Source organism: Callithrix jacchus, chromosome 7 (assembly GCF_049354715.1).
Source record: "Callithrix jacchus isolate 240 chromosome 7, calJac240_pri, whole genome shotgun sequence".
NCBI lineage: Eukaryota > Metazoa > Chordata > Mammalia > Primates > Cebidae > Callithrix > Callithrix jacchus.
This window is the reverse complement of record NC_133508.1, coordinates 149,218,894-149,363,072: the sequence shown is the minus strand read 5'-3', so window position 1 is coordinate 149,363,072 and position 144,179 is coordinate 149,218,894. Positions and strand designations below refer to the sequence as shown.

The following is a 144,179-nucleotide window of genomic DNA, read 5'->3' as shown; positions in this document are numbered from 1 at the left end:
ATAGTTCTGTGAAGAATGTCACTGGTAGTTTGATAGGAATAGCATTGAATCTATAAATTGCCTTGGGCAATGTGGCCATTTTAATGATATTGATTATTCCTATCCATGAGGGTGAGATGTTATTCCATTTGTTTGTGTCTTCTCTTATTTCTTTGAGGAGTGTTTTGTAACGCTCATTATAGAGATCTTTCACCTCCCTCATTAGCTGTATCCCTAAGTATTCTATCCTTTTTGTGGCAAGTATAATTCCCAAATATTTTTAGAAATACATTTAGATTCTAAAGAGATTGCTTTTCTAATTTGGCTGTTGGCTTGGCTGTTGGTGTACAGGAATGCTAGTGATTTTTGTACATTGGTTTTGTATTCTGAAACTTTGCTGAAGTTGTTGATCAGCTGAAAGAACTTTTAGGCTGGGACTATGGGGTGTTTTAGATATAGTATCATGTGGTCTGCAAGCAGAGTTAGTTTGACTTTATCTCTTTCTAGTCACATACTGTTTTTTCTTTCTCTTGCCTGATTACTCTGGCTAGAAGCAATTCTTAAACTATGTCACATGTATTCCAAAAGTCAGCAAGTAAATAAATGTCCTGTAGACAATGAAAGCTGTGTTTCTCACTGTCAGAGAAATAAATTATAAATAGGGAAGGAGAAGAGGCTAGGATGAACCCTTTGGTATTGGAATTGGAGGTATTTCAGTATTCGATTATGGTTTTATTTAATATATATTTAATATATTTTATAATATATTTATAAATATATATTTTAAAAGATATTTAAAACCACGATTATATATCGGTACAGAAATTGATATGAAATATGTATATATGTAAATATATTTCCCAGCTTTAACTGCTGAGAGGCCCTTGAAGCAATTATATTCCAGTAGCAATACGTATATACAGTGCCCAGATACTGGTTTCTAAATTTCATTCTTCAATAAAAAGGAACCAGAAGTCCTTGAAGAAATGGCTGATTCTTGGGCTGAGGTGAGGGACGGAGAAGAAAAGACTGTTAACATCTTAGGGTTACAGAGAGTAGTAAAGAAGTTCTAAAAAAGATGATTGAGCCATGTCAAAAGGATGCAAGAGCCACCTTGAGGGAGTCCCAATGGCCAACCAATTCTGGGATAATTTGAGCAACAAAATAAGTGATAAACATAATGATGAAAAGGATTATGGTTTGCAGAATAAAGTAAATATCATGAGTCCATCCCAACAGCAGCTCTGAAAAGCCGTCTTTGCTCGCTGCAGCCGCCTCCGCTGCGAGCCCCCGTCTGCCGTCGCAGACTCCCGCAGCTTTATTGCCAGAGTCCCTGAACTCTTTCTTTCTTTCTTTTTTTTTTTCTCTGTACAATTATTATTTTTTATTGCATTTTAGGTTTTGGGGTACATGTGCAGAACATGCAAGATAGTTGCATAGGTACACACGTGGCAGTGTGATTTGCTGTCTTCCTCCCCTTCACCCACATCTGGCATTTCTCCCCATGCTATCCCTCCCCAACTCCCCCCCGACCACTGTCCCTCCCCTATTCCCCCCAATAGACCCTAGTGTGTAGTTCTCCCCTCCCTGTGTCCATGTGTTCTCATTGTTCATCACTTGCCTATGAGTGAGAACATGCGGTATTTCATTTTCTGTTCTTGTGTCAGTTTGCTGAGAATGAATGACGTTCTCCAGATTCATCCATGTCCCTACAAAGGATGCGAACTCATCATTTTTGATTGCTGCATAATATTCCATGCTGTATATGTGACACATTTTTCCAGTCCAGTCTATCATTGATGGGCATTTGGGTTGGTTCCAGGTCTTTGCTATTGTAAACCGTGCTGCAATGAACATTCGTGTGCATGTGTCCTTATAGTAGAACGATTTATAGTCCTTCGGATATATACCCAGTAATGGGATTGCTGGGTCAAATGGAATTTCTATTTCTAGGTCCTTGAGGAATCGCCACACTGTGTTCCACAATGGTTGAACTAATTTACACTCCCACCAAAAGTGTAAAAGTGTTCCTATTTCTCCAAATCCTCTCCAGCATCTGCTGTCTCCAGATATTTTAATGATTGCCATTCTAACTGGTGTGAGATGGTATCTCAATGTGGTTTTGATTTGCATTTCTCTAATGACCAGTGATGATAAGCATTTTTTCCATATGTTTGTTGGCCTCATGTATGTCTTCTTTTGTAAAGTGTCTGGTCATATCCTTTGCCCATTTTTGAATGGGCTTGTTTGTTTTTTTCTTGTAAATGTGTTTGAGTTCTTTGTAAATTCTGGATATCAGCCCTTTGTCAGATGGGTAAACTGCAAAATTTTTTTCCCATTCTGTTGGTTGCCGAATCACTCCAATGACTGTTTCTTTTGCCGTGCAGAAGCTGTGGAGTTTGATTAGGTCCCATTTGTCTACTTTGGCTTTTGTTGCCAATGCTTTTGGTGTTTTGGTCATGAAGTCCTTGCCTACTCCTATGTCCTGAATGGTGTTGCCTAGATTTTCTTCTAGGGTTTTTATGGTGCCAGGTCTTATGTTTAAGTCTTTAATCCATCTGGAGTTAATTTTAGTGTAAGGTGTTAGGAAGGGGTCCAGTTTCTGCTTTCTGCACATGGCTAGCCAGTTTTCTCAACAACACCATTTATTAAACAGGAAATCCTTTCCTCATTGCTTGTTTTTGTCAGGTTTATCCAAGATTGTATGGTTGTAGATATGTTGTGTTGCCGCCGATGCCTCTGTTCTGTTCCATTGGTCTACATCTCTGTTTTGGTACCAGTACCATGCTGTTTTGATTACTGTAGCCTTATAGTATAGTTTGAAGTCCGGTAGTGTGATGCCTCCTGCTGTGTTCTTTTTGCTTAGAATTGACTTGGCTATGCGGGCTCTCTTTTGGTTCCATATGAAGTTTGAGGTGGTTTTTTCCAGTTCTGTGAAGAAGGTCATTGGTAGCTTGATGGGGATAGCATTGAATCTGTATATTACTTTGGGCAGTATGGCCATTTTCATGATATTGATTCTTGCTAACCATGAACATGGAATGTTTCTCCATCTGTTTGTGTCCTCTCTTATTTCGTTGAGCAGTGGTTTGTAGTTCTCCTTGAAGAGGTCCTTTACGTTCCTTGTGAGTTGTATTCCTAGGTATTTTATTCTCTTTATAACAATTGTGAATTGCAGTTTATTCTTGATTTGGCTCTCTTTAAGTCTGTTATTGGTGTATAGGAATGCTTGTGATTTTTGCACATTGATTTTGTATCCTGAGAATTTGCTGAAGTTGCTTATCAGTTTCAGGATTTTTTGGGCTGAGACAATGGGGTCTTCTAGATATACTATCATGCCGTCTGCAAATAGAGACAATTTGGCTTCCTCCTTTCCTATTTGAATACCCTTTATTTCTTTTTCTTGCCTGATTGCTCTGGCTAGAACTTCCAGTACTATATTGAATAGGAGTGGTGAGAGAGGACATCATTGTCTAGTGACACATTTCAAAGGGAATGCTTCCAGTTTTTGCCCATTCAGTATGATATTGGCTGTTGGTTTGTCATAAGTAGCTTTTATTATTTTGAGATATGTTCCATCAATACCGAGTTTATTGAGGGTTTTTAGCATAAAGGGCTGTTGAATTTTGTCAAAGGCCTTCTCTGCATTACTTGAGATAATTATGTGGTTTTTGTTTTTGGTTCTGTTTATGTGGGGAATTACATTTATAGACTTGTGTATGTTGAACCAGCCTTGCATCCCTGGGATGAATCCTACTTGATCATGGTGGATAAGCTTTTTGATGTGCTGTTGTAATCGGCTTGCCAGAATTTTATTGAAGATTTTTGCGTCTATGTTCATCATGGATATTGGCCTGAATTTTTCTTTTCTTGTTGAGTCTCTGCTGGGTTTTGGTATCAGAATGATGTTGGTTTTATAAAATGATTTGGGAAGGATTCCCTATTTTTAGATTATTTGGAATAGTTTCAGAAGGAATGGTACCAGCTCCTCTTTGTGTGTCTGGTAGAATTCGGCTGTGAACCCATCTGGACCTGGGCTTTTTTTGTGAGGTAGGCTCTTAATTGCTGCCTCAACTTCAGACCTTGTTGGTCTATTCATAGTTTCGACTTCCTCCTGGTTTAGGCTTGGGAGGACACAAGTGTCTGGGAATTTATCAATTTCTTCCAGGTTTACTAGTTTATGTGCATAGAGTTGTTTGTAATATTCTCTGATGATGGTTTGAATTTCTGTGGAATCTGTGGTGATTTCCCCTTTATCGTTTTTTATTGCATCTATTTGGTTATTCTCTCTTTTCTTTTTTATTAAGCTGGCTAGTGGTCTATTTTGTTGATCTTTTCAAAAACAAGCTCTTGGATTTATTGATTTTTTTGAAGGGTTTTTTGTGTCTCTATCTCCTTCAGTTCTGCTCTGATCTTAGTTATTTCTTGTCTTCTGCCAGGTTTTGAGGTTTTTTGATCTTGCTCCTCTAGCTCTTTCAATTTTGACAATAGGGTGTCAATTTCGGATCTCTCCACTCTTCTCATGTGGGCACTTATTGCTATATATTTTCCTCTAGAGACTGCTTTAAATGTGTCCCAGAGATTCTGGTATGTTGTGTCTTCGTTCCTGTTGGTTTCGAAGAACTTCTTTATTTCTGCCTTCATTTCATTGTTAATCCAGTCAATATTGAAGAGCCAATTGTTCAGTTTCCATAAAGCTGTGTGGTTCTGAGTTAGTTTCTGAATTCTGAGTTCTAACTTGATTGTACTATGGTCTGAGAAACTGTTTGTTTTGATTTCAGTTATTTTGCATTTGCTGAGGAGTGACTTACTTCCAATTATGTGGTCAGTTTTAGAGTAGGTGTGATGTGGTCCTGAGAAGAATGTATATTCTGTGGATTTGGGGTGGAGAGTTCTGTAAATGTCTATCAGGTTTGCTTGTTCCAGGTCTGAGTTCAAGTCCTGGATATCCTTGTTAATTTTCTGTCTGGTTTATCTGTCTAATATTGACAGTGGAGTGTTAAAGTCTCCCACTATTATTGTGTGGGAGTCTAAGTCTCTTTGTAAGTCATTAAGAACCTGTCTTATATATCAGGATGCTCCTGTATTGGGTCCATATATATTTAGGATCGTTAGCTCTTCTTGTTGTATTGATCCTTTTACCATTATGTAATGTCCTTCTTTGTCTCTTTTGATCTTTGTTGTTTTAAAGTCTATTATATCAGAGATGAGAATTGCAACTCCTGCTTTTTTTTGCTCTCCATTTGCTTGGTAAATCTTCCTCCATCCCTTTATTTTGAGCCTTTGTGTGTCCTTGCTTGTGAGATGGGTTTCCTGGATACAGCACAAGGATGGGTTTTGGCTTTTTATCCAATTTTCCAGTCTGTGTCTTTTGATTGGTGCATTTAGCCAATTTACATTTAGGGTTAATATTGTTATGTGTGAATTTGATACTGCCGTTTTGATGCTAGCTGGCTGTTTTACCCATTAGTTGATGCAGAGTCTTCATTTTGTAGATGTACTTCAGCATTTGGTATGTTTTTGGAGTGGCTGGTACTGGTTGTTCCTTTCTATGGGTAGTGCCTCTTTCAGAAGCTCTTGTAAAGCAGGCCTGGTGGTGACAAAATCTCTGAGTACTTGCTTGTTTGCAAAGGATTTTATTTTTCCTTCATGTATGAAGCTTAGTTTGGCTGGATATGAAATTCTGTGTTGAAAGTTTGTTTCTTTAAGGATGTTGAATATTGGCCCCCACTCTCTTCTGGCTTGTAGGGTTTCTGCCGAGAGATCTGCTGTGAGTCTGATGGGCTTCCCTTTGTGGGTGACCCGACATTTCTCTCTGGCTGCACTTAGCATTTTCTCCTTCATTTCAACCCTGGTGAATCTGACGATTATGTGCCTTGGGGTTGCTCTTCTTGCGGAATATCTTTGTGGTGTTCTCTGTATTTCCTGGACTTGAATATTGGCCTGCCTTGCTAGGTTGGGGAAATTTTCCTGGGTAATACCCTGAAGAGTATTTTCCAGCTTGGTTTCATTCTCTTCGTCACATTCAGGTACACCTATCAAACGTATGTTAGGTCTCTTCACATAGTCCCACATTTCTTGGAGACTTTGTTCATTCCTTTTTGCGCTTTTTTCTCTAATCTTGGTTTCTCGTTTTGTTGAGACCTGTGCATGCTTCGCGAAGTTCTCGTGTTGTGTTTTTCAGCTCCTTTAATTCATTCATATTCCTCTCTAAATTGTCCATTCCTGTTATCATTTCCTCAAATCTTTTTTCAAGGTTCTTAGTTTCTTTGCATTGATTTAGAACATGTTCTTTTAGCTCACAGAAGTTTCTCATTACCCACCTTCTGAAGTCTGATTCTGTCATTTCATCACACTCATTCTCTGTCCAGCTTTGTTCTCTTTCTGGTGAGGAGTTGTGGTCCCTTGTAGGAGGTGAGGTGTTCTGGTTTTGGGTGTTTTCCTCCTTTTTGCACTGGTTTCTTCCCATCTTTGTGGATTTATCCACCTGTCGTCTGAGTAGTTGCTGATTTTCTGATTGCGTCTTTGAGTGGACGTCCAGATTGTTAATGATGAAGTATTTCTGTTTCTTAGTTTTCCTTCTAACAGTCTGGCCCCTCTGCTGTAGGACTGCTGAGGTCCATTCAGGCCCTGCTTGCCTGGGGAACACCTGTAGCAGCTGCGGAACAGTAAGGGTTGCTACCAGTTTCTTCTTCTGCTATCTTTGTCCCTGAATGATGCCCGCCAAATGTCAGTTTGATCAGTCCTTTGTGAGGTGACTCTTTGGATAGATGGGGGTCAGGAAGCTGCTTGAAGAGACAGTCCATACTTTATAGGAGCTCAAGTGCTGAGCTGTGAGCTCCGTTGTTCATTCAGAGCTGCTAGGCAGGTACATTTAAGTCTGCTGCAGCAGAACTCATAAACCCCTTTTTTTCCTCAGGTGCTCTATCCCAGGGAGTTAGGGCTTTCTTTATGAGTATCCGTTGCACTGTCCTGCCCAGCTAGGAGGCAGTCTAGTCACTGCCTGCCTGCAGAGGCTATACTGAGCTGCCCTGGGGTCTGCCCTGCTGCTGTGGGCTCCACCCTGCTGCTGTGTATAATTCCCTGCGGTCCTGTTTATATAGGTGTGGTTAGAACTGCTGTGGCGATGGTGGCCCGCCTCTGTAATGGTGGACTCTTTCTGTTATGGTGGGTTGTGTTGGCAATGGCAGGCTGCGTCAGCACTGACAGAGTACCTCTGTAGAGGTGGAGTGCCTCGGTAATGGCAGACGCCCCTCCCCCATTGAGCTGCACTGTCCTGGGTTCAGCTGTGCTTGCCATGAAACTCTCAACCCCGAGTGTTTCCAATTGCAATTTTTGTTTGTTTGTTTGTTTTTGTGGGGGTGGGACCCGCCGAGCCTGATCACCTGGCTCCCTGCCTCAGAGCCCCCCCACTTTTTTTTTTTTAAGTTGAATGGTTGACTCTCTCCCAGGTGTTCCAGTCTCCTGCTGAAAAGGCGCCGGGATCTGTGTGATGTACTGTGTGGCAACCCACTGTGCCAGCTGAAACGACGTCGCTGACTGGGAATCTCCTGGCCTGGCTTTATGTTTCAGTCCCATTTAATCAGATGAATGTGCTAATCTGCCTTCCCAGATCTTCAACTGCCGGTTTAACAGGGCAACCAGATGAGTGTATTTTGTACGGAGTGCCACTGTGCTGCGGCACCGACCGAAACAGCTGCGCCAGCCAAAACAGCCACGCTGGCAACCCTTGGGGCTCCTACACCTGGGAATCTCCTGGTCTGTGGGCAATAAAGATCCATCTGGAAATGCGGCATCCACTCACCCTCTGCACTTTCACTGGGAGCTGCAATCCTGAGCTGCTCCTATAGCACCATCTTCTCTTCTTCCTAGTATCATTTTTGAAATAATGGTTTAACTGGTAAATCTTCAGGAGAACTTTATTTCACTTTTTAAAAGGTAATTTCCTTTTAAAAGACTGAAAAGTAGTTTTCAAAGGTAATAATACCTCACGCAACTTGCAAGTCCAGAAATTATTGAACTTCTGACATGATTTTTGCTATAAAATTGTATTTGTTCATCTTCAGATATTCTCAGGTTTCCTGAGTTGGTTAGTAGGCCATTGTCTCTCAGTTCCAAAAACCACCTTTTAATGCTCTGCTTTCTGATGTTAGGACTGGGACTACATAAACCACATTTTAACTTTGCCAGGTCTGCCAACAGGGGTGTCGACCCTCTCACTTTCTTTTTATCCCCTGCATCAGATCACTGGTGTGCCCCACCCTGTCAGATGCAGAGGTAGACACCAGCTCCGAAATCACCACCAAGGACTTTTTGGCTCATGCCTATAATCCCAGGACTTTGGGAGGCCAAGGTGGGTGGATCACGAGGTTAAGAGATTGAGACCATCCTTGTCAACATGGTGAAACCACGTCTCTACTAAAAATACAAAAAATTAGCTGGGCATGGTGGTGCACGCCAGTAATCACAGCTACTCAGGAGGCTGAGGCAGGAGAATTGCCTGAACCCTGGAGGCGGTGGTTGCAGTGAGCCGAGATAGCGCCATTGCACTCCAGCCTGGGTAACAAGAATGAAACTCCGTCTCAAAAAAAAAAAAGAAGGAGAAGGAAGTTGTGGGAGAGGTGGAAAACTGAAGAGATGCCCCTGCTAACGGGAATGCAAATGAGGAAAATCAGGAGCAGGAGGCTGACAATGAGGTAGATGAACAAGAGGAAGAAGGTGGGTAGGAAGAGGAGGAGGAAGAAGAAGGTGATGGTGAGGAGGAGGATGGAGATGAAGATGAGGAAGCTGAGTCTGCTACAGGCAAGCAGGCAGCTGAAAATCATGAGGATGACGATGTCGATACCAAGAAGCAGAAGTCCAATGGGAAAATAGTAAGTTTATAATTATGAATGTAGCATGGCAGACACTATTTCAACCAAATGATCAACTGGCAGACACCATTTAAACCAAATGATCAAAGTTGGCATTACTTTCGCATCAAGCAATGAGACTTGTAAACGTTATGTTACATCTGCTGTACTGAGAAAGACACAGTATCAGTTCTGTGATATTCTTTTCAAAAATACATAACTTGGGCTGGGTGTGGTGGCTCAGGCCTGTAATCCCAGCACTTTGGGAGACTGAGGCAGGCAGATCATGAGGTCAGGAGTTCGATACCAGCCTGGCCAACATAGTGAAACCCTGTCGCTATTAAAAATACAGAAATTAGCTGGGTGAGGTGGCATGCATCTGTAGTCCCAGCTACTCAGTAGGCTGAAGCAAGAGAATCACTTGAACCCTGGAGGCAGAGGTTGCAGTAAGCCCAGATGGTGCCATTTGCACTGCAGCCTGGGTGACAAGTCTCAAAAACAAACAAACAAAAAATACATAACTTGAATTAAAACATAGAAAAACATCAGACATACTCAAATTGAGAAACATTCTAAAAAGATAACTGACTAGTCCTCTTCAAACGTCCAGGCCATTAAAGACAGGAATTGTTCCAAGCTGGAGGAGATAAGGAGATATGATCTCTAAATGCAATATAGGATCATGGATTGAATCTGGAACAAAGAAGATGCTTCCTTGAAGATAGGGTTCGTGTTGAACAAATCTTACCATGTCCATCGCTATATTGGTCTGAGGCACCTCTCACCTGGGTTACCAAGATAGCCTTTTTGGCTTCTCTGCTTTAAACCTAGTCTCCTGTGCTCTATTCCCAACCCAGCAGCCACACTTTAATCTTGTAATGCTCCTTTGCAATGGCTCCTGATTTCACTCAGGGTGAAAAACAAAGTTTTTACGATGGCCTAGGAGATGCTCTGCGATAAGGCCTCTCTCCTAACACCATGCTCCAGTTCTGCCCATCTCCTTGTTGTTTCTCAAGCACCCCAGACATGCTTCTGCCTCAGGACCTTTGCCTGAAGGTCCAGAACACTGGCCCAGAACACTCCTTTCCCAGATGTTCCATAGCTCATTACCTCCATTCTGTCTTATTTAACAATTCCTTTTTCAACAAGGCTTAAGTTAATCAGCCTATTGAATACTGCAAACTGCACACTCCCTGCCCAGTTAAATCTGATATCCAACTAGAATTGATTTTTTTTTGCATATGATTTGAAGTAGGGATCAAGATTAATCATTTTCCATGTGCAAACTGCACACTGCCTGCCCCCACACTCTTGATATTCCTTACCCTGACTTTTTCTTCATTCCATAGCAGCAAACCTTCGCTTTCTGAGGAACCACCACACTGTTTTCCACAGCAGATGTACCATTTTACATTCCCATGACAATGTATGAGGGTCCCGGTTTCTCTACATCCTTGCCAACACTCGTTTTGTATATTTTATGATAGTCAGCTTAGCAGGTGTGACATGGTCCCACTCTGTGGTTTTGATTTGCATTTCCCTGATCATTAATGATGTCAAGCATCTCTTCTTGCACCTACCAGGCATATTTAACCCTTTTTTGAGTTTTAATTTTTTGTTTCCTGTATTTGAATTTCCATGGTTTTATTTTGTAGACTGTTCTTGCTTCTTAACTGCCCTCACTAGATTCATAACCTCCTTTTTTTTTGTGGGTGCTATTTCTGTCTTATGTCTTGGAAGGTTAATATAGACTTACTTCAAAATCACTTTTTCAAATCATTGTCGTTTTATGTTTATTTCCATTCATGTGTTCCCATTTGTCGGATCTGCTGACTGAAAGACATTTTCTAATTCTCGTTCAGTGGATCATTGTCATCTAACCGTTTCCTCAGTGGCCCTACAGTGTACATCACCCCAGATCAGGTCTCTGTCTGCTGTTCAATTCAGTGTCCTCCCCTTCTGCAGGTGGATCAGCTTGGACCAGTGCTAGCTCCTGTGTGATGTGGATCTGGTCTAGTCTCAGACTGCTCACTGGTTTCTGTTTTTGGCCCCAGGCAAGGTTTCTGCAGCCTTAACCCATCACATTGGAAGTGATTGTTTTCTCCCATTTCACACTTCTTCCTGTTCAGGTGTAGAGCTGGGTGCTGCAGCTGCATGCTGCTGGAGTCTGCTGAGACAGCACCCCAGAACCAGGAAGGGAAAACCCCTTTCTCCCACAGTGTTTCTCCAGCATCCTGTACTAACAAAGCCTAAAATCATGCCAGCTGGCAAAGGAAAGCTAGTTAAAAGATTCAGTACCATATCTGCAGAGCAGACAATAGGGAATGAATGAATCTGGAACTGAGAGGTAATATACAAATAATGTTGGGTAGATTACAAATATCTTCTCCAACTCTGACACACCTTTAACCCTTTCAATAATGCCTTTAGATAAACAGAAATTCATAATTTTAATGTGTTCCAAGTTGTAAGCAATTTTGTTTATGGTTAATGAGTTATTTTTGTGTCATGTTTAAGAAATCTTTCTTGCTAAGGTTATGACAAATTTTAAATGTTATTTTCTAATAGCATTACTGTTTTATCTTTCACAATTAAATCTAATATCCAACGAGAATTGTTTTTTTTTTTTTGCACGTGACATGAAGTAGGGATCAAGATTAATCATTTTGTATGTGGTTATTTACTTACCCAGCACCATTCATTGAAAATACTATCCTTTTTTTCACTGCTTTTCAGTGCCACTTTGGTTATAGATCAAATATCCGTGTCAAGTTTGTTTCTGGACTCTCTGTTCTGTTCTGGTTGCCCTGTGTCTCAGCTGTCCCACCTGTAACTATAAATAACCTAATAGATCCTTCACCATTTAATTTCTGTCTACCTCATCTAAGTCAGCACATCTCACATCCTGAGTTTATCATAGCTTAATTTCATTTTTTATTTTCTTTTTTGAGATGGAGTTTTGCTCTTGTTGCCCAGGCTGGAATGCAGTGGCACAATCTCGGCTCACAGCAACCTCCACCTCCCGGGTTCAAGTGATTCTCCTGCCTCAGCTTCCCAAGCAGCTGGGATTACAGGCACGCACCACCACACCTGACTAATTTTGCATTTTTAGTAGAGACAGGGTTTCTCCATGTTGGCTAGGCTGGTCTCAAACTCCCGACCTCAGGTGATCCATTTGCCTCAGCCTCCCAATGTGTTGGTATTACAGGCATAAGCCACTGCTCCCGGCCTATCATACCTTAATTTCTTGGGATATAAGTTCGATTGTGGTATGTGAATTTCCAAAGAGTATATATCTTTATTTTAGTTGTTTTAACTTTACAAAAAGAGTCTCATATACTTTATGGGGGACTTAATAAAAGACCTAACATTATATTAACTGTTTATGGTTTCTGCAGAAAATGTTGAAGAGAATATGTCAGCTGAGTTGTGAATACCCTGGAGTTAATGTACTCTAATACTGAACACACAGCAAGGGCTTAATTAGGCTTCTTCTTATTTTGAGAAAGACAACATCTACATTCTGTGCCTGTTTTCCCTAGGACCCTATGGAAAGCTCCATGTTCATCTTCCCAGTATCATCATCTACCTTTTATTTTTTTTCTTTCATTGAAAAATGTCTTTCTTTTCTTTTGTTATGCAGACAAAGTGAAAGCCAGCGAATTCCAATCTATTTAGGGATTGAGCTGGGTCAGGGCTGAGTTGCAGCTTTTGAAATACTCACCTCCTTTCGATTTGTCCCCGTTGCTCTGGAGTGACTGCTCTGCAATTTGGTTCCACAGCTGGTGGATAGCTGTCTCTGAAGTTTTCAAAGAGTTAGGGGGGTTCATTTCTTGTCATCAGAAGTTCCCAGCTCAACTCTGTGGCCTCCTGTCCCAAGGAGCTTCAAATCTGACAAATGTCTCGAAGGGAAGACTCATGTTTGACGTGGACACTTTCCTATGTAAGTCGTTGTTTTCTAAGCATCAAGAAAACACTGTAAAATAATTCACTATAAGAGAATTCACTCTGTCTTTTAGAAACTTTTGGTAAGGTTACATCATCAGTAGTCTAATACTGAACACGTAGTAAGGGATTAATTAGACCTCTACTAATTTTGAGAAAGAAAACATCTGCATTCTGCGCCTGCTTTTCCTAGGACCCGTGTGAAGTTCCATGTTGATCTTCCCAGTATCATCAGTTGCCGAGGATGTTGTGCCTACCTCTTTCCATTCTCATTTAAAATGTGTCTGATCTCCTCCTTCCATTCCCAGCTAATAGGAAAAGCTAAACTACAGGCATGATAATAGTAAAAGTAATGGCAAAAACCACAATTACTTTGGCACCAACCTAATAGGAGCTCTGTAATAAACTCAAACTGTCAAAATATGTGTATTTTAACAGGAAGCTTTGAGATCCTACTGCTCTCCCTGTCTATATAGTTGGCTCATTCCACATTTGTTTTATTTTATTTCTTTTTCTTTGAGACAGAGTCTCGCTCTGTCATCCAGGCCAGAGTGCAGTGGTGTGACCTAGGCTCGCTGTAACCTCTGCCTCCCGGGTTCAAGCAGTTCTCCTGCCTCAGCCTCCTGAATGGTTGAAATTATAGGTGCATGCCATCATGCCTGGCTAGTTTTTTAGTAGAGACGGGTTTCACCATGTTGGTCAGGCTGGTCTCTAACTCTTGACTTCGTGATCCGCCTGCCTCAGCCTCCCAAAGTGCTGGGTTTACAGGCGTGAGCCACCATGCTCAGTCTCATTCCACACTTATTTCTCGGGCGCCTGCTACCTAGAAGCCACTATGCTGAGTACAGTGTGTGATATTTCAGGAACCAGGCTTCATGAGCCTTTAAAAATGAGTGAGAGGAATGACGTATCCCGGAGAACTCAGAGGCTGCTCTGCACTTTGCACACATTCTTTCATCTTAGGCTGAGGAAACACTCAGAGAGCTTATCTGCTAATATCATGCTGCAAAGAAGACTCTCCAAAGGTAGGAAGAGAGCCTTAGAAAGTTTTCTGGAGTGTATTTCCAGACACTGCAAAAAAAAAAAAAAAAAAAAAAAAAAAAAGATAAAAAAAGAAAGTTTTCTGGAGTGTTAAAGAAAAGAACACTAGCATGTTAGGATTGAACATGGTGAAACCCCGTCTCTACCAGAGGCACGGATGCGAGATGGGGGAAGTCTTAAGAACAGCTGGAAGGGTGATGTTTTGGCTGCTTTGACGTGGGTGGGGAAAAGGGCAGTCTCCAACAGACATGGCAAATGAAAAGGTGTGTGTTGTCTTCACTTAGGAAAGAGCTGTGGAGATGCTATGAGCTATTTTCACATCTGACTTGAATTGCGACACTTTTCAACCTTTCAAAACCCTGTTTTTGTAAGTTAGGAATATTGCCACGAGGTGGCAGCAGTTATCCGGGTTAAGTTTTATATGCAGGCAGAAAAAAACTAGGAGAGATAAAAGCAATTAAACATACTTTTCTATAGAAAATTAAATGAAATTTTATCATCATCATTAAAGTTGATGCTTTCATGTATATTGACTCAAAGAGAACTTAAGCACACCAGGTCTAGAGGAGGAGTCTATTTAGATAGGACTTCAGACAAACTGGACTTGAAACCACAGTTCTACCTTTTCTTAGCTGGGTGGTCTTGGGAAAGTTAAATGAGCTTCATAAGGATTTGCAACATTTCATGTTGCTACGATTACGTGAAATACTTGCCTGCTACAAAGTTGGTGTTCAACATGTGGGTGTTATGGTCATTACAAATGTATAGTGGCTTTGAAGTTTCCCTTTAAAAACTTATTTCTAGGCCCGGCGTGGTGGCTCACACCTGTAATCCTAGCACTTTGGGATGCGAGGTGGGTGGATCATCTGAGGTCAGGGGTTGGAGACCAGCCTGACCAACATGGAGAAACCTTGTCTCTACTAAAAATACAAAATTAGCTGGACATGGTGGCACATGCCTGTAATCCCAGCTACTCGGGAGGCTGAGGCAGGAGAATCGCTTGAACCCAGGAGGTGGAGGTTGCCGTGAGCCGAGATCACACCACTGCACTCCAGACTGGACAAGAGCGAAAATCCATCTCAAAACACAACAAAAAACAAACCAACGAAAACCTTATTTCTACATAGAAACATTAAGTCCTACATATAAAGTTGAGCCTCCTTTGGGTTCTGCATGACTTAGGGTAGATTCATGACAAAGTTCCATGCCAGCCACAAAATGATTGCTTAAGGAATCATTTTGGTAAGTGGCCTCTCTTACTCAATACTTCTGAAAGGCTACAAGATAAAAAACTATGTATAAATAGTTAGCAGAAGGGCATGCAGTGTGTTGCTTGCTAGATTTAAAAAAACTTTAATTGATTATTATTGCTTACAGAATTAAATCAGCATTGCTTGGTATGGCATAGAGGGTTGACCTTACAAGATTCTGATCACATAAGTCATGCCCACATAGATACCTTGTACTGTATATATAGTAACTAGCCATGTACTACTCTTACAGTAGTCCAGTACTGAAATCCCTCCAGTACTCTACTCAACAAGAGTATAATATGTATGTAACATATGTATTACAACATATAATACTTACATTTCTGAAGGCGTTAAATATGTGCTGCTGCTTCAATATAGTACCGTAGACTCAATAGTATTCCTATTACAGCATTACAGTTTTTTTCTATTTTAAATGGTTTCTTGGCTAGAAAATAATATTCAGAGTAACAATTAGTGTGATGGGAATTGGGCGCATGCAGGTCAGCCCTGAGGATGGTCTTGGGCTGGTGATGAACCAGGCTGAGAATTGCTCTTTTGGCTACATTGGCCACAATGTTCTCTGAATCATCACACAACTTCACCCTTTGTGCCACTGCTTAAGCTTTTCATCTGCTTGCAATGGTGTGTGTGTGTGTGTGTGTGTGTGTGTTTAAATTTCTTCACTTCCTCATTTAATATCCTGCAAGATCCTTACTTAAATGTTACCTCCTCTGTGAAGCCTTTTCCATCCCACAAGGAACTATCACTCCCTCTCTCTGGTTGCTTTAACAAGATTGTTAATCCTCTCACTCATTCAACAAACCTTTGAATGCTCAGAGTGATCACATTGTCTGACAGTTTGATTCTGTGTTCATTATTCCAGCAGGAATGCAGGCACTTGTATACAAAGACCACTTCCTGATTATCTTTGCACTTCCAGAGCTTGGTACAGAGGTGAACACAGAGTAAGCATTCAATAAAAATTGACTAATTTGTAAAGAATAAAGAAAGAAAAATGTCATGGGCTGTGAAAATCATGTATGGAAGGCTACCGATGAGACACAGAAGGGGAGGAAGAGGAGAGGAAGAAGTAGAGAGTAGACAGCAAAGCTCCGAAAAGCACATGCCCTCAGGAGCCAAAGAGCAAATTGTTCCATTGTTCTGGCTGAAGTTGCCAGCACCCATTGCTCAGTAAACACAGGCACCAAGGTCCTGTGACCTCAGTGCATTTTTTACATTTGCTATCAAATTCTGATCTTTAGATTCTACCAGTAAAGCCATTAATTGCTTTTTAAATTGACTACAGAGTGAATATGAAAGTTCTTGATGCTTGCCAGAGGGAAAAACAGAATCTATAGATTTGTAGGCAAACAAGCTGGTACAAAGGTAGGAAAGCCCATGTACCTAGAGACCAAAAGTGCAGGGGGATCAGGACATAAGAGAGAGATGGAGCCTCCTCTGTGTGCCCCAACCCCTGGCTCTGCCACTGTGTCCTGTGCGTTGGTGGGCAGTTGAAAATCAGCACCATGAGGATCCTGGTCTTGGTCTTCACTTGTCTACATCTCTCAGGAGGTGTGGAAAGGTATGTATTGGGATTTGGCTTAATTGTGGATCCCAACCTCCAGGGAACATGACAAGCTAGGAAACAGCAAAGGCCTTCCTTTGTAGACCTCCTGGAACACCAGTCAAGTTGACCCTTGCACTGTGAAATGAACACCCACTGGGGCTAAGACTTGAAATAGATGGATGGTGTGTGTGTGTGTGTGTGTGTGTGTGTGTGTGTGTGGCTGTGGGTGTTGGCTAAGAAGGAAGGATGCACACTTCCTACCCCAAACTTATAGAAGACAAGAAACAAGATATTTATTCTCTGTAAACAATATATAAACACAATATCCCCCAAAATATGATATGGTCTGGTCTATTCTACACTGGGAATGCTGGATGATGGCAGTGAGTAGAATGTGCTAAAATCTGAGAGCATTGCTTACAGAGGGCTCTTGTTGAGTAGAGTACTGGAGAGATTTGAACACTGCAGGTCAGGTCATTGAAGGGATTGCTTTCATGGGGCCAAGATCATTCCATGAGTCTCTGCAGGATCATTCTGAGGAAAGGCAAGTTTATCCGCCAGACAGTGGAGGAGCAGGGCGTACTGGAGACGTTTCTGAGGCACCACCCAAAGGCTGATCCAACCACCAAGTATCATTTCAATAATGACGCTGTTGCTTATGAGTCCACTACCAACTACATGGACGTGAGTGATGGGGCAGGAGTGTCCATAACACTTACATAACCACCATTCTTAGACACTCACTCATACTGCTCATTAGCTGTAATTTTTGACAAGTTACAAACCAATATCTTACTATGGTAAGTCCTTTCTATGGAAAGAATCAGAACAAGTTATGAGTTGGTGCCATCTAAGAGTATAGTAATTCCTTTTCCTTCTTTCTTTTCTCTCATTGCTGGCCCATTGTGCTAAAGCCCCATTTATATGGTTACGCGATCCATATAAATGGATCTGGAAGTGGAAATGTTCAAGTCAACTGAGAGATCTGAAGGAAGTCCTGGCAGTGAGTTGCAGTGGAAAGAAGAAAAAGGAAGTGGCGCTGTCAGGCAAAAGCTCCAGTGGCTCCAATACTGCATCGCTCCCTCTTTGGAAAGATGCAAAGTCCCCAGAGCAAATGTCTGAATGTTCTCAAGCCCACCATGTCTCATCAGGGCATCTGGACATTCTGGTGTCCTGTGGACTGTCCTTCGTGAGATGCTGCATGTCTGAGCCGGAAGCTGCATTAGGGATATTCTATTTCAACTCCCACATTTTATAGATGAAGGAACTAAAGGCAGATAAGGACATGACTGGCCCAAGTTAACTCAGAGCTTAAACTACCTTCCAATGAAAAGCTCTTCATTCTCTCCATGCGTTCTCTTCTGCAGCTCCCTAGCACCCTCTGCTAGTGTGTGACTGGGAGAGAGGAAAATGGTGGTAGGAGTATCTAACATTGAAAGGAAAGGGGAGAGGAGTGTGTGTGTGTGTGTGTGTGTGTGTGTGTGTCTGGACACAGGAAAAGAAGAAAAAGCAATTGTTTCCCCAATTTTGGGTACTCCAGTGTAGCATGGTAAATCCATGAAGATATCAGCTTATTGTAAAAGTAGAACACACATTTGGAAGAGGATATTGTCTTGCCAGACTAAGTCGGCTGGCCAAAGGCTTGCAATTAGGGACAAAAAGTAGAATCTTGACAGGAACTAACTCTGGATAAGAAGGAGAACTTGTGGGATGAGCCTCTCATTCCCCCCAAGAAATGAGTTCACTGTAGATGTGTGAATGTATTTCTGGGTACTCTATTCTGTTCTACTGTTCTGTGTGCCTGTTTTTATGCCAGTGCTACGCTGTTTTGGTTCCAATAACTCCACAGTATCATATGAAGTCAGGTAATGTGGTTTTTTCCATTTTTGTTCTTTTTGCTTAGGATAGCTTTGGCTATTCTGGATCTTTTGTAGTTCTATATACATTTTGGATATTTTAAAAAAATTCTGTTAAGAATGTCATTAGTAATTTGATAGGGATTGCATCGAACCTATAGATTGCTTTGAGTACTATGGACATTTTAACAATATTGATTCTTCCAATTCACGGACATATACTCTCTCTCTATTTTTTGGTGTCCTCTTTAGTTTCTTTCATCAGGGTTTTATAGTTTTCATTACGTTGATCTTTCACTTCTTGGTTAATTCGTAGGTATTTAATTTTATTTGTGGCTATTGTAAATGGAATTACTTCTTTGATTTCTTTTCCAGATTGTTCACTGTTGGCATATAGAAATGCTACTATTTTTTGTATTTTGATTTTTTATTCTGCAACTTACTGAATTCATTTATAGTTCTAATAGTTTTTGTGTGTGGAGTATTTAGGCTTTTAGAAATATAAGATTGCATCATCTGCAAACAAGGATGATTTGACATTTTGCTTTCCAATATGGATTTTTGTTCTTTTTCTTGTCTGTTGCTCTAGCTAGGACTTTCAGTCCTGTGTAGAATAACAGTGGTAAAAGTGGGTATCCCTGTCTTATTTCAGATCTTAGAGGAAAGCCTTTCAGTTTTTCCCCATTCTATATGATACTAGCTGTGTCCATCATGTATGGCTTTTATTATGTTGAAATGTGTTCTTTCTATCTCTAGTTTTTTGAGATTTTTTTTAAATAATGAAGGGATGTTGAATTTTATTAAATGCTTTTTCAACATTGCTTGAAATGATCATATGATTTTTGTCCTTCATTCTGTTGATATGCTGTATTACTCTGGCTGAGCCATCCTTGTATCCCTGGAATAAATCCCAGGTGCTCTCTATGAATGAACTGTCAATGTGTTGTTGAATTCAGTTTGCCAGTATTTTGTTAAGGACATTTGCATCAATATTCACTGGGGATATTGGTCTATAGTTTTCTTTTTTTGGTATGTATTTGTCTGGTTTTGGTCTCAGGGTAATACTGAAGTATTCTCTCCTATATTTTTCAGAATGGTTTGAGTATGATTAGTATTAGTTCTTCTTTCAATGCTTGGTAGAATTCAGCAGTGAAGCCATCGGGTCCTGGGCTTTTATTTCTAGGAGACTTTTTATTATAGCTTTGATACTGTTACTTGGTATTACTCTGTTTAGGTTTTGGATTCCTTCACAGTTCAGTCTTGGTAGGTTGTATGTGTCTAGGAATTTGTCTATTTCTTCTAGATTTTATACTTTATTGGCATATAGTTGCTTATAGTCGCCACTAATGATCTTTTGGAGTTTTGCAGTGTGGTTTGTAATGTCTCCTTTATCATCTCTGATTTTATTTATTTGGGTCCCCTCTCTCTCTCTCTCTCTCTCTCTCTCTCTCTCTCTCTCTCTCTCTCTCTCTCTTTTAGTATGGCTAAAGGTTTGTCAATTTTGTTTATATTTCCAGAAAACCAATATTTGTTTCATTGATCTTTTGTATTTTTTTCTTTCAATTTCATTGATTTCTTCTTTAATCTTTATTATTTCTTTCTTCTACAAATACTGGGTTTGGTTTGCTCTTGCTTTTCTAGTTCTTTAAGATACATCATTATGTTGTTTATGTATTTTTTTCTACCTCTTTTTTTTTTTTGAGATAGAGTCTTGCTCTATTGTCCAGGCTGGAGAGCAGTGGCATGATCTTGGCTTACTGCAAACTCTGCTTCCAGGGTTCAAGCAATTCTCCTGACTCAGCCTCCCAAGTAGCTGGGAGTACAGGTGCCTGCCACTACACCCAGCTAATTTTTTTGCATTTTTAGTAGAGACAGGGTTTCACCATGTTGGCCAGACTGGTCTCTATCTTTTTGATGTAGGTGCTTAATGCAAAAAACTTTCCTGTTAGTAGTGCTTTAACTATCCCACAGCTTGTGATATGTTGTGTTTACATTTTTGTTTGCTTCTTGAAACAAATAAAACATATTATATATTCTGGTTATTAATTCCTTGACAGCTGAATATAATATTCTAGGATAAAAGTTTTTTCCTTCATCAACTAATAAATGGTCTATCCTTGAGAATGATCCATGGGCTGAGGAGAATGTATATTCTGCAGCCGTTGGATAAAAGTTAGACTTCTATTTGGTCTATAGTGAAGATTAAGTCCAATGTTTGTTGGTTTTTGTCTGGATGATCTGTCCAGTGCTGGCCTGTAAGGTTTCCACTCAGAAGTCTGCTGCCAGACATACTGGAGCACTTTCAAATATTTGTTTCTTCTCTCTTGCTGCTTTTAGAACTTTTTCTTACCTTTGACCTCTGGGAGTCTGCTTATTTAAATGCCTTGAGGTCATCTTTGTTGAGTCAAATCTGCTTGTGTTCTATAATCTTGGATATTGAACTTTCTCTAGGTTCTAGACATTTTCTGTTATTATCTCTTTGAATGAACCTTCTACTTTTATCTCTCTCTGCCTCCTTTTTAAGGCCAATTTCATTCTTTTTTGTTCTTTTTTCTTTTGTCTCTTCTGACTGTGTATTTCAAATAGCCTGTCTTCAAGATCACCAATTCTTTCTTCATCTTGATAAATTCTTCTGTTGAGAGAATCCGATGCTTTCTCCAGTATGTCAACTGAATTTTTTATCTCCAGAATTTCTGCTTGGTTTTTTAAAAATTATTTCAATCTCTTTGTTAAGGTTATGTTTTAGGAATCTGAGTTCCTCCTCTGTGTTGTCTTGATTTTTTTCCCCCTCAAAGTAGCTATTTTAAATTCTGTTTGAAAGGTCACATATCTCTGTTACTCTAGGATTGGTGACTTATTTAGTTACCTTGGTGAGGTCATGTTTTCCTGGATGGCCTCATACGTGTGGATATTGGTAGATGTCTGGGTACTAAAGAATTAGGCATTTGCTATAGTCTTTGCAGTCTGGATTTGTTTGTACATCCTTCTTGAGAAGACTTTCCTGGTACTTGAAGGAACTTGGGCTGAGTGTGGTGGCTTACACCTATAATCCCAGCACATTGAGGGGCCCAGGCAGGAGGATCACCTGAGGTCAGGAGTTCAAAAACAGCCTGGCCAACATGGTGAAACCCCATCTAGACTAAAAAAAAAAAAATCATAAAACAAAAAACTAAAAAGTCAAAATTAGTTGGGTGTGGTGGCACGTGCCAGTAATCCCAGCTACTTGGGAGGCTGAGGCAGGAGAATCGCTTGAACCCAGTAGGCTAACGTTTCAGTGAGCCAAAATTGTGGCATTATGCTCCAGCCTGGGTGACGGAGCAAGACTCCATCTCAAAACACACACACACACACACACACACACACACACACACACACACAAACAAAAACATGAAAGAACTTGGGCGTTGTGATCTAAGTCTTGGGTCACTGCAACTATGTCTGCATTAGGGGCAACCCCAGCCCAGTCACAGTGTGACTCTTGCAGACTTGTAGAGGTACTGTTTTGGTGGTCTTGGGTATGATCCAAGAGAATTCCCTGAATTACCAGGTAGAGACTCCTACTCTCTTCTTTTCCCTGAACAAAGTCTCTCTCGCTTTGTTCTAAGTTGCCTGGAGCTGAGGGAAAGGTGACACAGGCACCTCTGTGGCCACCACCACTGGGACTATACTGGGTCAGACCTGAAGCCAGCACACTCCTGGGTCTTGCCCAAGGCCCGTGGTGACCACTGCCTGGCTACCGCTGATTTTCACTCAAGGCTTAAGGGCCCTTCAGTCAACAAGTGTGAATCCAGGCAGACTTGTGTCCTTCCCTTCAGGGTGCGGAGCCCTCTCACAGCCTAGGATGGGTCCAGAAATGCCATCTAGAAGCCAAGGTCTGAACTTGGCATCCCAGGAGCCCACCTGGTACTCTCTCCAACTGTGGCCAAGTTGGTAAACAAGCTGCAAGACAAAGTCCCTCTTAATCTTCCCTCTCTTCTCTTAAGCAGAAGGAGTCTCTCTTTGTGGACACCTAGCTGGGAATGTGCTGGGTTACACGTGAAGCCAGTGTGGTACTGGGTCTCAGTCTAGGCCTGTGGCGAGTACTGCCCGATCACTGCTGTTTATTCAAGTACCATGGGCCCTTGAATGAAGGTGATGAATCCCGCCATAGCTGGGTTCCTCCCTTCAAGTCAGTACATTCCCTTCTGGCCCAGGGTGTGTCTAAAAATGTCATCCAGGAGCTGGGCCTGGAATGGAGGCCTTGGGACTTTGCCTGATGCCTTATTCTATAGTGGCTGAGCAGGTATCCAAGTTGCAAGACAAAGTCCTCTTTACTCTTTTTTCTTCCCTCCTCAAGCAGAAGGAAGGCGTCTCTTTCAGAGCTGCAAGCTGTGCGGCCTCAGGTTAAGGGTGGGGTGGTGCAGGCACTTCCTTGGCTGTCCCAGCTGGTGTCTCATTGGGTTGCGTGCACCCCAAGTCTTCTGGCTCCAAGCCCAACACAGTGCTAGCACCTGCCCAGGAATTGTCCTTGTAGCCTAGAGTGCCTTTCAGGTTTATTTAGGACCTCAGAGCACTTTAGCCTGTGGTGCCAGGGCTAGCTGGAACTCAGTTTCTGACCCCTGGGATGGACAATTTCCCTCTGGCTAGGCCTGGTGCCCACTGAATTCTATCCTGTGTTGCTTTTTGCGGCACTGAGTTTCAATGCAAAGTCCCACAGTCACTGTAGGACGTCCTTCCCAAGCACGTAGGTTCCCCGTCTGCACCATGCAGTTGCTGCTGCTGCCAGGTGATCAGAGAAGGCTGTGTGGGCAATTCAAGACTGTCTTTCCTATCCTCTTCAGGCCCTTTCCTTGCTACGATGTTAAAAACAGGTACTGTAATTGCTCACCTGAGTTTTGGTTCTTATGAAGGTCCTTTCTTGTGTGAATAGTTGTTTAATTTGGTGTTCTTGTGGGGAAGATGATCATTGGAAGCCTCTGCTTGGCCATCTTGGTCTGCTTCCTCTCCCTCTGAACTGAAAATATTTGTTAAAAAAAATAAAAGTGATAAAGACTTATCTTATGAGATATCAAAAATATTCCATGAAATGTTTATTTATTAATGGAAAATAATGCAACGTTCACAATTACTTTTGTATGAATTGAAATGTATTTGGTTTTCCTTCATCAGGCTATTTGTTTCCCTTCAATGATGTGCAATTTCCCCTTTTCCATGTGCGTAGTTCAGTGCTTATGCAGGTCAGCCTGTTGGTGGGGTAGTCTCTCAGGCACTGAAAGAAGTAGTGAATGGTAATTTCAGTGTTTCTTTTCTACGGGATAGGAAAGATTTCTAAGCCAATTTTCAAGTTACTGTGAAATGGAAAAAAATGTTTTGGGTCAAGAGAATAGAAAAACTTATCTTAGGTGTTAGACAAATAGTAAGACGTGAGAATACTGGAAATCTTGAGGAATAATGTATGCCAGTGTATATTTTTACCATTCAAAGAAGAAAGAAAGAATAGAGTGGGCACCATTTAACCTAAAAGATGCAGACTTTTCTATTGCCTGGGGAGCAACTTGGTTGAGGGAAACCAAGATATAGGCTATAGTCTGGAAAGTGCCATTCTGAGACATGTGCACAGTGGACAGCAAAGCAGCTGGGCAGAGCCAGTCAGCAAACTGGGAGAGCAAGACCCATCAGGACCTTTACCAATTAGGTGGGCCTCCGACAGGAATCAGATCTGGAGAAGGAAGAAGAAAACTCAAGATTTGTTGAGCACTCTCCGTGTGTCAGGCACGTGTCCTTGGAAAACAGTGGATAAGAGTAAAAAATCTGAGAACCTTACTAAAAAACTCCAGTTGGATGAGTCAGAGACTTGGGAGGCTATGAGTAAGCACCCCAGCTGGGGCTAGGTACTCCTGCCCTGTGCTCCCATGGCACCCTGCAGTAGCCCTATCTCCCCAACTAGTCTCTGAGTTCCTGGAGGGCAGGGATGTGTCATCAATTTTTGGCTAATGTAACCAATGGGATATTGGGGATATGATGGAATGTGACTTCTACTATACTCTTTCTTTCTTATTTTTTTTTTTGAATTGGAGTTTTGCTCTTGTCACCCAGACTGGAGTAAAATGGTGCCATCTCAGCTCACTGCAACATCTCCCTACCAGGTTCAAGTGATTCTCCTGCTTCAGCCTCCTGAGTAGCTGGGATTACAGGCACCTACAAAAATCCCCGGCTAATTTTTTGTATTTTTAGTAGAGATGGGGTTTCATCATATTGGCCAGGCTGGTCTCAAACTCCTGACTTCAGGTGATCCACTACAGGGGTGAGCCACCGCACCTGGCCTACTATGCCATTCTTGAATTACTTACTCTGGGAGAAGCTGTCTGCCATTCTAGAAGCCCTGTGGAGAAGTACATAAAGGAAATTCTGAGACCTCCTGACAACAGCCAGCACCAGCTTGCCAGCCACATGAGTGACATATCTTATGAGTGGGTTCCCCAGCCCTTGTTAACCTTAAAAGGCTGCCATAACCAACATCTTGACTGTAACTTCATGAGAAAACCCAAGCCAGAACCACTCAGCTAAGCTACTCCTGAATTATAGAAACTGTATTAAATAGTAAATGTTGCCTCATTATTTTAAGTGACTAAGGTTTGCTTTGGAGTATCTTGTCATATAGCAACAGATAACGAACAGGATCACGAGTAGCTTGGTGGTTGAATACTGCCAACACCAGAACACTTGAAGAAGAGACATTTATATATTAAACCAATTTTTATCAAGCGCCCAGTCTGTGCCAGGTGCCACAGATCTAAAGATGAATGTATTAGTCCATTCTCACATTGCTATAAAGAACTACCTGAGACTGGGTAATTTATGAAGAAAGAGGTTTAATTGGCTTATAGTTCCACAGATTGGGAGGAACCATGAGTCAGTATGATAGAGGAGGCCTTGTGAAACTTACACTCATGGCAGAAAGGTAAAGGGGAAGCAAGCAGAGTGGGAGAGAGAGAAGGGGAAAGTGCTACACATTTTCAAACAACCGAATCTCATAGAACTTACTATCAGGTGAACAGCAAGGGGGAAACTGCCCTCATGATCCAATCACCTCCCACCAGGTCCCTCCCCAAACATTGAAGATTACAATTCAACATGAGATTTGGGTGGGGACACAGAGCCAAACCATACCTATGGACATAGCCATAAACCACCTCCTTCTTAAGTGAGCTAAAAGGAGGCTAGATGCATTGAGGACATTTTTGGCCCAGCCTGAATACCTGCTTTCAAGCCAAAGCTGGCAGCTGCCCTTGCACCTGCACCATCTCTTATCTGCCTACTTTAGCCCCAGCACTGAGAGGTACAGCCACTAGCAGTAGAAAATCTATGGCCTGGGGGTTATCAAGGTGAGATAAAACAGATACCTGCAATCCCAGCTTTCCAAGAGCCTCTAACCCCTCTTTCAGCAATACCTCTCTCGTCCCCACAACTCTAGTCTGTTTTGTTTTGTTTTCCTAGGGCGTCAGGCTCTAGCAAAGTAGATCACAATGTTATTTACACCACACTTCCACCACTCCTCCTAGGAGAGGAGAAGGGGGCAGGGGTACAAAGACAGTGTTTCTCTGGGAGCAGCTGCCCTCTCCCCATTCTTGCCCTTGGCTGCAATAAGGGAAGAAGAAGCTGATGAGCAGGCAGCTGCAGCATCTTATAGTTGTTCCATCCTTCCTCTATAGCTGTGCAGAAAAGCACAAGGAGCTGAGGAGGAGATAACACAAAGGGATAATCGTGCCCCTACCCTGAACTGGATTCCTTCCAAGACTTTGCCGTTGACTTTGGGCACTGGGCTTGGTCCAACAGGAGGAAAATTACATGCTTTAAATGAGCATTCCAATGTATTGGCTCTACTGCCCACGTGCTTTCCTAGCCCTGAGCCCTGGAACTGGGGACCCTAATTCCCAGTATAGCACCCTTAATTCTCTCCCTGGGCTTCTGCATCCTCTGGGGAAATAACTCAGCCTCAGTATCCAAATAAGGCCTCCAATGGCAAGCAGTTCTTTTGGAGTAGTCGGGCCTGGGCTGGTGAGGGAGTCTTTGCTGGCTTTTCTGGATTTCTCTCCCTCTGGAGAGAAATGAATGACATGAGATAAGAACATGATGGTCTCAGGACATGCGGTCATAAAGTGGCAGCTGTGCTGCTCCCACAATGATAAAAGGGACCTCTTCCTGAAATAAGTCTGAACCAAGAGGCTGAGCAAGGCAGCTGGTGTGGAGGCACGACGGAGAGGATGCTGCCCTGGGTCTGTGAGGCTCCCATCCTTTTTGCCCATTATCCTACAGGTCACGGGGGTGTCCCGGGAATGGAGTGTGAAGGCTGGCATCTGTTCCAGTGAGATTTCTATATGGAGTCCTGATATAAACCTGGAGTTTTCTAAATGAAGTCCCTCTGAGCAGGGGGACTCCAGCTCCAAGCCTGGAATAATAAAATGGGGCCCTGGGAATGGCCACTGATAAGTCCAAAGGCCCTTGGGTCCTTGAAACCCTGTGAGTCTCCTTGCTAGCACTAGATCCTAACCAGGAAGCCCATACGAGGATTTCTTGTTTTTGTATTTTTTTTTGTTTCAGACTTGGCTGCTCTACTGCAGATGCAACTGGATAAGGAATAGCACAGCTTCCTACCTACACTCCAATCTTCTGAATAGTTAACTCCCCTTTCTCTTTTTTCTTCCAGCTCTGCATTTCCTTCTCCTTTTGCATTTCCTTCTCCTTCCATGATGAAGTCAGGACTAGAGCCCATGCTGGATCCCAGTATGTTAGAGACAGGAGGGAACATATGGATCATTAATCTTAAACTCCTCATTTTATAGGTGAGAAAACTAAAGTGCAGAGAGGGGAAGTGACCTGTCCCACACCACTACCATCAGGATTTAAACTTTTGTCTTGATGCTAAGCCTGGTGCAGTCTCTATGAGCTATTATTCTTCACTCCTCTTTGTTTTGTCTTTCCCTCCCCTTAGATGTTCTTACATTTTTTCTAATTCCAAGGCTTTGGGCTGTAGATATGAGACATGGCTAAGATCCAGATGGGGGACTCAGGAGAGTAGAGTGGGAAGGGCATGGGCTTTGGAGTAAGACAGAGTGGAAATAGTAGATGCACAATAAACACCTGGAGAATAGACGGATAAATGAGTCGGAATTAATCTTAACCTTGCAGTCTTGAGCAAGTCAGTTTTTCTGAATCTCATCTGAAAAGAAGAGAATAATGTTTCCCTTGTAGGACTGTTATGGGTATTAAAAATATAAGCAAAATGATGCATGTAAAGCCTTTAAATAAAGCATCAGTCACCTCATATGCCATCTACAAAAGGTTACTATTTTATTGATGATAACCTTTGTTGAATACAGTGAGCTCCAAATTTCTCTTTGAAGAATCAGTATGCCATTATGTTCAGTTTCTGTGCTCTTTGTTCTCCATTTTAAAGTTCAACTTCCTCGTTCCCTTCATCTCCTTGCCCCTAGTTTCAGTAAGCAACCTTCCCACCAGCTCCAATCAGTAGTTCGCATCCATTTCCCTGGTTACCTGCAACTATTCCTCGACTGAAACTGCACGTCCCCCTCACGCATCCCCCTCCTAACCCACATATTTAGAGCCCTGACTCATCCTCATCAACTTCTCCGTCCTGAGTCACCACTGGTCACCTGCTCCATCCTGAGTTGCCCCTGGTCACCTGCTCTGACCTGAATCACCTTTAGTCACCTGTTCCATAACTGTCTTTCCTGCTGAAACTGCTCACCCTGGGAGGATCCAAGATGGCTGATGGCTAACAGCTCAGGATTGTAGTTCTCAGTGAAAGCACAGAGAACGAGAGGATGCCACGCTTTCAGATGAATTTTTGTCACTCAAGGACCAGAAGATTCCCAGTGGAGGAGCCCCACGGGTCGCCAGTGTGACTCTTGTGGCTGGCGCAGCGGTTTTGCCGATGCCTTGGTGCAGTAGCTCTTGGTACAGAGTAAACAGAACTGGTTCCCCTTCTGACCAATATTTGGAGCCCCAGGAAGGCAGAGCCACTTATTACGGACTCAAGAAGGAAGCCAGACTGGAGATTCCCGGGCAGAAGAGCACAATCAGTCTTAACGCCACTGTTTTGGCTGGCGCAGTGGGTTGCTCAGATTCCAGCTCTGGGAATCAATAAATTGGACATCCACTCAGAAACCTAATTAGAAAGGTGGTAATTGTAAAGATGACAGATGGATAAATTTATAACAAAGGGAAGAAACCAGCCTAAAAAGGCTGAGAATACCCAAAATCAGAACCCTTCTCCCTATACAGGGGATTACAGTTCCTCATCAGCAACGGAACAAGCCCTGATGGAAAAGGACTGTGTGTCATTAACAGAAGTAGGCTTCAGAAGGTGGATTATAAGAAACTTCTGGGAGTTAAAAGAACTTGTTCTAACCCAATGTAAAGAAACTAAGAACTTTGAAAAAAGGTTTGACGAAATGCTAACAAGAATAGACAATACAGAGAGGAATATAAATGAACTAACGGAGTTGAAAAACAGAACATGAGAATTCGCAAAGCGTGCACAAGTTTCAACAGCTGAATTGACCAAGCAGAAGAAAGGATATCAGAGGTTGAAGACCAACTTAATGAAACGAAACGAGAAGACAAGAAGAGAGAAAAAAGGATAAAAAGAAATGAGCAAAATCTCCAAGAAATATGGGACTATGTGAAAAGACCTAATTTACGTTTGATAGGTGTACCTGAATGTGACAGAGAGAATGAATCCAAGCTGGAAAATACTCTTCGGGATATTATTCAGGAAAACTTTCCCAACCTAGCAAAGCAGGACAATATTCAACCCCCGGTAATACAGAGAACACCACAAAGATATTCCTCAAGAAAAGCAACCCCAAGGCACATAATCGTTAGATTCACCAGGGTTGAAACAAAGGAGAAAATACTAAGGGCAGCCAGAGAGAAAGGTCAGGTTACCCACAAAGGGAAGCCTATTAGACATACAGCAGATCTCTCAGCAGAAACCCTACAAGCCAGAAGAGAGTGGGGGCTGATATTCAACATCCTTAAAGAACAGAACTTTCAGCCCAGAATTTCATATCCTGCCAAACTAAGCTTCACACTTGAAGTAAAAATAAAATCTTTTATGAATAAGCAAGTACTCAGAGATGTTATTACCACCAGGTCTGCTTTACCAGAGCTTCTGAAAGAAGCATTACACATAGAAAGGAACAACCAGTATTAGCTTTTCTAAAAATATACCAAAAAGTAAAGAGCATCAACATAAAGAAGAATTTACATCAACAAATGGATAAAATAGCCAGTTAACATCAAATGGCAGTAACCCTAAATTTAAGTCGACTAAATCCCCCAATCAAAAGATACAGCCAAAACCTAATGGTATGCTACCTCCAGACCCATTTCACATCCAAAGATACATAAAGACTCAAAACAAAGGAATGGAGAAAGGTTTACCAACCAAATGGAGAGCAAAAATAAATAAATAAATAAATAAAAAGCAGGAGTTGCAATTCTCGCATCTGATAAAATAGATTTCAAAGCCACAAAGATATAGTGGTAAAAGGATCAATGCAACAATAAAAGCTAATGATCCTAACACCCAGATACATAAGACCCATAAAGAGATTTAGACTCAACAAGACAGAAAATTAATAAGGATATCCAGGACTTGAACTCAGATCCAGAGCAAGTAAACTTAATAAATATTTATAGAGCTCTCCACTTTAAATATACAAAATATACATTCTCCACTTTAAATACACAAAATATTGATCAGCCATTATTAATACTCATTTTTAGAATAAAGCAATATTCCCATTCTCTCTCCCTCTTTTTCTTCCTCTTTCTTCCTCTCCTTCACTTCTTTTTTTCTTTCTTTCCTTAAAAAAAAAAAAAAAGAAACTGCTCACCCCACCACTCTGGCTTGTACCCCTGCTCTCTTTAAAATAGCCAATTGGAATTAGCTTAAACTGTGCTGTCCAAGCCTAGCCTACAGAAGAATGATACAGTAGTAGGAGCTACCTGTGTCGGGGATAAGAACCCCTTCCCCTCCCTTGTTCAGGTGTGTTCTCACCATTGCTCCATCCATGAGACTCACTCTTCTATAGAAGGAAATTGCCTTGCTGAGAAAACTTATATTCGAGTGCTATTTCTTTTGCAGCATTGAAAGTTTATTTCTAACACCTTGAACAGTCTATTCTTGTGATAAATTAACACATAATATCTGAGGAACATAATTGTCTTGACCACTTGCTTCTGTTATGAAAAATTTGTTTTACTTTATATCTTGACTCTAATTAATTTTTAAAACTTTCTGGCTCATGAAAGAGGCTTTGGTCTTGTTGAGATTCTATTGGGAAAAAATATGATGATTCAGCAAGGTCTTACAGGGACACAGGAAAGGTAAGTAGCAGTATCTACCAGGTACACACCATGCTAATTCTTAGGTTACTTACTCTTCCCTTGAAGACTTTATCAGCAAGTGAGACAGTATTGAGGCCTTGCATGACAATAACTGCTGCTTTCTCCTCTTAGGCTCAGCCTACAAGCGAGTGTATTACTTTACCAACTTGTTGCAGTATTGACCAGAACCAGCCAAGTTATTTCTTAAGAATGTGGGACCGGGCGTGGTGGCTCACACCTGCAATCCCAGCACTTTGGGAGGCCGAGGCAGGTGGATCACGAGGTCAAGAGATTGAGACCATCCTGGTCAACATGGTGAAACCCCGTCTCTACTAAAAATACAAAAAATTAGCTGGGCATGGTGGTGCGTCCCTGTAATCCCAGCTACTCAGGAGGCTGAGGCAGAAGAATTGCCTGAACCCAGGAGGCGGAGGTTGCAGTGAGCTGAGATTGTGCCATTGCCCTCCAGCCTGGGTAATGAGCAAAACTCTGTCTCAAAAAAAGAATGTGAACCCACATCTGCATACACAACTGATATGTGCCTTCACCACCGTGAATGACAAGATTGCTTTTTATGAATGGAATGATAGTGATGTCCTATATCCTCAGTTTCAAGTCCTGAAAGAAAGTCTATAGAAATTGGGTCCACAGTAAGTGGGAGACAGGGAGGGATAATGGAAAGTCCAAGCTCAGTCTCCAGTTCATTCTTACTAGCATAAGATTCTGAGAGGCAAAATCCTTTGCAGACAGTTTGTTCCTGAAAAGAATATGCACATTTCTGACAATTATGGTAAAATATAATATAAACACTAGCTGGGGCAGTTAGGGAGAAATGCTTGCCATGGGGACTTTGGAGGTTGTGTTGGCAGCTGACCGTTCCCCAGAGAGTCGAGAATGAGGGCAAGAAAAGTTGCTTTCTGTGATGTTTGCATCCTGCAGGCTCACAGAGGTCTCACAGAGATTTCACAGAGGCACATTTTGTTTCTTTCTGCAGCAATGGTAACCTGGCCAACGTGTTGACCCCTAGTATAGCTGTAACTTTGGCACCCAGAAGTAAGAGCCTTCTCATGGCCAGGGGATGAGGGTGGAGGCAAGAAAGTCCCCAAGGTTGACGTGGGAAACAGTAATATCAGAGAAGGAGGTGAAGACAGTTATTCCAGAGGAGAAAGAGGTTGGCATCTGCAAAGGTAATATCTGGGTGGGAAGGGCTGGTATAGCAGCTATGGAAAGATAGCAGTGGAGCGGTGAGAACAAGTACTTAAAAGAATATAGAGAATGAGGCGTGGTAGGGAGGAGGGTTGGTGGTAAAGAAGAGTTACTGTCTGCTGATGAGAATGGAAGAGCCCTGGGCTGAATCGCAGGCTTTGATGCTGGGAAGTAGTAAGAAAATATAATTAGCATCAAAGGCATGTGGACTCTGGGTTGGAAAAGGAGATGCTGAAATAGATTTGACTTGTGTTTAGAAAAGGCATTTAAGTTACTTTTTAGATTATAAAAGTAATGTATTGCCATAATTATTTAAAAAATAGATAGCACAAGATTGTTTGACATAAAAAGTAATTTGCTCCTCTTCCTTCTTCCCCTCCCTAATTCTCTAGAGGTAGCAACGTGATGGTTAGAGCAAGCTGCAGTTAAGTTTTAAAATTCTCACTGCAGTAGTCAGCAGACTTTCTGATAGTTACCTATAAGGTAACAAGCTAATTCTTACCTGTGATATGTGACCAATATTTCTTCTGCCCGAGATGTCCTTTCCACCAATACAGCTTTTTCCACCTCCACAGCTCACGTAAATAAGAGTCTTTACACCCCAAACTCCAAACCGCATTTTCTCTTTCCCATTTTAAGTTAGCCAGTTTGGTGCTAGTCAATTTACTTCCACCAAACAAACAAACAAACAAACAAACAAACAAACAAGCCTTTCTAGCTATTGAATACCTGAACTTAAAATAAAAAAACCCTGGTAAATTAGGGAAGTTGTGATACAGTTTACAAAACATTAATTACAGGCTTATCATAATCAGGAACAAACCTAGAGTATTTAAACAGCATTTATAGGCTATACGATTGTTGACTATGGCAGAGGATATGACAGAATTTTAATATCTATAAGTTCTAGATATTAAGGCACTTTGAAATGTTGGATTCAACATAAATTTAATAGCACATCTTTGGGAACAGAAGTGCTGTATTAAATATATGTACAGATTGTAAGTCACATGTTAATTTTGGGCCAGGTCACCGATAGGCCGGAAGTTTTGAAAATACTGTTTCTATTATGGTGATCTATGATTAGTGATCTTTAATGTTGTCATTCTAATTGTTTTGGGGCACCAGTAATAGGACTCATGTAAGACGATGAATTTAATCAATAAATGTATGTGTTCTGACTGCTTCACTGAATGGCCATTTCCCTATCTCTCTTCTTCTCCTGGAGCCTCCCTATTCCCTAAGACACAACTAAATTGAAATTAGGCCAATTAATAACCCTACAATGTCCTAAGTGTTCAAGTGAAAGGAAAAGTTCCATATCTCTCACTTTAAATCAAAAGCTAAGCTTAGTGAAGAAGGCATGAAGTAGATGAAATTTGCTCTGCAATGAGAGCAAATACCTGCTCAGAAGCAAGTTGAAGTCATACCTTGGTCCTCAGGTGCATCACAGGTTCAGTCCAGCACACTGTTCTGAACAAGATGCAGGTTAGGCTGCAAAGAACAGCAAAGGCAGAGAGGCCAGAGTGCATGGAGACAGCCATGGAACTTCTAGGCCCTCACATCTGAGAAAAGCCAAATAGGCCAAAACCTAGGCCTTTTGTGCCAAACAGAGGAATGCAGAGGAAAAAGTTATTGAAAGAAATTAAAAGTGCTACTCTAGTGAACACATGATCGATAAGAAAGTAAAACAGTCTTATTGCCATATAAAGAAAGTTTTAGTGATCTAGATAGAAGAAGATCAAACCAGCCATAACTTTCCCTTAAGCCAAAGCCTAATGCAGAGCCAGGCCCTAACTATCTTCAATTCTATGGAGACTGAGAAGAGTGATGAAGCTAAAGAAAAAAAAAAGTGAAGCCACCTCTATGACATGAAAGAGTAAAGTGTAGCAGCAGGTGCTGACATAGAAACTGCAACAAGTTATCCAGGTGATGCAGGTAAGATCATTAAGATCATTGGTAAAGGTGGCTACACTAAAAAACAGATTTAGTTATTTAGGTAGGTGAGGTAGACAAGATATCCTTCTACTGGAAGAAGATGCTCATCTAGGTATTTTATAACTAGAGAGGAGACATCAATGCCTGGCTTCAAAGCTTCAAAGGACAGGCTGACTCTTGTTAGGCACTAATGCAGCTGGTGACTCTAAGTTGAAGTCAATGTTCATTAACCATTCTGAAAACTCTAGGTCCCTTAATAGTTATGTTCAAACTACACTACCTGTGGCATATAAATGGAACAACAAGGCCTGGACGACAGTACATCTGTTTACAGTATGGCTTCCTGAATATTTTTAGACCACTGTTCAGACCTACTGCTCAGAAAAAGATTGTTTTAAAAATATCACTAGTTGTTGACAATGCACCTAGTTACCAAAGGGTCCAGATGGAGATGTACAAAGATATTAATGTTGTTTTCATACCTGCTAACACTAACACAACATCCATTCTGCTGCACATGAATCAAGAGTAATTTTGACTTTGAAGTCTTATCATTTAGGAAGTACATTTTATAAGGCTATAGCTGCTGTAGACAATGATTCCTCTGATGAATCTGAGAAAAGTAAATGGAAAACCTTCTGGAGGGGATTTCCAAGGATCAACCTGTGTAATTCAAGGGAAGGTGTCAAAATATCAACATTTACAGAAGTTTGGAAGAAGTTGATTCCAACTCTCATCAATGGGTGTTCCCTAAAAGTTTTGATGTGTTCAAGACTTTAGTAGGGGAAGTCACTGCAGATGTGATGGAAATAGCAAGAGAACTAGAATGAGAAGTGGAGCCTGAAGAGGGAACTGAATTGCTGCAATCTTCTGATAAAACACAAACAAATGAGGAGTTGCTTCTTATGGATGAACAAAGAAAATAGTTTCTTGAGATAAAATCTACTCTTGGTAAAGATGCTGTGAACATTGTTGAAATGACCACAAAGGTTTTAGAATATTACATAAACTTAGTTGATAAACTAGCAGCAGAGTTTAACAGAATTGACTCCAATTGTGAGAGTCATTCTACGTAGGTGAAATGTTTTCAAATAGCATTGCATACTATAGAGAAATCTTTCATGAAAGAAAGTCAATTTCAATTTGACATGGCAGAATTTATCGTTGTCTTAAGAAGTTGCTACAGCCACCATCAGTCAGCAACCGTCAACACTGAGGCAAGACACTCCACCAGCAAAAAGATTATGGCTCACTAAAGATGCAAATAGTTGTTAACATTTTTTAGCATTTAAAATTAAGATATGTGCTCTGTTTTTAGACATAATGCTATTGCGTACTTGATAGACTACAGTAGAGTGTAAACATAACCTTTAATATGCACTGGGAAACCAAAAACTTGTGTGACTCATTTTATTGCAACATTTACTTTATTGTGGTGGTCCAGAACCGAACCTGCAACATCTTTGAGGTATGCCTATATGAACTGGCATTTATCTCTGAGATAGATCAGTTCTCTCACTCATGGAAGTGCACCATTTCCTAATTTAGATGCATAAATTTTGCTGTCTGGGTCTTGGTGAGGACAGCTGGAAGGACATCATAAAAAGGATCAGGGACAAAGGCTCAGGTGGCTGATGGGTCTCAACAGTAGGAAGTGAGAAACACCTGCTCTTCATGGACTTTGTATGTTCCTTGGATTAAGCATCCCTTGGGGCAGGTCTAAAAGTGGAGGGAGAGCAGTGGAAGCTGCTATATAAAGTCTTTAAGGAAAGTCATATAATTATGGATTTTTTTAGAACTGTAAAAACCTATGAGAGAATATAAAATGATTTCTTCAGCTGGGCATGGTGGCTCATGCCTGTAATCCCAGCACTTTGGGAGGCTGATGTGGTGGATGATGAGGTCAGGAGATCAAGACCAGCCTTGAACTGGCCAATATGGTGAAACCCCATCTCTACTAAAAAATACAAAAAAATAACTGGGCATGGTGGTGCATGCCTATAGTCCTAGCTACTCTGGAGGCCAAGGCAGGAGAAACGCTTGAACCCGGGAGGTGGAGGCTGCAGTGAGCCAAGATCACACCACTGCACTCCAGCCTGGGCAACAGAGTGAGACTCCATCTCAAAAAAAAAAAATTATTGACTCAAATTGAACAGTGAGCCAGAAAACTTTAGTGGTTCAGAGCATTCTACTAGTAGAGGAAAATGAAATATAAAACTTCTGAAACACCATGGGAGAGGAGAGAAGGGAAAAATCAGTGCTGAAATGAAGCAAGCAAACATAGAGCATGAAAGACAAAACATAACAAGGTAAGAAAAATCCAAATATATTACATATGACAGAAATACTGATAGATAAGCCTCCCCTATCAAAACTCAAATATTAGAGTCTCAAAATAAAGTTATTCCTTATCACTGTAGGGTTGGGTTTATTTCCCCTCTAGGGGAACTAGCATGGAAGCCCAGGCTTGACATCCTGCTAGGACCCCAGGGCCTTTGTTTCCCTCCTCCTTGCTTTGGACATCTGACCCCATGCAGCAGTCTTCCCAGCTGCAGCTTTCCTCCAGTTCTCTGAGAACAGAACTGTTATAGGACAGAGTCCAGAGCTGCTTGCTTCTCTGCATAAAAAAAGGTTATGATGATGCTCTGAAATGTTGTTATTCTTTCAGAATGTATTCCACCAGCCGTCAACAGCTGGTATAACTGACCTGTGACACCAAGAAGTGAAGGCTTCTGTGCTAATATTGGTAGAGGCAGTGGCAGTGGTGGAGAAAATGGCAGTGACAAGGGAAGTGATGGAGAAGGCAGTGGTGATAGGGGCAGTTGAGGACATGGAGCTTGATGTAGTGGTAAAGCAGATGGCATTTATAGTAATCCTGAAGCCAAGTTCCACCAGTGTGTGGAAGGCAGCACCTTTCACCTCAAGTATGCCCAAGGTTGGAGCAGAACTGTAAGTGTTGCAACTGGCCTTAAATGAAATTGTAAAATCCTAGTGTCACAGATTCAGTTGTCTGCATGTCAAACCACATCCTCCAATATGTCATGTAGTCTCCATATTTCATAAATCTGTCACATTGGAAGCTTTACCCCAATAAAACAGCATTATAATAAAGTTTAACTCTGTTAAGACCTAAAAATACTATCAACTCATCGAACCAAGTCTAGCTGTAAAATAAATGTGGCACAGTATGCTTTGGTCTGTGTTCATTTGTACTTTCTTAATTACTTTTATATACAATTTAGCACTTTAAAGGACCTTGAAGGTTAACTGAAGCTATATTAAAATTTTATCTTTCATCAAATCAGATCACTATTTTAGAGAGTTCTCTTCCCTGGAAAAGTCTTTGAACGTATGTACTAAACAGCATGAAAGATGTTCTATTCCCACCCCCATCAATATCCTCCAAAGAAGGGACCCAAGACCCTGAATCAGAAAATAAACCACTGAATGTTAAATTGTCACCTCTGAAAAAATCTGCAGGTGTGGGTACAAAGGAGAGGAAGGAGGGAGATAGGCAGGAGAGGCGATAAGAGTTAGTCCTGACTTATCTCAAGTCATAAATATTTCTTGACAAGACAATAGAAATCATTAAATCATCAGATTAAAAGAAGTGTATATATTAGGTACGTTTTTGCTAAGTATCTTTATCATTATCTTAGTATGTCCTAAGTGATTTCCCATAAAGACTTTCCTGTCCTTCACCATTATTGTTTTAGAATACCTTGGCCTTTCAGGAATGAGGCCCCCCAGCATCATTTGCCCAGGAGGTTTTACCTCGAGCCCTTTCCCCAGCTAACACTGATCGGGGGTGGCCATGAGGGTTACAGCAGGCTCGCGCTCTCCTGCAGCCATTGGCAGCTTCTCAGTCTTTGGTATCCAGACACATGCAGGCTTACCACTTTCTGGTTATTACAAAGAAGCCTAAGCGGGTACTAAAGGGCCTTCCTATTAAAAGATGAGATCACATTTAGCACCAATCCTGAACAAACTATACTTGATTATTTCAGTTAGTGCTGGAAGGAAACGGGTCCACCTCTCAGGCCTGAGTGTCTGAGTAAGTACTTTAAATGTAGCTGTTTACAAGTCAGTCTGGGGCTATAGAGTGTTTTCTGACATTTATAACCCTGAACTGACTTGCAAAGGTCTAGGGGGTCATTCAGATTGGAGGGCAGACCCAATCCACTAGCTTCCCTGGGGAGTCCTCCTCTGACTTCAAGCCAGGCCCAGGGAGTTAGAAAATAAGTTTGATTCTTGCCATATCCCCAGGGCTTACTGTTCTGCCCGATATCTAGTAGGACCTGAATATATATGTTGACTGACAGACTATATAGATGATGTCACGGGAAATGGGCAAGTTTTGGTTTTTGAGTTTTATGTCAATCGGGAAAAGTCAACCAAATCAAGACCTTCACACTCCACGCTGAGGAATGCAACTGGCAGAGTGCCAATAAATGTTTTACTCTGTCTTCTGTGTCTAGCAAGCCCAAATCCCATCCAAATCCTTGATACATATAGGTTAACAGCCTCCTAAGACCAGGACTAGTGGTAGAATATATAAAATAGGCACCTGGGAATTAGAACTAGAGAGCAGGGGCCCACAAATATTTCATAAAATGAAATCATGCAACTCACCACCCAACACGAACCCACAGACTCAGACACGCACATATACACCACAAGCACCGTGCACTAGTTTTATGTTCTCATAATGCAGCTATAAGCCTCTGTCCCTCCCTGGGCCCCAGACTGCCAGACAAGAAGGTCACAGTAATGCAGAAGAAGAAGACAGCTCTGTCCTCAGTCCCGGAGACTCTGTGTTTAAGAGGAGCATGTGAAGGTAGTCGCCACTGCTCAATTATAAAACAGGCTTAGGTAGGCCACACGGTTCCGATGCTTTCTAAGCTCTTTGTCTGTGGACAGCTGCAACGAAAGAATGTTGTCTAGATCAAAATTCTAATGAGACTCCTCTGCCTCTGGTCTTCCCAGTTATGCAAAAAAGGAGTGTACATTATAGAAGTGAATCCCAACCCCAGCGTAACCTAGCCTTAGTGATTCTCCCAAGATTTATACATACATCTACCCTGTATCATCTTACTATAGTATATACTGTGCTAGGAATTATTGCTACTTAGCAAATCCCCAAGCAGTTGGTGGGCTTACTGAAGTCAAGGATTATATGTTTAATTCCTGAATGTTACCCATAGGCCCTAATGCAATAATGTTAATACATTAGGCATGTAATAAATAATTGTGGAATTAGTAAAAAGTTCCACTAGGAAAGGAAAAAAAGCACCTCTGGAATTATGATAGCTAACAGATTGAGCAATTACTATGTTATCAGGTTATCGTGCTAAATAATTTTCCACATTTTCTTTATAACCTTATTGGATTGATTCTATTGTAATACCCATTTTACAGATTAAAAAACTGAGGCTCAGAAAAGTTAAAGGATTTGCTTAAGATTGTACAACAAGTAAATCCTGAAGCTAGTGTATGAATCCAAGCAGATTTGTACTCAGAATCCGTGCTCTTAGCCGAGTGCTCTGCGGCTCCTCAGTGATCTAGTACTCAAGGGCTATGTTGGAAAGAGCAATGGATTAGGGGTCACGAGATCTGGTTTCCAGCTGTGCTACCCGCACAAATCACTTAATCCATCTGAGCCTCTATTGTGTAGGAATATTTCCTCTGTACCCATCACGAAAGATTATTTAAGGATCAAATAAGAAAATGTCACTTGTTTAGTCATATATACCTTTAAGAATCTAATGAAATAGTGTAATTCTCCAAAAAGATCTTCATGTTCATATACACACAAAGTTGTACATATAATTTTTGGGGACCAAGGGCTTCCTGAAGTTCACCCACAAACCCCTAGATAAGAGTCCCTTACACATATGAAAGTACTATATAGAATAAGAGTCCCTTACACATATGAAAGTACTATATAGAATAAGAGTCCCCTACAGAAGTCTAGTCTTATTACCTCAGCTTTTAAGGTTCTTTTCGGAAGACACGGGACCTGAGCCCAGTCTGGAGATCCAAATCTCATTGGCCATGAAATTTTTGGAGGTGGCTTCTTCTCTGGGTTGTATGTACCAGGGCTAAAAATAAAAATACAAGCGCCATGTCTACAGAGTTACTGACCATACACAAACTCTGTCAGTACCAGAGCTGACCCTGAACTAGGCCTAACCTCTTGGAAAAAGGCAACAGATTGATTAGCTTTTTAATTAAGCATGGGATTCTTTTACCTGTTAGTATATTTTGAGTTAGATGTTAGTGTTAAACAACTCGACAATCTTGACATCCCATCAGAGCACAGACCGACTCCAGTTTAGAAGATATTTCTGCACCTCAGTATCCATAGCTGAGGGACAAGAAGGTCCTAGAAACGGTGGGTGAGGAAAGAGCTCTAAAACAGTGATGGATTAGTAGCCCACAATTTAAAGGTGGTGATAAAAGTGCAGTGATAATCTATCTGCAATGTAGGCACAGCAAAGCAGAATCAGTTACATTTTCTTGACAACGGGCTCACTTAAATTTTTTTTTTTTTTTTTGAGATGGAGTTTCGCTCTTGTTACCCGGGCTGGAGTGCAATGGCGCGATCTCGGCTCACCGCAACCTCCTCCTCCTGGGTTCAGGCAATTCTCCTGCCTCAGCCTCCTGAGTAGCTGGGATTACAGGCATGTGCCACCGTGCCCAGCTAATTTTTGTATTTTTAGTAGAGATGGGGTTTCACTATGTTGACCAGGATGTTCTCGATCTCTTGACCTCGTGATCCACCCACTTCGGCCTGACCTCATCACACTTTCTCTTTTGTGTAGACTCATTGTGACAGGAAATTACGGAGTGGACACGGGGGTCAAGACTCAAAGTTTCTACTTCCTTAATGCAATCTTGATAAAGTTATATGATCCTTGGGTTTCTCATCAATAAAAGAAAGACCTTGATCTTTTGCCTTACAATTCTATACATTCTGAATAGCTTCCTGAAGCATTGAGAATAAGCCTGTTGGCCTGCAAGGCCTATGAGCTCCAGCATGCCCTCCATTTCTGTCTCATTTCTCCTTGCTCACTACACTCTGGCCATGCTAGCATTCCTTTTTGCTCAAGCCAGTATTCAAATTCCTTCCCAATTTATAGCCTTTGCATTTGCTGTTCCTTCTGCTGGGAGTGCTCTGTCCCTGGATCTTCATAGGGCTGGCTCAGTCTTGTCATTCAGATCTCAGGCTGAGTGTTATTTCTTCAACCCTTACTAAAGTAGACTCCAGCCCATCACTCACTATTATACTGTCGTCCTGTTTTACCTTCTTTGTAGCATATCACCTGGGCAAGCTTCTTCCTGGTTTGTCCATGATAGTACCTACCCTGTGGCTACCGTCTTGGTAGAATTATTAATAGGATCCCTTTTACTCTCAGAAGTGTCATGGTTTGACTAACAAATTATACGGTCACTCTCCTTATAACTATTGACACTTTCTTGTGTATTGCTTTGTGCTCTGTCTGGACTCTAGGATGTAAGCCCCAAGAAATCAGGATTCTTGTGTGATGGACTTACTGCAAAAATCTATTGAACCTACAAAACTGCCTGGTACATTAATAAAAATTCACTGAATGAGTAAGTATGATTCTACAAGTCTACAATGCCAGACATCTGAGACACCTGATTAAATCTGAGTGGTTCCTTATTTAACTGGGATGGTTTGGATGGCATCCCTTCTTTTCATGCTTCTTTTCTTATTACATACTTATTTTCCCCTATTGCTTTTTGTTGTAGTGCACCAGAAGAGAGGAGATATACCTGGGATAGTAAGTGTCCTTTGAGTAGTTCTTAAATCGAGGCACCAAGACATTAAATGGAGCAAAATTTTGTTTGTGTTTTTCCTGCTGACGACTTACTTGCTGGTACCTGCCTGCACAAGGTGTCATTTCCTGTTTCCAAGAAAAAGAGCATTATGTTAGAGAGTGATACACACACACACAGACACACACACACACACATACACTCTCTCTCACACACACATATAAAGCCTTCCAGGTAAAAAAAACAGAATCATCTTCTTTCTATTCATAAATCAGCTATGGTTTAGCCACCTCAGGCTACAGAAATAAGCCTTTGGTAGGTAGAAAACTGAGATGTGTGTGGTTCAGCTACGTAGGGATACATAACATATAGGTTGTAGAAAGAAATCTAGGATGGGTAGAGAGGCAAGGCAACTTATCCCAGCCACTACCCTTAACATCACATTCAGAGATTTTTGGAGCTAGTATCTCTGCTCCTTAAGCTCAAGTGTCAGGAAAATGTCCAATAAGAGATTAGGATCCTATACCGAACTTTAGACTTGAAACCCAATCACACAAAAGGGTGGAAAAATTGGAATGTTTTTAAAACTGACAAGATAATATAATGTATGTAAATGCAAGCTTCTAATATTTTAACCTCAGGCATCTCAGCACCAAAGCCCTGTGCTGGGACCATTTCTTTTGTAAATTGTTTTCCCCTCTTCCCAGTATACTCACACGCCTTTGCGATGTTAATGCCCAAGCTTTTCCGATAGGCTTCTTAATAGCTTTTGCCTAAATGCCTACTTTTCTTTAATTTCAGGGCATATGCTTTCAGATCAGCCCCCTTGCTCTCTGCCCTTTGCCCTGCTGTGCAAATGCATGCGGCAACGTGGACAACACTAGAATCCCAGCACATTACCTTCTGTATTGGCTTAAACCTCACAGCTGTTCGGGCTCCCAAAGTATATCCTTTTGTGCTGGTTGGGATCTTAGATAAGTTGTATGCCAAGCCATATGCCTTTCGGGGATATATTAAACAAAGAAAGAAAGAAAAGACAACACGTCAGAGAACATCAGGGCTATCAAAATTGGGTGAACTTAGCATGTACCCATCTGAATCTTCCATGCGAGGGATTACACTTTCTTATCTTGACTCAAGACCATAGAATTACACAAGTAATACAGGTAACTTTGTAGAGGGGTGTGGCTGGATAGGTAGAATAAAGGACACTGCCATATATTCAGATGAATCCAGTCTTCGAAGCCCCACAGAGCTGAACTTAAGCTAATGCAGCTTTCGGCCTGAGGTTTGGAGGAATGGGAGGGGAACTGGCATTGGCTCACAGGCCTTTGGAGGTGAGGATGGAGCAGGGATTATGTGAAGCTAGCGCTTGCTTTTAGCGGAGGTGCATGGCAGGGAGCAATGGTCCTTTAATCTGGCTTAAACAGCTGCTTGCAGAAGAACAGAGCGCTTTCTTACGTTGGGGCTCTGAAGATCTCAAGTCCCATAGAGTTTTTCCTTTTACGAACTTGGCTAGCCGTCAATAGCCGGGGAACTAAGACCCACCCAAGGAGAGGTGAATACTCACTTCTGGTAAGTAACACCCAGGCCCTCGGTGGGGTGATCCCCTAAGAGGAACAAACTTGTTCCCAATCAAATTTGGGGGATGGCAGTGAGGAAAAAGTTTCCTCTGTTGACATGTTCCAAAACAGTAGTTATCCGCAGTGTCTAAAATTAAAAAGAGGAGAGGCTCCACGTGAGGATCAGCACCTGGGTCTATGTGAGCGCGTCCGGGGAGACTGAACAGAGGACAGGGCCCAACCGTGCACTTACAAAACCACGCCAAACTCCACAGAGTGGGGCGAACTGCACTTCCTCCCCCTTCATCTTTCCCAGCGTCTCCACCCTTCCCCCTACCAACCCTCTACTCCAGGCTCCTCCGCAGCCCTCCTCACCCGCTTTGCTGAAGCACATCGCGAGCTTCTAGGGCTAGCACTTGTGTACTGCGTTGCCAAGGAAACGAAGACTAGTTCCGCGAGCCCCAGCTGCGGCGCTCCGGAATGGGGAGAGGAACCGAGCGCTCCTGCGCGGCAAGTGGGGACGTCCGCACAGCCACCACGGGGCGGAAACACGCACCCTGGAGCCAAGAGCCCAGGGGATTGTAAACTTAGTAGCTGGGCTGCGGGTAGAGGGTTTCCTGGATCCGCGGCTGTAGGGCCTGCAGGGATGACGGGGTGGCCAAGAGCTTTGGAAGCTGGGCCAAGAGGAATGCGCTGCTGTAGAGGGAGGGATAGTGGGGTTCAGAACGTCTCGAAGTCCGGGCCACCAGCAAGTAAAATGAAAGTAGAAAGACACAGCCGCTGCAGCGTTTGGAGGTGGACTCCCTCCCTGGGCAACGCCCCGAGCAGAGGAGTAGGGGGCGGAGTTGAGCTGACAGCTGGTTCCTTATTAGGCCTTTCTTAGACCACTTTCCCTTTCTTCAAGCACCTCCAATCAGGTTGCCCATTCTACCCTGGGAGTCGAGGGGAGGGGGCGCGAGGTCTTAAAAGGACTGGCGGTCTTCGGTGGACCGGGTGGATTGCCAAGGAATCAGAGAAGACTAATAGTTTTTGAAGTTGGGGCAGCCAAATGTCTAAGCCCCAGTTTTCTCATCTCTAAATTGGGAATAAAAATTCCTCTTTATAGGGTTGTCAAGAGGATTAAGATGACAATATTAAACCAGAGCGTGGTGCTTGGTGGGTGACATACAACAAGTTACTGTCACTGAAGATAATACTAACCAAGAAAAAAAGATCAGAGGGTGTTTTGTCTTTTTTGCCTTTGTCATGGATATTAACACTAGCTCGTTTTCACTAGATTTTTAGGATGGCATTAGGAGTTGTCCAGGTGTGAGAGGTAACAGGACACCCAGTATGACTGGTCCATACTTTGACTCTTTATGGGTGATGACCCTGGAATCCACACATACTCAATGTTAGCATGGCCTTCAGGGATGATTTTTATAGATCTAAGGTAGAGTTTCCAAAAAAAAAAGTGACACTGACTCCCAGAGAGTGTCTTGGAAATTTGTAAAAATAATTTTTTTGTGTGTGAAAAATTGTTGGGGTGTTGTTCCTGGTCAACAGTTTAGGGAGGCTAGACATCCTACAGTTCATTGCCGAGGCACACAGTGAATTGTCCCATGTCCCACATGACATTCAGATATGTCCTGTTGGACTCTAGAAAAATAATTAGTAATACACACACACACATTGAGAAGAAAATTATAGGAAGTAATGCAGAAAGCCCAGTAACAGACCCCAATTACAAGGAAATATATGGAATGGCCCCCCCTAAAAGAATTTAAAATAATATTAAGGAATCCTAGTGAGGTACAAAGAATGCAGATAGACAATTCAATTAAATAAGGAAAACAGTTCATGATTTAATTAAGAAATTTAAGAAAAAGATAGATATAAAAAAGAACCAAACAAATCCTCGAGCCAAATAATTCAATGAATGAAATAAACATACAATTGAAAGATTCAACAATAGACTAGACTAAGCAGAAGAAAAAATTTCTGAACTTAAGGACATGTCCTTTGAAATAACACAGGCAGATCAAAAAAGAAGAAAGAATTAGAAAGAATGAAGAAAGATTACAGGATTTATGGACGTCATTAAGTCCATACTATGAGCATTGCAGAAGAACTGAGAGAAAATGTGAGGGAAACCTATTTAAATCAAATAATATCAAATAACTGCCCAAATCTTGGGAGAGAGACAGACGTCCAGGTTCAGGAAGGTCAAAGAATGCTAAATAGATTCCACCCAAGCTGGTCCCAAGGCACATTATATTTAATTTGTCAAAAGCAAAAGACAAAGAATTTTGAAAGCAGCAAGAGAAAAGCATCAAGTTACATGTAAGGGAATGTCTGTTCAACTATTAGATTAGCAGCAGATTTCTCAGCAGAAACCTTATAGGCCAGGAGAGAATGGGTTGATATTTTCAAAGTGCTTTGATTTTTCCAAGTGAATAGAAAAAATTTCCAGTCAAGAATATTATTCCCAGTAAAAATATTTTTCAGAAATGAAGGAAAGGATTCCCAGTTCATCTCTCATGGATCCCACCCCTCCCCTCACTGTCCATCACCAGACAGGGCTTGGGCCCACAGCACAGACCCTCCATCCTGGGCTGATTGCACTGAGTGATTGCTCACCTGCATCTCTTTGGGGTGGATCCCCCAGGAGACAAGCAAGTGACCTTTGGCCACAGCCTTTACTAAGAGCTCTTCCTCTGCTGCCTCGTAGGTGGGGAAGAAACATAAGTACTGAGATCACCCCAGAGTGGCAGTGGGCAGCTCAGGAGTGCCAAATCACAATCTACAGCCAGCACTGAAGCAGGAGAGGAACTCAGAGTTTCAGATAATTGAGAAATAAAATGCTGCAACTGTGTGGAAACCGGGAGCCACTCAACTGAGCAAGAGTCTACCAACTGACCAAGAAGCCTAAGTGCCACCTGCTGGATCACACCCCAAACATCATTAAAAATACCTCACTAACAAACATCCCTTTAAAATCAGAGACAAGAAGTTAACTTCAAATAAAGGCCCTGCACAAAGCCTCAGTCTGGTGCAAACATCCAGAAGAGAAGTCTAGTGATTGTACTCAGTCTATACTGCAGTTAAAGGAAGACACACAGGCAAGGATGAGAAAGAACCAATGCAAGAACTGTAGTAACGCAAAAGGCCAGAGTGTGGTATGTCCTCCCAATGACCAAATCAGTTCTCCAACAGGAGTTTTTATTCAGGCTGAAATGGCTGGAATGATAGAAATATAATTTAGACTATGGATAGGAACAAAGATTATCAAGATTCAGGAGGATGGCAAAACCCAATCCAGGAAAAGTAAAAATCACAATAAAGCAATACAGGAGCTGAAGGACAAAATAGCTGGTATAAAAAAGAACTGAAAAGCACAATAGAAGAATTTTACAATGTAATCATAAGTATTGACACCAGAATAAACCAAGCTGAGGAAAGACTCTCAGAACTTAAACACTGGTTCTCTGAAATAAGACAGTCAGACAAAATTAAAGAAAAAATAAAAACGAATGAACAAGACTTCTGAGAAATATAGGATTATGACTGGGTGTGGTGGCTCATGCCTGTAACCTCAGCACTTTGGGAGGCTGAGGCGGGTGGATCACCTGAGATCAGGAGTTTGAGACAAGCCTGGCCTACATGGTGAAACCTGTCTCTACTAAAAATGCAAAATTAGCCTGGGATGGTGGCACATGCCTATAGTCTCAGCTACCCAGTAGGCTGAGGCAGGAGAATCACTTGAACCTGGGAAGTGGAAGTTGCAGTGAGCTGAGATCATGCCACTGCACTCCAGCCTGGGCAACAAGAGTGAAACTCCATCTCAAAAAAAAAGAAAGAAAGAAATATGAGATTATGTAAAGAGGCCAAATTTGTGAATCACTGGCATTCCTGAAAGGGAAGGGGAGAAAGCAAACAACTTGGAAAACATATTTTAGGATATTATCTATGAAAACTTCCCCAACCTTGCTAGCAAGGCCAACAGCCAAATTCAGGAAATACGGAGAATTCCTGCAAGATTCTACACAAGAAGGTCATCCCCAAGACACAATCACCAGATTTTCCAAGGTCCAAATGAAAGAAAGAATGTTAAAAGCAGATAGAGATAAAGGTCAGGTCACTTACAAAGGGAACCCCATGAGGCTAATAGAGGACCTCTCTGCTGAAACCCCGCAAGCCAGAAGAGACTGGGGGCCTATATTCAACATTCTTAAAGAAAAATAATCTTCAACCAAGAATTTCATATCCAGCCAAACTAAGCCTCCTAAGTGAAGGAGAAATAAGATCCTTTTCAGATAAGTAAATGCTGAGAGACTTCATTACCACCAGGGTTACCTTACAAGAGACCTTGAAAGGAACACTAAATATAGAAAGGAAACACCACTACTAGCTAATACAAAAACACATTTAAACATACAGACCAGTGTCATTGTAAATCAACTACACAAACGAGCCAACATGATAATCAGCTAACAGCACAATGATAGGATCAAATCCACACACATCTATACTAACCTTGAATGTAAATGGGCTGAATGCCCCACTTAAAAGGGACAGAGTGGCAAGCTGGATAAAAAAGTAAGATGCAATGGTGTGCTGTCTTCAAGAGACCTATCTTACAAGCAATGACACTCATAGGCTGAAAATAAAGATATGCAGGAAAATCCATCAAGTAAATGGAAAACAGAAAAAAGCAGGAGTTGTCTCCTAATTTACGACAAAACAGATTTCAAACTAACAAAGATCAAAAAGACAAAGAAGGACATTACATAATAGTAAAGGGTGGAATTCAAGAAGAAGGCCTAACTTTCCTAAATATATATGTGCCCAACACAAAAGCACACAGATTCATACAGCAAGTTCTCAGACACCTGCAAAAAGACATAATCTCCCACACAATAATATATATTTTTTTGAGATGGAGTCTTGCTCTGTTGCCCAGGCTGATGTGCAGTGGCACAATCTTGGCTCACTACAACCTCTGCCTCCCAGGTTCAAGTGATTCTTCTGCCTCAGCCTCCTGAGTAGCTGAGATTACAGGCATGCACCACCATGCCCAGCTAATTTTTGTGATTTTAGTAGAGACAGGGTTTCATCATCTTGGCCAGGCTAGGCTCAAACTCCTGACCTCGTGATCCACCCACCTTGGCCTCCCAAAGTGCTAGGATTACAGGTATGAGCCACCGTTCCTGGCCCAATAATATTAAGAGACTGCAACACTCCACTGACAGTATTAGAGAGATCATTGAGACAAAAAATTAACAATGATATTTAGGACCTAAACTCAACATTGGGCCAAATGGATCTGATAGACCTTTCAGAAATCTCCATCCAATACCAACAGAATATACATTCTTTTCATTGCCACAGGGCACATACTCTAAAATGGACCACATAATTGGACATAAAACAATCTTCAACAAATTTAAAAGAACCAAAATCATACCAAAGACACTCTTAAACAACAACACAATAAAAATAGAAGTCAAGACTATAAAAATTACTCAAAGCCATGAAATCACATGGAAATTAAATAATGTGGTTCTGAATTACTTTTAAGTAAATCATGAAATTAAGGCAGAAATCAAGAAGTTCTTTAAAAATAATGAGAACAAAGATACAATATACCAGAATCTCTGGGACACAGCTAAGTTAGTGTTAAGAGGAATTCATAGCATTAAATGCCCACATCAGAACATTGGAAAGATCTCAAATTAACCTAACTTCACAACTGAAATAATTAGAGAAGCAAGAACAAATCAACCCCAAAGCTCACCAAAGATGAGAAATACAAAAATCAGAGCTGAACTCAAGAAAATCAAGACACAAAAAAGCCATTCAAAAGATCAGCAAATCCAGGAGTTGGCTTTTGGAAAAATAATAAAATAAATAGGCCACTAGCTAGACTAATAAAGAAGAAAAGAGAGAAGATCCAAATAAACACAATTAGAAAACATAAAGGGAATGTTATAACTGACACCACAGAAATAAAAACAACCATCAGAAATTACTAAGAGCACCTGTGCACACAAATAACAGAAAACTTAGAAGAGATGGATAAATTCCTGGACAAATACACCCTTCCAAAACTGAGCCAGGAAGAAATTACTTTTCTGAACAGACCAATTACAAGCTCTGAAAACGAATCAGTAACACATAACCTACAAAGCAAAAAAAAAAAAAAAAACCTGGGACCTGATAGATTCACAGCAAAATTCTACCAGAAGTACAAAGAAGAGCTGGAACCATCCCTACAGAAAAATTTCCAAAAAAATGAGTAAGAGAAACTCCTTCAGAACTCATTCTAAGAAGCCAGCATCATTCTGATACCAAAACCTGGCAAAGACACAACAAAGAGAAAACTTCAGACCAACATGTTCAATAGACATCAATGCAAAAAATTCCCAACAAAATAATTGCAAACTAAATCCAGCAGCACATCAAAAAGCTAATCCGCTATGATGAAGTAGACTTCATTGCTGAGATGCAAGGTTGGTTCAACTATGCAAATTAATGAATGTGATTCATCAAATAAAAAAAACAAAGACAAAAAATTACATAATTATCTCAATAGATGCAGAAAAAGCTTTTGATAAAATTCAACACCCCTTCATCTTAAAAACTCTCTATAAACTAGCTATTGAAGGAACATAGCTCAAAATAATAAGAGCCATCTTTGACAAAGCCACAGGCAACATTATATTGAATGGGCAAAAACTGGAAGCATTCCCCTTGAAAAACAGCACCAGACAAGAATGCCTTCTCTTACCACTTTTATTCAACATAGTATTGGAAGTCTTAACCAAGAGAATTCCATTATCTTGAAATCAGGCAAGAAAAATCAATAAAGGGAATTCAAGTAAGGAGAAAGGAAGTCAAACTATCTGTTTGCAGATGACATAATTCTATATCTAAAAAATTCAATACCCTTGGTCCTAGTGCTCCTCCAGCTGATAAACAACTTCAGCAAAGTTGCAGGACACAAAATCAATGTACAAAAATCACTGGCATTCCTATACACTACCAACAACTAAACCAAGAGCCAAATCAGAAAGCCAATACCATTTACAATTGTCACAAAAAGAATAAAATACTGAGGAATACAGCTAACCCAGGAGGTGAAAGATCTCTACAATGAGAATTACAAAACACTGCTCAAAGAAATCAGAGAAGACACAAACAAATAAAATAACATCCCATGCTCATGGATAGGAATAATCAATATCATTAAGATGTCTACACTGGCAAAAGCAATTTACAGATTCAATGTTATTCCTATCAAACTACCATCATCGTTCTTCACAGAACTATTTTAAAAGTCATATAGAATCACAAAAAGAGCCCAAGTAGCCAAGGCAATTCTAAGCAAAAAGAACACAGCTGAAGGCATCATGTTACCACCTTTAAACTATACTACAAGTCTGCAGTATTAAAAAAAAAAAAGCATGATACTTGTACAAAGACAGGTGCACAGACCAATGGAATAGAATAGAATGCCCAGAAATAAGGATGCAAACCTATGACCATCTGATCTTTGACAAAGTTGACAAAAACAAGCAATGGGGAAAAGGATCTCTATTCAATAAATAGTACTTGGATAACTGACTAGTCATATGCAGAAGATTGAAACTGAACGTCTTCCTTACACCATACACAAAAATAAACTCAAGATAAATTAAAGGCTTAAATGTAAACCCCAAAACTATAACCTAGGGAATAGCATCCTGGTCATAGGAATAGGCAAAGATTTTGTGACAAAGACCCCAAAAGCAATTACAACAAAAGCAAAAATTGACAAGTGGAATCTAATTAAACTGAAGAGCTTCTGCACAGCAAAGGAAACTATCAACAAAGTAAACAGACAACTTACAAAATGAAAGAAAATATTCACAAGCTATGCATCTGACAAAGTCTAATATCCAGCATCTATAAGAAACTTAAAAAACTTATAAGAGAAAAAAAATCTAATTAAAAAGTGGGCAAAGGATATGAACAGAAAATTTTCAAAAGGACACATACATGTAGCTAACAAGCATATAAAAAAAAGCTCAGTATCACTGGTCATTGGAGAAATGCAAATCAAAACCAGAATGAGATATCATCTCATACCAGTCAGAATGGCTATTACTAAAATATATACAAAAAATAAAAGCTACCATCAGAAATTACTACAAACAACTCTATGCACATAAACCAGTAAACCTGGAAGAAATAGATAAATTCCTGGACACTTGCATCCTCCCAAGCCTAAACCAGGAAGAAGTTGAAACCCTGAACAGACCAATATCAAGGGCTGAAGTTGAGGTATCAAATAATAGTCTACCAACCAAAAAAGTCCAGGTCCAGATGGGTTCACAGCCAAATTCTACCAGACATACAAAGAAGAGCTGGTACCACTCCTGAAACTATTCCAATCAAAAACGAGGGAATCCTTTCCAAATCATTTATGAGACCAACGTTATCCTGATACCAAAAACTGTAAAGACTCAACAAAAAAGAAAATTTCAAGCCAATATCTATGATGAACATAGATGCAAAAATCTTCAATAAAATGCTGGCAAACTAATTGCAACATCACATCAAAAAGCTTATCCACCATGATCAAGTAGGATTCATCCCGGGGATGCAAGGCTGGTTCAACATATGCAAGTCAGTAAACATAATTCACCACATAAACAGAATCAAAGACAAAAACCACATGATTATCTCAATTGATGCAGAGAAGGCCTTGACAAAATTCAACAGGCTTTATGCTAAAAACTCTCAATAAACCAGGTATCAGTGGAAAGTATCTCAAAATAATAAAAGGTATTTAGGACAAACCAACAGCCAATATCATACTGAATGGGCAAAAACTGGAAGCATTCCCTTTGAAATCTGGCACTAGACAAGGATGCCCTCTCTCACCACTTCTATTCAATATAGTACTGGAAGTTCTAGCCAGAGCAATCAGGCAAGAAAAAGAAATAAAGGACATTCAATTAGGAAAGGAGGAAGTCAAATTGTCTCTATTTGCAGATGACATGATTGTATGTTTAGAAGACCCCATCGTCTCAGCCCCAAATCCCTTAAACTGATAAGCAACTTCAGCAAAGTCTCAGGATACAAAAATCAGTGTGCAGAAATCACAAGCATTCCTATACACCAATAACAGACTAAAAGAGAGCCAAATCAAGAGTGAACACCCATTCACAATTGCTACAAAGAGAATAAAATACCTAGGAATACAGCTAACAAAAAATGTAAAGGACATATTCAAGGAGAACCATGAACCACTGCTCAAGGAAATAAGAGAGAACACAAACAATTTGAAAAACATTCCATGCTCATGATTAGGAAGAATCAATATTGTGAAAATGGATATACTGCCTAAAGTAATTTATAGATTCAACGCTATCCCCATAAAGCTACTTATGACCCTCTTCACAGAACTGGAAAAAACAACCTTAAATTTTATATGGAAGCAAAAGAGAGCCTATCTAGCCAATACAATCCTAAGCAACAAGAACAAAGCTGGAGGCATCATGCTACCTGACTTCAAACTATACTACAAGGCTACAGTAATCAAAACAGCATAATACTGATACCAAAACAGAGATATAGACCAATGTAACAGAACAGAAGCCACGAAGGCAATGCCACACATCTGCAACCATCTGATCTTTGACAAACCTGACAGAAACAAGAAATGGGGAAAGGATTTCCTGTTTAATAAGTGGTGTTGGGATAACTGGCTAGCCATGTGCAGAAAACAGAAACTGGACCCCTTTCTGACACCTTATACTAAAATTAACTCCAGATGAATTAAAGACTTAAACATAAAACCTAACACTATAAAAACCCTAGAAGAAAATCTAGGCAAAACCATTCAGGACATAGGCATAGGCAAGAACTTTATGATTAAAACACCAAAAGCATTGGCGACAAAAGCCAAAATGACAAATGGGATCTAATTAAACTCCAGAGCTTCTGTACAGCAAAAGAAACAATCATTAAAGTAAACTGGCGACCAACAGAATGGGAAATTTTTTTACAATCTACCCATCTGACAAAGGACTAATATCCAGAATCTACAAAGAACTAAAACAGATTTACAAATACAAAGAAGGAAACAACAGACACGGGTGTCTACTTGAGGAAGGAGGGTGAGAGGAGGGAGAACAGCAGAAAAGATTACTTAAATACTGAGCTTAATAACTGGGTAATAAAATAATATGTACAACAAACTACCGTAACACATGTTTACCTATGTAAAAAACTTTCACATGTACCCTGAAACCTAAAATAAAAGTTAAAAGGAAAAGAAATAAAGAAAAAATAAAATTTTTTAGACAAGCAAAAACTAAGGGAGTTCATCACCACTAGACAGGCTTTACAAAAAATGCTCAAGGGAGTCTTACACCTGGAAGTGAAAAGACAAGAACCAAAAAAACAAAAAAACCTATTTAATCATGGGCGAAGGACATGAGCAGACACTCTTCAAAAGAAGACATACATGAGGCCAACAAACATATGAAAAAATGCTCATCATCACTGGTCATTAGAGAAATGCAAATCAAAGCCACATTGAGATACTATTTCATGTCAGTTAGAATGGCAATCATTAAAAAATCTGGAGACAACAGATGCTGGAGAGGATGTGGAGAAATAGGAACATTTTTACACTGTTGGTAGGAGTGTAAATTAGTTCAACCATTGTGGAAGACAGTGTGGCGATTTCTCAAGGATCTAAGAATAGAAATTCCATTTGACCCAGCAATCCAATTACTGCGTATATATCCAAAGGATTACAAATCATTCTATTAAAAAGACACATACACACATATGTTCATTGCTGCACTGTGTGCAATAACAAAGACCTGGAACCAACCCAAATGCCCATTGATGATAGACTGGACAAGGAAAATGTGGTACATCTACACCATGAAATACTATGCAGCCATAAAAAATGATGAGTTCGTGTCCTTTGTAGGGACATGGATGAATCTGGAAACCATCATTCTCAGCAAACTGACACAAGGACAGAAAATCAAACACCGCATGTTCTCACTCATCGGTGGATGTTGAACAATGAGAACACATGGACACAGGGAGTGGAGCATCACACACTGGGGTCTGTTGGGGGGACTATGGGAGAAACAGTGGGGGCAGGGAGGTTGGGGAGTGATAACATGGGGAGAAATGCCAAATATCGCTGACGGGGGGATGGAGGCAGCAAACCACATTGCCAGGTATGTACCTATGCAACACTCCTGTATGATCTGCACATATACCCCAGAACCTGAAGTATAATTACACACACATATATATATGTGTGTGTGTGTATATATATATATATATGTGTGTGTGTGTGTGTGTGTGTGTATATATATATATGGGGTGGTGCAGAGAGAGAGAGAAAGAGAGAGAGTGAGAGAGAGAGAGATACTGGCTAGGTTACAGAGAAAAGGAAACACTTGTATACATTGGTGGGAGTGTAAGTTATTTCAACCATTGTGGAAAGCAATAGGCTATTCCTCAAGGAGCTAAAAGCTGAACTACCATTCAACCCAGGAATCCCATTACTGTGTATATACCTGAGAAATATAAATCATTCTACCATAAAGACATGTGCACACAAATGTTCATTGCAGCACTAGTCAGCAAATGGCAAATACATGGTATTAACCTAAATGTCCATCAATAACTGATTGTATAAAGAAAGTGTGACAAATATACACCATGGAATACTATGCAGCCATAAAAAGAGTAAGATCATGCCTTTTGTAGGAACATGAATGAAATCTGGGGCTATTATCCTTAGCAAACTAACACAGGAATAGAAAACCAAATACTGCATGCTCTCACTTATAAGTTGGAGCTAAATAATAAGAGCTTACAAATACAAGGAAGGAAACAACAGACACGGGGTTCTACTTGAGGAAGGAGGGTGAGAGGAGGGAGAACAGCAGAAAAGATTACTTAAATACAGAGCTTAATAACTGGGTAATAAAATAATATGTACAACAAACTACCGTAACACATGTTTACCTATGTAACAAACTTTCACATGTACCCCCAAACCTAAAATAAAAGTTAAAAGGAAAAGAAATAAAGAAATAATAAAATTTTTTAGACAAGCAAAAACTAAGGGAGTTCATCACCACTAGACAGGCTTTACAAAAAATGCTCAAGGGAGTCTTACACCTGGAAGTGAAAAGACAAGAACCAACATCATGGAAACATAAGAGACTACAAAACCCACTGTTAGAAGTAATTCCCAAAAGAGAAATAAAAAGGCATTAAACTTTTCACTACAGAAAATCATCTAATCACAAAAAAAACAATATTAGAGGAAACAAAGAACAAATAATATATAAAATAACCAGAAAAAAATCAATAAAAGGACAGGAGTAAGTCTTCACCTACTAGTAACAATCTTAAATGTAAATGGATTAAATTGGACATTTAAAAGATATAGACTGGTCGAATGGACTTATAAAAAGACTCAAATGTAAGCTGTCTGCAAGAAACTCACCTCACATGTAAAGACAAACAGACTGAAAATAAAGGGGTGGAAAAAGTATTACATGCAAATGAAAATAAAAAATGAGTGGGAGTAGCTATCTTTATATTTCACAAAATAGACTTCGAGTTAAAAGCTGTGAAAAGAGACAAAGAAGGACATTATAGAATAATAAAGGAATCAATTCAGCAAGAGAATATAGTATTTGTAAATGTCTCTGCACCCAACATTGGATTGTCCAGTTACATATAGCAAATATTATTAGATCTAAAGAGAGAGATAAACCCCAATACAATAATATTTAAAGACTTTAACACCTTTTCTCAGCATTGGACAGATTATGTAGACAGATAATCAACAAAGAAACATGAATTTTAAATGGCACCTTAGACAAAATGGACCTAACAGAGTTACAGAACATTTCACTCAACAGCTACAGAATGCATATTCTTTTTATCAGCACATAAAACGGTCTCCAGGAATGACCAATAATAGACACAAAACAGGTTTCAACAACTTTATAAAAATAAAAATCATTGTAATTATTTTCTTAGATCACAATGGAACAAAAATATATCAACACAAAGAAGAACTTTGAAAACTATACAAATATATGTATAGTTAAAAATAAACAATATGCTTCTGAACAACCAATGGATGAAGGAAGAAATTAAGAATAAAATTTAAAAAATTTTAAAAATAAGTGAAAACAGGAACACAACATATTAAAACCTATGGGGCACAGCAAAAGCAATATTAGGAGACATATGCCATATAATGTATGGCAATAAATGCCTACATTAAAAAACTAGAAAGATTCAAATAGACTTAAAGTGGAGGTATAGAAAAATTATTCTATGTGAATAAATAACCCAATAGTGTATCTCAAGGAACTGGAAAAGCAAGAACAAACTAAACCCCAAATTAGTAAAGAAAAAGAAATAATAAAGATAAGATAAATAAGAAAATTAAAGCCAGAAAAATACAAAAGATCAACAAAATAAAAAATTGATTTTTTTAAAAGATAAACAAATCAACAAACATTTAGGAGACTAAGAAAAAAACAGAGAAGACCGAAATAAAGAAAATCAGAAATGAAAAGGGAGGTATCACAACAGATACCACAGAAATATGAAGGATCATTAGAGACTGCTATGAATGGCTATAAACCAATGAATTTAAAAATTTAGAGTAAATAGATAAATTCCTGGATACAAACAACGTACCAAGATTCAACCATAAAGAAATAGAAAGGCTGAACAGCCCAATAAAAAGTAATGAGATTCAATCAGTAATAAAAAGAATTCAAACAAAGAAGAATCCAGGATTGAATGGCTTCATCACTTAATTCTACCAAATCTCTAAAGACGAATTAGTACCAACTGGGAAAAAAAAAGGGAATTTATGAGTTCTGCTGCAGCAGACTTAAACGTACCTGCCTAGCAGCTCTGAATGAACAACAGAGCTCACAGCTCAGCAATTGAGCTCCTATAAAGGACATACTGTCTCCTCAAGCACCTCCCTGACCCCCATATATCCAAAGAGTCAGCTCATAAAGGAGAGATCAGACTGAAATTTGGCGGGTATCCTTCTTGGACAAAAATAGCAGCAGAAGAAACTGGTAGCAACCCTTACTGTTCTGCAGCTGCTGCAGGTGATCCCAAGGCAAGCAGGGCCCAGAGTGGACTTCAGCAGTCCTACAGCAGAGAGGCCAGACTGTTAGAAAGAAAACTAAGAAACAGAAATAACTTCATCATCAACAAACTAGACGTCCACTCAGAGACCCAATCTGAAAGTCAGCAACTACAAAGATGACAGGCGGATAAATCCACAAAGATGGGAAGAAAGCAGCACAAAGAGAATGAAAACACCCTAAACCAGAACACCTCTCCTCCTACAAGGGATCACAACTCCTCACCAGCAAGGGAACAAGGCTGGATGGAGAATGAGTGTGATGAAATGACAGAATCAGGCTTCAGAAGGTGGGTAATAAGAAACTTCTGTGAGCTAAAAGAACATGTTCTAACCCAATGCAAAACAAATTGAGAACCTTGAAAAAAGATTTGACAAAATGCTAACTAGAATGGACAACTTAGAGAGGAATATAAGTGAACTGATGGAGCTGAAAAACACAACATAAGAACTTCATGAAGCATGCACAAGTTTCAACAGCAGAACTGACCAAGCAGAAGAAAGGGTATCAGAGATCGAAGATCAACTCAATGAAATAAAACCAGAAGGCAAGATTAGAGAAAAAAAAAACGATGAAAAGAAATGAACAAAGTCTCCAAGAAATATGGGACTATGTGAAAAGACCTAACCTACGTTTGATAGGTGTACCTGAATTAGATGGAGAGAATGAATACAAGCTGGGAAATACTCTTCAGGATATTATCCAGGAAAGCTTCCCCAACCTAGCAAAGCAGGCCAATATTCAAGTCCAGGAAATACAGAGAACACCACAAAGATATTCCTGAAGAAGAGCAACTGCAAGGCACATAATTAGATTAACCAGGGTTGAAATGAAGGAGAAAATGCTAAGGACAGGCAGAGAGAAAGGTCAGGTTACCCACAAAGGGAAGCCCATCAGACTCACAGCAGATCTCTCAGCAGAAAACCTACAAGTCAGAAGAGAGTGAGAGCCAATATTGAACATCCTTAAAGAAAATAACTTTTTTTTTTTTTTGAGATAAAGTTTTGCTCTTGTTAACCAGGCTGGAGTGCAACAACGTGATCTCGGCTCACCAGAACCTCTGCCTCCTGGGTTCAGGCAATTCTCCTGCCTCAGCCTCCTGAGTAGCTGGGATTACAGGTACATACTACCATGACCAGCTAATTTATTGTATTTTTAGTGGAGATGGGGTTTCATCATGTTGACCAGGGTGGTCTCTATCTCTTGACCTCGTGATCCACCTGCCTTGGCCTCCCAAAGTGCTGGGATTAGAGGCATGACACACCGTGCCCAGCCTTAAGAAAAAAACTTTCAACCTAGAATTTCATATCAAGCCAAACTGAACTTTATAAGTGAAGGAAAAATATAATCCTTTGTGAACAAGCAAGTACTCAGAGATTTTGTCACCACCAGGCCTGCTTTACAAGAGCTCCTGAAAGAGGCACTACACATAGAAAGGAACAACCAGTATCAGCCACTCCAAAAACATACCACATGGTAAAGAGCATCAACACAATGAAGAATCTGCATCAACTAATGGGCAAAACAGCCAGCTACCATAAAAATTGCAGTATCAAATTCACACATACCAATAATAACTCTAAGTGCAAACGGACTAAATACCCCAATCAAAAGACACAGACTGGCAAATTAGATAAAAAGCCAAACCCATCAGTGTGCTGTAGCCAGGAATCCCATCTCACATGCAAGGATACACAAAGGCTCAAAATAAAGGAATGGAGTAAGATTTATGAAGCAAATGGAGAGCAAAAAAAGCAGGAGTTGCAATTCTCATCTCTGATAAAATAGACTTTAAAGCAACAAAGATCAAAAGAGACAAAGAAGGACATTATATAATGGTAGAAGGATCGATGCAACAAGAAGAGCTAACAATCCTAAATATATATGCACCCAACACAGGAGCACCCAGATACATAAGGCAAGTTCTAAATGACTTACAAAGAGACTTAGACTCCCACACAATAATAGTCAGAGACTTAAAAACCCTATTGTCAATATTAGGTGAACCAGACAGAAAATTACCAAGGATATCCAGGACTTGAACTGAGACCTGGAACAAGCAAACCTAATAGAAATTTACAGAACTCTCCATCCCAAATCCACAGAAGATAAATTCTTCTCAGTACCACATCACACCTACTCTAAAATTGAACACATAATTAGAAGTAAATCACTCCTCAGCAAATGCAAAAGAACAGAAATCATAACAAACAGTCACTCGGACTATGGTGCAATCAACTTAGAACTCAGAATTCAGAAACTAACTCAGAACCGTACAGCTTCATGGAAAATGAACAACTGGCTCTTGAATGTTGACTGGATAAACAATGAAATGAAGGCAGAAATAAAGATGATCTTTGAAACCAATGAGAACGAAGACACAACATACCAGAATCTCTTGGACACATTTAAAGCAGTCTCTAGGGAAAATATAGAGCAATAAGCGCCCAGATAAAAACCAAAGAAAGATCTAAAATTGACACCCAATCGTCAAAATTGAAAGAGCTAGAGGAGCAAGATAAATAAACTCAAAACCTAGCAGAAGACAAGAAATAACTAAGATCAGAGCAGAACTGAAGGAGATAGAGAAACAAAAAACCCTTCAAAACATCAATAAATCCAGGAGCTGGTTTTTTTTTAAAAGATCAACAAAATAGATGGACCACTAGCCAAATAAATATAAAAGAAAAGAGAGAATAACCAAATAGAGGCAATAAAAAATGATAAAGGGGATATCACCACAAATTCCACAGAAATTCAAACTTCATCAAAGATTATTACAAACAACTCTATGCACATAAACTAGTAAACCTTGAAGAAATGGATAAATTCTTGAACACTTGCATCCTCCCAAGCCTAAAACAGGAAGAAGTCGAAACCCTGAATAGACCAATAACAAAGTCTGAAGTTGAGGCAGCAATTAAGAGCCTACCACCCCAAAAAAGCTCAGGTCCAGATGCCTTCACAGCCAAATTCAACCAGACATACAAAGAGGAGCTGGTACCATTCTTTCTGAAACTATTCCAAATAATCCAAAAAGAGGGAATCCTTCCCAAATCATTTTATGAGACGAAAATCATCCTGATACCAAAACCCGGCAGAGACTCAACAAGAAAAGAAAACTTCAGGCCAATATTCATGATGAACATAGATGCAAAAATCTTCAATAAAATACTGGCAAGCCGATTGCAACATCACATCAAAAAGCTTATCCTCCATGATCAAGTAGAATTCATCACAGGGATGCAAGGCTGGTTCAACATACGCAAGTCTATAAACGTAATTCACCACATAAACAGAACCAAAAACAAAAACCACATGATGATCTCAATTGGCGCAGAGAAGGCCTTTGAAAAAATTCAACTGCCTTTTATGCTAAAAACCCTCAATAAACTCGGTATTGACAGAACGTATCTCAAAATAATAAAAGCTATTTATGAAAAACCAACAGCCAGTATCATACTGAATGGGCAAAAACTGGAAGCATTCCCTTTGTGGCACTAGACAGGGATGCCCTCTCTTACCACTCCTATTCAACATAGTACCGGAAGTTCTAGCCAGAGCAATCAGGCAAGAAAAAGAAAGAAAGGGTATTCAAATAGGAAAGGAGGAAGCCAAACTGTCTCTACTTGCAGAGGACATGATAGTATATCTAGAAGACTCCATCATCTCAGCCCAAAAACTCCTGAAACTGATAAGTAACTTCAGCAAATTCTCGGGATACAAAATCAATGTGCAGAAATCATAAGCATTTCTATACACTAATAGCAGACTTAAAGAGAGCCAAATCAAGAAAAAACTGCCATTCACAATTGCTACAAAAAGAGCAAAATACCTAGGAATACAACTAACAAGGAATGTAAAGGACCTCTTCAAAAAGAACTACAAACCACTGCTCAATGAAATAAAACAGGACACAAACAGATAGAGAAACATTCCATGTTCATGGTTAGGAAGAATTGATATCATGAAAATGGCCATACTGCCCAAAGTAATTTACAGATTCAATGCTATCCCCATCAAGCTACCAATGACCTTCTTCACAGAACTGGAAAAAACCACCTTAAACTTCATATGGAACCAAAAGACAGCCTGCATAGCCAAGTCAATTCTAAGCAAAAAGAACACAGCAGGAGGCATCACACTACCAGACTTCAAACTATACTACAAGGCTACAGTAATCAAAACAGCATGGTACTGGTACCAAAACAGAGATATAGACCAAGGGAACAGAACAGAGGCATCGGAGGCAGCACAATATATCTACAACCATCCTATCTTTGACAAACCTGACAGAAACAAGCAATGGGGAAAGGATTCCCTGCTTAATAAATGGTGTTGGGAAAACTGGCTAGCCATGTGCAGAAAGCAGAAACTGGACCCCTTCCTGACACCTTAAACTAAAATTAACTCCAGATGGATTAAAGACTTAAACATAAGACCTAACACCATAAAAACCCTAGAGGAAAATCTAGGCAAAACCACTCCGGATGCAGGCGTAGGCAAGGACTTCATGATGAAAACACCAAAAGTATTGGCAACAAAAGCCTAAATAGACAAATGGGACCTAATCAAACTCCACAGCTTCTGCATGGCAAAGGAAACAGTCATTAGAGTGAATCAGCAACCAACAGAATGGGAAAACATTTTTTGCAGTTTACTCATCTGACAAAGGGCTGATATCCAGAATTTATAAATAACTAAAACAGATTTACAAGAAAAAAATAAACGAGCCCATTCAAAATTGGGCAAAGGTTATGAAGAGACACCTTACAAAAGAAGACATGCATGAGGCCAAAAAATGTGAAAAAATGCTCATCATCACTGGTCATTAGAGAAATGCAAATCAAAACTACATTGAGATACCATCTCACACCAGTTAGAATGGCGATCATTAAGAAAGCTGGAGACAACAGATGCTGGGGAGGATGTGGAGAAATAGGAACACTTTTACACTGTTGTTGGGAGTGTAAATTAGTTCAACCATTGTGGAAGACAGTGTGGCTATTCCTCAAGGACCTAGAAATAGAATTTCCATTTGACCCAACAATCCCATTACTGGGTATATATCCAAAGGACTATAAATGGTTCTACTATAAGGACACATGCACACAAATGTTCATTGCAACACTGTTAACAATAGCAAAGACCTGGAACCAACCCACATGCCCATCGATGATAGATTGGACAGGGAAAATGTGGCACATATACACCATGGAATATTATGCAGCCATAAAAAACAATGAGTTCGTGTCCTTTGTATGGAATGGATGAACCTGGAAACCATCATTCTCAGCAAAGTGACACAAGAAAAAATAGTCAAACACCACATATTCTCACTCATAGGCGGGTGATGAACAATGAGAACACATAGACACAGGGAGGGGTGCACTACACACTGGGGTCTGTTGGTGGAAAATAGGGGAGGGACAGCCGGGGTTGGGGAGATAGCATGGTTAGAAATGCCAGATATAGGTGAAGGGGAGGAAGGCAGCAAATCACACTGCCACGTGTGTACCTGTGCAGCAATCTTGCATGTTCTTCACATGTACCCCAATACCAGAATGCAATTAAAAAAAGATGGATTAGTACCAATCCTTCTCAAAGTATTCTAAAAAATTAAAAGGAAGGGAATACTCCCTGAATCATTAGGCCAACGTAACCCTGATATCCAAACCACATAAGGACACAACAACAACAACATCAACAACAAAACTGTAGGCCAGTATCTCAGATGACCATAAACAGAAACATTTCCCAAAAGATGCCAGCAGCCAGAATCCAACAACATATCAAAATAATAATACACCATGATCCAGTGGGATTTGTCCCAGGAAGGCAAGGATGTCTTTACATACACAAATAAATGTCACACAACACATCAATGGAATAAACAAAAATCATACAATCATCTCAATAGAGGCAGAAAAAATATTAGATAAAATTCAACATTCCTTCCTGATTATAAAAACTGTTAATAAATTTGGTATATAAGAAATATATCTCAACATAATAAAGGTTGTTTATAACAGATCCACAACTAACATCTTACTGAACAGGGTAAAGGTGAAGGCTTTTCTTCTAAGAACTGGAACAAGACAAAGTTGCTCAGTTTCACCACTCTTATTTAACATAGTATTGAAAGTCCTAGCCTGAGAAATCAGGCAAGAGAAATAAATAAAGGGCATTCAAGTTGGAAAGGAGGAAGTTGAACTGTTTCTTTTTGTGGAAGACATAACCCTTTTATAGAAAAACATAAAGATCTTACCAAAACACTGTTAGGACTGATAAATAAATTTAGTAAAGTTTCAGGATACAAATTAATATCAAAAAGTAGTATTTACTGTTTTTGCATGTGGATAGCCAGTTCTCCCAGCACCATTTATTAAATATGGGATTCTTTCCCCATTGCTTGCTCTTATCAGATTTGTCAAAGATTGGATGGTTGTAGATGTGTTGTCTTATTTCGGAGTTACCTATTTTGTTCCATTGGTCTATGTGGTTGCTTTTGTACTAGTATCATGCTGTTTGGGTTACTGCAGCCTTGCAGTATAGTTTGAAGTCAGGTCGTATGATGCCTCCAGCTTTGTTCTTTTACTTAGGATTGTCTTGGCTATATAAGCTATTTTTGTTGTCGTTGTTGTTGTTTTTCCATATAAATTTCAAGATAGTTTTTTTCTAGTTCTGTGAAGAATGATGTTGGTAGTTTGAGAGGAATAGCATTGAATCTGTAAATTGCTTTGGCCAGTTTCTTCTGATTCTGTGTAAAATGTCAATGGTGGTTTAATGGAAATGGCATTGAATTGATACATTACTTTGGGCAATATGGCCATTTTCACAATATTAGTTCTTCCTATCCGTGAGCATGTAATGTTTTTCCATTTGTTTGTGTCCTCTCTGATTTCCTTGAGCAGTGGTTTGTAGTTCTCCTTGAAAAGGTCTTTCACTTCTCTTGTTAGCTGTATTTCTAGGTATTTTATTCTCTTTATAGCAATTGTTAATGGGAGTTCATTGAAAATTTGAATTGGTGCTTGTCTGTTTTTGGTGTATAGGAATGCTTGTGACTTTTGCATATAGATTTTTTAATCCTGAGACTTTGCTGGAGTTCCTTATCAAGTTAAGAATTTTTTGGGTTGAGACTGGGGTTTTCTAGATATAGGATTATGTAATTTGTGAACAAAGACAATTTGGCTTCTTCTCTTCCTATTTGAATACACTTATTTCTTTCTCTTGCCTGATTGTCCCAGCCAAAACTTCCAATACTATGTTGAATTGGAGTAGTGAGAGAGGGCATCCTTATATTGTGCCAGTTTTCAAGGGGAATGCTTCCAACTTTTGCCCATTTAGTATGCTATTGGCTGTAGGTTTGTCATAAATAGCTTTTATTATTTTGAGGTCTGTTTCTTCAATAACTAGTTTACTGAGAGTTTTTAACATGAGTTTTTGAATTTTATCAAAGGCCATTTTTGCATCTATTGAGATAATTATGTGATTTTGTTTTTAGTGTAATCGATAAATGAATTACGTTTATTGTTACCTGCACATTCTGCACATGTATCCCAGAACTTAAATAAATTACATTTATTGATTTGGGTATGCTGAGCCAGACTTGCATCCTGGGGATGAAGCCAACTTGACTGTGGTGGATAAGTTTTTTGATATGCTGCTGTATTCAGGCTTACCAGCATTTTATTGAGAATTTTTGCATTGATGTTCATCAGGATATTGGTCTGAAGTTTTCTTTTTCAGTCGTATCTCTTTCTGCCTTTGGTATCAGGTTAATATTGGACTCATAAAATGAGTTATGGAGGAGTCCCTCCCTTTCAATTGTTTGAAGTAGTTTAAAAAAAAAGAGTGTCAGCTCCTCTTCGTATCTCTGGTAGAATTCAGCTGTAAATTCTGGACCCCTTCTTTACACCTTATACAAACATTAACTCAAGATAGATCAAAGACTTAAATATAAAACCCAAAACTAGGGAGATCTGGCAAGGTGGCCAAATAACAACAGCTCCTGTCTACGGCTCCCAGCAAGACCAACACAAAAGGTGGGTGATTTCTGCGTTTTCCACTGAAGTACCCAGTTCATCCCACTGGGACTGGTGTCTTTTTCATGACTAAAACACCAAAAGCAATTTCAACAAAAGGGATATAATTAAACTAAAGAGCTTCTGCATGGCAAAAGAAACTATCATCAGAGTAAACAAGCAGCCTACAGAACAGGAGAAAATTTTTGCGATCTGTTTGACAAAGGTCTAATATCCAGAATCTACAAGGAACTTAAACAAATTTACAAGAAAAAAAACAGCCCCATCAAAAAGTGAGTGAAGAATATAAACAGACACTTCTTAAAAGAAGACGTTTATGTGGCCAACAAACATATGAAAAAAAGCTCATCATCACTGGTCATTAGAGAAATGCAAATCAAAACCACAATGAGATGCCATCTCATGCCCGTTAGAATGGCAATCATTAAAAAGTCAGGAGACAACAGATACTGGTGAGGCTGTGGAGAAATTGAAATGCTTTTGCACTGGTGGTGGGAGTGTAAATTAGTTAAATCATTGTGGAAGATGGTGTGGTGATTCCTCAAGGATCTAAACCAGAAATACCATTTTACCCAGCAATCCCATTACTGAGTATGTATCCAAAGGACTATATATCATTTTACTATAAAGACACATGCACATGTATGTTTATTGCAGCACTATTTAAAATAGCAAAGACTTGGAACCAACCCAAATGCCCATCAATGATAGACTCAATAAAGAAAATGTGGCATGAAGATGGGAGGGGAGGATTAAAGATGGCGTGGTAAGAACAACTCAGGATCGCAGCTCTCAGTGAATGGGCAGAGGGTGAGTCAAAGCTGCATTTCCAGACAGATCTTTGTTGTCCACAGAACGGGGAAATTCCAAGGTGTAGGAGAGACACGGGACACAAGTGCAGCCATTTTGGCTGCTGTGGCTGCTTCGGCCGGCGCTGCAGCGCAGCGGCACTCCGCAACACTCCACACAAAACAAACTGGTCCGGGTGCCCTGCGAAACTTGCAATCTGAGATTTGGGAGGGCAGATTAGCATATCCATCTGATTAAATGGGACTTGGACAGTGAGCCAGACCAGGAGATTCCTGGGAAGTAGCGTTTGAGCCAGCACAGTGGGTCACTGCGTGGGAAATCACACAGATCCTGGTGCCCCAACAGGGGTGACAGAAACACCTGGGAGAGAGCCATCCATTAAACTTAAAACAAAAAAAGGCACTCTGAGGCAGGGAGCCAGGTGAGCAGGCTTGGTGGGTTTCACCCCCACAGAAACAAACAAAACGGCAATTTGAAACGCTCTGGGTGGAGAGTTTCACTGCAGGCACAGCTGAACGCAGGACAGTGCAGCTCGGTGAGGGAGGGGCGTCTGCCATTACCGAGGCAATCCTCCCCTACTGAGGTACACTCCCATTGCTGACCCTGCTGTTGCTGAGGCAACCCACCATAACAGAGAGACTCTGCCACAGGGCAGAGCCTGTGGTGGAGCTCGCGGCTGCGGGGCAGAGCCCACAGCAACAGGGCAGACCCCACATCAGCAGGGCAGAGCCTCAGCAGGCAAATAGTGACTAGACTGCCTCCTAGCTGGGCAGGATAGTTCAAAGGACACTCATAAAGAAAGCCCCAACTCCCCAAGACAGAGCATCTGAGGAAAAAAAAGGGTTTTAAGAGTTCTGCTGCAGCAGACATAAACATAGCAGCCTAACAGCCCTGAATGAACAACAGAGCTCACAGCTCAGCAGTTGAGGTCCTATAAAGTACAGACCATCTACTCAAGCAGCTCTCTGACCCCTGTATATCCAGAGTCACCTCAAAAAGGATTGATCAGACTGACGTTAGGCAGGCATCATTCTGGGACAAAGATAGCAGCAGAAGAAACTGGTAGCATCCCTCACTGTTCTGCAGCTGCTACAGGTGTACCCCAGACAAGCAGGGCCTGGAGTGAACCTCAGCAGTTGTACAGCGGAGGGGCTAGACTGGTAGAAGGAAAACTAAGTAACAGAAATGCCTCATCATCAACAATCTGGGCATCCATTCAGAGACCCAATCAAAAAGTCAGCAACTAAGACGACAAGTGGATAAATCCACAAAGATGGGAAGAAACCAGCGCAATAAGGAGAAAAACACCCGAAACCAGAACACCTCGCCTTCTACAAAGGACCAAAACTCCTCACCACCTCACCAGCAAGAGAACAAAGCTGGATGGAGAATGACTGTGACGAAATGATGGAATCAGACTTCAGAAAATGGGTAATGAGAAACTTCTGTGAGCTAAAAGAACATGTTCTAAATCAATTCAAAGAAACTAAGAACCTTGAAAAAAGATTTGAGGAAATGATAACAAGAATGGATAACTTAGAGAGGAATATGAATGAATTGAAGGATCTGAAAAACACAACACGAGAACTTCATGAAGCATGCACAAGTTTCAACAACTGAATTGACCAAGCATAAGAAAGAATATCAGAAGTCGAAGATCAACTCAATGAAATAAAACGAGAAACCAAGAGTAGAGAAAAAAACACAAAAAGGAATGAACAAAGTCTCCAAGAAATGTGGGACTATATGAAGAGACCTAACCTACGTTTGATAGGTGTACCAGAAGGGGATGAAGAGAACCAATTCAATCTAAAAAATACTCTTCAGGATATTTTCCAGGAAAATTTCCCCAACCTAGCAAGGTACGCCAACACTCAAATCCAGGAAATACAGAGAACACCACAAAGATACTCCACAAGAAGAGCAACCCCAAGGCACATAATCGTCAGATTCACCAGGGTTGAAATGAAGGAGAAAATACTAACAGCAGCCAGAGAGAAAGGTCAGGTCACCCACAAAGGGAAGGCCATCAGACTCACAGCAGATCTCTTGGCAGAAACACTACAAGCCAGAAGAGAGTGGGGGCCAGTATTCAACATCCTTAAAGAAAAGAACTTTCAACCCAGAATTACATATCCAGCCAAACTGAGTTTCAGAAGTGAAGGAAAAATAAAATCCTTTGTGAACAAGCAAGTACTCAGAGATTTTGTCACCACCAGGCCTGCTTTACAAGAGCTCCTGAAAGAGACACTACACATAGAAAGGAACAACCAGTTCCAGCCATTCCAAAATCACACTAAATGCTAAAGAGCATCAACAAAATGAAGAATCTACATCAACTAATGGGCAAAACAGCCAGCTAGCATCAAAATGGCAGTATCAAATCCACACATAACAATATTAACCCTAAATGTAAATGGGCTAAATGCACCAATCAAAAGACACAGACTGGTAAATTGGATAAGAAACAAAAACCCATCAGTGTGCTGTATCCAGGAAACCCATCTCACATGCAAGGATACACCAAGGCTCAAAATAAAGGGATGGAGGAAGACTTACCAAGCAAATGGAGAGAAAAAAGCAGGAGTTGCAATTCTCATCTCTGATAAAATAGACTTTAAAGCAACAAATATCAAAAGAGACAAAGAAGGTCATTACATAATGGTAAAAGGATCAATACAACAAGAAGAGCTAACGATCTTAAATATATATGGACCCAATACAGGAGCACCCAGATATATAAGGCAAGTTCTTAATGACTTACAAAGAGACTTAGACTCCCACACAATAATAGTGGGAGACTTTAACACTCCACTGTCAATATTAGACAGATCAACCAGACTGAAAAATTAACAAGGATATCCAGGGCCTGAACTCAGACCTGGAGCAAGCAAACCTGATAGACATTTACAGAACTCTCCACCCCAAATCCACAGAATACACATTCTTCTCATCACCACATCACACCTACTCTAAAATTGACCACATAATTGGAAGTAAATCACTCCTCAGCAAATGCATAAGAACAGAAATCATAAACAGTCTCTCAGACCACAGTGCAATCAAGTTAGAACTCAGAATTCAGAAACTAACCCAGAACCACACAGCTTCATGGAAACTGAAGAACTGGCTCTTGAATGTTGACTGGATAAACAATGAAATGAAGGCAGAAATAAAGAAGTTCTTCGAAACCAACAAGAACAAAGACACAACATACCAGAATCTCTTGGACACATTTAAAGCTGTCTCTAGAGGAAAATATGTAGCAATAAGTGCCCATATGAGAAGAGTGGAAAGATCCAAAATTGACACCCTATCGTCAAAATTGAAAGAGCTAGAGGAGCAAGATCAAAATAACTCAAAACCTAGCAGAAGACAAGAAATAACTAAGATCAGAGCAGAACTGAAGGAGATAGAGACACAAAAAACCATTCAAAAAATCAATAAATCCAAGAGCTGGTTTTTTGAAAAGATCAACAAAATAGACAGACCACTAGCCAGACTGATAAAAAAGAAAAGAGAGAACAACCAAATAGATGCAATAAAAAACAATAAAGGGGAGATCACCACAGATTCCACAGAAATTCAAACCATCATCAGAGAATATTACAAACAACTCTATGCACATAAACTAGTAAACCTGGAAGAAATGGATAAATTCCTGGACACCTGTGTCCTCCCAAGCCTAAACCAGGAGGAAGCTGAAACTATGAATAGACCAATAACAAGGTCTGAAGTTGAGGCAGCAATTAAGAGCCACCACACAAAAAAAGTTCAGGTCCAGATGGTTTCACAGCCAAATTCTACCAGACCCACAAAGAGGAGCTGGTACCATTCCTTCTGAAACTATTCCAAATAATTCAAAAAGAGGGAATCCTTCCCAAATCATTTTATGAAACCAACATCATCCTGATACCAAAACCCGGCAGAGACCCAACAAGAAAAAAAAACTGCAGGTCAATATTCATCATGAACATAGATGCCAAAATCTTCAATAAAATACTGGCAAGCCGATTGCAACAGCAAATCAAAAAACGTATCCATCATGATCAAGTAGGATTCATCCTGGGGATGCAAGGCTGGTTCAACATACACAAGTCTATAAACGTAATTCACCACATAAACAGAACCAAAAACAAAAACCACATGATTATCTCAATTGACACAGAGAAGGCCTTTGACAAAATTCAATAGCCCTTTATGCTAAAAACCCTCAATAAACTTGGTATTGATGGAACGTATCTCAAAGTAATAAAAGCTATTAATGACAAACCAACAGCCAATATCATACTGAATGGGCAAAACCTGTAAGCATTCCCTTTGAAATCTGGCACTAGACAAGGATGCCCTTCTTCACCACTTTTATTCAAAATAGTACTGGAAGTTCTAGCCAGAGCAATCAGGCAAGAAAAAGCATAAAGGGTATTCAAATAGGAAAGGAGGAAGCCAAATTGTCTCTATTTGCAGAAAACATGATAGTATATCTAGAAGACCCCATCATCTCAGCCCAAAAACCACTGAAACTGATTAGCAACTTCAGCAAAGTCTCAGGATATAAAATCAATGCGCAAAAATCACAAGCATTCCTATACACCAATAACAGACTTAAAGAGAACAAAATCAAGAACGAACTGCCATTCACAATTGCTACAAAGAGAATAAAATACCTAGGAATACAACTCACAAGGAACATAAAGGACCTCTTCAAGGAAAACTACAAACCACTGCTCAACGACATAAGAGAGGACACAGATGGAGAAACATTCCATGTTCATGGTTAGGAAGAATCAATATCATGAAAATGGCTATACTGCCCAAAGTAATTTACAGAATCAATGCTATCCCTGTCAAGCTACCACTGACTTTCTTCACAGAACTGGAAAAAACCAACTTGAACTCCATGTGGAACCAAAAGAGAGCCCACATAGCCAAGTCAATTCTAAGCAAAAAGAACACAGCGGGAGGCATCACACTACCAGACTTCAAACTATACTACAAGGCTACAGTAATCAAAACAGCATGCTACTGGTACCAAAACAGAGATATAGACCAATGGAACAGAACAGAGGCATCGGAGGCAACACAACATATCTACAACCATACAATCTTGGATAAACCTGACAAAAACAAGCAATGGGGAAAGGATTCCCTGTTTAATAAATGGTGTTCGGAAAACTGGCTAGCCATGTGCAGAAAGCAGAAACTGGACCCCTTCCTGACACCTTACACTAAAATCAACTCCAGATGAATTAAAGACTTAAACATAAGACCTAACACCATAAAAACCCTAGAAGAAAATCTAGGCAAAACCATTCAGGTCATAGGAGTAGGCAAGGACTTCATGACCAAAACACCAAAAGCATTGGCAACAAAAGCCAAAATAGACAAATGGGACCTAATGAAACTCCACAGCTTCTGCACGGCAAAAGAAACAGTCACTAGAGTGAATCGGCAACCAACAGAATGGGAAAAAATTTTTGCAGTCTACCCATCTCACAAAGGGCTGATATCCAGAATTTACAAAGAACTCAAACAGATTTACAGGAAAAAACCAAACAAGCCCATTCAAAAATGGGCAAAGGATAGGAACAGACACTTTACAAAAGAAGACATACATGAGGCCAACAAACATATGAAAAAATGCTCATTATCATTGGCCATTAGAGAAATGCAAATCAAAACCATATTGAGATACCATCTCATGCCAGTTAGAATGGCGATCATTAAAAAATCTGGAGACAACAGATGCTGGAGAGGATGTGGAGAGTTAGAAACACTTTTACACTGTTGGTGGGAGTGTAAATTAGTTCAACCATTGTGGAAGACAGTGTGGCGATTCCTCAAGGCCTTAGAAATAAAAATTCCAATTGACCCAGCAATCCCATTACTGGGTATATATCCAAAGGACTATAAATCATTCTACTATAAAGACACATGCATCTGAATGTTCATTGCAGCACTGTTTACAATAGCAAAGACCTGGAACCAACCCAAGTGCCCATCAATGATAGACTGGATTGGGAAAATGTGGCACATATACACCATGGAATATTATGCAGCAATCAAAAATGATGAGCTAGTGTCTTTTGTAGGAACATGGATGAATCTGGAGAACCTCATTCTCAGCAAATTGACACAAGAACAGAAAATGAAATACTGCATATTCTCACTCATAGGTGGGTGATGAAAAATGAGAACACATAGACACAGGGAAGGGAGTACCAAACACTGGGGTCTATTGCGGGGAAGAGGGGAGGGACAGTTGTGGGGGAGCTGGGGAGGGATAGCCTGGGGAGAAATGCCAAATGTGGGTGAAGGGGAGGAAGGCAGCAAAACACACTGCCATGTGTGTACCTATGTAAATATCTTGCATGTTCTGCACATGTACCCCAAAACCTAAAATGCAATTAAAAAAAAAAAGAAAATATGGCACACAGATACCATAAAATACTATGCAGCCATAAAAAAGAATGAGTTCATGTCCTTTGTAGGGACATGGATGAAGCTAGAAACCATCATTCTTAGCAAACTAACACAGGAACAGAAAACACTGCATGTTCTCACCCATAGGTGGGAGTTGAATAATAAAAACACATGGACTAAGAGAAGGAACATCACATACCAGGCCCTGTCTGGGGGTAGGAGCAAGGGGAAAGAGAGCATTAGGACAAATACCTAATGCATGGAGGGCTTAAAACCTAGATAATGGATTGATAGGTGCAGCAAACATCATGGCACATGTATACGTATGTAAAACTTGCACATTCTGCACATGCAATCCAGAACTTAAAGTACAGTTTTAAAAAAAAAACCCAATACTATAAAAACCCTAGAAGAAAATCTCGACAATAACCTTCAGTATATAGGCATGGGCAAATATTTTATGATGAAATTGCTGAAAGCAATTGAAACAAAAGCAAAAATTGACAAATTTATCTAATTAAACAAAGGAGCTTCTGCACAGCAAAAGAAACTAACATCAGAGTGAACAGACAACCTACAGAGTGGGAGAAAAAGTTTGCAATCTATCCATCTGACAATATTAAACTAATAAGCTTCTGTGCAGCAAAGGAAGCAATCAACAGAGTGAAGATATAACCTGTTGAATGGGAGAAAATATTTGCAAAGTGTTCATCAGACAGGGACTAATATCCAGAATATACAAGGAAATAAAACAACTCAACAATAAACAACAAATAATCTCACTAAAAATTGGACAAAAGATATGAATAAGCAATTTTTAAAAGAAGACAAAGAAATGGCTAACATGTATATGAAAAAATACTCAACATTACGAATCATCAGAGAAATGCAAATTAACACTGCCATCTCACCCCAGTTAGAAATGGCTATTAATAAAAAGACTAAAAATAAAAGATACTGGTGAGAATGTGGAGAAAAGGGAACGCTTACATATTGTTCGCATGAATGTGATTTGGTATAACTACTATGGAAAACAGTATGGAAATTGCTCAAAAAACTAAAAATAAAACTACCATATGATCCAGCAGTATACCAAAGGGATACCTACACTTGCGTGTTCATTGCAGCACCGTCCACAATAGTAAAGGTATGAAATAAACAGATGAATGGACAGAGAAAATGTGGTGTATATACCCAGTGAAATACTATTTGGTCATAAAAAAAAGAATGAAATCATGTCACTTGTAGCAACATGGATGGAACCGTAGGTCATTATGTTAAGTGAAATAACCCAGATACAGAAAGACCATATCACATGCTCTACTTATATGTAGGAGCTTAAAAAGTTGATCTCATAAAGGTAAAGAATAGAGAATAGAATGATAGATACCAGAGGCTGGATAGGGTGAATGGGTGTGGGGGGTGAAGAGAAGTAGGTTAACAGAAACAAACATACGCTTAGATAAAAGGTGTAAGTTCTATCATTCGACAGCAGAGTAGAGTGACTATGGTTAATGATAGCAAATTGTATATTTCAAAGTAACTGGAAGAGAGGACTTGAATTGTTCCTAATATGTAGAAATGACAAATACTCAAAGTACTGGACACCTCAAATACCCTGACTTGGTCATTATACGTTTTATGCAAGTAACAATATCACATGTATTCAATAAACAGGTACAATATAATATATCAGTAAAATATAGCATATTCACACTCTCTTCCTTATTTCACTTCAACGGCTTGTAATTTGTCTGGGTATTATTCCTATTTCAACTAAAGCTATTTACCTTTTTCTGCTGTCAGAAATCAGTAAATTCAAATTGTTATTAATTCTCCCAAAGCTGGATTTTGTTCTAGTGTCTACTTATAACTCTATTGTTTTATTTTCCTAAACTGCTTATATGAAAGGACTTTTGATTTTCTCTTAATTTCAGATTAATTCATTACACAACTTATTGTGCAAGAACCTGATTACTTCACTGTTTCTAAAGTAGTTACATCTGAACATTTATATACTGAAATCCAAATTATTTTGTTAAAAATTATTTTTTCTTCTTTACTTTATAGTTAGGGCATTATAGTGAGTTGTTTGTGAAATTACATGTGGTAGATTATGTTATCTGTGAATTAATTCTAATTTTAGCATAATAAATAGGGTGTTATAAAATATTCTATTACTCAAAGCAGGCTCGAGAATCCCTGTTTAAGAGAATAGAGATCCCTATTCTGGAAAAGAGAGGAAGATGGGAAGAAAATATACTTTCTATATTCTTTTAAACTTTCTTAAAACCTATGTCTCCCATCTGATGGTAGAGGAATGAACAAAGGCTTTGAAATTTATCAGAACTGGCTTTCAATAAGTATTAGTCTGTCACTGACTAGCTATGCGATCTTGTGGAAGTTACTTAAAGTTCCTAAGCCTTGGTTTATCTATTAAATGGCATGACTCATTTATTTCCTCCTAAGGATGCCATAATAATTTAGGAGCTAACACAAGGACAAATCTCATACATTGAGGAACTAACCTATATTTGGGATTTAACAAGTATTAATACACCTCCACTTTACCACCTCCATGCCCAGGGCTGCAGCCAGCTCCAAGGGTATCTTTGTGAAAGTAAAGAAACAGTGCACGTTTATTAAGACGGGAGGTGGCCCTTGCTAAAGCACATGATTTGGAGAGTGGAACGCTCTTTCTGCCTCCATACAGAGTCAGAGACCTTGTGGAATCCTGTGTATATTCTACTTCTTTCCAGTTAGACTCCAACACTGAAAGGATGAGTTTCACACATCTACTAGAGTCAAAGGACATGATTACCATTATCAAAGTCCCAGATGTATGGGTGCCTGATCCCTGATACGGTTTTGTTGCCTCTCAAGTTCCCAGGTAGAGAAGATAGCGTGGACCTTCTGGATTTCCCAGTAGTTCTGGGAAAGAACAGTTCCTCAGGGGGCCTTTCAGTAAATGTGGATCTCTCATGCGTTATTTCCATGAGTTGGCACTCTCATATGTGGACTTAACCAAGAAAATGAAGGGCGTGACTAAGACTGGCTGCTAAGCAACAGCCCCACTCTGGAAGTCCCTCTTTAGGTCATTGTGACATTGATTTGTGCAAGGCAGCATTGTGGCTTAAAGGGAGACAGAAAGGCCTACCTTTGAGAATGAGGTCCACTAATTACCAGCTCTGTAATCCTGGGCGAGTAGTTTATCCTCACAAGATCTTGATTTCCTCGCCCTGAAACCTGGGGACAATATTCACTAAGTAGGAGATAACCTGTATAAAGTACATTGCCCAATGCTTGGAATATTCAGCTTGTTATTTCCTATCTCACTTCCTTAACCTCATTCATTCATTCATTCACCAAGTATTTATTAAACTCTTATAATATGCCGGGCATTGTTCTAGGCAGTGAGAATGTAGCAGTGAACAGAGAAATGCCTTTCCTCATGGACGTTAATTCTAGTGAGGGAGGGAGATGATAGAAAAGATAAATACATTGAATGAATGTAGGTCAAGTAGTGAGAAGTGTCAAGAGAGGGAAAAAGAAGTACAGCTGGGAGAGGCAGAGAAAGGGTGTTTTAAAATTAGGTTGAGTGGCCAGGAAAGACCTCACTGAGAAGGTGACTTCCAGGAAAAGCCTGAAGAAAGTGAGGGAAAGAGTCAAAAGGAAATCTATGGAAAGGGTGTTCTAGCTTGTGTGAAGACCCTGAGGTAATAACATGCCAGGAGTACTTGAGAAACAGCAGGAAGCTGACATAGTTGGGATGGAGTGAGAACTGCAGTAGAGGTCAGAGTGTTCAGGGGAGCTAGCTCAGGCTCACTCTCTTTTTGCACATAGTAGGTGCACAGTATACATGCACTTGAATGATTAATATGTAAAAAAAGGAAGAAAAATGGAGGGGACACTACTTTTTTGACTGCAGTAATTTCTGTTCTAGAAATGGTGGCAGACTTAATCTTTGTGGGAATATAGTGGCATTGAAAAAGGTGTTCGTTTCGAAAAACACTTTGATTTATTTACTGGACACTATGTTGTTCAAAGACATTCTTCTTCAAAGCTGTTCCTGTCATTGTTTCATTAACTCCAGAGCGCCACATCCCCATGTCCCCCTCAGTGCTATTTACCTTAGTAGTGACTTAACTAGGAAACTCCTTTCGAAAGTCCACCCCCAAAATGTCTATGCTCTATTTTACTCCAGATTTCAGCATTCTTTGACTGGAAATGTCATGACATTACTAGTAATACCCACTTTGCTGCCTCTTGCCGTCATCTGCTCATTGAAGACACAAGTCCCCCACTGCGATGCCTTCAATCTTCAAGGCATGTCACACAAGTGCTCAGTCAATCCATTGGCTGCAATCACCATGAGTGCCATTTTCCTATATTCTTTAATCCTATTCCAGCCTCATCTCATCAATGCTGAATTTAGATCCTGTCACCAACCCCCATCCCTGCTATCACTTTCCGATGACGTCACAGCCCGTTTACAACAAAACACAAACTTCTAACCATGTTTCAAGCCCTTGCATGATCTGACCCCTGCCTATTTCTTCCCTGTGCCCACCATCTCACAGCTATACTGGGCTTCTTGTATCTAACACTTCATGTTTGTTTCCACCTCAAGGACTTTGCACATTGTCCCTCTGCCCAAAACACGCTTTTCCCAGATCCCAAAACAGATTAACTCTTTTTGACTGTCAACGCCATCTAGTACAGGACCTCCTCAGAGAAGCCTTCTGGGATTGCTCGAACTAAAGTAGTCTTGTTTGGTCACTTTCTATTAGGATTTTACTGTTCTCATTTGTTGATTTGCTTACGTATCATCTAACACTTCCACCAGCAAAATATAATCCCCGTGAGAGTAGAGTGTGTCTTACTTACCACTATATCTTCAGTATCAGAAATATCACCTGACACATAGAATCAATAAATTCTGTGAGTTCATGAATAAATGATGCTGCCCAGAGAGTGGTGTGTGCCTCATCACGGCCACCAGTGGTCATCTCCCATGAGAACACTGTGGTGTATGTCAAGGGAGGCAAGCAAAACATAGCAGGTAAGACTGTGAGCTCTGTGAGCCCACTGGGCTATGTATCTGGCTCTGCAACTAACCAGCTGTGTGATTTGGGGCAGCTTAACTAATTTGTCTTTACTTCAGTTTCCTGGAGTTAATGTTACCCACCTCATGAAGTCGCTGGGAAAACTAAGAAAACACCTGTAAACCACTTAGAACAGTTTGACACATAGTAAGAATGCCAGAAAAAAAATATGAGCCCTTATATTCTCATTACATTGGTTAGGTTTCTTTCATTTGCAAGTAAAAGAAACAAACCTTGTAATCCCAGCACTTTGGGAAGCTGAGGCGGGTGGATCACGAGGTCAAGAGATCGAGACCATCCTGGTCAACATGGTGAAACCCCGTCTCTACTAGAAATATAAAAAATTAGCTGGGCATGGTGGCGTGTGCCTGTAATCTCAGCTACCCAGGAGGCTGAGGCAGGAGAATTGCCTGAACCCAGGAGGCGGAGGTTGCAGTGAGCCGAGATCACGCCATTGCACTCCAACCTGGGCAACAGGGTGAAACTCTGTCTCAAAAAAAAAAAAAAAAAAAGGAAACAAACTTGAGTCAGCTTAAGCAGCAAAGAAGAATTTATTACGTATTATAGAGATATTTTACAAAATCCAAAGACAGAAATGCATCTGGGCCTCAGGAAGAAACTATAATCAAAAGTTAGAAAGCCATCTATCTGGCTCGGCATGGTGGCTCGTGCCTGCAATCCCTGTACTTTGGGAGGCCGAGGTGGGCAGATCACTTGAGGTCAGGAGTTTGACACTAGCCTGACCAACATGGTGAAACCAAATGTCTGCTAAACACACAAAAATTAGCCAGGCATGGTGGCGTGTGCCTGTAATCCCAGATACTTGGGAGGCTGAGGAAGGAGAATCACTTGAATCTGGGAGGCGGAGGTTGCAGTTAGATGAGATCATGCCACTGCACTGAGCCTGGTGACAGAGCGAGACTTCATCTCAGGAAAAAAAGAAGGAGAAGAAGAAGGCCATCTGTCAGCAAATGTTCTCTCTCATCTCACATCCTGGCTTTTCTCTGTAGCTCAGGTCTGCATCAAGGACAACGTTTCCTTCCCCCTAGTCCCTCACTACAGCTCCTGAGCTTACATATGACAGACCCACCCACACTAGGCACTGACAGGTAATTACTTGTTCCCAGCTGCAAATTCTGGGGGGGTGATGATCTTATTGGTGTTCTTGAACCTGATGTCAATCAGCCAAGCCATGGGACGGGCCAGTCAATCAGCTCTAGGTCTTCAGTAGAAGTGGAGAGAATGTCTCAGCCTTCTACTCCTTGAGCAAGCCAGACAGCACTGCCTATATCCCCCAAACTCATGGAAGCACTTCAGCTCCTTCCTGAGGAAAGTCACCTGGTGACAGACTTATCCTCTTCATATCCTCATCCCACCCATGCACCAAACATGCAGACATTTCCTCCTTACTGGTGTCAAAGACAAGCCCGGCCTGGCAGTTCTGCTGGTATGTGACTCCATTCAGGCAGTTCCAGAAGGCATTTCTGTTATTTGCCATGGGGTAGAGGCCGTTGGCTTTGCCAGCACAGAATCCACTGCCTCCTGAGCTGCCTCCAGAGCTGCTGCTCCCGTTCCCGCTGCCACTCCCACTGTCGCTGGGAGCAGCCATTATTGGCTCAATGGGCTGAGCTGGAGCCGTGCAACCTGAAACATACAGCAATAAGAGCAGACTTGTGGGCCTGGGAGAGGCTCTAAGCTTCACCTAGAGGAGAAGAGAACTGTGGGAGTGAAAGCGTGGAGGTGGGGTGCCATTGGCTCTGGATCCCTGCAACTAAGAAGATGAGAAAGTAACTCCAGATTCAGGAGTTAACTGAAACTATTGTGTCAAGCCAGCCTGGCTTTTAATTGTAAAAAAGGTTGCTCTCTCCTTATAATATCCAGATCATTCAAAAAATATTTACTAACCACCCAGTGTATGTAAAACACTTTTCTAGAATCTGGGCATAAGTGGTGAACACATAAATTCCAGGAAAAATCTGGAAAAAAATTTAGAGAACTGTTACATCCCCTGAATCACAGATTAGACATATGAGAACATGGGTGAGGGCTTCTTAAATTTCCCCAGGTGGGCTAAGGCTTTGTATAAGGGATTCGTGAGAAGTAGATACTCGTGTTGAAGTTAGTATAATCTCTTAAGTGTCTTCCACATTCTTAAGACTTAGCAGACTTGGAAAACCTACCCAGTTAGGCCTGGCTTTCCTAAGAGCATGATGTTTCTGACAAGGCAGCTCAAGGGTATATCCTGTCTCTCACCTGGGCAAGAGCAGTGAGGTGAAGTGGAAAGAGGATCCCTGGGCAGGGGGTAGGGGGTGGGAAGACATCAGCGTTGCTTTTTGAGTTAAACAAGGGGCATTTATACAGCTGGGCATCACCCCACCTTCGGTCACTTACTTGCATTCTGCAGGCTGAGGGCCTTCTTCGGGGTGGAGATTAGGGGAAACTTGCCCTGGTCACAGAAATTGCCAGTGAAGTCATCCAGATCAATGGCCCAGACCATGGCACCTCCAAAGTTGTTCTGCTTAAGCCATTGAGCCTGTTTGAAGAAAGAGGAAAACAGTAATCACTTGATTTCCTGGGACTCAGGGCTGGGACCGCAGCATGTTTAAGGGGCTGATCTCACCTTGATCTCTAAGCTCTTGACATTGTCATAGCCAACCCACTCATTGCCCTGATAGGCATAAGGCACTTCCTGAGGGGCATCCCATTCCTGAGTGGCTCCATTTTTCAGGAAGGTACAGATCTTTCAAAAGTCAAGAGATTCGAATCTTTTAAATGTTACTCCCATTAAAGAAAAACATGTTTCTGATTTTTTTCTTTCATGTCTACAGTTGGGGTTTTGCTCAATTTCTAATTACAGGTTTTTATTTGTAGTAAAGAGGATTAAGATGCTTGTCAACTAATTTTGAGAACCCACAGTAATATGAGAGGTGTATTTATTTTATTACCTGTGTGATAATATAAATTCCATTAAAAATGTAGTCTGTCGTGTGAAGGGATATTATGCATCATTAAATGCTCTTCATTTGGATTACATAAATGAATGTTATTTAAACACTTTAAGCAGCTGTGTTTAAAGCAGTTAGGTAGGAGATAGAATGAACATTCAAGATTTCAGCAGATTCTAGCCCTGAGGCACAGTGCATGGAATTCACAGAGCCCTTTTCAGTCCAATCTATGTACCTCATAGTAAGCCAAGAACCCAGACTCCCTGGTGTAGGGCCCAGCAGGACTAGCACCAGAGGTAGGGGCACCAATTCCAGTGTTGGAAGGGTTGCTCAGGGTGAAGGTGCGTCCATAGGTAGGGAATCCAACAATGAGCTTCTTAGCTGGGGCCCCGTTGTCCTTCCAGTAGTTCATGACATAATCCTGCAGTGTCAGTGGGTTAGTTACAGGGCCTGACCAGCTGAGGAACCAGTGCTTAGTTGTAAAACTGTGTGATGTTAATTGAACATTTTGGTGAAGTTGTAATTATTGAAATACAATCAACTTAAGAGGACAGCTGTCTAAGTGAGACACTTGCAGAATTTATGTTCATTTTGTGTCCCAATCTCTGATTTACATCATCATCTCTGGTCAGCACTTGCATCTGCACAGGGACTCACCACATTGAGGTTGTCCGTCGGGTATTGGTACAGGGGGCTGTTCTCTCCAGCGTAGCCTTCCCAGGAGCCATGGAGGTCGTAGGTCATGACATGGATGTAGTCCAGGTACCTGAGGTGGGGTAGAGGATTTAAATCATTTCTGATGATCATTTCCCACACCTGTGAAGGCACATTCCCCCACTTCCAAAGCCTCCTAAACAAGGTCCCTGAATAGCAAGACAGACCAAGGACAAGTCTAGTCTGCCCAAGTGACACCCCCAGCAGTTTGGGGAAAAGGCACATCACTCACTGTGACAGCTGGGGGATCTCATAGCCAGACTGGATGTTGGAGATGCCAGCAGCAGTGACCATCAGCCTGGGCTTGTTGATCTGCTTGGCTTCCTGCTCAAAAGCTTCACGCATTTCCTACAGAATAATAAGGCCTAATAGGACATCTATGATGCTGATTTTAGCTCCTTAAATAATAATAAACATAGCCTTGGATAATACTTCTCTTTCTTTTTTCTTTTTTTTTTTTGAGATGGAGTTTCCCGCTTGTTACCCAGGCTGGAGTGCAATGGCGCAATCTCGGCTCACGGCAACCTCTGCCTCCTGATTCAGGCAATTCTCCTGCCTCAGCCTCCTGAGTATCTGGGATTACAGGCACGCGCCACCATGCCCAGCTAATTTTTGGTATATTTTTTAGTAGAGACGGGGTTTCACCATGTTGACCAGGATGGTCTCGATCTCTTGATCTTGTGATCCACCCGCCTCGGCCTCCCAAAGTGCTGGGATTACAGGCTTGAGCCACCGCGCCCGGCCAATACTTCTCTTTCTTAAATTGCTTTCACATATTTTATTGTACTTCAGTCTCTCAACTACCTAATAAAGTAGATAGGGTACATAATATTATTGAATTTTATAGCTATCTAATATGCATAAAAGTTAGGACACTTCACCAAAGTCCCACAGTGAGTTAGTAGGTAGGTCAGGACCAGCACCCAGATCTGATGTCAGATGACATCTAGCAATACAAAAATTTGTTTCATAAAGTAGATGAAGTACTTTCTGGACTGACATTCCATCAAATAAAATGGTGAATTGGCCAAAAAGGAAGGTGGTAACAGCTAGATGATAGGTTCCCATTCAATGCTGGAGCTTAATCCACATGTGTCTGTGTTACTGTAATCTCATTTGAAGTATTGGGTTTAGTTCCTATAATTGAAACATTAGGGGGTGCCAGAGTATGTTCCAGAGAAGGGTGGCTCTGAAAATTGTCATGTGGTTACTGATTGAGGGAACTAAGTTATTTAACTGGAGTAAGAGAAATTATAGGCAAGGCATGATAGCTGTCTTAAAACATGAAGCCCACATATTGCAAAAGGTACAGCCTTAGTCTCTGTTGCTTCAGTAGGCAGAACTAGAAACAATGACCATAAGTTGTAAATTATGACTGGAGGCATGTTCAAGCCAAGAAAAGCGATATTCCTTTCTGACCATTAGAGCTATTCAACAAATAAGTAAATTGACTTTTCTCCTAGTTACTTAACATTGAAACTATTCATTGCCTGGCTGATGATCTGGTACGTAGAATGGTATAGCAAACAATGTGTCTTGGGAGACAGGAAGTCTAAAAACCAAGTATATCAAGTCAAGCTTTTTTGTCCCGAACTCCATATGGATATTTATCTGATGCCCACTGGGCATTCCTTTAGGGTGCTCTGCAGATACCTCACACTTATTGTGTTCAAGAGCAGTCCTTCTTATTTCAAATCTATACTTTTCTGCATTTACCATCTTAGTTAATAGCATCACAATCAAACCCATCTTCAGAGTCAGAAAACCGGGGGTCCTCTCTGTTTCCCATTTCCAGTTGATCTCCACATCCTATTGCTTCTGTCCTCTTGATATCTCTTATATGCATCCTCTTCTTCCCTCAGTGTTAGTGCCTTTGCTGGGGCCCTGATCATTTCTTGCTTGGTTTATTAGAATAACCTCCTAATTGTATCCGTGACTTCTCATCTCCTTCTAATTCATCCTCTATGATTAAAGCCAGGTCTCTACTATTTAAAATTATTCAGAACAGTCCCATTGCCTCAAAGGTAAAGTGCAAATTCCTGAACGTAATATAAAAATTCTCACGATATCTGGTTCTTGTCACCCATGCAACTTCACAGCCATTGCTCACCCACTTGCTCACACTATCTATCAGTTGTTCCATTCCCATCCTCACTTAATTGGTTGACACCAGTTTCTTTCAAGGCTGAGCCCAAGCATGACTTTCTCTAGGAAATGCTTTCTGATCCTGCCCCAGAGCAGAATTGGGTACACTCTTTGTTACTTTTGTACCCTGCGGACCTCTATCATGGTATTTATCACAATGCACCGTCATTGTTCATTTTTTTCAGTCTTCCACCTCAGAAGTTCTTCAAAGCCAAGGATAGTGTCTTATTCTTATCTTTAGCCTGACGATATCTGCCACAGAGTATGTGCTCAGTAACAATGGGCAGCCTAGTGTAATGGTTACAAGCAATGGACTCTGTAGCCAAACTGCAGAGGTAGTTATGATGCCTACTAGTTGTGTGACTTGGGCAAGTTACTTAAACCCTCTCTGTACTTTAGTTTCCTCATCTGTAAAATAAAGATTATAATGCTTATAGTACGTATGTCATAGAGTAAATGTGAAGATGAAATGAGTTATGGTTCTTTTTTTTTTTAATTGAGACGGAGTTTCGCTCTTGTTACCCAGGCTGGAGTGCAATGGCGCGATCTCGGCTCACTGCAACCTCTGCCTCCTGGGTTCAGGCAATTCTCCTGCCTCAGCCTCCTGAGTAGCTGGGATTACAGGCATGCGCCACCATGCCCAGCTAATTTTTTGTATTTTTAGTAGAGATGGGGTTTCACCATGTTGACCAGGATGGTCTTGATCTCTTGACTGATCCACCTGCCTCAGCCTCCCAAAGTGCTGGGATTACAGGCGTGAGTTACCATGCCTGGCCCCGAGTTATAGTTCTTAAATCAACATGCAGAGTAGTGCCTGGCACACAGCTCACAGGTTGTTTTGTTGCTGCTATTAAAAGTTTGTTTAATGAATGCATGACATAGAAGAATCTTTGCAATGCTTATATTCCATCAGTTTAAATTCAAGTTTAGTTTTACCCTACAGCCACCCAATTCTCCTTGGAAAGAAAGACTTTGAATCTTTCTGGGCTGAAGTCTGTGACTTCCTTCCGTACCTGCACCAGGACAGTGAAGAGATGCTTGTCCTGAGGAGGGCTCCCGGGAGAGCCAGGGTACTCCCAGTCCAAGTCCAGCCCGTCAAACTCATACTGGCGCAGGAATTTGCTGACTGAGGTGATGAAAGTCTGGCGGTTCTCAGGAGTGGAAACCACGGCAGTGAAACTGAGGGAGACACAAAGAACGCAGGGTGAGGCCTTTGTGGCCCCAACACCTTGGAGTAAAATTAAGCTCTCAGTTTCTGCCTCAGAGCCCTTCCTCAGGACTCACAGCGCAGATTAAAGCATGTTCTTGTTCTTGTCCTCTCTTCCCTTTGTAATCACTACTCTTCCCAGCCATGGTATCTTACCATTCCCTTTATTTTGTTATCTCCCAAGCTGCCCTTGTTTCTTTGAACACCTGGCAAATCCAGCACACTGTGTTCCTTCCCCAAACAGTCCGCCAAGTTCACGTACCCTCCAAGAAGTCCTCTTGTTTATTTGTGTGATTTTTTCGTTCTTCCCCCGACCAGGAGGTAAACAGACAGAAGCACTGTAACACTCTCCTCAGGGTTTGTACTCTTGAAATACTTTAAGAAGAGGTTGTTTGGGAACCTCAGTAAACTTCTGTGGATAGGGCCCTAAACTGTTCACCCAAAATTAAATGTATGAAATAAATTGTGTTCCACTTAATATTGAGATTCTGGTGTAGCAATTTATTTAATTCACATACAGTTTTATGTTTATCCTCAATACCCTGTCTTAGACTGTGAAGTCTAAAGGGACAGTGATCACATGGGGCCAACTTGTTTTCAATAGCAAAGGAACAATATGCTCTCCACAGACGACTTGCGGGGCAGTCCCGAAGTTCCAGCCTCCAATGGCCAGGAGAGTCTTCAGCTGGCTGTTCCTGTAAAGCAAATGATAGAAACAGATACATTCCAAAATTCACGAGTCCCTCTGTTTAAAATACATTGCTTTAGTATTGGATCTGATCACACATTTTTGTTTTGCCTTTCGTAGAACATTTTTCCTCCACTAATAAAAACTTCCTTTATAAAAGTTATTTGTATTGTTCTTGTCATAAATGCTCTCAGGGTTTCCTAGGGAAATTTGAATTTTGAAACTGGGCTTTAAAAAATATTGTGTATTGGCAATATCTTTGATATGCATAACTTGAAAAGCATAAATAGCTAATATAACATTCTATTCCATCAGATACAATGGTAAATGTTGCTTGAGCTTAATTACATTCTTAGCCTCTATAACATTAACATAAATTAATTGGATTGAAATCATACACATTCTCTGGAATAGAACTTCCCAAACATAAATGTATATAATAATTAAGTGCAGTGGAAGGACATTAAGGGTTGTGGAAGGACATTAAAAATCTGGGTTTATTACCCCTTCCCCTGAGATTTCGAGTCAGTTGGATTGCAGTAGGGATTGACACTTTAATCAAGTACTCCACGTGATTCTGATGCAAGTAGTCAATGGACCACACTTCAAGAAACACTGCTGTAAAGGGGTTTATTTATTCTTAGCCATTGTAACTTAAATTCTAGTAGCTGCATTCACGATAATGCCATTACTGATGGTAGCAATCACCTGTAGCTTTCTTTCTCTTAAGCGTAACCAAACTGAACAAAATCAACTCAGAATGGATTAAAGACCTAAATGTATGACCCCAAACTGTAAAAATCCTGGAAGAAAACCTAGGAAAAAGCTTCATGAGCTACAGCAAGAATTTTTTGGATATGACATGGAAAGTACAGAAACAAAAGCAAGAATAGACTGGGATTATATCAAGCTAAAAAGTTTTTGCATGACAAAGGAAACAGGGTGGAGAGACTACCTATGGAATGGGAGAAAACAGTTGGAAATCATATATCAAGTAAGGGGTTAGTATCAAAAATATATAGGAAATGTATATAACTCAGTAATAAGAAAGCAAATAACCCAACTAAAAAATGGGCAAAGGACCTGAATAGATATTTCTCAAAAGAAGACATACCAATGGTCAACAAGTGTATGAAAAATGCTCAACAGCACTAATCATCAGAGAAATGCGTATCAGAATCCAACAAGGCGCCACTCAATCCAGTAAGAATGGCTGTTATGGAAAAGATGAAAGGTAAGTGTTGGAGAGGATGTGGGAAAAAAGGAACTCTTGCACACCGTGGGTGGGAATGAACATTAGTAACCCATTATGGAAAACAGTATAGATGTTCCTCAAACAATTAAAAGCATAACTACCATATGATCCAGCCATTGCACTACTGGGTTTATATCCAAAGGAAATGAAATCAGCGTGTTGAAGAGCTGTTTGAGTTTTTGTGTTCATTGCAGCACTATTCACAATAGCTAAGATGCGGAATCAACGTAAGTGCCCGTCAATGGATGAATGGACAAAGAAAATGCAGTGTATATATATACAATGGATACTATTAAGCCTTAAAAAAGAGGCAGAAGCGGCCGGGCGCGGTGGCTCAAGCCTGTAATCCCAGCTGCTCGGGAGGCTGAGGCAGGAGAATTGCCTGAACCCAGGAGGCGGAGGTTGCGGTGAGCCGAGATCACGCCATTGCACTCCAGCCTGGGTAACAAGAGCGAAACTTCGTCTCAAAAAAAAAAAAAAAAAAAAAAAAAGAGGCAGAAATCCTGCCATTTGCAGCAATATGGATAAACCTGGAGGATATTATGTTAAGTGAAATAAACCAGGCACAGAAAAACACCACATGATCTCACTTGTAAGTGGAACTAATAAAAGTTGAACTCATGAAAGTACAGAGTAGAATGGTGGTTAGCAGAGGCTGGGGTTGGTGTGGGGATGAGGGTTGGGGGGATGGTGGTCAAAGGATACAAAATTTCAGTTAGAAATGAGCAGTAAATTGCAGAGTTCTATTGTACAATATGGTAACTATTGTTAATAACAATATATTGTATTTTGAAAATTGCTAACAGTATATTTTAAGTGTTCTTACCACAAAAAATTAAGTATTTGTAGTAATGCATATGTTGATGGTTAAATTGAGCTGTTCCACACTGTATACATATATCAAAACATGACATTGTCATCCAGGTGTGGTGGCTCATGCCTGTAATCCAAGCACTTTGGGAGGCTGAGGCGGGTGGATCATGAAATCAGGAGTTCGAGACCAGCCTGACAAATGTGGTGAAACACCGTCTTTACTAAAAATACAAAAATTAACTGAGTGTAGTGGCAGATGCCTGTAATCCCAGCTACTCAGGAGGCTGAGGCAGGAGCATCACTTGAACCTGGGAGGCAGAGGTTGCAGGGAACAGAGATCATGCCACTGCACTCCCGCCTAGGTGACAGAGCAAGAATCATCTCAAAAACAAAACAAAACAAAAAACCCCACGACATTTGTCCACAATAAACCCATACAATTTTGTCAATTATAAAAGAAAAATGAAATACAGAGTCTTGGTCCCTATCTCAGACCCATGGATCTGAACTACATTTCAAGAAGCATTAATGTTTGGGAAGTACTGAAAAAAGAGATACCAAATTAAATATCTCCCTCCTCCTACTTGTTTTTCAGGCCATTGAAAGCTTGGTAGAGGGTCTCGTCGTTCCATTTGATGGTGGTGATCTCATTGTTCCACATCCCAGCAAAGGCATAGATCAGGTGAGTACAGAGGCAGGGGTCGATGTCATCAGGCTTGAAGTGCCCCAGGCCAGTCCGGTACTGGGCCCAGTTGGTGAAGTAGCATATCAGCTGGTAGGCAGAGCCTATGTGTAATCAGCAGGAGGGACAATGGCCTGGTTTAGGAACCACTGAATTGTGCTGTGAGTTTTGACCCTGCCTCTGTTTCCCTCCCTGTGCCTCAGATGCCTGATCTCTGCATGGAGGTAGTTAGTATGAACACTCTTACAGATGCACCCAAAGATTCTAACTCAGAACTAGTCACTTACTTGGGGTTATTTTTAACTTTGACAGACTCATTTTGGTATTTTTGGATAAGCCTAGCCAGCAGCCTTCTAAGAAAAGATGTCCATAATCCTATGAAGCCCAATGAATGCAAGTTTATAATTTAGATGGTCATGCTGAAGAGCATGGCAGTGACAGCCAATCAAAAACGATTACACTCAAATCAAACCCATCTGTCTGTGAAGCAAGCAGCAGTTCTCTTTCCCCAGTATGGTTTATCTCATATACATATTCAATGATAAAACATGGAATCCATGACTTACCCAGCTGCACATTCAGTACAAGGGCAAGACCTAGATAGAAAGCAAACAACAACATTTCCTTTGAATCAATTGTCTGTACCCTGTAGAACCTAATTCTGAAGCATTGATTGCCTTCCAATTTACCATAAATTGTTACAGCCTCAGTGAAATTTAGTAGTGATTCCAAAGGTTTTTCAGTGAACACAGCAGTGGATCTACCTTTCTCCCTCTTTGTCAAAAATGACCATGGTGCCTTCTTATAGCATGTCCCAAATAAATGTTACTGAATGGTCAGTCTGAAGTCTACTAACTATGGAAGATACACTTACTGTATCTTCCAAAATAATCAACTGGTCACTGTACTCAGTGACTACACATCCATTTGTGCTTCACCTCCCTGAGTGATAGAATACAGCCTTCCAACAGACAAGACATCTGCTAAAACAGATAATTCAGTATCTTCTGAGCCTTAGGAGTTTTTTGGAATGACTTTTAGGAACCCTCATGTGAGTAGTGAAGAGCTAGGACTGTGAGGTGAGACTCCACATGTCTTTCCCTGGCTTCTACAAAGCAGTTCTTCTACTCTGATTGTTTTATAAATTAAGCCTGAGGTTTCATTTTGAAAAGGTTCACAAGCTTAAACAGTTTGCAAATCCCAGCTCTAGAGCAACTAATAAATTCTGGGTATGACTTGACTCTAAACAATTTACTGAATCAACCTCTTGATTAGTTTAATTTCTAACATATTTATGGTACATCATCAACTCAGTAGGATAATCGAGGAATAAAAAGAGAAATAAACAGCAGAACAAAGACAACTTCCACAACTGTCTCTTAATTCCTACTGATTTTAATCCCTGAAAAAGCTAGCCCAAGGACACAGCACATAAATAAACATTGTTCCAATTAAAATGAGATGGTGCAGGAAGATGAGTAAAGAAAAAGGAATGACTGAACAAAAGATGAAAGAGTAAGAGTGGAAGGATCCAAGATGGCTGATTAGGAGCAGCTCAGGATTGCAGCTCCCAGTGAAAGCACAGAGGGTGAGTGGATGCCACATTTCCAGATGGATTTTTATTGCCCACAGACCAGGAGATTCCCAGGTGGAGGAGCCCCCCAGGTCACCAGTGCGGCTACTTTGCCGGCGCTTTGGGATGGTGGTTCTCCGTACAAAATACACAGGTCCAGGCACCATTTTAGCTGGTGATTGGAGCTCTGGGAAGGCAGAGTCACCCATTCACCTGATTAAAAAGGGGACTGAAACAGGGAGCCATGCCCGGAGATTCTCAGGCAAAAAAAACACCGCAAATCTCAGTGCCACTGTTTCAGCTGGCGCAGTGAGTCACCGCACAGGAAATCACACAGATCCCGGTGCCTTTTCAACAGGCAACTGGAACACCTGGGAGAGAGTTGACCTTTCAACTAAAAAAAGGCTCTGAGGCAGGGAGCCAGGTGATCAGGCTCAGCTGGTCCCACCCCCACAATAAAACAACAATTGGAAACTCTCTGGGTTGAGAGTTTCACAGCAAGCACAGCTGAACCTGGGATGATCTAACTCTGTGGGGAAGGGGCATCCACCACTACTGAGGCACTCTACCACTATGGAGGTAGTCCACCATTGCTGAGGCAGCCCGCTGTTGCCGAGGCAACCTGCCATTACAGAGAGAGTCCACCATTACAGAGGTGGGCCAACATTGCTGAGGCAGTTCTAACTGCACCTGTATAAACAGGACTGCAGGGAAGTTCACACAGCAGCTGAGCGGAGCCCACAGCAGTTAAGCAAAGCCTCTGCAGGCAGACAGTGACTAGGCTGCCTCCTTGAGCAGGGTAGCCCTGAAAAAAGCCAGGAGCACAACACATGCTCATAAATAAAGCCCTAACTCCCCGAGACAGAGCACCTGGGAAAAAAAGGTGGGGGGGGGGGCGTTGTGAGTTCTGCTGCATGAGACTTAAATATACCTGACCAGCAGCTCTAAATGAACAATGGAGCTCACAGCTTAGCACTTGAGCTTTTATAAAGGACAGAGTCTCTCCTCAAGCACCTCCCTGACCCCCGTATATCCAAAGAGTCACTTCATAATGGAGAGCTCAGACTGACATTTGGTGGGTATCCTTCTGGGACAAAGACAGCTGAAGAAGAAACTGGCAGTAACCCTTACTGTTCTGCAGCTGCTGCAGGTGATCCCCAGGCAAGCAGGGCCTGGAGTGGACCTCAGCAGTCCTACAGCAGAAGGGCCAGACTGTTAGAAGGAAAACTAAGAAACAGAAGGAAATAACTTAATCATCAACAAACTGGACATCCACTCAGAGACCCAATCTGAAAGTCAACAACTACAAAGACAACAGGTGGGTAAATCCACAAAGATGGAAAGAAACCAGCAAAAAAAGGATGAAAACACCCGAAACCAGAAAGCCTCTCCTCCTACAAGGGATCATACCTCCTCAATAGCAAGGGAACAGGGCTGGATGGAGAATGAGTGTGATGAAATGACAGACTCAGGCTTCAGTAGGTGGGTAATAAGAAACTACTGTGACCTAAAAGAACATGTTCTAACCCAATGCAAAGAAACTAAGAACCTTGAAAAAAGATTTCATGAAATGATAGCGAGAATAGACAACTTAGAGAGGAATGTAAGTGAATTGATGGAGCTGAAAAACACAACATGAGAACTTCGTGAAGCACAAGTTTCAAGAGCTGAATTGACCAAGCAGAAGAAAGGATATCAGAGGTCGAAGATCAACTCAGTGAAATAAAACAAGAAGTCAAGATTAGAGAAAAAAGGGTAAAAAGGAATGAACAAAGTCTCCATAAAATAGGGGACTATGTGAAAAGACCTAATCTACATTTGATAGGTGTACTGGAATGTGACAGAGAGAATCAATCCAAGCTGGAAAATATTCTTCTTCAAGATATCATCTAGGAAAACTTCCCCAACCTAGCAAGGCAGGCCAATATTCAAGTCCAGGAAATACAGAGAACCCCACAAGGAGAGGAACCCTACAAGTTCCTCAAGAAGAGCAACTCCAAGGCACATAATTGTCAGATTCACCAAGGTTGAATTTAAGGAGAAAATGCTAAGCACAGCCAGAGAGGAAAGTCGGGTTACCCATATAGGGAAGCCCATCAGACTCACAGCAGATCTCTCAGCAGAAACCCTACAAGCCAGAAGAGAGTGGGGGCCAATATGCAACATCCTTAAAGAAAAGAACTTTCAACCCAGAATTTCATATCCAGCCAAACTAAGCTTCATAAGTGAAGGAATAATAAAATCCTTTGCGAACAAGCAAGTACTCAGAGATCTCATCACCACCAGGCCTGCTTTACAAGAGCTCCTGAAAGAGGCACTACACGAAGAAAGAAACAAGCAGTACCAGCCACTCCAAAAACATACCAAATGGTAAAGAGCATCAACACAATGAAGAAACTGCATCAACTGATGGGCAAAACAGGCAGCTAGCATCAAAATGGCAGTATCAAATTCACACATAACAATATTAACCCTAAATGTAAATGGACTAAATGCCCCAATCCAAAGACACAGAATGGCAAATTGGATAAAAAGCCAAAACCCATTGGTGTGCTGTATCCAGAAAACCCATCTCACATGCAAGGATACACAAAGGCTCAAAATAAAGGGATGGAGGAAGATTTACCAAGCAAATGGAGAGCAAATAAAAGCAGGCATTACAATTCTCATCTCTGATGAAATAGACTTTAAACCAACAAAGATCAAAAGAGACAAAGAAGGACATTACACAATGGTAAAAGGATCAATGCAACAAGAAAAGCTAATGATCCTAAATATATATGCACCCAATACAGGAGCACCCAGATGCATAAGGCAAGTTCTTAATGACTTGCAAAGAGACTTAGATTGCCTTACAATAATAGTGGGAGACTTTAACACCCCATTGTCAATATAAGACAGATCAACCAGACTGAAAAATTAACAAGGATATCCAGGACTTGAACTCAGACCTGGAACAAGCAAACCTAATAGACATTTACAGAACTCTTCACCCCATATTCACAGAATATACTTTCTTCTCAGAATCACATCATACCTACTCTAAAATTGACCACATAATTGGAAGTAAATCACTCCTCAGCAAATGCAAAAGAACAGAAATCATAACAAACAGTCTCTCAGACAACAGTGCAATCAAGTTAGAACTCAGAATTTAGAAACTAACTCAGAACAGCACAGCTTCATGGAAACTGAACAACTGGCTCTTGAATGTTGACTGGATAAACAATGAAATGAAGGCAGAAATAAAGATGATGTTCTTTGAAGCCAACGAGAATGAAGATACCACAGACCAGAATATCTGGGACACATTTAAAGCAGTCTCTGGAGGAAAATATGTAGCAATAAATGCCCACATTAGAAGCAAGGAGAGATCTAAAATTGACACCCTATCATCAAAATTGAAAGAGCTAGTAGAGGAGCAAAATCAAAAAACCTCAAAGCCTAGCAGAAGACAAGAAATAACTAAGATCAGAGCAGAACTCAAGGAGATAGAGACACGAAAAACCCTTCAAAAAATCAATAAATCCAAGAGCTGGTTTTTTGAAAAGATCAACAAAATAGACAGACCACTAGCCAGATTGATTAAAAAGAAAAGAGAGAACAACCAAATAGATGCAATAAAAAATGATAAAGGGGAAATCACCACAGATTCCACAGAAATTCAAACCATCATCAGAGAATATTACAAACAACTCTATGCGCATAAACTAGTAAACCTGGAAGAAATGGATAAATTCCTGGACTCCTGTGTCCTCCCAAGCCTAAACCAGGAGGAAGCTGAAACTATGAATAGACCAATAACAAGGTCTGAAGTCGAGGCAGCAATTAAGAGCCTACCACACAAAAAAAGCCCAGGTCCAGACGGGTTCACAGCCGAATTCTACCAGACACACAAGGAGGAGCTGGTACCATTCCTTCTAAAACTATTTCAAACAATCCAAAAAGAGGGAATCCTTCCCAAATCATTTTATGAGACCAGCATCATCCTGATACCAAAACCCGGCAGAGACCCAACGAGAAAAGAAAACTTCAGGCCAATATCCATGATGAACATAGATGCAAAAATCTTCAATAAAATGCTGGCAAGCCGATTGCAACCGCAAATCAAAAAACTTATTCATCACGATCAAGTAGGATTCATCCCGGGGATGCAAGGCTGGTTCAACATGCAAGTCTATGAACATAATTCACCAGATAAACAGAACCAAAACCAAAAACCACATAATTATCTCAACTGATGAAGAGAAGGTCTTTGACAAAATTCAACAGCCCTTTATGCTAAAAACCCTCAATAAACTCGGTATCGATGGAACATATCTCAAAATAACAAAAGCTGTTTATGACAACCCAAAAGCCAATATCATAGGGAATGGGCAAAAACTAGAAGCATTCCCCTTAAAATCTGGCACTAGACAAGGATGCCCTCTCTCACCACTCCTATTCAATATAGTACTGGAAGTTCTAGCCAGAGCAATCAGGCAAGAAAAAGAAAGAAAGGGTATTCAAATAGAAAAGGAGGAAGTCACATTGTCTCTATTTGCAGATGACCTGATAGTATATCTAGAAGACCCCATCATCTCAGCCCCAAGTCTCCTGAAACTGATAAGCAACTTCAGCAAAGTCTCAGAATACAAAATTAATGTGCAAAAATCACAAGCATTCCTATACACCAATAACAGACTTAAAGAGAGCCAAACCAAGAATGAACTGCCATTCACAATTGCTACCAAGAGAATAAAGTACCTAGGAATACAACTAACAAGGAACATAAAGGACCTCTTCAAGGAGAACTACAAACCACTGCTCAATGAAATAAGACCGGACACAAACAGATGGAGAAACATTCCATGTTCATGGGTAGAAAGAATGAATATTGTGAAAATGGCCATACTGCGCAATGTAATTTACAGATTCAATGCTATCCCCATCAAGCTACCAATGACCTTCTTCACAGAACTGGAAAAAACACCTTAAACTTCATATGGAACCAAAAGAGAGCCCGCATAGCCAAGTCAATTCTATGCAAAAAGAACAAAGCTGGAGGCATCACACTACCTAGCAGACTTCAAATGATACTATAAGGCTACAGTAATCAAAACAACATGGTACTGGTACCAAAACAGAGATATAGACCAATGGAACAGAACAGAGGCCTCAGAGGCAACACAACATATCTACAACCATCCAATCTTTGACAAACCTGACAAAAACAAGCAATGGCGAAAGGATTCTCTGTTTAATAAATGGTGTTGGGAAAACTGGCTAGCCATGTGCAGAAAGCAGAAACTGGACCCCTTCCTGACACCTTACATTAAAATTAACTCCAGATGGATTAAAGACTTAAATATAAGACCTAACACCATAAAAACCCTAGAGGAAAATCTAGGCAAAACCATTCAGGACATAGGCATAGGCAAGTACTTCAAGACCAAAACTCCAAAAGCACTGGTAACAAAAGCCAAAATAGACAAATGGGACCTAATCAAACTCCACAACTGTTTCAAAAGAAACAGTCACTAGAGTGAATCGACAACCAACAGAATGGGAAAAAATTTTTGCAACTACCCATCTCACAAAGGGCTGATATCCAGAATTTACAAAGAACTAAAACAGATTTACAAGAAAAAAAACCAAACAAGCCCATTCATAAGTGGGCAAAGGATATGAACAGACATTTTACAAAAGAAGACATGCATGAGGCCAACAAACATATGAAAAAATGCTCATCAACACTGGTTATTAGAGAAATGCAAATCAAAACTACATTTAGATACCATCTTATGCCAGTTAGAATGGCGATCATTAAAAAATCTGAAGACAACAGATGCTGGAGAGGATGTGGAGAAATAGGAACACTTTTACACTGTTGGTGGGAGTGTAAATTAGTTCAACCATTGTGGAAGACAGTGTGGGGATTCCTCAAGGACCTAGAAATAGAAATTCCATTTGATCCAGCAATCCCATTACTGGGTATATAGTCAAAGGATTAAAAATTGTTCTACTATAAGGACACATGCACACAAATATTCATTGCAGCTCTGTTTACAATAGCAAAGACCTGGAACCAACCCAAATGCCCATGGATGATAGACTGGACACGGAAAATGTGGCACATACACACCATGGAATATTATGCAGCCATCAAAAACGATGAGTTCATGTCCTTTGCAGGGACATGGATGAACCTGGAAACCATCATTCTCAGCAAACTGACACAAGAACAGAAAATCAAATACCGCATGTTCTCACTCAGAGGCTGTTGTTGAACAATGAGAACAGATGGACACATGGAGGAGAGCATCACACACTGGGGTCTGTTGGGGGGAAACAGGGGAGGGACAGCGGAGTGCGGGGAGTTGGGGAGACATAGCAGGGGGAGAAATACCAGTATAGATGATGGGGAGGAAAGCAGCAAATCACGCTGCCATGTGTGTACCTATGCAACTATCTTGCATGTTCTTCACATGTACCCCAAAACCTAAAATGCAATAAAGAAAAGGAAAAAAAAAGATGAAATTAAAAAAAAAAAGAGAATGTCTTTCAGGCTCCCTGCATTTTCTCAAAAGAGCCTGTTAAAAGCCCCAGTGGAGAGGCCTGTAATTGGCCAACAAGGGCCAGCAGCAGAGCTGGGGATTCGTGCCAATAAATAACTCAAGCCGGCAAAACTCTCAGGGTTTTATAATTATGTGAGAAGACCTAAGATTTCTGGAAGGCAGGGGTCGGCAAATTAAAATTCTCCCAGGAGCTAAGGGCTTCTGAATGCTTATTTTTGATAATCTTGTTTATGTCCTGGGGTAAATAAATCTGTCTTTTTTCCTGTGTTAAAAAAAAAAAAAAGAGTGAAAAAAAGAGTAAGACTAACACTGGGAGAAAGTAAGCCTTTCGTTTAGGAGCAGGCCTGTGGGATGAACAAAAGCAGACATGTTACCAGAGTTAGCTGTGCTTAAGAGAACAAGAGGCAGACTGATTTGTATGTGACAAGATACACCTGAAGTTTGAAGCAATGGAAGAAGAATGGAAAAGCATAGAGATGTAGAATGAAGACCACGTCATGGTTGTAAGAGCCTGTGAGAGAAAAAGAAACCAGCTAAGATGACGGGTGAATCTCTGATTACAAACTCTCCTGTGAGGAGAATAAGCTGTGCCATGGTTGCAGTTAGTACCAGTCCTGCAGAGCCTACATTGGCTTTTTACGTGTTCTGATTCCATAACTATCACAAGGGCTTCCAAATGGAGAGGAATTTGACCCAGATGTGTATGTAGTTAATCAGTAAATCAACAGATCCCCTCTTCTACAAACACCTCCCACCACCAACATCACCACCTTCTCTGCCCAACAAGGACAGAACAAGGCCATGGCTCCTAATAGGGTGGCGGAGATCATCGCCATTGTAAGCACCAGTTTAATAGCTTTTTTGGCAGTTCCAAGGGCAGATAAGCATCTGTTTAGATAGTGCGGTTAGATTTTCTGTTGTGGACATTTCGTGCCTAGCATCAAAGCAAGTCTTTATGGAAAAGTAAATAGCAAAAACCTCTGGAAGTAATTAGCTGTTCTTAAACTTTTTTCTTCCGGGAATTGTTCATATGTAATTTGTATGATCAGAGCCTAAGAAATTTTCCCTCTTCAGGTGTTACTTTCTGAATATTCTACTCACACATGTTCTTTGGAATGTCTTCAAGTCACACCTATATGATAATTTTATCTAAGAATGTTTGGGTTTCAAAATGTCCCCCAGGAAGGTCACCAAGAACTCTCTAGTGTTCCGTAGTTTCAAATGACATCCACTAAAAACTATTTTCTGTTGCTAATGCATAGAAATAATGTTGATGATATTGACAATATTGAAATGAGTCTCTTAATTGAAATATTTGCAACTTGACCATTTCTGGAATTTTGTATTTAAAATGAACGGCAATCTACCCCTTTCAAACATAATTCACTACCATTATTCTATAATACATTTCTCCTTTGGTCAAAGGTCTATTCTTTGTCCTCAAACATGCCTTGCATGCCTTTGCTCAACTTATCCCTCCACCCTTGCCTGTAATGACTTGCCTGCAGTGTCTCCTTATCCTCACTGCCCATCCCAATCTTAGCAATTCTTCCAAGTCTAGCTCAGATCTTCTCTGTGTATCTTAATGATCTCTCCTTCTGATTTACTTTATGTACTCTAGCATGTATTTTCTGTATTGCTTCTATGATACTGTCTTGTGACAATACCAGGAATGCAGCTGGTGGGAATATGGGTGCTCATTATGGGATTTCAGCACCTTAGCAGAATTCTTGTGAGTCCATTTTTTTCCATTTATCACAATCTGAAAGTAAATTGTATCCATTCTTCCTGTGATCAGTAGGTTAAGTGTTTTGTTCTACTCTCAGAACCAGATAAAGTCTAGTAGAAGTGATGTCAGGGAAAATTTTTACTTTATTTTAGTTCCAGGGTACATGTGCAGGGTGTGCAGGTTTGTTACACAGGGAAACATGTGCCATGGTGGTTTGCTGTCCCCATTAACCCATCATCTATATTAAGCCCAGCATGCATTAGTTCTTTTTCCTGATGCTCTCCCTCCTTCCACCCCCACCAACAGGCCCTAGTGTGTGTTGTTCAGGGAAAATTTCAATTGTGAAAATAATCATATCAACAAATACTACAAGTACCTACTATCTGCCAGAGACTATATTTGGTGCTTATATCACTTAGGCTTTAATTTTGTAGGAAATCAAAACCAACTCTAATAAGCACGAATCAATATATTTGAAAGACGTGAAGAAGCTCACAGAATCAAAACGAATACAGAACCTGCCTCAAATATAATAGAAACGAAGTCGTCCTCAGGGGAGGGGCATGGGAGGAAGGCTTAGCATAAATAAACTCCAACTTTATTTTCCATCCATGAATGACAAGAATTAAATTCTGGGGAAAAAAAGCACATTGTTATATAACACTAGACCCTTGATTAGGGAAATAGCAGGGTACTTGGATTAACATTTTCCCCAGGACTGGCCACAAAATGCAATTATAAAAGAATAAAGAGTTGAAGCTGAGTGACTAAAAAAAAATAAACCATCACCAGAATACTTGACTTTATTATTTCTTTTACCCTTCAAAGAGGATTATTACTATCACATCAGTTTTGCAGATGAGACAATTAACCAGCTATTAAACACTAGATCTAGGATTCAGTGTGGAGACGAGACCAGCTGTCTCCACAATGGGAATTTCCTAATTTATGCAGCACTGCTTCTCCGTGTTAAGTAGGCAAACTTTTGGTCCAGGTTGAAATGAGTAAGGCTTTTCCCCCAGATAGTCAGTCAGGAGAATACAGTTGAGCCACAGAGTCAGAATGTGTCAAATCAGGGTCAAGGATTTGCCAAAAAAAAAAGCAAGGCCAGTAGCTCCAGGTTTATTTTATATTTTATAAACTATCGGGTGTAGCTACCATTTATATCTAATGAGATATTGTCTATTGAATTTGGCATCCCTGATTCTAAATAAATGACGTGACCTGCAGATTAAACATTCCTTTTTAATAGCTCCTTAAGAGCTCCAAGTGTGTCCCCATCAAACTTGCATCCTATTTGAGCACTTGGGTATTGGAAAGAATTACTGCCATTATGAGTCATAGAATGAATAGTTTTAAACTGTGACCATGTGTACCTTTTACATTATTAACTTTTTTTCCAATAACCTTGTATTATTTTTGGTCTCTTTAATTGTAAAATCTACAATAAACATGGTATACATTTTCAGAAAAACGTGGCTGGGCACAGTGGCCTGTAATCCCAGAACTTTGAGAGGCTGAGGCAGATGGATCACCTGAGGTCAGGAGTTCAAGATCAGCCTGGCCAATGTGGTGAAACCTCGTCTTTACTAAAAATACAAAAATTAGCTGGATGTGGAGACAGCCACCTGTAATCTCAGCTATGCTAGGGGCTGAGGTAGGAGAATTGCTGGACCCTGGGAGGCAGAAGTTGCAGTGAGCTGAGATCACACCATTGCACTCCAGCTCAGGGAACAACAGCAAGACTCCTTCTTAAAAAAAAGACAAAAGGAAAAAGTTAAAATGAAAACCCTTTCCCCATCACCTAGCTTAAAAAATAACATTATCTTTGACTATTACCCTGTATACTTCTCTCCAGTTAAATGCTCCGCATTCCCCTGGTGTAACCACTATTCTGAGTTTTGATCTATTTTCTTACTTCATTTATAATATTGTCACATATGTCTGTTCCCCTAAATAATACATTCATTAGTTTTATATTCACTTTAATAATCACTTTATTATATTAGTTTTAACATGTTCATTAGTCTTGACTTTGTAGAAATGAAATAATACCATATGCATTCTATTTCATTCATTTTTAGCTCAGCATTGTTTTTGAGATTTATCCAATTGTTACAAGTAGAAGCTGTTCACTTATTTTCATAGCTTTGTGGTATTCCATTATACAAATATGCTGTGATTTACCTATCCTTTATGTGAATAACAACATATGGTTTACTTTCAGTATTTTCCTTCTGCATGCTTCTATAAGTGTTCCTGTACACAGGTCTCTTGGTGCTCATTTGGAAGAGTTTTTCCAATGTTTACACCTAGGAATGGAATTGCCCAGTGAAATATTACATGCATATTAAAATTTACCATTTAGTTAGAAAGTTTCTTCTAAAGTAGTTATATCAATTTACATTACCAACAGCAATGTATGAAAATGCCTATCACTCTACATCTTTGCCAAAACTTAATCATCAGACTAAAATTTGTGTTATTAAGATGAGTAGTTTTAGTCTATATCTATCAAATTACTAATGTGGTTGAGCATTTTTGACATTTATTGGCTGCTTTCATTTTCTGTGAAATGCCTGCTTGTATCTTTGCTATAAAATTAAATCACAAGTTTATTAATTTTCTATTGTGCTGTTCACAAGTTTATTAATTTTTATAGGCATGCTTTATATATTCTGAATTGTAATCATTTTTCAGTTATGTGTGTTGGACATATATTTTCCCACTTTATGTCTTATTTTTTCACTGTCTTTACAGTCCCTTGTAATGAAAATAAATTCTTAATTTTAATATAGTCAAATGCATACCACTTGTTCTTTATAGTTTGGTTTTTTGAAATCTTATTTGAAAGATAAGGATGTAAAGGATCATATGAGGATGTAAATATCCTTTATATTTTTTTCTATATTTTATATTCTATCCTTTATATTTTTTCAATTTAAAGGTTGCCTTTAAATTTGAGCTTTTAATCTATCAAATTTACCTTTTGTGTGTTGTGCATGGACTTGATCTAATTTTATTTTTTCCATGTGGGGAACTACTTGTTCCAGCATAATTTTAAAAACTCATCTTTTCCACACTAATTTGAAATGCCATTTCTGCCACTCTGCAGATCTGTCATAGTTAATGGTATTCCACCCTCCAACACACACACACACACACACACACACACACACACAGCTTTTCTTCCTCAGGAATGCCTTAGTTATCTTGGCCTTTTATGCTTTCATTTTAATTTTATTAGAAAAATTTCAGAAGAAATCCCATTGGAATTTTGATTGGAATTACATGGAATAACATTGAAAAAATGAAAATCTTCATGATTTTAAGTTTTTCCATGAAAATAGGTTGCCTCTCAAGTTATTTGCATCTTTGAAAGTGTCTGTTAATAAAGTTATATAACTTTCTCCATAGTAATCTTTCACATCTTAAAAAATTATAGATCTCATATATTTTGTCTCTACTGTAGATGATACCATTTTAAACTGCATTTTCTATTACTTGTTTGTATAAATACAATTAATCTTTATAAAAAATTTAATTCTAGCAATATCACTAAACATGATTATTAGTTAAAATAATTTTTTGGTTTCTGTGTCATCTGAGAATAATGGCAGTTTTCTTTCTTTACTTCCAACATGCTTAGCTTAAGGGAGCATCACATAAAAGGAAAATGAGGAAAGGATTCTGAGAAGATGGCAGAGGAGAAAGCACCAGAAATCTGTCTCCCTTTGTAACAAAAATTTCATTGGCAGAATTTGTCTGATGCAACTACCTACTCTGGAACTCTAGAGAATATTGAAGCCCTGCAACTTCAGAAGAAAGCTTCATAGGTAAATTGAGGTTAATTTTAGTCAGTTTCAGTTCTTAGCACAATAGCAGATATTCTTCCTTCACCACTAAGCCCCAAGGCAGGAAGCCGTGCATGTGTTCTGGGAGCAGTTTATATAGAGCTTGTGGGGGACAGGGTGGGCAATAAAGGGCTATGTTCTTAAAATATCAGAGATCTGTGCTCTTGTCACTGATTGCTGCTTCTGATTACAAAGGTGCAGACAAAGAGGCAGGCTGTCGATGTTGCACCTTCCCCCATGTTTGCAAGCTACTCCCCCTCTGGCTGAAGTAATATCCTGGTGATGTAAAGGGTTGGCAGCATTCTTATCTTCCCCTGATTTTTCTCTTTCCAACATTTGGAAGCCAGACATCAAACATGAGGACATTAAAAAATTACTGTATATACTGGAAGAATTAGAAAGTGACTGTATATGCCCAAGGAAAGACTCAGAAAAGACCTGTGAAGATATCAAGTTTGTACTTCAGGTTTAGTCTCAGCACAGGGCTAGCTTACAACAAAAACAACAAAACAAAACCCCAAACCAAAGCCAAGTGCAGTGAACTGTAATCCCAGCTACTCAGAAGACTGAGTGAGGAGGAGCATTTGAGCCCACGAGTCTGAGGCCAGCCTGGGCAACAGCAAGATCACAGCTCTAAAAAATAAAAAAATTTTAAAAAGACCAAATATAACCAACCAAAATAACAACAAAGAAACCCCAGCAAATCCTGGGGAAGGGGAATAACCTGCTTTTTAGAGATATTACATTATTAGATTCAAATGTCCAGTTTTTAACCAACAATCACAAGGCATACAAAGAAACAAGAAAGCATAGCTCATTCAAATGAAAAAAGTAAATCAACAGAAATGTCTCTGAAAAAGACCTGATGCCTAAAGGCAAAGACTTTAGAATAACTAACTGTCTTGAATATGCTCAAAGAATTTTAGAAAATGTAGAGAATGAAGAAAATGATGTATAAACAAAATGTAAATATTAATAATAAGAGTTTTTAAAATTTGAACCAAAACATAAAATAAATTATGGAACTAAAAAGTAACATAATTGAAATGGAAAACTCACTAGAAAAGTTCAGGGGCAGATTTGCACTGATAGAAAGAATTGGTAAACATAAAAGACAGGAGAGTGAAAATTATCAAGTTTGAGGAACAGAAGGAAAACAAATTGAAGAACACCGAACAGAGCCTAAAGGACATGTGTGTGTATATCTCTGTGGGGTGCATGACAACATACTCAAACTTATGTACATGGCATTTGAGGTTGAGCATGGAAAAGTACTGAGGCACTGTGTGTATGTTATTTGTGCATGAGAATGAAACTCCTTGACCCTGGAAACAGGACAGTGAGTGGAGTGTGTGGTGTGATAAGGAATACTAAAAACAGCCTCTTGAGAATGCAGTTTGACTGTGTACAAGGTCACAGGTGCCTCAGCATCCCACCTCGAATGACCATCTAGTGGATGTTTGTAGTTAATATAAGCCCTTTCAATAAATGCTTGGTGGATGGATGCTGGGGCAGACTCTCCCAGAAGAGCTGCTTTCCTATCCCCACTCAGATGGAACTGTCTGAGTGCTTAGTTCTTGGCATTCACAGCAAGCTATATCCTCTGCAATGTGAAAAGTCATCAAGTGGACCAACATACACGTTGTGAGAATTTGAGAAAAGTAAAAGAGAAAGAAAGAATCAGAGAGAATATTTTAAAAGATGATGAACTAACACTTTCCACATTTGATGAAAGACATGTATATAAATATCCAAGAACTCAGCAAACTCCAAGTAAGATGAACTCAAAGAAATCCACACCAAGACACATTATAATCAAAATTTAAAAGCCAAAGACAGAGACTTGAAAGCATCGAAAGAGGAGTAACTGGCCACATTCAAGGGATCCTCAAAAAAATTACGAGCACATTTCTCATCACAAACTCTGGAAACCAGAAGACAGTGGGCAGATATATTCAAATTCTGAAAGAAAAAAAGTGTCAACCAAAAATTTTGTATCTGGCAAAACTATCCTTCAAAAGCAAGGGATAAAATGAAACATTTCTAGATAAACAAAAGCTGATAATGTAGTTTGTTACCAGTGGACCTGTCCTGTAAGAAATGCTCAAAGGAGTTCTACAGGGTAAAATAAACAGACACTAGACAGCAACTTGATTCCATATGAATAAATAAAGTTCTCAGTAAAAGTAAACACATGGGCAATTATAAAGGCTAGTTTTATTGTAACAATGGCTTGTAAATCCACGTTTTGTTCTCCGCATAATTTAAGAGATGAATGCATTTCAAAGAATCATTAGTTTATATTTTTGAACATACAATGTATAAAGTTGACATTTCATAACATCAACAACTGAAAGGGGTAAGAAATGGGGCTGTAAAGAAGCAGAGTTTTTGTAAGTTATTGCAGTTAAACATGTGCAAATTAAAATTAGAATATTATAATCTTAGGATATTAATGTAATCCCCATTGTAATCACAAAGAAAATAGCTCTGTGTGTGTGTATATATGTGTGCAAATGTATATATGTATACGTGTATATATGTTTGTGTATATATATATATTATATATATAAAAGGAAATAAGAAAGAAATGTAAACATTCTACTATACCACAAAGAACTAACCACAAAGAAAGTAATCTCAGAAATGAGGGGCAAAAAAACTAAAAGGCATATAGAAAACAAATAATTAAGATGACAGAAATAGTTCTCTATTTATCAGTAATTAATGTAAATGTATTAATGCTTCAATCAAAATACTGAGATTAGCAAAATGAATTAAAACACATAATCCAACCATACTCTGTCTACAAAAGACTCATTTTAGATTTAAAGACATAAATAGTTTGAAATAGAAAGAATGGAGAGAGGTATTCTATGAAAATAGCAATCAAAAGAGAGCAGGGGTGGCTATATTAATAACAGACAAAACAAATTATAAAAAAATTTACAAGAGACAAAGCAGGACATTATATATGAATAAAAGGTTTAATACAGCAAGAATATAACAATTACAAACATTTTCATACCTGACACACCATAAAAGTATTTGAAGCAAAAACTGACAGAATTAAAGGAAGAAATAGTCTTACAATAAATAATAGTTGGAAACTTCAATAGCGCATTCTCAGTAATGAATACAACCACATGGAAGATAAGTGAGAAAATAGAGGACCTAAACAACATAATAAAGCAACTAGATGTAAGAGATATAGACAGAATACTCCACCTAATGAAAACAGCATTTCCATTCTTCCCAAGTGCACATGGGACATTTTTCAGTGTAGACTATATGTTAGGTCACAAATGAAGTCTCAATAGATTAAAAAATATAGAGATCATACCAAGTATCTTCTCCAACCACAGTGGGGTGAAGTTAAATCAATAATAGAAGTGAAACTGTAGAAGCCACCAATGTGTGGAAACTAAACAACACATTCTTAAACAATAATAGATTAAAGAAGCAGTCGCAAGGGAAATTAAAAAATACTTAGAGTTGAAGGAAAATAAAAACATACCCAAACTTATGAGACCCTGTGAAGGCACTATAAAGTGGGAACTTTATAACTGTAAATGTTTACATTGAAAAACAAGAAAACAAGAAAAATCTCAAATTGGCAATCTAATTATACTTAAGGAGCTAGGAAATGAAAAACAAATTAAACCCAAAGGTAGCAGAAATAATAAAGACTGGCACTCAGATAAGTGAGTTAGAAAATAGTAAAACAATAGAATAAAAAAGACTCAAGATGGCGCTGTGAGAACAACCCAGGATTGGAGCTCTTGTTGAATCCGTGGACAGGTGAGTCGGAGCTGCATTTCCAGACTGATCTTTGTTGCCCACAGAACGGGGAAATCCCCAAGTATAAAGGAGATGCGGGACGCCAGGCAGTACCTCTGCCTGGCGAAGCCGGCAGCCAGGGTGGCGGCGGCCGGCCCCACCCAGCACTCCCTACAGGGTGTGCTTGTCCGGGTGCCCTGTTGAACTGGCAACCTGGACTTGAGAGGGCTGGACTTGAGACTGAACGAGACTTGGACAGTGGGCCAGCCGAGGGGATTGCAGGGACAGAGCGTTTGGGGTAGCCCAGTGGGATGAACAAAACCACGATTTCAAACAATCCCGAGCAGACGGTCAGAGATGCTCTGTGGGGGAGGGGCGTCCACCATTACCGAGGCAACCCATCCCTATTGAGATACACGCCCACTGCTGACGCAGCCTGCCATTGCCAAGGCAACCTGCTACAATAGAGACTCTGCCGCAGGGCATGGCAGAGACCACAGCAGAACAGCAGAGCCTGCAGCAATAGGGCGAACCACACAACAGCAGGGCGGAGCCTCGGCAGGCAAACAGTGGCTAGTCTGCCTCCTAGCTGGGCAGGACACCTCAACGGACATCCAAATATAAAGCCCGAATGCCCCAACACAGAGCATTTGAGAAAAAAAAAAGGGTTTTTTAATGAGCTCTGTTGCAGCAGAATCAAACATAGCAGCCTAACAGCCCTGAATGAACAACAGAGCTCACAGCTCAGCAATTGAGCTCCTACAAAGTACAGACTGTCTCCTCAAGCAGCTCCCTGACCCCTCTATATCCAAAAGGCTGACATTTGACAGGCATCATCCTGGGACAAAGATAGCAGAAAGAGAAACTGGTAGCATCCCTCGCTGTGCCACAGCTGCTAGAGGTGCACCCCAGACAAGCAGGGCCTGGAGTGGACCTCAGTAGTCATACAGCGAAGGAGCTAGACTGGTAGAAGGAAAACCAAGTAACAGAAATACTTTATCTTCAACAATCTGGGTGTCCACTCAGAGACCCAATCGAAAAGTCAGCAACTACGCAGACGACCAGCAGATAAATCCACAAAGATGGGAAGAAACCAGCGAAAAAAGGAGGAAAACACCCGAAACCAGAACACCTCGCCTCCTAGAAAGGACCAAAACTCCTCACCAGCAAGGGAACAAAGCTGGACGGAGAATGACTGTGACAAAATGACGGAATTAGACTTCAGAAGGTGGATAATGAGAAATTTTGTGAGCTAAAAGAACATGTATTAAAGCAATGCAAAGAAACTAAGAACTTGAAAAAAGATCTGAGGAAATGATAACAAGAATGGATAACTTAGAGAGGAATATGAATGAATTAAAGGAGCTGAAAAACACAATACGAGAACTTCGCGAAGCATGCACAAGTTTCAATAGCCGAATTGACCAAGCAGAAGAAAGAATATCTGAAGTCGAAGACCAACTCAATGAAATAAAACGAGAAACCAAGATTAGAGGAAAAAGCGCAAAAAGGAATGAACAAAGTCTCCAAGAAATGTGGGACTATGTGAAAAGACCTAACCTACGTTTGATAGGTGTACCAGAAGGGGACGAAGAGAATGAATCCAAGCTGGAAAATACTCTTCAGGACATCATCCAGGAAAACGTCCCCCACCTAGCAAGACAGGCCAACACTCAAATGCAGGAAATACAGAGAACACCACAAAGATATTCCGCAAGAAGAGCAAGCCCGAGGCAAATAATCGTCAGATTCAACAAGGTTCAAATAAAGGAAAAAATACTAAGGGCAGCCAGAGAGAAAGGTTGGGTTACCCACAAAGGAAAGCACATCAGACTCACAGCAGATCTCTCAGCAGAAACACTACAAGCCAGAAGAGAGTGGGGGCCAATATTCAATATTCTTAAAGAAAAGAACTTTCAGCCCAGAATTTCATATCCAGCCAAACTGAGCTTCAGAAGTGGAGGAAAAATAAAATCCTTTGTGAACAAGCAAGTACTCAGAGATTTTGTCACCACCAGGCCTGCTTTACAAGAGCTCCTGAAAGAAGCACTACACATAGAAAGGAACAACCAGTACCAGCCATTCCAAAATCACACTGAATGCTAAAGAACATCAACATAATGAAGAATATACAACAACTAACAGGCAAAACAGCCACTTAGCATCAAAATGGCAGTATCAAATTCACACATAACAATATTAACCCTAAATGTAAATGGACTAAATGCACCAATCAAAAGACACAGACTGGCTAATTGGATAAAAATCCAAAACCCATCAGTGTGCTGTATCCAGGAAACCCATCTCATATGCAAGGATACACAAAGGCTCAAAACAAAGGGATGGAGGAAGATTTACCAAGCAAATGGAGAGCAAAAAAAAGCAGGAGTTGCAATTCTCATCTCTGATAAAATAGACTTTAAAGCAACAAAGATCAAAAGAGACAAAGAAGGCCATTACATAATGGTAAAAGGATTGATAAAACAAGAAGAGCTAATGATCCTGAACATATATGACCCAATGCAGGAGCACCCAGATACATAAGGCAAGTTCTTAATGACTTACAAAGAGACTCAGACTCCCCCACAATAATAGTGGGAGACTTTAACACTCCACTGTCAATATTAGACATATCAACCAGACAGAAAATCAGCAAGGATATCCAGGGCTTGAACTCAGACCTGGAACAAGCAAACCTGATAGACATTTACAGAACTCTCCACCCCAAATCCATAGAATATACATTCTTCTCAGCACCACATCACACCTACTCTAAAAGTGACCACATAATTGGAAGTAAAGCACTGCTCAACAAATGCAAAACAACTGAAATCATTACAAACAGCCTCTCAGACCATAGTGCAATCAAGTTAGAACTCAGAATACAGAAACCAACCCAGAACCGCACAGCTTCATGGAAACTGAACAACTGGCTCTTGAATGTTGACTGGGTAAACAATGAAATGAAGACAGAAATAAAGAAGTTCTTCGAAACCAATGAGAATGAAGACACAACATGCCAGAACCTCTGGGACACATTTAAAGCAGTCTCTAGAGAAAAGTATATAGCAATAAGTGCCCATATGAGGAGAATGGAGAGATCCAAAATTGACACCCTATCGTCAAAATTGAAAGAGCTAGAGGAGCAAGATCAAAAAAACTCAAAACCCAGCAGAAGACAAGAAATAACTAAGATCAGAGCTGAGCTGAAGGAGATTGAGACACGAAAAACCCTTCAAAAAATCAATAAATCCAAGAGCTGGTTTTTTGAAAAGATCAACAAAATAGACAGACCACTAGCCAGATAGATTAAAAAGAAAAGAGAGAACAACCAAATAGATGCAATAAAAAATGATAAAGGGGAAATCACCACAGATTCCACAGAAATTCAAACCATCATCAGAGAATATTACAAGCAACTCTATGCACATAAACCAGTAAACCTGGAAGAAATGGATAAATTCTTGGACTCCTGTATCCTCCCAAGCCTAAACCAGGAGGAAACTGAAACTATGAATAGACCAATAACAAGGTCAGAAGTCGAGGCAGAAATTAAGAGCCTACTACTCAAAAAAAGCCCAGGTCCAGATGGGTTCACAGCCGAATTCTACCAGACACACAAAGAGGAGCTGGTACCATTCCTTCTAAAACGATTTCAAACAATCCAAAAAGAGGGAATCCTTCCCAAATCATTTTACGAGACCAACATCATTCTGATACCAAAACCTGGCAGAGACCCAACAAGAAAAGAAAACTTCAGGCCAATATCCATGATGAACGTAGATGCAAAAATCTTCAATAAAATATTGGCAAGCCGATTGCAACAGCAAATCAAAAAACTTATTCATCATGATCAAGTAGGATTCATCCTAGGGATGCAAGGCTGGTTCAACATACGCAAGTCTATAAATGTAATTCACCACATAAACAGAACCAAAAACAAAAACCACATGATTATCTCAATTGACGCAGAGAAGGCATTTGACAAAATTCAACAGCCCTTTATGCTAAAAACCCTCAATAAACTCGGTATCGATGGAACGTATCTCAAAGTAATAAAAGCTATTTATGACAAACCAACAGCCAATATCATACTGAATGGGCAAAAACTGGAAGCATTCCCTTTGAAATCTGGCACTAGACAAGGATGCCCTCTTTCACCACTTTTATTCAATATAGTACTGGAAGTCCTAGCCAGAGCAATCAGTCAAGTAAAAGAAATAAAGGGTATTCAAATAGGAAAGGTGGAAGCCAAATTGTCTCTATTTGCAGACGACATGATAGTATACCTAGAAGACCCCATTGCCTCAGCCCAAAAACTCCTGAAACTGATAAGCAACTTCAGCAAAGTCTCAGGATATAAAATCAATGTGCAAAACTCACAAGCATTCGTCTACACCAATAACAGACTTAAAGAAAGCCAAATCAAGAATGAACTGCCATTCGCAATTGCTACAAAAAGAATAAAATACCTTGGAATACAACTCACAAGGAACGTAAAGGACCTCTTCAAGGAGAACTACAAACCACTGCTCAACGAAATCAGAGAGGACACAAACAGATGGAGAAACATTCCATGTTCATGGTTAGGAAGAATTAATATTGTGAAAATGGCTATACTGCCCAAAGTAATTTACAGAATCAATGCTATCCCCATCAAGCTACCATTGACTTTCTTCACAGAACTGGAAAAAACCACCATGAACTTCATATGGAACCAAAAGAGAGCCCGCATAGCCAAGTCAATTCTAAGCAAAAAGAACACAGCGGGGGGCATCACACTACCGGATTTCAAACTATACTACAAGGCTACAGTAATCAAAACAGCATGGTACTGGTACAAAAACAGAGATATAGACCAATGGAACAAAACAGAGGCACCAGAGGCAACACAACATATCTACAACTACACAATCTTTGATAAACCTGACAAAAACAAGCAATGGGGAAAGGATTCCCTTTTTAACATATGGTGTTGGGAAAACTGGCTAGCCATGTGCAGAACGTGGAAACTGGACCCCTTCCTGACACCTTACACTAAAATTAACTTCAGATGGATTAAAGACTTAAACATAAGACCTGGCAGGATAAAAACCCTAGAAGGAAATCTAGGCAAAACTATCCAGGACATAGGAGTAGGCAAGGACTTCATGAACAAAACACCAAAAGCATTGGCAACAAAAGCCAAAATAGACAAATGGAACCTAATTAAGCTCCACAGCTTCTGCACGGCAAAAGAAACAGTCACTAGAGTGGATCAGCAACCAACAGAATGGGAAAAAATTTTCGCAGTCTACCCATCTGACAAAGGGCTGATATCCAGAATTTACAAAGAACTCAAACAGATTTACAGGAAAAAAGCAAACAAGCCCATTCAAAAGTGGGCAAAAAATATGAACAGACACTTTACAAAAGAAGACATATATGAGGCCAACAATCATATGAAAAAATGCTCATCGTCACTGGTCATCAGAGAGATGCAAATCAAAACCACATTGAGATACCATCTCACGCCAGTTAGAATGGCGATCATTAAAAAATCTGGAGACAACAGATGCTGGAGAGGATGTGGAGAAAAAGGAACACTTTTACACTGTTGGTGGGAGTGTAAATTAGTTCAACCATTGTGGAAGACAGTGTGGCGATTCCTCAAGGCCTTAGAAATAGAAATTCTATTTGACCCAGCAATCCCATTACTGGGTATATATCCAAAGGACTATAAATCGTTCTACTATAAGGACACATGTACACGAATGTTCATTGCAGCACTGTTTACAATAGCAAAGACCTGGAATCAACCCAAATGCCCACTGATAATAGACTGGATTGGAAAAATGTGGCACATATACACCATGGAACATTATGCAGCAATGAGAAATGATGAGTTTGTGTCGTTTGTAGGGACATGGATGAATCTGGAGAACATCATCCTCAGCAAACTGACACAAGAACAGAAATTGAAACACTGCATATTCTCACTCATAGGCAGGTGATGAAAAATGAGAACACATGGACACAGAAAGGGGAGTACTAAACACTGGGGTCTATTGGGGGGAAAAGGGGAGGGCCAGTGGGAGGGGGAGGTGGGGAGGGATAGCCTGGGAGAAATGCCAAACGTGGGTGAAGGGGAAAAGGAAAGCAAAGCACACTGCCATGTGTGTACCTGCGCAACTGTCTTGCATGCTCTGCTCATGTACCCCAAAACCTAAAATCCAATAAAAAATTAAAAAAAAAAGAAAATAGTAAAACAATAGAGAAAATCAATAAAGTAAAAAGTTCTTTGAAAGGGTAAAATATTTTGACAAACTTTTAGCTAGATCATTCAAGAAAAAAGAGGAGACTCAAATTACTAAAATCAGAAATAAAAATGGGGACACTACAATTGATGGTGAAAAAATAAAAAGAATTATCAGGCTTTTATGGACAATTGTATGCCAACAAATTAGATAATCAAAATGAAATGAACACATTTCTAGAAACACAAACCCTACCAAAGCTAATCATGAAAAAGAGAGAAAATTGGAATAGACCTATAACTACTAAGGAGATTTAATTAGTGACAAAAATGTTACACTGGACATGATGGTTCATACCTGTAATCCCAATGGTTTGGGATGCTGATGTAGGAGAATCAATTCAGCCTGGGGTATTGAGGTTGCAGTAAGCTGTGATTGCACCACTGCATTCCAGCCTGAGTAATAGAGTGAGACCCTGTCTCAGAAAAAACAATAAAATAAGCTTTCAACAAAGAAAAGCCATAGATCTGATGAATTGACAGGTGAATTCTACCAAACATTAGTGGTAGACTAACACCAATTCTTTTCAAACTTCAAAAAAAAAATGAAGAGGAAAAATACTTTCTAACTCATTCTGTGTATCCAGCATTACTGTAATATCAAAGCCAGATAAATATACAGGAAAACTACAGACTAATATCCCTTATGAACATTGATGGAAAAAATCATCAACAAAATACTATTAAACTGAATTTAACAGGATGTTAAGGGATTATATACTATGATCAAGAGGGACTTATTCATGGAATGCAAGGATGGTTCAACGTATTAAAATTAATGAATGTAATATACCATATTAAAAGAATGAGGAAAAAATAGCATAATCATCTCAATTGATGCAGAAAAAGCATTTGTCAAAATTTAACACCCTCTCATAATAAAAACCAACTAGGAATTAAAGCAAACTACCTCAACATAATAAAAGCCATGTTTGAAAAACCCACAGCAAATATCATACTCAGTGGTGAAAGACTGAAAGCTTTTCTTCTAAGATCAGAAACAAGATAAGAATGTCTGCTTTTGCCGCTTCTATTCAACGTAGTCTTAACCAGAACATTTAGGCAAAAATAAGAAATAAAAGACATCCAATTTGGGAAAAAAGTAGTAAAATTGTTCCTGCAGATGTGATCTTATATATGAAAAACCCTAAAGATTCCACACAAAAAATTTTGTCAGAGCTAATGAATTCAGCAAAATAACAGGTTACAAAGTCAACACAAAAATAAATTTCATTTTTATAAACAATGAAAATTGAAAAAGAAAAATTATAAAAATAATTACATTTGCAATAGCATCAAAAGAATAAAATACTTAGAAATTAACTTAATGAGGTGAAAGACTTGTAAAATGAAAACTATAGAACCTTGTTCAAATAAATTAAAGAAGATATGAAAAAATGGGAACATACCCCATGTTCATGAATTGGAAGACTTAATATTGTTAAAATGTCTTACTATCCAAACTGATGTACAGATCCAATGCAATTTCTATCAAAATCTCAATGATGTTTTCTTTGTTGTTGTTGTTGTTTTTCGAGACAGGGCTTCACTCTGTCACCCAGGCTAGAATGCAGTGGTTTGATCATAGCTCACTGCAGTCTTGATTTCTTAGGCTCAAGCAATCCTCCAGCCTCAGCCTCTCAAGTAGCTGGGACCACAGTCATGTGCCACCATGTCTGGCTAATTTTTTTGTATTTTTTATATGGACAGGGTTTTGCCATGTTATCCAAGCTGGTCTCGAACTTCCTAGCTCAAGCAATCTGCCAACCTTGGCCTCCCAAAGTGTTGAAATTATGAGCGTGGGCTATGACATCTGGCCCCATGATGTTTTTTAGGCCATTATCTAACATCATATGCAAAATTAACTCAAAACAGATCAAAGGCCTAAATGTAAGACCTAAAAGTGTAAAACTCTTAGAAGAAAACATGGGGCAAAAATTTCATGATGCTGGACTTTGCAATGATTTGTGGGATATGACACCCAAATCACAGAAAACAAAAGAATAAAATGCACAAATTGGACTTCATGAATATTTTAGAAATTTGCATATCAAAAGACAATACAAACAGTAAAAATGCAACTCACAGAATGGGAGAAAATATTTGCAAATAGTGTAACTGATAAGAGATTAATATTCAGAATACAGAGAGAACTTCTAAAACTCAATGACACAGAATGACACACACAAAACCAAACAGCTGGATTCAAAATGGGCAGAAGACTTGAATATATATTTTTTCAAAGAAGATATTGAAATGGTCAATAAACACATAAAAAGATACTTAACATCATTAGTCATTAAGGAAATGCCTATCAAATCTACAATGAGATATCACCTCATATCCACTAGGATGGCTACTATCAAAAGAAAGAAAATAATAAGTGTTAACAAGGATGTGGAAAAATTGCAGCAGTTGTGCCCTGTTGGGAATGTAAAATGGTACAGCTACTATGAAAAACAGTATGGAAGTTCCTAAAAAAATCGTATGTAGAATTACCATATGATCCAGCAATTCCACTTACAGGTGTACCCAAAAGAATTGAAGGTTTGGTGTCAGAGAAATATTTGTACACCTATGTTTCCAGTAACGTTACTCACTGTAACTAAAACATGTAACCAACTCAAGTGTCCATCAATGAATGAATGGATAACAAAACTGTTATATATACATACAATAAAGCATTATCAGCCTTTAAAAGGGAATTCTGACTTTGTTACAACATGAATGAACCTTGAGACATTATGCTAAATGAAAAAAGCCAGTCCAAAAAGGCAGATATTAGATGATTTTTCTGTTTATGTGAGATACTTGCAATAGTCAAAATCATGGAGACAGAAAGTAGAATAGTGATGTCCTGGAGCTGTGGGAGGGGGAAAGGGGAACTTACTGGTTAATAAGTATAGAGTTGAAGTTTTACATGATGAAAAAATTATGGAGATGGAAAGGGGTGATGGCTGAAGAACATTATGAATATATTCAGTACCATTGAACTGTACACTTAAAAATGTTTAAGTTGGTAATTTGTTTTGGTCTATTTTACTACAAGAAAAACATTTTTAAAACGTTGAAGAAAAGACTATGGTGACTGACTCATGCAGTCAATCTGAGTGAGAATGACAGTTTATTCACATAAAAAGAGGGAAAGACTTAGAATAACCAATGCCAGTCAATTGCAGAGAGCGTTCTCCCACACCTGTCTGATACACCTTTCTGATATTCTGTTCTGACATATGACAGAATGTAAAACACCTAACACCAGGCCTAGCACATATTAGTTATTTAATAAATTTTAGTTATGTTATTTTTTCCAATCTGAGGACCTCAAGTCCTTGGATAGCTGAGGAGTAATCGTAGGGGAAGAGGAGTTTGCACCTCAAATATTGTGTATGAATTAAATAACTTACATGTTTCAAATATAAATTTAATTATAATTATCATTTTTTCAGATTTTATTTTATTTTAAGTTCTGTGATACATGTGCAGGGCGTGCAGGTTTGTTACCTAGGTAAATGTGTGCCATGGTGGCTTGCTGCGGCCATCAACCCATCACCTAGGTATGAAGCTCCACATACTTTATCTATTTATCCTGATGCTTTCCCTCCCCACCAGCCCCCTGACAGGCCCCAGTGTGGGTTGTTCCCCTTCCTGTGTCCATGTATTCTCATTACTACAATTGTTTTAAAAATAAGGGTGTTTAAATAAAATACTAATTCATCTAGAAATTCCAGTTGAATTTTGCTATATATTTTCTTTTTTTTTCCATTTTTTAAAAAATAGTTTTACTTTAAGTTCCAGGAAACAAGAGCAGAATGTGCAGGTTTGTTAGATAGGTATACATGTGCCATGATGACTTGCTCCACCTATCAACCCATTATTTAGGTTTTAAGACCCACATGCATTAGGTGTTTGTCCTAATGCTCTCCCTCCCCTTGCCCCCACCCTCTGACAGGCCCCAGTGTGTGTTGTTCCCCTCCTTGTGTCCATATGTTCACATTGTTCAACTCCCACTTATGGGTGAGAACATGGAATGTTTGGTTTTCTGTTTCTGTGTTAGTTTGCTGAGGATGATAGCTTCCAGCTACATCCATGTCCCTGCAAAGGACATGATCTCATTCCTTTCTATGGCTGCATAGTATTCTATGATGTATATGTACCACATTTTCTTTATCCAGTCCATCATTGTTGGGCATTTGGGTTGGTTCCATGTCTTTGCTATTGTGAATTGTGCTTCAATAAACACATGTGTGCATGTGTCTTTATGGTAGAATGATTTATATTCCTTTGGGTATAAAATGTTCTGTGCAGGAGACATGTGAGGGGAGAAGAAAAGACACACAAATAATAGCTTTAGGGGTAAACAACCTTTATCCAACATAAATGGCAATGCAGATATAATAAGCAAGTGATAGAATAAGCAAATTGATATAATAATCAAATCGCAATCGGAATGGGAGAAGGGAAAAGATGTATATACATATTTATACTCACCTGACTATGGAAGATTCACCACCAGACCTGGAAGCAACAGCTGGGCTCCAGAGTCAGCCATCCATTTGTGCACAGACAAGGAGAGGTCTCATGAAGCTTCAGTGCAGTCTGGGACCCTAGCTCTTTTTGTAATGAGTTGTTTGGCACGAGACCTAGTAATGAGGGCCCTTCACCACTGGGCTCAAGGAACACAAAAAGGTCAACTTGTTTTTTGCGATTGTCTATTGTTTTTCAATAACTCATGTATAGGAATAGATTGAAAGAGATATTCCTGCAAAACACTGCTGGATGAACACCTCAAGTGGCTCACACAACCTGTTCCAGGACTTGGTGATCATTGTTTGTGTCCATGTTCAATTGAGTTCAAATTTAATATTTAACTTTTCCTCTAAATTCGGCATTAGTTTTATATTAAATTGTAGGAAAATACCCTTAAGGATACACGGGGAAGGCTTATTTGATGTAGATTATAGATATAGGGTAAGCACAGGAGAATTAAAAGCACAATTAATAAAAACCACACCCACCATGGCTTTGCAAGGAGAGTAATCGTGTGAGAACTGGCTCTCCACACAACATTCAGTATGCAGTAAGGCGTAAACCCCTCCTTGGTCTGCGGTAAGCTTATCTAACGTCATTTGATTTTGCAACACAACAGTACACAGCTGAGCAAATTCATCTGATAACAATAAAAGTCCAATGTCCGACTCCGGAGCCCAGGCTGTTGCTTCTCAGTCTGGTGGTGAATTCTCCTTTTGAAAAGAATTGTTAGCTTCCTATTGGGCTTGCTGGAAACAGAGCACCTCTGCTTCAACCATGATGTCTTTATGAGGCCTGAAATTCCTGTTATAACTTGGGTCATGAGTTCCTCCAAAACTCACTGGATATTTTTTTCCATAGAAAAAGATAGGGACCATCATCAATTTTATCATGTTTAACCCTTTCTATAGAAGCCATAATCACATAGACTTTCTAAGAGGTTCTGTGGGTTCGATCAGTCTATTTTAGATTATCTTCTTCACCTGTTATGAGGAACTAATCTCACAAGTCACATACTTTGTCTTTCCTCTCCTTTGCACCCATTTAACTGGAGCTCCTAACACCCTGACAATGTGACAACCTGTGCCATCTTGAACCAATCCTACCAGTCATAGGAGGAGGGTCAGAGGGAGGCATTTGTTTGATCCTGCTTAGATAAGACCATATACAAATCATTTTACATTCACCAAAGTTTTCAAATTGTAATTTCATTCTAAATGCTGAGTCAAGCTCCCCTCGGTCTGCCTCCTTAGAGCTAATTTTTCCAAGGCCAATAATAACAATCATGGAAAGATAGGCATGGTGATCTTAACTAGCCAGTGTCCTTTTATCACTCTGTAGCCTTAGGAATTTAGTGGACTAGTTCCCATGACTGTCATACCAATCTTTGAAAGTGATGGGACACATCATCTGAGAAACACCTTTTAAATCCCTCCTTGGTTCCCTTCTTGGAGGCCATGGTGGATGCCTCTGTCTGACACCCAGCTCTCTATACTAGTTATCAAGTGATTAAGAGTGAGGAGCTAAGCAGCATGCACACTGGGATTTCCGGAACAGCACTTTTTAGGTAAAAAAATCAGAGACTGAAGCAATGGCGGATGAGTGATCCTCTGGTGTTTATTTTATTCTCAGGCAGCACACAACTTGAGAAAGAGGCTCTGTCTGGGCCTTGGATGTTGGGACTTTTAAGCTTCTTAACAAAACTCTAGTGAGATTAGGATATGGGATCTAATAACAGTATGATATAGCAAAACCTTGGCTTTCAGTCTTATCTACTACCTCAGCATTCATCTATTAGAGAACACTTGGCTTTCTCCTGATATAATGCAACCCTGTGATTACAAGACAATTGCTTGGTGTAAACTTGGCTGAAGTTCTCATTCATTACAGTCAGCTCTCTGCCAGGATGGATTGCATTAGGACCTGGGCTGTAGGTAATAGCTGGTTTCCAGATGTAACAGGCCAACTTTCTTTTCCAGGAGGCCACCTGCAGGTCACCAGGCAAGTTAACTCTTACCTCTCAACCGTCTTATGGGAGAAATTGACAAAAACCATCATAACCAAGGCGGAACATGGTTGTCATTGAATTTCAAGAATAAATCATGAATTCTTCAGGCACTCAGGGGAAAAAAATCAAATAACTTTTAAAAGTGGATTATAGAAGGGTAGTGATTATCCACTGGCTTCAAACATCCCCACAGCAGTATTCAATGCCAGAACACCGTGGAGAAATGCCTACTATCCAAGGCTCAGTTCACCTGGAAGTAGCTCACGTGAGAGTGGAGAAAAATGCAAGGAATCTAAGAGACAGGGGAGTGAAACAGGGAAGAAAGGAGGGCCAATAAAACCATGCTTTTATCAAATTGGTAGAAACAACTAAATGGTCCATCCCTTTGGAACAGTGTTAGAAGTCTTACAAAATGTGTTTCTAGAACATCACAGGAAGAAAGGTGGAAACATCATGTTCCCCTGATCTTCATAAAGGACAATAACCCCTATGCATGTCTAGATTGAATCTGTTTGAATGGAAACCTGTATCTCAGAAGCTGTAGGAAGGGCATCAAGAAGGGCACAACAGAGATCTAGAGTAAGATTTCCTAGCGCCATGAAGGCGGTTAAGGCTTATGCAGAATTGGTCGCTGCAGCTTCAACTGGAATTAGAAGATAAGGCGGAGATAACTGGAAATCATGTTAAGAAGTTTTGTCTACACCTGAAGAGTTCTGAGGAAAAGAAAGTACAAGCCCATCATATTAAATTCTAACAAGGGTAATATATTTGAATTATGATTTCCAAGAACAGAGGAGACAGGCAGGCATTCTCACATATGAAGGAGCTTAAGGCCTGCGGCAGCTACAAAAATACTTGAAAAAACGATTCAACCACAAAACAGCCAACCCTGAAGAAGTAAATGAAAGAGCCTTGGGAAAAGAACAGCTCAATATTCAACGCCAGAATAAAAAGCAGTGATATTTACAAAATTTTGAGTAAAGGAGTGAACCAATAACTTTACGTCCAAAAAGTTACCAATCAAGTAAAAAGACAACAGTCAGGCATTTTCATGCATCCAGAAGACGGAAGATACTGCAAGTCCTTCTCGCAAACAGAAACAAAACAAACAAGTAGCTAATTAAAGAAACAAATATTGAAGAAGCTGTAGTATAAGAATAGGGGATGAATATTGCGTTGATTTTAAACACAGAAATTTAGTTCCATTATAAAACAAAGTGATACTAAAAATTTGGGGCTGGATGTGGTGGCTTACGCCTGTAATCCCAGCACTTTGGGAGGCTGAGGCAGGAGAACTGTTTGAGCCTAGGAGTTCAAGGGTGTGGTGAGCCATGACTTCACTCTACCCAGCCTGGGCAACAAAATCAGACCTTGTCTCAAAAAAACACTTTTTAAGTTAAAAAAAAAAAAAAATTGACCCTGTGAAAATAATTTTAAAAATGAGGAGATGACAGCTATGGAAAGGATTTTCGATTTTTATCTCCCATACCTCTAAATAAGTAAATGTGGGTTTGAAAATGTAAATGTAGCTTCTGTTTTTCATAATCTTTTATTCTTAATCCCATTTCTTTTTGCTTTCCTTTAGTGCGCATAAGACAGGTTTTTGTATTCTTACTGTCTTCAGTTCTTACCTTTCCATTCTCTCCTAAACCTACTGCACTCAGGCTTTTGCCACCAAGTTGTTTACCAACCCTACTTCTGTCAATTTTATCAACGATCTACAGGTTGTTAAATTGGATGGTCAATTCTCAGACCTGACCTAAGTAGTATTTAACAAGCTTGACACTTTCTCCTCCTTAAGATGTTTCTTTTCTTGGCTTCCAGGGTACTTGACTCATGGTTTTCCTTCTACCTCCCTTAGCCCTCCTTTTTTGGTCTTCATTACTTGTTCCTACTCTTCTCTCCAGCCTCCCTCTGAGTGCTGAAATGCTCGGGGCTTAGTCCTTGAACGCTTTCCTTTCTCTGTCTCCCTTAATGGTCTCCTCTAATCTATTGACTTTAAATATGAACTACCTCCAATAGTTTTATGTCCAACTATCTACTCCATAGCTCCACTTAGAAACCCAATAACCGTCTTAAATTCAACAACATGTCCAAAGTGAACTCCTGCTCTTCTTTCATAATTTACGCTACATTTAGCTGTCTCCATTTCAGTTGATGACAACTTCATATTTTCAATTTTTTAAGCGAAAATGTTGAAATTATCCTTGGCTCCTCTTTTCGTCTCCCACACTCTACATACAACCCATAAAGAAAATGGCCAGCTTAACAAATCTGAAGAATACAGCTTAAACGCAATCAACTCTGACCACTTCTACTGCTGCTGCTTTGTTCTGAGCCTGCATCTCTCCCGTCAGTGACTGCAGTAGCCTCCCAACGGTGCATTCTCCACAAAAAGGCCAAATTGATCACAGTAAAATGACATTTGTTTATGGGTCGTTGTTATCTGAGTCTTACATTCTTGGGGTCCCCAGCCTCATCTGAGTACATGTTTTGATAATGAAGGGACTATGTATTTTCCTTGAATCCCCCTGCTTCTGCTACCCAACACCCAGGAAGAGCAGTGTATGCTGTAGGCTTGGGGACTTGTGGAACAGCTGTATACCATTGGGAGACAGGGATTAATTACATCTAAGATCCTACAGTAAAGAAGCAGAAGCCATTGTACAGTAATGCAATAACGCACAACCTTTTATTGCACAAGAACTACTGAGGGTGAGTGAGGTGGTGTCTGACAAATGTTATCACCAGTTGCAGCAGGAGCAGGAGGCATCGAAGACAAGGCCAGTCTGGCAGTGCTGGATGAAAGTCTTTCCATTCAAACAGTGGTAGAAGGCATTCTTGTCAGTGGGGTCAGGGTACAGGCCACTGGCCCTGTTGGCACAGAATCCACTACCACTGGGACTGCTCCCAGAGCTGCTCCCAGAGCTACCGCTGTGACTGACACCACCTGTGCTGGGTGCCTCAGTAATGGGAGCAATGGGTTGAGCTGGAGCCTTGCAACCTGAGAAGAAAAAATAAATGAATAAATCCTGAACCTCCTTGCTTTAGCCAGTGATACCTGATGCATGAGAGCTAATACCCTGGAGTTTGTTCTTGGCTCCTCTTTCCATGTCTGCACATATTTCAGTCTTCTGATTTGATACATCTTCCCAGCTCCACTCACCCCTTTGCTTAGCAACTCCTTCTTCTCCTTCAAGGCACAGTGCGTTTCTTGCTCCTTACATCGTACTGATTGAAATTTTTATTATTATGAACTCACAAGATGGTTACTTATTCTTTTGTGGGGCACTTCATTATATAATATCTTCTGTATTGTTGTCTGCCTTTGCAATTTTGTGAATCCAATTTCCCTCCCTAGATTGTAAACTTCCATACAGCAGACATAGATATGGGTATTTATGCATTTGGATCACCTGTGGTACCTACAGAGCACTGTATATGTAATAGTTATTCAACAAATTGCTTGTGAAATGAATGAAGGAAGGAAAAAATGGTGAAGAGCCCTGTTTGTTCTTCCCACCATTAATCAATTGTTACCAGATAGGAATGGAGCAGCAGTCAGATAATTACTTATGAAAGGCTCCCTGACTTCCAAGGAACCTTTGGCATTTCTCTCAAGTCTGAGGCTTAGTGTCCCTTTTCACTCCCTAACTCACTTGCACTCTGCAAGCCCAGAGCATCCTTCAGGGTGGTGATCAGAGGGAATTTTCCTTGGTTGCAGAAAGTGCCTGTGAAATCATCCAAGTCAATGGCCCAGACCATGGCACCTCCGAAGTTGTTCGTCTTTAACCAATCAGCCTGTAATAATTAGAAAGGAAGCCAATTACGTACAGACACCAAGACTGAGCTGTGTCTTCAGGGCGATAATGGGAACTTGCTCACAGGCAACAACAGCCCATGGAACACAGTCTACCTTGATTTTGAAACTCTTGGTGTTATCGTATCCAAGCCACTCGTTTCCCTTGTAGGCATAGGGAACATCCTCAGGAGCCTCCCATACTTCAGTGGCTCCATCCTTCAGAAAGGTACAGATCTAACAGGACATAAGGAACAGATCAAGAGGTGGGCAGTGCCCGTGTGGTGGCAGAGGTAAAAGGACACGGGGAAGGGGAAGTAGAGAAGGATTGCATAAAAATGACTTGAAAATGAAGGTCTGTGGCTCAATCAGCAAATTTCTTAGTTCATTTGGGATTTCGTTTCTTCATCCCTTTTGAGTAATTTATTTTCAATGTGGGGAGAAACTCTTAAATCAAGGAATGCCCTGGCAGTCAGAAGTAGCTACAGATTTATATACTCTCACTTATGATAACCTGCTTTCCTACTCTTTCTGTGTTTGGAATCCAGCCTCAAAGGACCCTAGTGAAGGCCCAGTTGAAGTGGTACAACAGGAGGGCTTATCTAGCCTCCCTTCTAGAGAGTCACAAACATCCACTTTCAGCTCCAATGGCTTACTAAATGGACCAAGAACTGTTAAATATTGTTTATCTTATTAGCTACATGCACCCAGAAAAGCCACCTTTCATCTAAAATTTGAGTGTATACCTCATAGTAGGCCCAGAACCCAGACTGCCTGGTATAGGGCCCAGCAGGGCCAGGACCAGTGGTAGAGGCACCAATCCCGTGGTTGGAGGGGTTGCTCAGAAGGAAGGTGTGTCCATAGGCTGGGAATCCAACGATGAGCTTCTCAGCTGGGGCCCCATTATCCTTCCAGTAGTTCATGGCATAATCCTGGAATGGCAGTGGATTAGCTGGAGTTCTCACCCACAGCTGATGGCCTAGTGATTAATTATTAGCTAAACTTTTTTCGGTTCGGTAGTGCCCACTGTACAAAGCACTTGCAACGTATTTAAAGTGGTATGCCTCATTCTAAACTAACTTCTTTTGATAACTTGCCAATATGCAGGCTTTACATATATGCTTCTGATAAAAAATGTATAATAGAAAAGCAGAACCTTTAAAATGATATTGCTGGTATGATTCATTGGTTAATGGCTGAAATTCTATACGACATACATGGGCAATGGATTAGAACAGTAGAAAATAGACAAGGCAAAAGGAAACAGCAAAAGGGGAAAGATGGAAAAAGCCTTTTATAATTTATTGAAATAGGAGCGGTGGGATATCATTTTCTTTTATTAAAAAACAACACACTCGTTATTAATCTTCTTTCGTGTTAGGTAAAATTATCAATATGGTGTTAATAAATTGGCAAGTTTTTTAGTAAACGAGAACAGTTCATTAATTGTGGCAGCCTAACTTCTCATTTGAGAAAAGCACTTAACTTATAATACCTTTTGTGCCTGAATCTCTATGTGAGTTACATCATCATCTCTGGTCAGCTCTTGCATCTGCACAGGGACTCACCACATTGAGGTAGGCATTGCTGCCAGTGTCCGTCGGGTATTTGTACAGGGGGCTGTTCTCTCCAGTGTAGCCTTCCCAGGAGCCATGGAGGTCGTAGGTCATGACATGGATGTAGTCCAGGTACCTGAGGTGGGGTAGAGGATTTAAATCATTTCTGATGATCATTTCCCACACCTGTGAAGGCACATTTCCCCACTTCCAAAATCTCCTAAACAGGGTCCCTGAAGAGCAAGACAGACCAAGGACAAGACAGACCTGCCCAAGTGACACCTCCAGGAGTTTGGAGATAAGGCACATCACTCACTGCGACAGCTGGGGGATCTCATAGCCAGACTGGATGTTGGAGATGCCAGCAGCTACTGCAGCAGTGACCATCAGCCTGGGCTTGTTGATCTGCTTGGCCTCCTGCTCAAAAGCTTCACGCATTTCCTGTACAGGAGCAGGAGAAAGTCTGTGAAATAGGGTCTTCAGGTCCTTCACCCCAACTAAAATTACAGGAAACTAGGTTCAAGGTCACAGTGATCTTTCACATGAGATGGGTGTATGCTTTCCAGTCAAAATGATCTGGAACTCAGCTCACCTGCACCAGGACAGTGAAGAGATGCTTGTCCTGAGGAGGGCTCCCACGAGAGCCAGGGTACTCCCAGTCAAAGTCCAGCCCGTCAAACTCATACTGGCGCAGGAATTTGATGACTGAGGTGATGAAAGTCTGGCGGTTCTCAGGAGTGGAAACCATGGCAGTGAAACTGAGGGAGACACAAAGAAGGCAGGGTGAGGCCTTCGTGGCCCCAACACCTTGGAGTAAAATCAATCTAGGAAGTCATTTCCAAAAAGAACTTACGGAGCAGTGCCAAAGTTCCAGCCACCAATAGCCAACAGAGTTTTCAGTTCACTATTTCTGAGGGAAAAGAAACAAAGTGTTTAATCAGAACACATGAAAAGAAAGGGAAGCTGTTTCAACATTTAGCTGCAAAGTGAGCAAGAAGCCAGGAAAAGTGTCATGCAGCCTCTCATCTCGATTTATCTTCAGTCTTATCCTTATTTCCTAACTTAGGAATGTTGGAGTAGGTGACTATGATTGCTGTGTTTCGGTGTCTCCACAGTTCTATTTATTTCCCTAGGAGTGAAGCTTCTGACCAAGGAGACGGAATACTTTATCAATACCAGCTTTGGACTGCTTCCAAGTAGAAGACATTTCTCATCTGAGTCCACCAGTGGTTGGACTTGTAAGCTTCCCTTGGGAACTGAGCTGGGCTTTAGTTGGCAACTACTTTCTGTGAGCCAGCCATCCTCCTTAATATTAAAGTCATCCTTGCACTTGAAATAATTTTTTAAAAGCTAAATTTACCTGCTGGTTGGCCTGTTTGGAATTTCAGCCTGAAGTCTGCTGTGGGAGATCTTGTTTAAACTGTCCTTGAAGGTTAAAAGATTTGAAACTCAGGTTTTCCATCACTTACTTGTTTTTCAGGCCGTTGAAAGCTTGGTAGAGAGTCAAGTCATCCCATTCAATGGTGGTGATCTCATTGTTCCGCATCCCAGCAAAGGCATAGATCAGGTGGGTACAGAGGCAGGGGTCGATGTCATCAGGCTTGAAGCGCCCCAGGCCGGGCCGGTACTGGGCCCAGTTGGTGAAGTAACATGTCAGCTGGTAGGCAGAGCCTGTTACCCAGAGGAAGAAGGTGAGAGACAAGCTCCCTATTGAGTCATAGATTTATTTAAAACCACTGATTTCCAAACGATTTCCCTATTTGAAATCTCAAAGGAAAGGGGAAAAATCGATGTAAGAACTTTATGTTTCAGGAAACCTAAAAAGAGCAGACAATTCAGGACTGAAGGTATCTCTTAGAGATAGCTCTGTTCCTCCAAAAGAGAATTAAACAACCTTAGAAGCCAGTGTCTTTAGCTGAAATAGAACTTTAAAGCTAGTAAACTGATTTAGATGTATTCTTGCTCCCTTACGTGGGATTTAGCACTTATGTACCAAGCATTGCTCTGAGAAACTTACTTATAGTCACTCATTAATCCTCACCAAAACCTTACAAGAGAGGTACTATTATTTTTCCCATTTTACCTGTTTGGAAACTGAAACACAGAAAGGATGATGGTATAAGCCTATTTAGCCCTTGTAGATGTCTCCCTGAGTAATGCCATCCATGGGGAAATTAGCTATCCATCAGTAGTCAAGGGCCTGGCTACTGGTTCAGATTCTGCCATGAACTCTCTATATGACCTGGGTCAAGTCCTATGCTCTATCTCTGCCCTGGTTAACTGGTCTGTGAGATGGAATGGTAATGCCTTTCCTGTACACCTCTCAAAGAAGAGTTGTTTTAAAACTCAGTAAGAGGACAGATTTGAAAATGTTTTAAGAGCAGAAGGTAGCATGTAGCTGCCTCACCACATTAGTTTTTATTGTTAACACTTATTTTTTTTAAGACTGCCATCTAGTTGGTTTCTGCTTTGGGATTCTCAGGCCAATCGTATCAATCCTTTAAACTTGGTTAGGGAACTTCAAACTCTCTAGAGAGTAGTTAAATATTCTTTGTCTGATGTGGAAGGACACAGGGCCATGCTGAGTTTCCAAATTACGAAGACCAAATCATGAGGAAGTAAAAAAGGAACAATATAGTTGTTCATTCCAAGGAATATACATACCTATCTCAGTTACCAGCACAAGGAGCAGACCTTAAAGCAACAGAGAGAATAATGAGCTGGAGGAATGTGAGCAGAGCAGCCTTTAGACATGAGTCACCTCACTTTAGCAGTAGGAAGCTTTTACTATTTTTCATTCTTTTAAGACCCTCTGTAGATGACCAACCTACTGAGGCTGGTAAAGCCTCTGGATTTGTCCTGGAAACCCACTCCCCTCTATTTCCCTTCAAAAGACCATTAAAGTCTCGTGAGCCTCTGGGGCTTGGTGAAGGGAGACGACAGTGAGAAACCTATCACCAGGCAATTGAGGGCTGTCCCCTGTTCAGTACATACCCATACTTTTGCCAAAAGCAAAAATCTCAGGTGATTCGGTTTAAATTTGAAGGTAAAAGAGTTTTAAAGGGGCAGAAAAACAAGAGGGAGGGAGTTGCTCAGAGGGACAGAGATGAGACAGTCTCTTACCAGTGAGGAGGGCGAGCTTGGCCATGTTACCTCAGTGGTAGTGTCTCCTTCATCCAACCTGCAATTTATACCCCCTTGGTCCTCTTTTATCAGATTCTCCTTTATCGAGATTGCCTCTCAAGTGCATGTTGATATTGGCAGTGCTCACAAAGCTCAAACCCATTTAAGAACCCATTATTGACAGGGAAACAATGCTATCTTGATTTCACTTAATAAGAAGAAATGATTGGACTCAATCCCAGGAACCACGCTCATAAGCTCCATTATGGAGTAGCTTATGTAATTCAAAATGGCTTATGTACAGTGAGCTGTATTCTCTATTTGGATAGTGAAGCAACTAACTGGCTATTTTATGCACTCTTTGTCAGGCAGAAGCATTGAGGAACTGCATCCATTTATTCTTTGCAGTCATCCACTTACTCATTGTAAGAACAAAGGTTCCTCCTTAAGCAATGGCTATAGAGGATCATTACCTACTTTGTCATTTTGACCCCAAATTCATTACCTCTTTTCCTTCCGTTGATTTTTCTACTTCTATTTCTCCTACCCTTTCCCAGCCCTGTACCCCTGAAGTGGCCTCCACTTGGTTCTTCTCTTCTCAGGAGGCTCCTTTCCTCTGTGACACGTCCTTGGATTCAGCCTGCCTCAGGGCCCCCCAGCATAACATACCTGACCAGCAGACCCTGAGCCTAATGGCTGACACTTTCCAGGTAGTTCTTTCCACTAAGCAAGTATCTCTTCCTGTTGTCCACATTTCTGTGGGTGGTTCAAAAGTTCTCCTGATCACTGAGGATCTCATCACTATAGTTAGTATGATTCATACACTTCTACTATCCAAAACCCACTGGTCACTGAAATCTATAGTCCTCTTCTTTGGTCTTAGAGTTTCCCTTCTCCTTGAAACTTTCAATTCCATTCCCCACCACTTCTTCCAGAGCTTAGCACTGTGACAGTGCACTGTAGCTTCCTTGTTTTCCTTCTAGATCTTTTCTGTATATGGCTCCAAGTCCCTGGAGTTGGGGCACAGAGTTTAACAGCTCCTTAGTGCCTCACAGATTTTTTTCTCTTTTGCTTGTCATCAAGACTCCACAATCTTGCCTCAGTTTAACTTTCTGTCTTGCCTTCTGCTAGCCTCTCAATTTAAATCACGCATATTAAGTTATACTATTCTCCATGCTCAAAGATAGTCTCATCTTCACCCTCTTGATGAGGCCATTCCCTCTGTCTAGACTATAAGACATTGTCCTCCTGTACCCAGCTCCCACTCCATTAAAAGCCCACCTGAATTGCTTTCCCTTCCTCACCTCTACTTCTCTGGTATTTTGTTTGTACCATTCGGAAAACTTACTGCTTCCTTTTATGAACCATTGGTAGGGAAGAAATGTGGAACCAGTGGAAAAGCCCACACATATTGGATTTCTTTTCTACCACTGAGGTTCAAATTCTTTCCATTGCTCATTTGGTATAGAAATTGGGAAAGTTCCTCAATCTCAGTTTCCTGATCTAGAAAGTTCAGATACAAATGCCTACTTTCATGGCAGTTGTAAGCATTAAATGAAATATTTGTAAAGAATCAGGTGGATAATAACACTCCACAAATAATAATCATCATAGACTATTTGCACATGTGCCTTAATTTCTGCTTAAAAACTCCTTAAGAATACCAGTCTTCCAAAGAACCCAATACTAGTCAAACCCATGTTAATTCCCATGTTGTACCTAAAGTCTATTTCCTATGCAAAATAGGGCTTCTAAATAAACATTCATTGAGCACCAAATACATTAATTTTAGTAGGAGTGACTGTTGTATTTTACACATGAAAAAAGCAGGCTAGCGTAAGAGCATTTTTTGGGTAAAAAGCCTTCTAATATTTTTAAAGTTATACCTTATAGAAGGATGTCTGGACATGCTGCCCACCTTAATGCAAATGCTAGGAATTGCAAGATGGATTTTAATTGGACCTTTTTGCAGTTTGAGAAAGATTGCTGTAAAGCTCATAGCCATAAGACAGAGGCACTGAAGCACTGTGTACATTAGGAGCACCTGCAGGAAAGGTAAGTGATTTCACTCATCTTGCACTCTAGCTTTCCCAGATCACCATCGCTTTCTCCTGTGCATCCCTAGTTGAGTTTTAGCATGCTTAAAGGCTTCCTTGTTCTTAAAAGTGAAATAGGCTGGGTGTGGTGGCTCATGCCTATAATCCCAGCACTTTGGGAGGCTGAGGCAGGTATATCACCTGAGGTCAGGAGTTTGAGAACAGCCTGGCCAACATAGTGAAACCCAGTTTCTACTAAAAATACAAAAATTAGCCAGGCATGATGGCATATGCCTGTAGGCCCAGCTACTCAGGAGGCTGAGGCAGAGAATTGCTTGAACCCAGGAGGCGGAGGTTGCAGTGAGCTGACATCATGCGACTACACTCCAGACTCTCAGAGTGAGATTTGGTGTCATCCAAAAAAAAAAAAAAAAAAAAAAAAAAAGAAAATAGGTGAGCTAGGGAGTGCTAGCAATATAGCATATGTAGTTCTTTGCTGGTGGCTGTGGGTCCTGGATTCAGTCCTACCTTAGATTTGTTTTGGGTTCTCAACCTTTAGTATAGCATTGAGGTCCTGACTCTGAATTGATTCCTGGATCTTAAGACTTTCAGGTGAGTTCAGGACATTCACAATTGTTTATGATAGCTCAGTAATGGAACTGGTTTCTCTGAGAGCCTCCCAGCCCTGTTGTGTGGGCTGCTGGAAAACTCACAGAGGGCTAACAATATTCCTTTGTTCTGGCCGCCTCTCTTGTAATGCCAAGTGCAGAACTCTGGGCTAAATTTCCAGGGCAGTGCTGCCCATATCCCTCGAGGAACTTGAAGGGCTAAATATTACAACAGTGGCAGGAGTAGATGTGAGTCAAAGTTAAAGGAAATACAGCTTTTAACCTAAGTCTGAGGTAATGAACAAGAAAGCATCCTGGATTTGAAAGTCAGGAAATGTCTTGTGTGTACTCTATCACTATCATGCTGTGGCTTTGGGGAAGTTATGTAAATATACAGTCGTTACATTAAATATAAATGAGATAAATACTCCATTTATTAGTCAAAGATTAAAAATGTGTTTTCTTTTAAAAATAAGTTTAAATAGGGATTGGAGCTTGCGTTGTGTCCGCGGAGAGGTGAGTCTGAGCTGCATTTCCAGACTGGTCTTTGTTGCCCACGGAACGGGGAAATTCCCAAGTGAAGAGGAGATGCGGGACGCCAGGCAGAACCTCCGCCTGGCGAAGCCGGCAGCCGGGGTGGCGGCGGCCGGACCTGCCCTGCCCAGCGCTCCCCACAGGGCGCACTTGTCTGGGTGCCCTGTTGAACCAGCAACCGGAGACGTGAGAGGGCTGGACTTGAGACTGAGCTAGACTTGGACAGTGGGCCAGCCCAGGGGATTGCCGAGACAGAGTGTTAGGGGTGGCCTAGTGGGACGAACAAAACCGCAATCTCAAACAAGCCCCGGGCAGACGGCCCGAGATGCACTGTGGGGGAGGGACATCCACCATTACTGAGGCAACCCGCCCCAACTGAGATACACGCCCATTGCTGACGCAGCCTGCCGTTGCCGAGGCAACCCGTCCCTACTGAGATACACGCCCACTGCTGATGCAGCCTGCTGTTGCCGAGGCAACCCGCTACAACAGAGAGTCTCCGCCGGAGGGCATGGCGGAGAACACAGCAGAACAGTGGAGCCAGGGCGAGCCTCATGACAGCAGGGTGGAGCCTCGGCAGGCAAACAGTGGCTAGTCTGCGTCCTAGCTGAGCAGGACATCAATGGACATCCAAAAATAAAGCCCAAACCCCTCAACACAGAGCATTTGAGAAAAAAAAAAGGGTTTTTTTAATGAGCTCTGTTGCAGCAGAATCAAACATAGCAGCCTAACAGCCCTGAATGAACAACAGAGCTCACAGCTCAGCAATTAAGCCCCTATAAAGTACAAACTGTCTCCTCAAGCAGCTCCCTGACCCCTCTATATCCAAAAGACTGACATTAGGCAGGCATCATCCTGGGACAAAGATAGCAGAAAAAGAAACTGGTAGCATCCCTCGCTGTGCCACAGCAGCTAGAGGTGCACCCCAGACAAGCAGGGTCTGGAGCGAACCTCAGCAGTCATACAGTGAAGGGGCTAGACTGGTAGAAGGAAAACCAAGCAACAGAAATACTTCATCATCAACATTCTGGGTGTCCACTCAGAGACCCAATTGAAAAGTCAGCAACTACGCAGATGACCAGCGGACAAATCCACAAAGATGGGAAGAAGCCAGCGCAAAAAGGAGGAAAACACCTGAAACCAGAACACCTCGCCTCCTAGAAAGGACCAAAACTCCTCCCCAACAAGGGAACAAAGCTGGACAAAGAATGACTGTGAAGAAATGATGGAATTAGACTTCAGAAGATGGATAATGAGAAACATTTGTGAGCTAAAAGATCATGTATTAAATCAATGCAAAGAAACTAAGAACCTTGAAAAAAGATTTGAAAAAAGATTCAAGGAAATGATAACAAGAATGGATAACTTAGAGAGGAATATGAATTAATTAAAGGAGCTGAAAAACACAATACGAGAACTTCACGAAGCATGCACAAGTTTCAATAGCCGAATCGACCAAGCAGAAGAAAGAATATCTGAAGTCGAAGACCAACTGAATGAAATAAAATGAGAAACCAAGATTAGAGAAAAAAAGCGCAAAAAGGAATGAACAAAGTCTCCAAGAAATGTGGGACTATGTGAAAAAACCTAACCTACGTTTGATAGGTGTACCAGAAGGGGACGAAGAGAATGAATCCAAGCAGAAAAATACTCTTCAGGACATCATCCAGGAAAACTTCCCCCACCTAGCAAGACAGGCCAACACTCAATTGCAGGAAATACAGAGAACACCACAAAGATATTCCACAAGAAGAGCAACCCCAAGGCACATAATCGTCAGATTCAACGAGGTTGAACTAAAGGAGAAAATGCTAAGGGCAGGCAGAGAGAAAGGTCGGGACACCCACAAAGGGAAGCCCATCAGACTCACAGCAGATCTCTCGGCAGAAACACTACAAGCCAGAAGAGAGTGGGGGCCAATATTCAACATTCTTAAAGAAAAGAACTTTCAACCCAGAATTTCATATCCAGCCAAACTGAGCTTCAGAAGTGAAGGAAAAATAAAATCCTTTGTGAACAAGCAAGTACTTAGAGATTTTGTGACCACCAGGCCTGCTTTACAAGAGCTCCCAAAAGAGGCACTACACATAGAAAGGATCAACCAGTACCAGCCATTCCAAAATCACACTGAATGCTAAAGAGCATCAACATAATGAAGAATCTACAACAACTAACAGGCAAAACAGCCATTTAGCATCAAAATGGCAGTATCAAATTCACACATAACAATATTAACCCTAAATGTAAATGGACTAAATGCACCAATCAAAAGACACAGACTGGCAAATTGGATAAAAATCCAAAAACCATCAGTGTGCTGTATACAGGAAACCCATCTCACATGCAAGGATACACAAAGGCTCAAAATAAAGGGATGGAGGAAGATTTATCAAGCAAACAGAAAGCAAAATAAAGCAGGAGTTGCAATTCTTATCTCTGATAAAATAGACTTTAAAGCAACAAAGATCAAAAGAGACAAAGAAGGCCATTACATAATGGTAAAAGGATCGATACAACAAGAAGAGCTAACGATCCTAAACATATATGGACCCAATGCAGGAGCACCCAGATACATAAGGCAAGTTCTTAATGACTTACAAAGAGACTTAGACTCCCACACAATAATAGTGGGAGACTTTAACACTCCAATGTCAATACTAGACAGATCACCCAGACAGAAAATCAACAAGGATATCCAGGGCTTGAACTCAGACCTGGAACAAGCAAACCTGATAGACGTTTACAGAATTCTCCACCCCAAATCCACAGAATACACATTCTTCTCAGCACCACATCACACCTACTCTAAAAGTGACCACATAATTGGAAGTAAAGCACTGCTCAACAAATGCAAAACAACTGAAATCATTACAAACAGCCTCTCAGACCATAGTGTAATCAAGTTAGAACTCAGAATTCAGAAACCAACCCAGAACCGCACAGCTTCATGGAAACTGAACAACTGGCTCTTGAATGTTGACTGGGTAAACAATGAAATGAAGGCAGAAATAAAGAAGTTCTTCGAAACCAATGAGAACGAAGACACAATGTGCCAGAACCTCTGGGACACATTTAAAGCAGTCTCTAGAGGAAAGTATATAGCAATAAGTGCCCATATGAGGAGAATGGAGAGATCCAAAATTGACACCCTATCGTCAAAATTGAAAGAGCTAGAGGAGCAAGATCAAAAAAACTCAAAACCCAGCAGAAGACAAGAAATAACTAAGATCAGAGCTGAGCTGAAGGAGATTGAGACACGAAAAACCCTTCAAAAAATCAATAAATCCAAGAGCTGGTTTTTTGAAAAGATCAACAAAATAGACAGACCACTAGCCAGATAGATTAAAAAGAAAAGAGAGAACAACCAAATAGATGCAATAAAAAATGATAAAGGGGAAATCACCACAGATTCCACAGAAATTCAAACCATCATCAGAGAATATTACAAACAACTCTATGCACATAAACTAGTAAACCTGGAAGAAATGGATAAATTCCTGGACTCCTGTGTCCTCCCAAGCCTAAACCAGGAGGAAGCTGAAACTATGAATAGACCAATAACAAGGTCTGAAGTCGAGGCAGCAATTAAGAGCCTACCACTGAAAAACAGCCCAGGTCCAGACGGGTTCACAGCCGAATTCTACCAGACACACAAGGAGGAGCTGGTACCATTCCTTCTAAAACTATTTCAAACAATCCAAAAAGAGGGAATCCTTCCCAAATCATTTTATGAAACCAACATCATTCTGATACCAAAACCTGTCAGAGACCCAACGAGTAAAGAGAACTTCAGGCCAATATCCCTGATGAACATAGATGCAAAAATCTTCAATAAAATATTGGCAAGCCGATTGCAACAGCAAATCAAAAAACTTATTCATCATGATCAAGTAGGATTCATCCCGGGGATGCAAGGCTGGTTCAACATATGCAAGTCTATCAACGTAATTCACCACATAAACAGAACCAAAAACAAAAACCACATGATTATCTCAATTGACGCAGAGAAGACATTTGACAAAATTCAACAGCCCTTTATGCTAAAAACCCTCAATAAACTCGGTATCGATGGAACGTATCTCAAAGTAATAAAAGCTATTTATGACAAACCAACAGCCAATATCATACTGAATGGGCAAAAACTGGAAGCATTCCCTTTGAAATCTGGCACTAGACAAGGATGCCCTCTCTCACCACTCCTATTCAATATAGTACTGGAAGTTCTAGCCAGAGCAATCAGGCAAGAAAAAGAAATAAAGGGTATTCAAATAGGAAAGGTGGAAGCCAAATTGTCTCTATTTGCAGACGAAATGATATTATACCTAGAAGACCCCATCGCCTCAGCCCAAAAACTCCTGAAACTGATAAACAACTTCAGCAAAGTCTCAGGATATAAAAATCAATGTGCAAAAATCACAAGCATTCGTCTACACCAATAACAGACTTAAAGAAAGCCAAATCAAGAACGAACTGCCATTCACAATTGCTACAAGAAGAATAAAATACCTTGGAATACAACTCACAAGGACCGTAAGGGACGTCTTCAAGGAGAACTACAAACCACTGCTCATCGAAATCAAAGAGGACACAAACAGATGGAGAAACATTCCATGTTCATGGTTAGGAAGAATTAATATCGTGAAAATGGCTATACTGCCCAAAGTAATTTACAGAATCAATGCTATCCCCATCAAGCTACCATTGACTTTCTTCACAGAACTGGAAAAAACCACCATGAACTTCATATGGAATTAAAAGAGAGCCCGCATAGCCAAGTCAATTCTAAGCAAAAAGAACACAGCGGGGGGCATCACACTACCGGATTTCAAACTATACTACAAGGCTACAGTAATCAAAACAGCATGGTACTGGTACAAAAACAGAGATATAGACCAATGGAACAAAACAGAGGCACCGGAGGCAACACAACTATACAATCTTTGATAAACCTGACAAAAACAAGCAATGGGGAAAGGATTCCATGTTTAACAAATGGTGTTGGGAAAACTGGCTAGCCATGTGCAGAAAGCAGAAACTGGACCCCTTCCTGACACCTTACACTAAAATTAACTCCAGATGGATTAAAGACTTAAACATAAGACCTGGCACCATAAAAACCCTAGAAGGAAATCTAGGCAAAACTATCCAGGACATAGGAGTAGGCAAGGACTTCATGAACAAAACACCAAAAGCATTGGCAACAAAAGCCAAAATAGACAAATGGGACCTAATCAAACTCCACAGCTTCTGCATGGCAAAAGAAACAGTCACTAGAGTGGATCGGCAACCAACAGAATGGGAAAAAATTTTCGCAGTCTACCCATCTGACAAAGGGCTGATATCCAGAATTTACAATGAACTCAAACAGATTTACAGAAAAAAAACAAACAAGCCCATTCAAAAGTGGGCAAAGGATATGAACAGACATTTTACGAAAGAAGACATATATGAGGACAACAATCATATGAAAAAATGCTCATCGTCACTGGTCATCAGAGAGATGCAAATCAAAACCACATTGAGATACCATCTCACGCCAGTTAGAATGGCGATCATTAAAAAATCTGGAGACAACAGATGCTGGAGAGGATGTGGAGAAAAAGGAACACTTTTACACTGTTGGTGGGAGTGTAAATTAGTCCAACCATTGTGGAAGACGGTGTGGCGATTCCTCAAGGCCTTAGAAATAGAAATTCCATTAGACCCAGCAATCCCATTACTGGGTATATATCCAAAAGACTATAAATCGTTCTACTATAAGGACACATGTACACGAATGTTCATTGCAGCACTGTTTACAATAGCAAAGACCTGGAATCAACCCAAATGCCCATTGATAATAGACTGGATTGGAAAAATGTGGCAAATATACACCATGGAATATTATGCAGCAATCAGAAATGATGAGTTTGTGTTGTTTGTAGGGATATGGATGAAACTGGAGAACATCATTCTCAGCAAACTGACACAAGAACAGAAAATGAAACACCGCATATTCTCACTCATAGGCGGGTGATAAAAAATGAGAACACATGGACACAGGGAGGGGAGTACTAAACACTGGGGTCTATTGGGGGCAAAAGGAAAGGGCCAGTGGGAGGGGGAAGTGGGGAGGAATAGCCTGGGGAGAAATGCCAAATGTGGGTGAAGGGGAGAAAGGAAGCAAAACACATTGCCATGTGTTTACCTATGCAACTGTCTTGCATGTTCTGCACATGTACCTCAAAACCTAAAAAGCAATAAAAAATTAAAAAGAAAAGCAAATATTCTTAGAATTAAAGAGAGAGACAGTGATACAATAGTAGCTGGAGACTTGAACACCCCAACTGCAGCATTGGACAGATGATCCATACAGAAAACCAACAAAGAAACATTGCACTTAATCTAATTTAGACCCAATGGACTTAATAAATATTTATAGAACATTCCATTTAGCAGCTATAGAATACACATTCTTCTCCTCTGCACATGGATCATTCTCAAGTGTAGACCATATGGTAGGACACAAGTCTTAAAACATTCAAAAGAATGGAAATAATATCAAGTATCTTTTCTGGACAATGGGTTAAAACTAGAAATAAATGACAAGAGGAGTTTTAGAAACTATATAAACACATAAAAATTAAACAATATGCTCCTGAGAGAACATTAGGTCAATGAAGAAGAAGGAAATTAGAAAATTTCTTGAAACAAACAATAATGAAAACATAATATACCAAAACGTGTAGGATAGAGTGAAAGCAATACTAAGCAAGAAGCTTATAGCTATAAGCGCCTAAATTTAAAAAGCAGAAAAACTTCAAATAAACAACCTCACAATGCATTTTAAAGAGCTAGAAAAGCAAGAGAAAACCAAACCCAAAATTAGTAGAAGAAAAAAAAAGTAATAGAGATTAGTGTCAAAATAAATGAAATTGAAACAAGTAATACAAAACATCAGTAAAACAACAAAAAGTTGCTTTTTGAGAAGATAAACAAAATAGACAAACCTTTAGCCAGACTGAGAAGGAGACCCAAATAAATAGAATCAGAGATGCAAACAAAGACATTGCAGCCAATACCACAGAAATTCAAAGCATCATGAGTCTACTTTGAGCTACTATATGTCAATAAATTGGAAAACCTAGAAGAAATGGATAAATTTCTAAACACATACAACCTACCAAGAGAAAAATAAAGAAATTCAAAACCCTGAGCAGACCAACAAGAACTAATGGGACCGAGGCTGTAATAAAAGTCTTCCAGCAGGGAAAAGCCCAGGACTCAATGACTTCTGTGTTGTCAGTTCTCACACTGCTATGAAGAAATATCTAAGATGGGTAATTTATAAAGAAAAGAGGTTTACTTGGCTCAAGATTCCACAGGCTGTATGGAAAGCATAATACTGGCATCTGCTCAGTTTCTGAAGAGGCTCCAGGAAACTTACAGCCATTAGTGGAAGGCAAAGGAGGAGCCAGCATGTCACATGGCCAGACCAACAGAAAGTTGGTGGGGAGGTGCCACACACTTTTAAATGACCAGCTCTCTTAAGAACTCACTCATTATCATGAGAACAGCACCAAGAGGGAAATCCACTCCCATTATCCAATCACTTCCCACCACTTCCAACACTGGGGATTATGATTTGACATGAGATTTAGGCAGGGACACAGAGCCAAATGATATCAACTTCACTGCTGAATTTTACCAAACATTTAAAGAACTAATATTAATCCTACTCAACTATTCTGAACAACAGAAGAGGAGGGAATACTTCCAAACTCATTCTATGCAGCTAGTATTAACCTAATAACAAAACAGACAGACACATCAAGAAAAGAAAACTGCAGGCTAATATCCCTGATGAACATTGATTCAAAAATCCTCAACAAAATACTGGCAAACTTCATTCAAACACACATTAAAATGATCATTCATTTTTAACTAAGTGGAATTTGTCTCAGGGATGCAAGATGGTTCAACATTTACAAATTTATCAATGCGATCATCCATATGATCATTTCAACTGATGCTGAAAAAGCATTTAATCAAATTCAACATTGTTTCATAATAAAAACATGAAAAAAACTGGATATAAAAAGAATATATCTCAAGATGATGAAAGTTATATATGGCACAGCTAGTATCATATTGAATGGGGAAAACTGAAAGCCTTTCTTCTAAGATCTGAAATATGACAAAGATACCCACTTTCACCACTGTTATTCAACCTGGTGCAAGAAATCCCAGCTAGAGCAATCAAACAAAGGAAAGAAATAAAGGGCATCAAAATTGGGAAAGAAGAAGTTAAACTTTTCTTCACAGATGATATAACCTTATATCTGGAAAAACCTAAATTACCAAAAAATTAATAGAACTTCAACAAAAATTAGAATTTCAACAAATTCAGTAAAGTTGCAGAATACAAAATCAACACAAAAATCAGTAGCATTTTAATATGCTAACAGCAAACAATCTGAAAATGAAATAAAGTAACCCCATTTCCAATAGCCATAAATAAAATAAAGTAGGAATAAACTTAACCTAAAGAGTAAAACATCTGTACGATGACTATTGTAGAACATTGCTGCAAGAAATTGAAGAGGAGACAAGAAATGGAAAGATATTCATGTTCCTGAATTTGGAAGAATCAATATTGTTAAAATGTCTATGCTACCTGAAGCAATGTACAGATTCAATACAATTCCTATCAAAATTCTGAAGACATTTTCATAGAAAAAGAAAAAAATGCTAAAATGTATATGGAACCACAAAAACTGAGAATAGCTAAAGCTATCCTGAGTAAAAAAAACAAAATTGGAGGAATCACATAATCTGATTTCAAATTATACTACAGAGCTATAGTAACCAAAACAGCATGATACTGGCATGCTGACACATAGACCAATGGAATGCAATATAGAACCCAAAAACATATCCATACATCTACAGTGAGTTCATTTTTGACAAAGGCACCGAGACCATACATTGGGGAAATGACAGTCAGTTGAGTAAATGGTGCTGGGAAAACTGGGTATCTATATGCAGAAGAATGAAACAGACTCCTGTCACTCACCATACGCAAAAATCAAATAAAATGGATTAAAGACTTAAATCTAAGAACTCAAACTATAAAACTACTAAAATAAAACACTGGGGAAATGCTGTAGGACATTGGACTGAGCAAAGATTTCCTGAGTTATACCCCAAAAGCACCAAAGCAAAAATGGACAAATGGGATTATATCCAGGTAAAAAGTTTCTGCACAGCAAAGGAAACACGTAACAAAGTGAAGAGAGAACCCACAGAATGGGAGAAAATATTTGCAAACTATCTGTCTGACAAGGGATTAATAACCAGAATATAGAAGAAGCTCAAACAACCCTATAGGCAAGAAATCTATTAATAATAATCCAATTAAAATGAGCAAAAGACAGAAATTCAAAAGAAGACATACAAATGGCAAACAGGTGTATGAAATGTGCTCAACATCATTGATCATTAGAGAAATGCAAATCAAAACTACAATGAGATATGATCTCACCCCAATTAAAATGGCTTTTATCTAAAAGACAGTAAAAACAAATGCTGGCGCATATTTGGAGAAAAGGGAATGCTCATACACTGTTGGTGGCAATGTAAATTAGTCCAACCAATATGGATAACAATTTGGAGTTTTCTCAGAAAACTAAAAATAAAGGTGCCATATGATCCAGCTAATCCACTGCTAGGATATACCCAAAAGAAAGGAAGTCCATGTATCAAAGAGGGATTTTCACCCCTATGTTTAGTGCACCACTATTCACAATAGCCCAGATTTGGAATCAATCTAAGGGTCTTTCAGAAGATGAATGGATAAAGAAAATGTGGTACATATACACAATGAGGGACTATTCAGCCATAAAAATAATTAGATCCTGTCACTTGCAAAAATGTGGATGAAACTGGAGGCCATTATGTTAAGTGAAATAAACCAGACACAGAAGACAAACTTTACATGTCCTCATTTATTTTGGGAGCTAAAAATTAAAACAATTGAACTCATGGAGATAGAGAGTAGAATGATGGCTACCAGACGCTGGGAAGGGTAGAGGGTGGGTGAGGGAGAAGTGGGGATGGGTAATGGGTACAAAAATAGAAAGAATGAACAAGATCTAGTATTTGACAGCACAACAGGGTGAGTATAGTCAATAATAGTTTAATTGTATGTTTAAAGATACTAAGAGTATAATTAAATTTTTGTACCACAAAGAACAAATGCTTGAGATGATAGCTACCCATTTACCCTGACATGATTATTATGCATTGTACTGCTGTATCAGAATAGTTCATGTACCCCTAAATATATACTGCTATTATGTAACTACAAAAATTAAAAAAGAAAAATTTATAACTAATTTTGAATAAAATGCAACCAAACTTAGAAGACTTGTGTACCAAAAAAGTTAAACACTATTGTGGGACACTTCAAATTCATTAAAAAGTAATTCTTCATTGACTCAAACATTTCTAAAATCCAATTGACAATAGGCAGCAAGGAGAGAAAACACATAGTACTGTGATGATGCGTGTTGTCTTATATTCAACATCAGTGTTGTTAATAAAATGTTATAGGACCATTACTCTATCTACATAAAAATATCTAAAATTTGACCATTTTTATTTTGAATAATAAAATATCGGTTTGGGGGCACATAGAGTGATTTGCAGCTTGCAACCAATTTTTGGGACATTTCTGCCCTATAGTTTTAATTTCAAAGAAAATACACTTTATTATTTTTCACAATGTTATACTTCCATCATATTTGAATTCATATTATCACCACAAAAATAATTAATTTCAATGCTGAACTTTTAAACTGAATCTATGATAGCATTTACAATAATTTCAGGTGTTTCATGTTGCTATGTTTCGAATGTGTCCTTTCCAAAATTCAGCTTTTGTCAAGATGATAGCAGTAAGAGCTGGGGTATTTAAGATGTGAATAGGCTCTATGGGCCCCTCCCTCATAATTGGGATGAAATCCCTTTTAAAAGTGGCTTCATGCAGCAATTCAGCTAGCCTGCACTTCTGCCTTCTTGTCATATGAGGATGCAGCAAGGCTTTCTTCAGACACCAGATACTGTCACCTTGATCTTAGACTTTCCAGCCTCCAGAAATGTGAGAAATAAGTCTTTGTTTTCTATAAATACCCAATTTTCAGTATTCTGCTATAGCAGCATAAATGGACTAAGAGAGTTAGAAGGAATATTGTTTTTATATGACTTTATGTTCCATTCATATTTGAATTTATATCATCACAAAATAAGTAATTTTAGCGTTGAACTATTTAACTGAATTTAAAATAGCATCTATGATAACATCAGCTGTTTCTCCTTTAGCCAGATGAACCACCCAAAAGCTTTACTTTTATTTTGCAAACGGGGTGAAAAGAATCCAACCATCCCATCATTGTTTGAATAACCATCCTATCTGCTGTTCTATTTGAAATATCTGATGGCATTGATATTAACTTGGTATTATTTAAAAGCTTGGAAAATTGTTCTGCAAATAGAACTTCACTTTTATATATATATACACACACACATACAAAACTTGGAACAGAAAAAGAGAAATGCTGATTTGAAGCATCAGTCATTTGATCTACCTAAATGAAAATTTCTGTTTTACTTCGTGTCTTAGTCCATTCATGCTGCTGTAATAAAATACAATAAACTGAGTAGCTTACAAACAACAGACATTTATTTCCCCCAGTTCTGGAGGTTAGGAATTTGGGATGAAGGAGTGGGCAGATTCGGCGAAGGCCCACTTTCTGGTTTATAGATGAAAGCTTCTGGCTGTGTCCTTACCTGGTGGAAGAGGTTTGCTGGCCTTCTGCATTCTCTTTTATAAGGCTCCCAATTCTAAGCACCTCCCATAGGTCTCATTTCCCAATACTATAACCTGGGGGTTAGGATTTTGGTGAATTTTGGTGGGAACACAAACATTCAGACCATGGCACATATTGATATAAAAAATACCTTTGGCAACTACTTTTGTGAAATCATCATCTTTAGGCAAAATCTTCTTAAAATAATGATTTCTTTTGAAGTAGACACTGATGCTTGTTCAGCAGATTTATGTCTTTTGGTTTTCATGCTACATCAAACCACCCCATGGTGGTTGGTAAATGTCAACCAACATCTTATACAAGTTATACTTAAGTTATATGTTCACTAGCAACTTTCTTGGAAAATAGAAATTTATTACTTTAAAAAAAATTTTTTTTATTTTTTAGGAAGGGAGGAAAGGAGAAAGGGAGGGAGGAAGGGAGGGAAGGAGGGAGGGAGGGAGAGAAGGGAAGGAAGGAAATCAAGCAATGAGGGAGACATTGCCGAATTGGATCTAGAGGTCTACAAGTTGATTTCTTTTTTTTCTTTTTTTGAGAGAAGGAAAGAAAAAAAAAGGAGTGAAGGAGAGGAAGAAAGAGGAAGAAAAAGAGGGAGAGAGAAAAGAAATGTTGCTTTATTCTAAAAAAAATGGGTATTAATTATGGCCAATCAATGTTTCATTTAAACCTATGAGTAGGTGTGATGTGGTATTGACAAGAATGTATATTTTGTGTATTTAAAGTGGAGAGCTCTATAAATATTTATTGAGTTTACTTGTTCCAGATCTGAGTTCGAGTCCTGGATATCCTTATTAATTTTCTGTCTCATTGAGTCTAAGTCTCTATGTATCTGGGTGTTAGGATCGTTAGCTCTTGTTGTTGCATTGATCCTTTTACCACTATATCTTTGTTGCTTTAAAATCTATTTTATCCAATACAAGAATTGCAACTCCTGCTTTTTATTTATTTATTTATTTATTTATTTTTGCTCTCCATTTGGTTGGTAAATCTTTCTCCATCCCTTTGTTTTGAGTCTTTGTGTATCCTTGCATGTGAAATGGGTCTGGAGGTAGCATACCATTAGGTTTTGGCTGTATCTTTTGATTGGGGGATTTAGTCAATTTAAATTTAGGCTTACTGCCATTTGATGTTAACTGGCTGTTTGATCCATTCATTGATGTAAATTCTTCTTTATGTTGATGCTCTTTACTTTTTGGTGTATTTTTAGAAAGGCTAATACTGGTTGTTTCTTTCTATGTGTAATGCTTCTTTCAGAAGCTCTTGTAAAGCAGGCCTGGTGGTAATAAAATCTCTGAGTACTTGCTTGTTCATAAAAGATTTTATTTTTCCTTCAGTTGTGAAGCTTAGTTTGGCTGGATATGAAATTCTGGGCTGAAAGTTATGTTCTTTAAGGATGTTGAATATCGGCCCCCACTCTCTTCTGGCTTGTAGGGTTTCTGCTGAGAGATCTTCTGTAAGTCTGATAGGCTTGCCTTTGTGGGTAACCTGACCTTTCTCTCTGGCTGCCCTTAGTATTTTCTCCTTTGTTTCAACCCTGGTGAATCTAACGGTTATGTGCCTTGGGGTTGCTCTTCTTAAGGAATGTCTTTGTGGTGTTCTCTGTATTACCTGGGGTTGAATATTGTCCTGCTTTGCTAGTTTAGGAAAATTTTCCTGAATAATATCCTGAAGAATATTCTCCAGCTTGGATTCATTCTCTTCGTTGCATTCAGGTACACCTATCAAACGTAAATTTGGTCTTTTCACATAGTCCTACATTTCTTGGAGACTTTGCTCATTCCTTTTTATCCTTTTTTCTCTAATCTTGTCTTCTCATTTTATTTCATTAAGTTGGACTTCGACCTCCGATATCCTTTCTTCTGCTTGAACAATTCGAGTGTTTAAACCTGTGCATACTTC

At 40.0% G+C, this 144,179-nt stretch overlaps 3 protein-coding genes across 4 annotated transcripts; all 3 read right to left on the bottom strand.

The window, feature by feature from the left end:
* Window positions 1-35,441: 35,441 nt before the first annotated feature.
* On the bottom strand, window positions 35,442-75,921 carry CIMAP3 (ciliary microtubule associated protein 3). Of its 2 annotated transcripts, none has more exons than XM_035252455.3 (6): window positions 75,696-75,921; window positions 43,407-43,546; window positions 42,737-42,835; window positions 41,834-41,964; window positions 40,017-40,134; window positions 35,442-38,953 (listed from the first exon to the last, which is right to left on the bottom strand). In XM_035252455.3, exons 1-6 carry the CDS (start codon window positions 75,868-75,870, stop codon window positions 38,885-38,887), a joined length of 732 nt encoding a protein of 243 aa, XP_035108346.1. In that variant the 5' UTR covers window positions 75,871-75,921; the 3' UTR covers window positions 35,442-38,884. The 2 variants fall into 2 exon arrangements, with proteins under 2 accessions (XP_035108346.1, XP_002751263.1); XM_002751217.7 differs by lacking the exon at window positions 75,696-75,921 and adding an exon at window positions 43,774-44,165.
* Window positions 75,922-79,279: 3,358 nt separating this feature from the next.
* Window positions 79,280-89,049, bottom strand: LOC103794626 (acidic mammalian chitinase-like). Its single transcript, XM_078333132.1, has 10 exons — window positions 88,995-89,049; window positions 88,331-88,532; window positions 85,629-85,685; window positions 84,797-84,962; window positions 81,871-81,986; window positions 81,582-81,690; window positions 81,160-81,345; window positions 80,600-80,719; window positions 80,371-80,512; window positions 79,280-79,623 (listed from the first exon to the last, which is right to left on the bottom strand). Exons 1-10 carry the CDS (start codon window positions 89,047-89,049, stop codon window positions 79,280-79,282), a joined length of 1,497 nt encoding a protein of 498 aa, XP_078189258.1.
* A 32,386-nt stretch (window positions 89,050-121,435) lies between these two features.
* On the bottom strand, window positions 121,436-125,726 carry LOC100402131 (acidic mammalian chitinase). Its single transcript, XM_017975081.5, has 9 exons — window positions 125,579-125,726; window positions 124,963-125,019; window positions 124,702-124,867; window positions 124,426-124,550; window positions 124,122-124,245; window positions 123,300-123,485; window positions 122,671-122,790; window positions 122,414-122,555; window positions 121,436-121,758 (listed from the first exon to the last, which is right to left on the bottom strand). The coding sequence occupies exons 1-9, from the start codon at window positions 125,653-125,655 to the stop codon at window positions 121,499-121,501; spliced, it is 1,257 nt and encodes a 418-aa protein (XP_017830570.3). The 5' UTR covers window positions 125,656-125,726; the 3' UTR covers window positions 121,436-121,498.
* Between the last annotated feature and the right edge of the window lie 18,453 nt (window positions 125,727-144,179).

Bases quoted from the DNA above. Each gene is read 5' to 3' on its own strand.
- CIMAP3 (XM_035252455.3), bottom strand. From the start codon at position 75,870: ATGGAAATAACGCATGAGAGATCCACATTTACTGAAAGGCCCCCTGAG. The intron at 43,547-75,695 runs GTAATCATGTCC...TTTTAATTTTAG, and splicing joins CATCTGGGACTTTGATAATG to ACACTGCGGATAACTACTGT. The intron at 42,836-43,406 runs GTGAGTATTCAC...TATCCCCGAAAG, and splicing joins CTGGGTGTTACTTACCAGAA to GCATATGGCTTGGCATACAA.
- LOC103794626 (XM_078333132.1), bottom strand. From the start codon at position 89,049: ATGTTGTTGTTTGCTTTCTATCTAGGTCTTGCCCTTGTACTGAATGTG. The intron at 84,963-85,628 runs GCAAGTCGTCTG...TGTCTCCCTCAG, and splicing joins TGGAACTTCGGGACTGCCCC to TTTCACTGCCGTGGTTTCCA. The intron at 81,691-81,870 runs GTGAGTGATGTG...ACCCCACCTCAG, and splicing joins GAGATCCCCCAGCTGTCACA to GTACCTGGACTACATCCATG.
- LOC100402131 (XM_017975081.5), bottom strand. From the start codon at position 125,655: ATGCGGAACAATGAGATCACCACCATTGAATGGGATGACTTGACTCTC. The intron at 124,551-124,701 runs GTGAGCTGAGTT...GCTCCTGTACAG, and splicing joins TCTTCACTGTCCTGGTGCAG to GAAATGCGTGAAGCTTTTGA. The intron at 121,759-122,413 runs GTGAGTTAGGGA...TTTTCTTCTCAG, and splicing joins TCTGGGCTTGCAGAGTGCAA to GTTGCAAGGCTCCAGCTCAA.